This window comes from Mobula hypostoma, chromosome 2 (genome assembly GCF_963921235.1).
Source record: "Mobula hypostoma chromosome 2, sMobHyp1.1, whole genome shotgun sequence".
NCBI classification, from domain to species: domain Eukaryota; kingdom Metazoa; phylum Chordata; class Chondrichthyes; order Myliobatiformes; family Myliobatidae; genus Mobula; species Mobula hypostoma.
Window position 1 is genome coordinate 21,578,388 of NC_086098.1, and position 144,179 is coordinate 21,722,566.

General features: G+C 42.3%; 1 protein-coding gene across 1 annotated transcript; it reads left to right on the plus strand.

Moving 5' to 3' along the window:
• Positions 1 to 32,137: 32,137 nt before the first annotated feature.
• pkib (protein kinase (cAMP-dependent, catalytic) inhibitor beta) lies at positions 32,138 to 111,950 on the plus strand. Its single transcript, XM_063070479.1, has 3 exons — positions 32,138 to 32,277; positions 108,455 to 108,629; positions 111,285 to 111,950. Exons 2-3 carry the CDS (start codon positions 108,482 to 108,484, stop codon positions 111,362 to 111,364), a joined length of 228 nt encoding a protein of 75 aa, XP_062926549.1. The 5' UTR covers positions 32,138 to 32,277; positions 108,455 to 108,481; the 3' UTR covers positions 111,365 to 111,950.
• The last annotated feature ends 32,229 nt before the right edge of the window (positions 111,951 to 144,179 follow it).

Consider the following 144,179-nt stretch of genomic DNA (forward strand, 5'->3'; position numbering starts at 1 on the left):
CAAGGACTCTACAACTCGTGTTATCATTTCAATTTCTTTTTTCCCCTTTCGTTTTTCACGTTTTGTCTTTTGTTATAGGCTGTTTGTCAGTCTTTGTGTGTAGTTTTTCATTGTGTTCTACTGTGAATGCCTATAGAAAATGAATCTCACGCAAGTGTACGGTGACGTATGTACTTTCATAATAAATTGGCTTTGAACTTTGATCTTTGAAATTTATTACTTTAGCGACAATTCATTAGATAGAATTGTAAAATAAATTAATAACAGAGGTAGTGAAATAAAATGCATTGTAGATTTATTTAAAAGAAGAAATGGGAAAGTGCTTATAAAGAAAGGAAAAATAATCTCTCCTTCAAAGTTTACTCACAGTCAAACAAGACAGGAACATGTCCTTTGGCCCATCTTATGCAGCCAACTATCAAGTACCTATCTGCACTAAATTAAACACTTATTCATGCTAATTGACATTAAGGGAGACTTGTATTAAACCATAATAGTGTATGTGAAACTAATTAAAAATTGAGTGAACTTGGCCTTTTCTCCATGGAGCGACGGAGGATGAGAGGTGACCTGATAGAGGTGTATAAGATCATGAGAGGCATTGATCATGTAGATAGTCAGAGGCTTTTTCCCAGGGCTGAAATGGCTAACATGAGAGAGCACGGTTTTAAGGTGCTTGGAAGTAGGTACAGAGGAGATGTCAGGGGTAAGTTTTTTACACAGAGAGTGGTGAGTGCATGGAATGGGCTGCCGGCAACAGTGGTGAAGGCAGATACAATAGTCTTTTAAGAGACTCTTGGACAGGTACATGGAGCTTAGAGAAATAGAGGGCCATGGGTAACCCTAGGTAATTACTGAAGTAAGTACATGTTCAGCATAGCATTGTGGGCCAAAGGGCCTGAATTGTGCTATAGGTTTTCTATGTTTCTATGTTTCTAAACATATGCAAATTACACTGAAAACATCACATTATTGGACTATTAGTGCCATTATGTCTGGCTGAATAAAATACATAAAGGGATACATTTTATTATTCTTATGTGTATAGTATTTTATTAAAACATCAGAGAGGGTGTAGAGTTTTGCCAGGATGATGCGTGGATTAGAGAGTATGTTTTATGCAGAATTGGTTGAGTGAGCTCGGGCTTTTCGCTTTGGAGTGAAGAAGGATGAGATGTGACTTGATGGAGGTGTACAAGACGATGAAAGACAGTGATTAAATGGATAACCAGAAGACTTTTTCATAGGGCTGAAATGGCTACTATGCTAGGCCGTCTTTCATGAGGGTAAACCCTCGCAAGGTGGAAGGTCCCAATGGAGTACTTGGTCAGGCTCTGACAACTTGTGCCAACCAACTAGCAGGAATATTCAAGGACATTTTCAACCTCTCACTGCTACGAGCAGAAGTTCCCACTTGCTTCAAAAAGGCAACAATACCAGTGCCTAAGAAGAATAATATGAGCTTCCTTAATGACTATCGCCCAGTAGCACTCACATCTACAGTGATGAAATGCTTTGAGAGGTTGGACATGACTAGACTGAACTCCTGCCTCAGCAAGGACCTGGACCCATTGCAATTTCCCTATCGCCACAATAGGTCAATGGCAGGCACAAACTCAATGGCTCTTCACATGGCCTTAGACCACCTGGACAATAGAAACACTTATGTCAGGGTGCTTTTCATCGACTATCTCTTCTTCTTCACGTGCCTGGCGATCATGGCTCTCCACATCGAACAATCCCTCGCAGCATCAATGATATCTCGCACACTTAGATCTGTTAGTTCTTTCACAGTGTCCATATATTTTCTTCCTTGCCTTCCTCTTCCATGTACCCAGGCATATGGTCTTGTAATGTAAGACATTCTATTTCTCCCTTTCTGATGACATGGCCCAGGAATATAAGTTTCCTCTCATTTAATGTTCTCATTAAAGATCTTTCTGTATGGGCAAGTTGGAGTACTGTCTCATTAGTTACCCTATCTCTATATGATATTTTCAGCATTCTTCTAAGAAACCACATTTCTGTTGCTTCTAATTTCTTTGGAGTTCTGGTGTTATAATCCATGCTTCGGAAGCATACAGCAAGATTGACCAGATGTAACATTTTAGTAGCCAAAGCCTTTTTGTCATAGAAATGTGTCTGTTGGTAAAAATGGGTTTCATTTTTTGGAAGTTGGTTTTGGCAACGGCAATTCTTCTTTTTATTTCTACTTTACTTCTAGCATCTTGTGATATAAAGCTACCAAGGTAATTAAAGCTGGTCTTTTGTTCAATCTCTTGGTTACCGATGTACAATTGGCAGTTGGGAATATCCTGCTGTTTTGATATTACCGTACATTTGGTTTTTTTACAGTTGATAGTTAGACCAAAATCTGCACTTGTTTTTACTAATTTATCTAGGAGGATTTGTAGGTTTTTTGCAGCACTTGCTATTAGGGTGGTATCGTCTGCATATCTAATATTGTTGATGTTAACCCCTCCTATTTTTATCCCATCTAGGTCTTCTATTTCTCTGAAAATTATTTCACTATAGATATTAAATAATTCCGGTGAGGCAACGCATCCCTGTCTAACCTCTTTTTGAATTTTAGTCCAACTGCTTATATTATCATCAATTTTTACTGCCGCCGTTTGATTCCAATATAAACTTTGAAGCAGTTGGTGGTCCCTTTCATCAATGTTTAGTTTAGCGAGAATTTGAAATAATTTTTCATGTGGCACTTTGTCGAATGCTTTAGTGAAATCAATAAAACATAAAAAGACATCATTTTGATATTCAATTTCCCTTTCTGAAAGCATTCGTGGTATGAAAATTGCATTCCTAGTTCCTCTATCCTCAATAAACCCATATTGCAGTTTAGAAGTTTCTGGACTTGACTTGTTTTTAATTTGACTCAGAACAATTCTCAACAAAATCTTTATTATGTGACTCATAAGTCTGATTGTTCTATAATTTTCACAGTCAATAGTTCCAGGAATTTTTTGCAGAGTTATAAATACTGATTTCAAGAGATCGTCAGGCAATAAACCAGACTCATATATGCCATTAAATAGTTCAAAAAGAATATCTATGCCCAGATCTTCTAGGGCTTGTATAATTTCTACTGAAATTTCATCAGGTCCAGTGGCTTTACCATGTTTCATACTTTTCATTGCTTTAATTATTTCTTCTTTGGTAATATGGGGAGCGAGAACTGGAGGAGCAAATTTGTAAGGAGATAGCAGATATTTGTAGTAAGCACAAGGTTGTGATTGTGGGAGATTTTAATTTTCCACACATAGACTGGGAAGCCCATACTGTAAAAGGGCTGGATGGGTTGGAGTTCGTAAAATGTGTGCAGGATAGTTTTTTGCAGCAATACATAGAGGTATCAACTAGAGAAGGGGCAGTGTTAGATCTCCTGTTAGGGAATGACATAGGTCAGGTGATGGAGGTATGTGTTGGGGAGCACTTCCGGTCCAGTGATCACAATGCTATTAGTTTCAATATAATTATGGAGACGGATAGGTCTGGACCCAGGGTTGAGATTTTTGATTGGAGAAAGGCTAACTTTGAGGAGATGCAAAAGGATTTAGAAGGAGTGGATTGGGACAATTTGTTTCATGGGAAGAATATAATAGAGAAATGGAGGTGATTTAAAGGTGAAATTTTGAGAGTACAGAATCTTTATGTTCCAGCTAGGATGAAAGGAAAGGTTAGAAGTTTGAGAGAGTCATGGTTTTCAAGGGATATTGGAAACTTGGTTCGGAAAAAGAGAGATATCTACAATAAATATAGGCAGCATGGAGAATATGAGGTGCTCGAGGAATATAAAGAATGTAAAAAGAATCTTAAGAAAGAAATTAGAAAAGCTAAAAGAAGATGTGAGGTTGCTTTGGCAAGTAAGGTGAAAATAAATCCCAAGGATTTCTACCGTTATATTAATAGCAAAAGGATAGTGAAGGATAAAATTGGTCCCTTAAAGAATCAGAGTGGACAGCTATGTGTGGAGCCAAAAGAGATGGGGGAGATTCTAAACAATTTCTTTTCTTCGGTATTCACTAAGGAGAAGGATATTGAATTGGGTAAGATAAGAGAAAGAAGTAGGGAAGTTATGGAAACTATGATGATTAAAGAAGAGGAAGTACTGGAGCTTTTAAGGAATATAAAAGTGAATCAGTCTCTGGGTCCTGACAGGTTATTTCCTAGGAGCTTGAGGGAAGTTAGTGTGGAAATAGCAGGGGCTCTGACAGAAATATTTCAAATGTCATTAGAAATGGGGATGGTGCCAGAATATTGGCGTATTGCTCATGTTGTTCCATTGTTTAAAAAGGGTTCTAAGAGTAAACCTAGCAATTATCAGCCTGTGAGTTTGACATCAGTGGTGGGTAAATTGATGGAAAGTATTCTTAGGGATGGTATATATAATTATCTGGATAGACAGGGTCTGATTAGGAACAGTCAACATGGATTTGTGCGTGGAAGGTCATGTTTGACAAATATTATTAAATTTTTTGAAGAGGTTACGAGGAAAGTTGATGATGGTAAAGTGGTGGATATTGTCTATATGGACTTCAGTAAGGCCTTTGACAAGGTCCCACACGGAAGGTTGGTTAGGAAGGTTCAATCGCTAGGTGTTAATATTGAAATAGTAAAATGGATTCAGCAGTGGCTGGATGGGAGTCACCAGAGAGTAGTGGTGGATAACTGTTTATCAGATTGGAGGTCGGTGACCAGTGGTGTGCCTCAGGGATCTGTACTGGGTCCAGTGTTATTTGTCATATACATTAATGAACTGGATGATGGGGTGGTAAATTGGATGAGTAAGTATGCAGATGATACTAAGATAGGTGGAGTTGTTGATAATGAAGTAGGTTTTCAAAGCTTGCAGAGAGATTTAGACCAGTTAGAAAAGTGGGCTGAAAGATGGCAGATGGAGTTTAATGCTGATAAATGTGAGGTGCTACATTTTGGTAGGACTATTCAAAATAGGACATACATGGTAAATGGTAGGGCATTGAAGAATGCAGTAGAACAGAGGGATCAAGGAATAATGGTGCAGAGTTCCCTGAAGGTGGAATCTCATGTGGATAGGGTGGCGAAGAAAGCTTTTGGTATGCTGGCCTTTATAAATCAGAGTATTGAGTATAGGAGTTGGGATGTAATGTTGAAATTGTACAAGGGATCGGTGAGGCCAAATTTGAAGTATTGTGTACAGTTTTGGTCACCAAATTATAGGAAAGATGTCAACAAAATAGAGAGAGTACAGAGAAGATTTACTAGAATGTTACCTGGGTTTCATCACCTAAATTACAGAAAAAGGTTGAACAAGTTGGGTCTTTATTCTTTGGAATGTGGAAGGTTGAGGGGGGACTTGATAGAGGTGTTTAAAATTATGAGGGGGTTAGATAGAGTTGACATGGATAGGCTTTTTCCATTGAGAGTTGGGGAGATCCAAACAAGAGGACATGAGTTGAGCATTAAAGGGCAAAAGTTTAGGGGTAATATGAGGGGAACATCTTTACTCAGAGAGTGGTAACTGTGTGGAACGAGCTTCCAGCAGAAGTGGCTGAGGCAGGTTTGATGTTGTCGTTTGAAGTTAAATTGGATAGATATATGAACAGGAAAGGAATGGAGGGTTATGGGGTGAGTGCAGGTTGGTGGGACTAGGTGAGAGTAAGAGTTTGGCATGGACTAGAAGGGCTGAGATGGCCTGTTTCCATGCTGTAATTGTTATATGGTTAATAGGTGGGACAGAATTAGGGTGTTTATTATCTGGGGGTTCCCCTCTATTATCTCCAGAAAGCTGTTCTATATAATCCACCTCTCACATACCTTATCTGGATCTGTCAGTATGGATCTGTCTGTTGATCCTATGCATCCTGTATAGGAGGTTTTCTTAATTCCAGTAATTTCCTTAATTTTCTTATGCATTTCTTTGCTGTTGTTAATATGGCCTTCTACTTCATTGCATTTTTGATTCAGCCATTCTTCCTTTGCAATATTGCACAATTGTCTGGTCTGTCTGTCCAGCTCTCTGTATTGTACTTCATTATTCTTCACTAACCACCTTTGTTCCATCAGATCTTGAATTTCTTGGTTTATCCACCCCTTGTTGGTGTGTTGGATTTCTTGTACTGGGATTATCTCCTCCGCCGATTGCTGTATAGCATATTTAAATCTGTCCCAAATAGGTGTTGTTTCGTTTTCGTTGAAGTGTTCTTCTACAGCTGTTTTCAATTGTTGCTTAAGTATGCTATCATTTTTAAGTTCTCCCAACAGATACTTCTTCTCTTTTTTCCACGTTTCAGTTTCTTTAATTTTGTATTGATAGTAGTTATTACTGGATGGTGATCTGAACCACAGTCTGCTCCTGGGTGGGCTTTAGAATTTGTGATATTATTTCTAAAGCGTTCATTGATGGTAATGAATTCTATTTGATTCCTAGTTCTATCTCCAGGGCTAATCCAAGTACACAATCTATGTGGGTGGTTTTTATACCAAGTATTGGTGATCACTTGGTTGTCTCTGACACACCAATCAGTAAACCTTTCTCCATTTTCATTTTTCTTCCCTAATCCAAACAGGTTATCAACCCTTTCCTGGCCAACTTTGGAGTTAAAATCTCCCATGACTAGTTTTATATCCTGAGATTGACATTGCTCATAAGCACTGTCAAGATCTTCATAAAACCTGTTGATATCCTCTTCATCCGCATCATTTGTTGGCGCATAGGCTTGGATTATGCTAGTGTTAAAAGGGTTACCCCTTAATTTAACTATAAGCAGCCGGTCAGATATCGCCCAATATCCCATAAGGCATTTTGATACTTGTTTGTTTAAAATAATTCCAACTCCATACGTATGCTGTTGACCTCCAGAATACATTATCAGAGAACTATTCTTAGTGAATTTGCCACTGTCAGTCCATCTAATTTCTGACAGGCCTAAAATATCGACTTCCAACCTTCCCATTTCATTTAATGTGTTGTCCAACTTTCCTTTCTGGTAAAGTGTGCGGATGTTCCATGTTACTACCCTTGGCCTTTCCCTAGTGCTAACAGTCTCTGGATAACGGTCTGGTGTCACCTGCAGCACATGACTACCCCTACCGAGCGAGGTGTTGTTCTGTTGATTAGAATCAACTCTATTCACTCTGTTGTCTGGTTTCCTTCTTTTGTTTCTTTCCATGATTGACTAGGCAGAAATTTTAACAGCGGTTTACTATTGCCTTCTTTTGCCGCAGTGCTCATCTAACTAGAGCATTTGACCTCTACTGGTGCTCCTGACTGGGAATCATACACTAGACATTGCCCAACCTTTGCTGTTGTTGTACAAAGACAATCCTCCACCTAAGCTTGGAATCCATTTCCCTGCTGCTGGAGACTCCACTTTACGTGACACCACAACCATTGGTCTGGTTATTTTTCTGGCACCAAACACTTGCCATAGACAGAGCTCCTTCAGCGAGACAGGGTGCACCCAGACCTAAGTCCTATGTGAAGGTGGAGTTGTCTTGGGTTGGGGAAGCTATATAATCGCGATTGGCATTTCCTGGTGTTTAGTCAGGACCCAACCACCCCATACACCCCTCATCGACTATAGCTCAGCATTTACCATCATCAATCCAACAATCCTAATTGATAAGATACAGAACCTGTGCCTCTGTACCTCTGTCTGCAATTGGATCCTAGACTTCCTCACTGGAAGACCACAATTTGTGTGGATTAGTGATAATATCTCCTCCTCGCTGATGATCATACACTTCAGGGGTGTGTGCTTAGCCCACTGCTCTGCTCTCTCTATACCCATGACTGTGTGTCTCGGCATAGCTCAAATACCATCTATAAATTTGCTGACAATACAACCATTATTGGTAGAATCTCAAATAGAGACGAGAGGGCGTACAGGAGCGAGATACACCCAACTAGTAGAGTGGTATCCCAGCAACAACCTTGCACTCAATGTCAGTAAGAAGAAAGAGCTGATTGTGGACTTCAGCAAGGATAAGACGAAGGAACACATACCAATCCACAGATCAGAAATGGAAAGAGTGAGCAGTTTCAAGTTCCTGGGTGTTAAGATCTCTGAGGACCTAATCTGGTCCCAACGTATTGATGCAGCTATAAAGAAGGCAAGACGGTGACTATACATCATTAGGAGTTTGAAGAAATTTGGTATGTCAATAAAAACTCTCAAAACCTTCTATAGATGTGCTGTGGAGAGCATTCTGAAAAGTTGCATCACTGTCTGGTATGGGGGGCTACTGCACAGGAGGGACTGTGAGAAGCTGCAGAGGGTGGTAAATTTATTCGGCTCCATCTTGGGTACTAACCTAAAAAGTACCCAGGACATCTTCAAGGAGCAGTGTCTCAGAAAGGCAGCGTCCATTATTAAGGACACCCAGCACCCAGGACATGCCCTTTTCTCATTATTGCCATCAGATAGAAGGTACAGAAGTCAGAACGCTCAGTGATTCAGGAACAGCTTCTTCCCCTCTGGCACCTGATTCCTAAATACTGTAGACATTGAATCTTTGAACACTACCTCACTTTTTTTTAATATACAGTATTTCTGTTTTTGCACGTTTTTAAAAATCTATTCAATTTATGTAATTGACTTACTTGTATATTATTATTATTTTTAATTTTTTTTGCTGCTATATTATGTATTACATTGAACTGCTGCTGCTAAGTTAACAAATTTCACGTCACATGCTGGTGATAATAAACCTGATTCTGATTATAATTTATGGTGCTTGGAGGAAGATTTAGCGGGCCTGTCAGAGGTATGTGGTTTTTTTATATATACACAGAGAGTGGTGGGTGTGGAATGCCCTGCCAGGAGTGATGGTAGAGACAGATACATTCGGGGCATTTAAGAAACGCTTAAATGTGCACATGTATGCCAGATAAATAGAGGGCTGTGTAAGAGGGAAGGGCTAGATTGATCTTTGAACAGGGTAAAAGGTCAGTACAACATCATGGGTTGAAATGCCTGCAATGTGCAGTAATATTTTATGTTCTATGTTCTATGACTCTTTTCACCTTTAATGTTACCTGCTTCCCTCAAAAGAAAAATCATGTTTGAACAAGAGCTAAACAAAATTAATGTGAATGTGTAGAAACTCAAAAATTTACAATAAAAAAAGGCTGTTTAGCTCTTTCTCTCCGCATCGATTGAAGTAGAGATATGTGGCTTTATCCCTCTTTGCAACTCTTGGTCTGTTGCCTTGATTTAGCCGTAAACAATGTGGAAACACAATGCTTATTAAGCTTGTAATGAAATGAGAGAATTCGAACTGATTAAGGAACGCAGCTCTTACTTTCTGATTCATTTAGCTGTGAAATTGCATTCAGAGCTCGAGCACTGACTAACATTCATGAATGAATTATTGCCTAATCATTATTAAAGTTCTAATAGATCCTGCTGGCAAAATCCTTGACACCTTCTGCAACAAATTGCTTTTGTTAGGATGTCGGCATTTTCTAGAGATCTAAATATTAGCAAACATTAGGTAGCATAGCATATAATTAAACTAGAAAACAATACTATGAAAAATGTATTAATAACCAATGAACTGTACATCTTACACAAAATTAACTTAAGTTTCATATTCTGTTCCAAAAGCATTATTACCATATGTCCCTTTTCCTTCTATCTTTTGATGTGTTTTCTTTGGTTATCTAATAAGGGAACTAACTTCTATTGCAATATTGGAGATTTTTTTTCCCTTTTACCTCTTATTGCTTTTTATCTTCTCTCAGCTTCACTCCCATCCTTTCCTAATTATCACCTGTGCTTTGATTTCCTTCATCCTTCCTTATTTCCTCCTGATTCCATACGTGTGCCTGAATACCACTGATCGTCATAACAATAATTATGAGGCTTTCCGACAGCAATTTATGGAGTACATGTGCAGTTAAAATTTAGAAGTCTGGAAGCTGCTCTTTAATATTTCTATCTACACTATGAATTATATCATGCTGGTACCTCATTGATACACCCAGTGTACAAGTATGAAGTAATTACCTGCTAAACTTGCCAGAAAAATATAAGATTGGTGTGGTTCAAGGCTTAAGGAATTGATTAGTCCTAAATACTGAAAACAACCTCTCTGATCCAGAATTTTTTTAAGCATTGAGTACTATTCTTTCAAAATTTCATTACCATTGTTAACTTAAATTATTGTTTTACTTTTTGTCTCTCTGATATCTTTCTATATTAATCCCAGCATTTTCGCTTCTTGAATTTGCTTTTTTTACATAATTTTATATTAAATTACATATTTTAACTTTACTCTCTGCTTTGCGCTTTGAATGACTCCGTGAGGATTCTTCAATTGGCTGTATTGAGGATTCTCACTATTTCCTGTTTATATTGTATATGAGCAGGTTCCTGTGCAGAGAATACACATTTAGAACAAGACTGTGACACTGAGGTAAAAGGCTGTACAGTGTAGCATCTACATACTGCCAAATGGCTCTTTCTGCTTCGATCTTTTATGTTGTATGTACTTACATATATAGCAAATCTTTACTCAAAAGCCTCCAAAAACTCTGAGCTAGACAAGAGCATTATTTCTTCTCCACTAACAACTAACTTTGTACAATATGCAGTCAGCGGCAACTTTATTGGATAGACCTGTACACCTGCTCGTTAATACAAATCTGCCAGTGACATGGCAACGATACAATGCATAAAAGCATGCAGACGTGGTCAAGAGGTTCAGTTTAGACTGTATGGACAGATGTCGAAATAGGTGACAGTGATAAATTTCTTGGCATATGGATGGACGTGAAACTTACATTGAAGCAAAATGTTGATAAAATACTTGGTAGATGCAAGGCTGGCTTTACTGTGCTTGGGTGTTTGGTGGGCTTATGGTTGGGCGGGATAATAGGGTATCTATGATTATTTTGTACTATGCATTGGTTAGAGCAATGTTTGAGTATGACTGTGTTGTATATGGGTTTGCTGCCTTCTCACTTTTTAAATTGATGGATGTTATCCAAGCCCAGGCTTTATGCCTGTGTTGTGATGCTGTTAGGTCTTTTCCTGTCTCTGCTCTGCAGGTAGAGGTGGGTCAGGTGACGTTGCATTTGCAAAGATTGCAGATGGCTAGGAATTATTGGGTACACAGAGGGTCCAGAGGGTCATGATGATCATCCATCTAAGAACATATTGAAAGATTGTTAAGAAAATCAAGATCGCAAGTTTGCAGTTTTGTGTGGGAAGGGAATAATCAAGCAGAGATCATGGCTCTGTTTTATATGACCGTTACTCCAAATGTGGCTTTATCTATTATTCCTCTCTGGCTATTTCCTTTACCGGGAGTAGATTTGACTCTGTGGGAGAGGCTGTCAGAACGTGTCCAGAGAGTATCTGAAGAGGTAGTGGTGACTCTATTTGTGCATCATCAATATTATAGAAACATAGAAACATAGAAAATAGGTGCAGGAGTAGGCCATTTGGCCCTTCGAGCCTGCACCTCCATTCAGTATGATCATGGGTGATCATCCAACTCAGAACCCTGCACCAGCCTTCCCTCCATACCCCCGATCCCCGTAGCCACAAGGGCCATATCTAACTCCCTCTTAAATGTAGCCAATGAATTGGCCTCAACTGTTTCCTGTGGCAGAGAATTCCACAGATTCACCACTCTCTGTGTGAAGAAGTTTTTCCTCATCTCGGTCCTAAAAGGCTTCCCCTTTATCCTCAAACTGTGACCCCTCGTTCTGGACTTCCCCAACATCGGGAACAATCTTCCTGCATCTAGCCTGTCCAATCCCTTTAGGATTTTATATGTTTCAATCAGATTCTTCCTCAAGCTTCTAAATTCCAATGAGTATAAGCCTAGTTCATCCAGTCTTTCATCATATGAAAGTCCTGCCATCCCAGGAATCAATCTGGTGAACCTTCTTTGTACTCCCTCTATGGCAAGGATGTCTTTCCTCAGATTAGGGGACCAAAACTGCACACAATACTCCAGGTGTGGTCTCACCAAGGCCTTGTACAACTGCAGTAGTACCTCCCTGCTCCTGTACTCGAATCCTCTCGCTATAAATGCCAGCATACCATTTGCCTTTTTCACCGCCTGCTGTACCTGCATGCCCAATTTCAATGACTGGTGTATAATGACACCCAGGTCTTGTTGCACCTCCCCTTTTCCTAATCGGCCACCATTCAGATAATAATCTGTTTTCCTATTTTTGCCACCAAAGTGGATAACTTCACATTTATCCACATTAAATTGCATCTGCCATGAATTTGCCCACTCACCCAACCTATCCAAGTTACCCTGCATCCTCTTAGCATCCTCCTCACAGCTAACACTGCCACCCATGGAAAGGTTCCACAGTTTACAGATGGCTCATAACAGTGGTTCAGCCATCTATGTCCCAGAATCTCAGGTGTCAATTAGAAGGAAGGTTATCTAATAAACTTTCAGTTTATACTGTTGAAGTGGTGGCAATCCTTCTGGCTTTGCAGTGGATAGAGGACGTACAATATAACCGTGTTGTTGTCTGTCCTGATTCCTTCTGTGTATTGTGTAGTCTTAAGGTGAGTGTGTCCAATAGTCATCCGGGTGATTTGTTGGAAATTAAACAAACAATATTACAGCTGCAGTATTTAGGAGTGTATGACTGCTTTTTGTGGATCCCAGCTCATGTGTGGGTGGAGGGAAGTAAAGTAGTCGATAGGCTGGCTAAAATGTCTGTGAAAGGTCAGTGCTGTTCATATTGACATTCCACTAAGTAAGGAGGAGGCAAGGGTTTAAATTAAGGACCAAGTTCTTGCAATCTGATAGGTACCATGGGACACACAATTGAGGGGAGATATTTATATGAGATCCAGAAAAAGGTTACTTCACTTTCGAGGAGAGGAGAGCCCAGAGGGGAGGAAGTTGGCTAAGACTTCGGCCATACTGGTTTAAACGCATTGATTTAGGGAGTGCAGAGCCGCTGTGTGTGGACGCGCCTCCATGAGGAGTGAGAGTTTAGACTTGGTAAACATACTTCAGGTGAATATAGACACTGTCAACTTCCAGGCTGCCACATTCAACTCACGTCTCATACTTCAGACATTTACAGTTCACTTTTTCATATATCTGGTCTCAGATCGAACTAAGTCATTTTCAATTTCTGTGTAAAACACTGTTTTGCTTTGATCACTATCCCTAAGTGAAGAGGTCCTGGACAGTGAGTATAGAGAGCTTGGTAGGAAGTTGAAAAGCAGGACCTCAAGGGTGGTAATCTCAGGATTGCTACCTGTGCTACGTGCCAGTGAGGGTAGGAATAGGATGCTCTGGAGGAGGAACAAGTGGCTGAGGAACTGGTGTAGGGGGCAGGGTTTCAGATTTCAGGATCATTGGGACCTCTTCTGGGGCAGGTGGGACCTGTACAAGAGAGACGGGTTACACTTGAACTACAGGGGGACCAATATCCTTTCAGGGAGGTTTGTTAGTGCTATTGGGGAGGCTTTAAACTAGATTTGCAGGGGGATGGGAACCAGAGTGCCAGAGCTGACAGTGTGGCTGGGGTGAAAATAAATGATGTTGAAAGTTTAAGCAAATCCGCTGATAGAAAGGTCGTGAGTGGTGGTAAAAATCTTCTGAGGTGTATATATTTCAATGCTCGGAGTATTGCAGGGAAGGCGGATGAGTTGAGGGCATGGATTGACACGTGGAATTATGATGTTGTAGCAATTAGTGAAACTTGGCTACAGGAGGGGCAGGACTGGCAGCTTAATATTCCAGGGTTCCGATGTTTCAGATGTGATCAAGGCAGAGGAATGAAAGGTGGGGGAGTAGCATTGCTTGTTAGGGAAAATATTACAGCAGTGCTCAGGCAGGACAGATTAGAGGGCTTGTCTACTGAGTCCTTATGGATGGAGCTGAGAAACAGGAAAGGTATGGCCACATTAGTGGGATTGTATTACAGACCACCCAATGGTCAACGAGACTTGGAAGAGCAAATCTGCAGAGAGATAGCAGGCAACTGCAGGAACATAAAGTTGTGGTGGTAGGGGATTTTAATTTTCCATACATTGATTGGGACTCCCATACTGTTAGGGGTCTAGATGGTTTAGAGTTTGTAAAATGCGTTCAGGAAAGTTTTCTATATCAGTATATAGAGGGACCAACTAGAGGGGATGCAATATTGGATCTCCTGTTAGGAAACGAATTAGGGCAAGTGACAGAAGTCTGTGTAGGGGAGCACTTTGGTTCCGGTGATCATAACACCATTAGTTTTAATTTGATCATGGACAAGGATAGATCTGGTCCTAGGGTTGAGGTTCTGAACTGGAGGAAGACCAAATTTGAAGAAATGAGAAAGGATCTAAAAAGCGTGGATTGGGACAGGTTCTTCTCTGGCAAAGATGTGATTGGTAGGTGGGAAGCCTTCAAAGGGGAAATTTTGAGAGTGCAGAGTTTGTATGTTTCTGTCAGGATTAAAGGCAAATTGAATAGGAATAAGGAACCTTGGTTCTCAAGGAATATTGCAACTCTGATAAAGAAGAAGAGGGAGTTGTATGAAATGTATAGGAAACAAGGGGTAAATCAGGTGCTTGAGGAGTATAAAAAGTGCAAGAAAATATTTAAGAAAGAAATCAGGAGGGCAAAAAGAAGACATGAGGTTGCCTTGGCAGTCAAAGTGAAGGATAATCCAAAGAGCTTTTACAAGTATATTAAGAGCAAAAGGATTGTAAGGGATAAAATTGGTCCTCTTGAAGATCAGAGTGGTCGGCTTTGTGCGGAACCAAAGGAAATGAGGGAGATTTTAAATAGGTTTTTTTGCGTCTGTATTTACTAAGGAAGCTGGCATGAAATCTATGGAACTGAGGGAATCAAGTAGTGAGACCATGGAAACTGTACAGATTGAAAAGGAGGAGGTGTTTGCTGTCTTGAGGAAAATTAAAGTGGATAAATCCCCGGGGCCTGCCAGAGTGTTCCCTCGGACCTTGAAGGAGACTAGTGTTGAAATTGCGGGGGCCCTGGCAGAAATATTTAAAATGTCGCTGTCTACAGGTGAAGTGCCGGAGGATTGGAGAGTGGCTCATGTTGTTCCGTTGTTTAAAAAAGGATCGAAAAGTAATCCGGGAAATTATAGGCCAGTGAGTTTAACGTCAGTAGTAGGTAAGTTATTGGAGGGAGTACTAAGAGACAGAATCTACAAACATTTGGATAGACAGGGGCTTATTAGGGAGAGTCAACATGGCTTTGTGCGTGGTAGGTCATGTTTGACCAATCTGTTGGAGTTTTTCGAGGAGGTTACCAGGAAAGTGGATGAAGGGAAGGCAGTGGATATTGTCTACATGGACTTCAGTAAGGCCTTTGACAAGGTCCCGCATTGGAGGTTAGTTAGGAAAATTCAGTTGCTGGGTATACATGGAGAGGTGGTAAATTGGATTAGACATTGGCTCGATGGAAGAAGCCAGAGAGTGGTGGTAGAAAATTGCTTCTCTGAGTGGAGGCCTGTGACTAGTGGTGTGCCACAGGGATCAGTGCTGGGTCCATTGTTATTTGTCATCTATATCAATGATCTGGATGATAATGTGGTAAATTGGATCAGCAAGTTTGCTGATGATACAAAGATTGGAGGTGTAGTAGTCAGTGAGGAAGGTTTTCAGAGCCTGCAGAGGGACTTGGAGCAGCTGGAAAAATGGGCTGAAAAATGGCAGATGGAGTTTAATACTGACAAGTGTGAGGTATTGCACGTTGGAAGGACAAACCAACGTAGAACATACAGGGTTAATGGTAAGGCACTGAGGAGTGCAGTGGAACAGAGGGATCTGGGAATACAGATACAAAATTCCCTAAAAGTGTCGTCACAGGTAGATAGGGTCGTAAAGAGAGCTTTTGGTACATTGGCCTTTATTAATCGAAGTATTGAGTATAAGAGCTGGAATGTTATGATGAGGTTGTATAAAGCATTGGTGAGGCCGAATCTGGAGTATTGTGTTCAGTTTTGGTCACCAAATTACAGGTAGGATATAAATAAGGTTGAAAGAGTGCAGAGAAGGTTTACAAGGATGTTGCCGGGACTTGAGAAACTCAGTTACAGAGAAAGGTTGAATAGGTTAGGACTTTATTCCCTGGAGCGTAGAAGAATGAGGGGAGATTTGATAGAGGTATATAAAATTATGATGGGTATAGATAGAGTGAATGCAAGCAGGCTTTTTCCACTGAGGCAAGGGGAGAAAAAAACCAGAGGACATGGGTTAAGGGTGAAGGGGGAAAAGTTTAAAGGGAACATTAGGGGGGGCTTCTTCACACAGAGAGTGGTGGGAGTATGGAATGAGCTGCCAGAGGAGGTGGTCAATGCGGGTTCTTTTTTAACATTTAAGAATAAATCGGACAGATACATGGATGGGAGGTGTATGGAGGGATATGGTCCGTGTGCAGGTCAGTGGGACTAGGCAGAAAATGGTTCGGCACAGCCAAGAAGGGCCAAAGGGCCTGTTTCTGTGCTGTAGTTTCTATGGTTCTATGGTTCTAAATGTTTGCTAACTACCCCAATTAATTAACCCATGCTCATGACAAAAAAAAAGTGTTGAATGTAACCTGTTCTCTCATTGATTCCTCAACGACTGACCTGATAAACCACTTCTTACACAGTTCATGAATTTGTCCTCCAGGCTATTACTGCTAATTTGGTTTGCTCAGCCTCTATACAGATTGAAGTCTTCCATGACATTCATATAGTCGGTGTTAAGTGCGCTTCTAATTTCCTGATTTATTCATTGCAATTTAGAGCATCTCTGTCTACAAAAATTCTCTAAACTTTTTAAAGGTCAAAATAACCTTCCAAACTTCCCTAATCTATGAACATATTAATCACTACCAGAAACTAATTTGTTCCTCAGCAGAAGAGGAAGGTAAAGGTCAGTTCAGTCTACTGTTTTTGTAACCTTTAATGAAGCATTCATAAGTATGCTATTAACTATGGAGTGGCAATTAATTAAGTGCGGACCGGTCTGCAGTAGCAAATTTCCTGAGTTTCTTCCCCTAGGGGAGATGTGCTGCAAATTTTGTATTCCCAGAGAGATATCTTCTCTCTTTTTTACCCTTTCTTCACCCTCCTTCAGAAATGTATGCACCCTAGGGTTCTGAAAGAGGTAGCGTTTAGATATTGTGGTGGCATTAGAAATGATCTTTCAAAGATCATTGGACTGTGGCATGGTGCCAGAGGACTGGAAAATTGCAAATGTTACTCCACTCTTTCAGAAAGGAGGAAGGCAGCAGAAAGGAAATTATAGACCAGTTAGCCTGACCTCAGTGGTTGGGAAAATGTTAGAGTCAATTGTTAAGGATGAGGTGAAGGAGGACTTGGTGACGCAGGACAAGATAGTACAAAGTCAGCATGGTTTCCTTCGGGGAAAATCCTGCCTGATGAACCTGTTGGAATTCTTTGAGGAGGTTACAAGTAGGATAGATAAAGGGGATGCAGTGGATGTTGTATATTTGAACTTTCAGAAGGTCTTTGACAAGGTACTACACATGAGGCTGCTTACCAAGTTAAGAGTCCGTGGTATTACAGGAAAGTTAGAAACGTGGTTAGAGCATTGGCTGATTGGTAGGAGGCAGTGAGTGGGAATAAAAGGATCTTTTTCTGGTTGGCTGCCAGTGACCAGTGGTGTTCCGCAGGGTTCAGTGTTGGGACCACTTCTTTTTATGCTGTACATAAATGATTTAGATGATGGAATTGATGGCTTTGTTGCCAAATTTGCAGATGATAAGAAGATTAGTGGAGGAGCAAGTAGTGTTGAGGAAACAGGTAGGCTGCAGAAGGACTTACAGATTAAGAGAATGGGCAAGAAAATGGCAAATGAAATATAATGTTGGAAAATGCACTTTGGTAGTAGAAATAAATGTGCAGAATATTTTCTAAATGGGAAGAAAATCCAGGAATCTGAGATGTAGAGGGACATGGGAGTCCTTGTACAAAACACCCTGAAGGTTAACTTGCAGGTTGAGTCGGTGGTGAGGAAGGCAAATGCCATGTTAGTATTCATTTCAAGTGGTCTAGAATACAAGAGCAGGGTTGACATGCTGAGGCTTTATAAGGCACTGGTGAGGCCTCACCTTGAGTATTGTGAACAATTTTGGGCTCCTCATCTTAGAAAAGATGTGCTGGCATTGGAGAGGGTCCAGAGGAGGTTCACAATGATGATTCCAGGAATGAAAGGGTTATCATAAGAGGAAAGTTTGATGGCTCTGGGTCTGTACTCACTGGAATTCAGAAGGATGAGAGGGGATCTCATTGAAACCTTTGAATGTTGAAAGGCCTAGACAGAGTAGATGTGGAAAAGATGTTTTAACTGGTGGGAGAGTCTAGGACAAGAGGGCACTGGCTCAGGATGGAGGGGCACCTTTTCAAAACAGAGATGCGGAGAAATTTCTTTAGCCAGAGGATGGTGAATTTGTGGAGTTTGTTGACACATGCAGCTGTGGAGGCCAAGTCGTTGGGTGTATTTAAGGCAGAGATTGATAGGTTCTTCATTGGACATGGCATCAAAGGTTAATGGGGAGAAGGCTGGGAACTGGGGTTGAGGAGGAGATAGAAAGGAAGGATCAGCCATGATTGAATGGTGGAGCAGACTCGATGGGCCAGATGACCTAATTCTGCTCCTGAGTCTTATGGTCTTGTGGTCTTGCTTTTCCTTAATTTTGAAGTCAAGCTTGCATGCGCCATTTGTACTGGCAACTCATTTCATACACTCATGAGTGTGGAGCTCTCAAAATTGGAAATAACCTTTGTAAGTAACTTTCCATAGGTTATCCAGTGGTAATGTTAACTTAGTTTTTCTCGGAACATTACCTAAGTCTGATCTACTGGTCATTTCCTATATAACTAACCTGCAACAAAGCCATCTATTCCATCATCTAAATCATTTATAAACAGCTTAAAAAGATATGGTCCCAACACTGACCCATGCAGAACACCTCTAGTCATTGGTAGCCAACCAGAAAAATATCCTTTTATTCCCACTCGCTGCCTCCTACCAATCAGCCAATGCTCTCACCATGTTAATAACTTTCCTGTAATACCATGGGCTCTTAACTTGATAAGCAGCCTCATGTGTGGTAACTTGTAAAAGGCCTTCTGAAAGTCCAAATATACAACATCCACTGCATCCCCTTTATCTACCCTACTTGTAATCTCCTCAAAGAATTCCAACAGGTCCATCAGTCTTAATTTTCCTTGAAGGAAACCATGCTGACTTTGTACTATCTTGTCCTGTGTCACCAAGTATTCCATCACCTCATCCTTAACAATTAACTCCAACATCTTCCCAATCACTGAGGTCAAGCTAACTGGTCTATAATTTCCTTTCTCCTGCCTTCCTCCTTTCTTAAAGAGTGGAGTGACATTCACAAGTTTCTAGTCCTCTGGCACTATGCCAGAGTCCAGTGATTTTTGAAAGATAGTTTCCAATGCCACCACAATCTGTAATGCTACCACTTTCAGAACCCTAGGGTGCAGTTCATCTGGTCCGGGTAACATATGTACCTGTAGGTCTTTCAGCTTTTTGAGCACCTTCTCTCTTGTAACAGTAAGTGCGCCCACTTCTCTTCCTTCACACACTACAAAATTAGGCTAGTATCTTCCACAGAGAAGACTGATGCAAAATATTCGTTTAGTTCATCAGCCATCTCCTTATCCCCCGATATTATTTCTCCAGCCTCATTTTTAGTGGTCCTATATCCACCCTCATTTCTTTTTTATTTTTAACATACTTGAATAAACTTCTACTGTCCACTTTGATATTATTTGCTAGCTTGCTATCATATTTTACCTTTTCCCTTCTAATGACTTTTTTCATTGATCTCTGTAGGTTTTTAAAAACTTCCCAATCCTCTACCTTCCCACTAATGTTTGCTTTGTTGTATGCCCTTTCTTTTGTTTTTACAATAGCTTTGACTTCCCTTGTGAGCCATGGTTGTATTATTTTATGTCATGGTCCAGTCCGTGATGTCCGTATTCCGATTCACAGTCCAGTCCATCGACCCTTGCTCCAGGTTTTCCTGTCTACCCTGTTTCTGTTCTTGTTGAGCTCTAATTGAGGCAGCTGATGCTCGTTGGGGCAGGTTGCATAAATACCTTCAGCGACCAGGGCATGGCTGCTGGATTGCTCTTGTCCTTACTCCTTTTATCCTTTCCTCTGCCTTCTGTTTCCTCGCCTGAAGCCAAGGCAGTCTTGCCGGTAACTCTCGCCTGACGAAGGGTCTCGGCCTGTAACGTCGACTGCACCTCTTCCTACAGATGCTGCCTGGCCTGCTGCGTTCACCAGCCACTTTGATGTGTGTTGCTCTCGCCTCACTTGAAGTTTATGTTTCGCCTTGCATTGCCTGAAGCCTTGTCTGCTCTTGTTGGTAACTCTCGCCTCATCTCACCTTCAGTCTTGTCCTGGAGCCACCCCGTACCTAGCTCCATTCCTGTCCTTTGCCTCCGCCGGGTAAGTCAGGCTGTTTTGCCATTACCCTGTGGCTGGTTCTGTCCCTTCCTGTCCCTTGCCTTCGTAGGGTAAGCCAGGCCATCTTGCCGTTACCTGCGGTTGGTTCTGTCCCTTGCCTCCATCGGGTAAGCCAGGCCATCTTGGCATTACCTGCGGTTGGTTCTGTCCCTTCCTGTCCCTTGCCTCCGTCAGGTAAGCCAGGCCGTCTTGCCGTTACCTGCAGTTCGTTCTGTCCCTTCTTGTCCCATGCCTCCGTCAGGGGGTGATCTGCGCCCTGCCCAGGAGTACCGTGCCCTGCCCAGGTGAACCGTGCCCTGCCCAGGAGGAGCCTGCCTAGCCTCAAGCCTCAAGTCTCCAGCCTCCTGCCTAGCCTCAAGCCTGAAGACTCCAGCCTCCTGCCTCTGCCAAGCCTCGTCTCTAGCCTCTAGCCTCAAGCCTGAAGACTCCAGCCTCCTGCCTCCTGCCAAGCCTCGCCTCGTCCCTAGCCTCTAGCCTCTAGCCTGAAGACTCCAGCCTCCTGCCTCCTGCCAAGCCTTGCCTCTAGCCTCAAGCCTGAAGACTCCAGCCTCCTGCCTCCTGCCAAGCTCCACCTCTAGCCTCAAGCCTGAAGACTCCAGCCTCATCCTGCCTGCCTGCCAAGCCTCGCCTCTAGCCTCAAGCCTGAAGACTCCAGCCTCCTGCCTCCTGCCAAGCCCCACCTCTAGCCTCAAGCCTGAAGACTCCAGCCTCCTGCCTCCTGCCAAGCCTCACCTCTAGCCTCAAGCCTGAAGACTCCAGCATCATCCTGCCTGCCTGCCACGCCTCGTCCTTGCCTAGTTCTGGGGTCTGGGCCAGAGGCAAGACCCAGGTACTGGGTCCTTCTCCAGTCTCTGGCTCGGAGTTCAAGCCCGGGCTCCTAGCTCTCTTGTCCAGTCCTGTTCCGGGTTCCCGGTTTTCATGTCCATATCCTTGCCCTCACCCTGTATCCTAGTCCTGTCCAGCCACCTCCCTATGACATTTTACCATTTGAGCCTACAAAGTACCCCGGACATCTTCAGGGAGCGGAGTCTCAGAAAAGCAGTGTCCATTATTAAGGACCTCCAGCACCCAGGGCATGCCCTTTTCTCACGGTTACCATCAGGTAGGAGATACGGAAGCCTGAAGGCACACACTCAGCAATTCAGGAACAGCTTCTTCCCCTCTGCCATCCAATTCCTAAATGGACATTGAAACTTTGGACATTACCTCACTTTTTTAAATAGACAATATTTCTGTTTTTGCACATTTTTTAATGATCTATTCAATATACGTAATTGGCTTACTTGTTTATTTATTATTATGTTTTATTTTATTTATTATTATTATTATTGTTTTTTTCTCTCTGCTAGATTATGTATTGCATTGAACTGCTGCTGCTAAGTTAACAAATTTCACATCACATGCCGGTGATAATAAACCTGATTCTGATTTCTTCATTTTTGGAATACGTATGTCCGGCACCTTACCCATTTTTCCCAGAAACGCACCCCATTGTTGCTCTGCTGACATCCCTGCCAGCAGCTCCTTCTAATTTACTTTTGGCCAACCTGCAGTTGGTCTTGGTGCTGCTGAATCCTCTCCTCCATCCCTCTCCCAAAGTCAGCCTTTTCAGCTCACAAGATCATGTCTCGGGTTATGTTGGGAGTCCGTCCGATGAGGAGAAAATATTGAGAATACCCAGTGCTTTGATGCTCCGCAGTGTCAAAGGCAAAAGTAACGTCAAGCACATACTCCACCCATTTCTTCTTCTTCTGTGAGGAAAGGATGCAAAGAAGGTTGTGAAGCATCTGGTTAAACCATTCACATTACCTGTTGCCCGGGGAGTGATATGGAGTTATTCTGCTCTTCCGGATACCATAGATTTTACACAGGGACTGGACCATCTCAGGTTCAAAACACCTCCCTTGGTCTGAGTGTATCCAAGTTGGAACCCTGTATGTCTGGATCTAGTGCCTCACCAAGCATTTAACTGCAGTAGCTGCCCGCTGATCACGTGTTGGCACAGCGAGAGTAGACTTGGAGAACACATTCGTCAAAACCAGCACGTTCTCCCGCCCATCTGACGATGGTTCAAGCACTGTGAAGTCCATTGCCACAACTTCCAATGGCCTGGATGCTGACACATCAGCATTAGACATTTTCTATATACAGTATGTAGCAAACAAATCAACCAGGTAAACAAGGCAAAACATATTAATGTCAGGTTACAGGCAGGTTCTGTACCTTTAAGGCAGGCAGTCTGACAAGGCAGTTTAAAGTTCTAACAAATTTTATTAACTAACAGCAGCTTTGCAAAAACCATTGTACACAGAGAGGCAAGTCAGATTTCACATAAAATACAGCTCCTGAGTTATCATCAGACAGAGTAAGGTGCAATAAAGTTTATTAGGTAAAGTAACTACACCAGTATAATAAAGAGCATCAGTGCCTCAGGTTTGCATGGTGATTTAAGACTAACTATACAAATACGCCAAACTCAAGTTAAGCAAAAAGCATTAAATAAAAGGGCTAAAGCCGTGACTCACACAAAGACCTACGCCATCCTGCAATGTACAAAGGAGCTGTATAAGTAACACAACTTACGCAGGTACATATGGTCACTAAAATAAATGAACCAAAAGGATTAGCAACATTGCCACTCACCTCCCCTTATGGACTAGACACTGGCCATGTGGGGGCACACTTTTAAAGCCACCTAGGGAGGAAGGACCCGCGCTACTTTCCCTCCTGCCGGAAACAACAGGCATAACTCTTTGTTTTATCTGGTTACAAGAGCAAGGATGTAATGCTAAGGCTTTATCAGGCACTGGCCAGACTGCACTTGGAGTATTGGAAGCAGCTTTGGGCCCCTTATCTAAAAAAAGGATGTGTTGGCATTGACGAGGGTCCTGAGGAGGTTCACGAGAATGATCTGAGGAATGAAAATATTAATGTTTGAGGAGTGTTTGTTAGCTCTGGACCTGTACTCACTGGAGTTTAGAAGAATGAAGGGGGGATTTCACTGAAACCTATTGAATATTGAAAGGCATTGATAGAATGACATGGAGAGGTTGTTTCCTTAATGGGGGAGTCTTGGTTCAGAGGGCACAGGCTTAGAATAGAAGGAAGTTCATTTAGAATAGCGATGAGGAAGAATTTCTTTAGCTGAGGAAAGTAGAACTGTGGAATTCATTACCACAGATGGCTGTGGAGGTCAAGTCATTAAAACAGAAGTTGGTAGGTTCTTGATTGGTAAGGGCATCAAAATTTATGAAGAGAAGGCAGGAGAATGAGGTTAAGAGGGATAATAAATCATCAATGAAGGAATGGCAGATCAGGCTCAATGGGCTGAATGGCCTAGTTTTGCTCTTATTTCTTATGGTCTTATGGTCGTATTTCTTGTTCCTTTACACCTTTTCTCTTAAAAAAAATGCTCTTCCTAGAAAAAGCAATTGTCTATTCTCTTAGGCTACATCACCAACTCTCCATTTAAAATTACTTTTATTTCTTTATTCATTTCTTAGAAGATGATCATTGGGAGCACAGGTCCATCACAGACAAAGACCTCCCCATCACTGAACACATCTACATGGACGGTTGTCATAGGAAAGCAGCATGCATCATCAGGGACCCCCACCAGCCAGATCATGCTCTCTTCTTGCTGCTGCCATCAGGAAGAAGGTTCAGGAGCCTCAGGACTCACACCAACCAACTTAAGGAAAAGTTATTACCCCTCAACTATCAGGCTTTTGAACCACAGGGGGTAACTTCACTCAACTTCACCTGCCCTATCACTAAAACATTCCCACAATCTATGGAGTCACTTTCAAGGACTCTTCACCTCATGTTCCCGATGTTTATTGTTTATTTATTATTATTATTATTATTATTATTTCTTCTTTATTTTTGTATTTGCTCAGTTTGTTGTCTTTTGCACACTGGTTGTACACAGTGTTAATAGGCATCCGTTAGTCCCATGAGCCCATGGATTTGCACTTTGGAAGGTTTCCAGGGCGCAGGCCTGGGCAAGGTTGTATGGAGGACCGGCAGTTGCCCATGCTGTAAGTCTCCCCTCTCCACGCCACCGATATTGTCCAAGGGAAGGGCACTAGGGCTGATACAGCTTGGCACCAGTGTTGTCGCAGAGCAATGTGTAGTTAAGTGACTTGCTCAAGGACACAACACGCTGCCTCAGCTGACACTTGAACTAGCGACCTTCAGATCACTAGACCGACGCCTTAACCACTTGGTACACAGTGTTGGCGCGTGGCCGAGTGGTTAAGGCATGGTCTAGTGATCTGAAGGTCGCTAGTTGTACACAGTGTTGGCGCCATCTTAAGCTGATTATTTTATGGTTGTTGCATTTATTGAGTATGCCCACAAGAAAATGAATTTCAGGGTTGTATATGGTGACATATATGTACTTTCATAATACATTTACTTTGAACTTTAGAACTTTGAGGTTCATATGCATTGCCAGTGTACACAAAAATACTGGTGATATCTAAAGCTCATATTTATACAACAATAAGATTAATCCTCTGCAATGCATGTCAAAATGGTAATTCTATTGCCAGGCTGCTAAACTAGGTAAAATGATATTGTTTGGGCATTAATCTATGTAGGGATTTAAATCCGGAGAGTGTACATCTGCCAGAGACACAAAAGAGACTGCAGATACCGGAGATCTGTATTAACACACACAACATGTTATAGGAACTCAACTGATTCAGTTCGACTGTTCATTTCCCTTCATGGGTTCGGCCTAGCCTGCCAAGTTCCTCCAGCACTTTGTATTGATCTAGTGTACATCTGTCAGTTGTTGCAATTGCGTAACTACTTATTCCGAATATTCAGCAGAAAAAAAAGTCCAAAGTTTTGAATAAAAACAGAACATATTGGAAATGGTTCGCAGGCCAGGCAGTATCAGCTGACATCATTAAGGCATTAGGTTTTCAGACTGGTAACTTTTCATCCTAGCTATTGAATGATTTGTGAGCTTCTTGCACTTCTCAGCATGCTTGATTTATGGTTTCAGACAAAGGTTTATAGCAATACCAGAACCACCAGCAAAATGGTACAGGCAATAGAAATTTGAAATTAAAGTAAGGAAGTACTGAAACTACTGCGCATGTGCATTTCGGATCTCCCCCTCGCACCCCCCCCACTTTCAAATTTCTTACTATCTCTTCCTTCAGTTAGTCCTGACGAAGGGTCTCGACCCGAAACGTCGACTGTACCTCTTCCTAGAGATGCTGCCTGGCCTGCTGTGTTCACCAGCAACTTTTATGTGCATGTTAGGAAGCATCTGAGGACAATCCACCATCTAAAATCCTTCAAGGGGAAGTCAGGCCAGAAAAAACCCATTCCCTCAAGATGGAGTTGTAAGATACTCATCTGAAATCCTATTCCTAATCAAAGTGTGGGAATACGATTATGGAAGGAGTAGGGGATATGGGGTCGGGCTTTGATTATTAATGGGGATTCATAAAAACTTCCATTCAGAAACAGGCAATAACCTCAACATAAACACAAGAAAGTCTGCAGATGCTGGAAATCCAGAGCAACGTGCACAAATGCTGCGGGAACTCAGCAGGTCAAGCAGCATCTATGGAAATTAATAAGCATTGAAGTTTTGAGTAAAGTCCCTTCTGCGGGACTGAAAACCAAGGGGGAAGTCGCCAGAATAAGGAGGTGATGGGAGGGGAAGGAGGCTAGCTTGAAGGTGATAGCTGGTTAGCTGGATGGGAGAAGTGAAAGGCTGGAGAAAAAGAAATCTGATAGGAGGAGAGTGGACCTTAGGGCAAAGGGAAGGAAGAGAGGACCCAGGAGAAGTGATTGTCAGATAAGAAGAGGCAAAAGGCCAGAGAGGGGAATAAAGGAAGTGGGGGAGGGGGAAGGAAAACATTTCTTTTTACCTAAAGGATAAATCAATATTTACGCCATCAGATTGGAGGCTACTCAAACAGAATATATAATGTTGCTCATCGATCCTGAAGGCGGCCTCATCTTGGCACAAGAGGAGGAAATGGACTGACATGTCGGAACGGGAATGGGAATGGGAATTAAAATGTTTGATCACTGGGAAGTTCCACTTTTGGCGGACGGAGCAGAGGTGCTTGTCAAGGCAGTCCTCCCATGAATTTTCCTTTTGTTGTATGCCCTCTCTTTTTCTTTTACATTAGCTTTGACTTCTCTTGTCTACCACAGTTGCACTATTTTGCCATTTGAGTATTTCTTTGTTCTTGGAATGCATCTATCTGGAAAGTTACTGTGGGTGCAGTTATTGTTACAAGAGAGAAAGTTCTCAAAAGGTTGAAAGACCTAAAGGTACATAAGTCACCGGACTAGATGAACTGCACCCTGGGGTTCTGAAAGAGGTAGCGTCAGAGATTGTGGTGGCATTAGAAATGATCTTTCAAAAATCATTAGACTCTGTCATGGTGCCAGAGGATTGGAAAATTGCAAACGTTACTCAACTCTTTAGAAAAGGAAGAAGGCAGGAGAAAGAAAATTATAGACCAGTTAACCTGACCTCAGTGGTTGGGAAGATGTTAGGAATCAATTGTTAAGGATGAGGTGATGGAGTACTTGGTGACACAGGACAAGATGGTACAAAGACGGCATGGTTTCCCTCAGGGAAAATCCTGCCTGATGAACCTGTTGGAATTCTTTGAACAGATTACAAGTAGGATCGATAAAAGGGATGCAGTGGATTTTGTGTATTTGCACTTTCAGAAGGCCTTTGACAAGGTGCCACACATGAGGCTGCTTACCAAATTAAGAGTCCATGGTATTACAGGAAAGTTACTAACATTGTTAGAGCATTGGCTGATTAGTAGGAGGTAGTAAATGGGAGTAAAAGGATCCCTCTCTGGTTAGCTGCCAGTGACTAGTGGTGTTCTACAGCGTTCAATGTTGGGACCACTTCTTTTTATGCTGTATATAAATGATTTAGATGATGGAATAGATGGCTTTGTTGCCAAGTTTGCAGATGATACAAAGGTTGGTAGAGGGGCGGGTAGTGTTGAGGAAACTGGTAGGATGCAGAAGCTCTTAGACAGATTAGGAAAATGGGCAAGAAAGTGGTAAATGAAATGCAATGTTGGAAAATGCATGGTCATGCACCTTGGTAGTAGAAATAAATGTGTGGACTATTTTCTAAATGTAGAGAAAAACCAAAAATCTGTGATGCAGAGGGACTTGGGAGTCCCTGTGCAGAACACCCTGAAAGTTAACTTGTAGGTTGAGTCAGTGGTGAGGAAGCATTCATTTCAAGAGGTCGAGAATACAAGAGCAAGGATGTGATGCTGTGGCTTTATAAGGCTCTGGTGAGGCCTCACTTTGAGTATTGTGAGCAGTTTTGGGCCCCTCATCTTAGAAAATATGTGCTGGCATTGGCGAGGGTCCAGAGGAGGTTCACAAGGATGATTCCAGGAATGGAAGTGTTATCATAAGAGGAACATTTGATGTTTCTGGGTCTGTACTCGGTGGAATTCAGAAGGATGAGAGGGGATCTCATTGAAACCTTTTGTATGTCGTATGTTGAAAGGCCTAGACAGAGTAGATGTGGAAAGGATGTTTCCCATGGTGGGACAGTCTAGGACAAGAGGGCACAGCCTCAGGTTAGAGGGGCGCCCTTTCAAAACAGAGATGCAGAGAAAGTTCTTTAGCCAAAGGGTGGTGAATTTATGGAATTTCTTACCACAGGCAGCTGTGGAGGCCAGATCATTGGGTGTATTTAAGGCGGAGATTGATAGGTTCTTGACTGGACATGGCATCAAAGATTATGAGGAGAAGGCCGGGAACTGGGGTTGAGGAAGAGATAGAAAAAAGGATCAGCCATGATTGAATGGTGGATCAAACTCGATGGGCCAGATGGCCTAATTCTGCTTCTATGTCTTATAGTCTTATGTTTCTCATTTCTTCTGAGAAACTCATGTAATTGCTGCTCTGCTGTCAACTCTGCCAGCAATTCCTTCCAATTTACTTTAGTCAACTCCTCTCTCATGCCTCTGTAATGTCCTTTACTTCACTGAAATATTGCTACATCAGACTTTACTTTCTCCTTATCAAATTTCAAGTTGAACTCAATCACATTTTGATCACTGCCTCCTAAGGGTTCTTTTACCTTAAGCTCCTTAATTGCCTCCAGTTCACTACATACCACTTAATCCAGTATAGCTGATCCCCTAGTAGGCTCAATGACAAACTGCTCTAAAAGGCCATCTCATAGGCACTCAACAACTTCACTCTCTTGAGATCCAATACCAACCTGATTTTCCTAATCTACCTGCATGTTAAAATTTCCCATGACTATCATAACATTGCCCTTTTAACATGCCTTTTCTATTTCCCATTGTAATCTGTAGTCCCTATCACAGTTGCTGTTTGGAGGCCTCTATATACTGTATAATTGCCATCAGGGTCCTTTTAATCCTGCAGATTCTTAACTCAGCACATGTTTCAACATCTCCAATCCTATGTCACATCTTTCTAGTGATTTGATGCCATTTTTTACCAGCAGAGCCACATCATCCCCTCTGCCAACCTTCCTATCCCTCCAATAGAATGTGTAACCTTGGGCATTCAGCTCCCAACTATAATCATTCTTCAGCCACGACTCAGTGATGGCCACAATATCATACCCAGCAATCTTTGACATCACATTATCTTTGCTTTTTTACCATCTGTCCTATTCTGAGTCCCCTCACTCCAGTTCCCATCCCCCTGCCAAATTAATTTAAAACCTCCCCAACAACTATAACAAACCTGCCCACGAGAATTTTGGTCCACCTCGCGTTCAAATGCAAACCTTTCCTTTTGTACAGGTTGTACTTCTTCCAGAAGAGATCACAGTGATCCAAGAACCCGAAGCCTTGCCCCCTGCTCCAGCTTCTCAGCCACACATTTATCTCCAAATCATCCTGTTTCTACCCTCACCAGCGCATGGCACAGGAAGCAATCCAGAAATGACTACCCTGGAGGTCCTGCTTTTCAGCTTTCTGCCTAGCTTTCTAAATTCTCTCCTCAGGACCTCTTTGCTTTTCCTTCCCATGTCATTGGTACCAATATTTACCGAGACATCTGGCTGTTCTCCCTCCCCCTCCAAAATGTTGTGGATGTGATCCAAGACATTCCTGGCCCTGGCAGCTAGGAGGTAAGATACCATCTGGGTGTGCTGTTCATGCCCACAGAATCTCCTGTCTGTTCCTCTGACTATTGAGTCCCCTATTACTACCGCTCCTCTCTTCTCCCTTTTTCTCTTCTGCACCATGAACCCATGCTCAGTGCCATTAACTTGGTCTCCATGGCATTCCCCTGGGAGCTCATCCCACCACAGCAGTTCCAAAAGAATGTACTTATTATTGAGGGGAATGGTCAGAGGGATGCTCAGCATCAAATGCCTATTACCTTCCCATTCCTTCTCCTGACAGTCACCCAGCTACCTGCCTCCTGCAGCTTAGGGGTGACTACTTCCCTATAACTCTGATTGACGATCTCCTCACTATCCTGTAGAGGCCAAAGGTCAATAGAGTCCACCAATTCAAAGCAGTCCTGTAAGCGCTCCTGCACCTCCCCTGTCCATACCTTCTTGCTCCTCACTACTGGTCTTCAGTCTCTGTCTATACTCAGGGAGTAGAAGTACAGCCAGGTGATCAGACTTTCCAAAGTGTGGGCATGGAATAGCATGGTAAGCTCTCTTGATGGTGGTGTAACTATGGTCCAATGTGTTGGTTCCTCTGGTACTAATTTGTTGGTAATAACTATTCTGAGTCATGTTTCAGAAAGAGAGGTGGCCATCAGGAAAAGTAAGTGCAGTAGGCAGTCAATGCAGGGTTTCCCTGTGGCTGTTGTCCTCACTAACTGTTGAGGGCCATGTTCTTTCAGGAGCTAGCAGCAGTTGTCAGGCCTGTGGTTCTGTGACCAGCTCTGAGGCTCTGAGGGATGGAGCAATAATGATTGGAGTCTCAATTGTCAGGGGGATGCTCAATAGATCCTGTGACTACAGAGAAGATACCAGGATAGCATGTTGCTTCTCAGGTGCTGCAGGAAATTTTTGATCAGAAGGGTGACCAGAGGTGGTTGTCTACGTTGGTGAAAATTACATAAGTCGAACAAGGGATGAGGTCCTGCAGAATGAGTATTGGGTGTTAGTGAAGAAGTTAAAAAACAGTACCTCAACCTCAGTGATCTCCAGAAATTAAGTTAAATGTCTGTGAATCTTAACTGAAAGGACCACTTTCCATTTAAGGCAATCCACTGAAGATATTGCTGGAGTGTTATTGATGCTATGCCCATTTGTCAGGATATATATAATTGTGTACAGACAGTCTGACCATGGAGATTCAGCACATAAAGTGCACAATGTATGTGGATAGCTCTGTACCCCTAGTACTATCTACTAATGAGTTGAGATATAAAAGGATAGGCTAGGTGAGGTTGAGGAGCTGGTGTAGGAGGGGGAGCAGAACTCATGTTCGTAGACCATTTGGATATCTTATGTGGTCAGGGTGACGTGCACAAGAAGCACGAGTGGTTCTTGACCAGAGAGGAATGAATATCCTTGCAGAGAAATTTGTTAGTGCTATATCAGATGTTTAAACTAGATTGGCAGTGGGTGCGGCTGGAATTCTGAGCAAGGCAAGGGATTAACAGTAACCAACCACAAGATGCAAGACAAGGAATTAACAGTAACCAACCACAGCAAATTTGGCATTCACATTAGCCAAGGGCAGAGTAAAGGCAGGGGAAGGAATAATTTGTTATGTTGTATTAATTTCAGTTCAACCATACTTACTTTCATTCATCCCCTCACATTTCTCGAGATTTAAGACCCTAATTTTGTCATGAACTACATCACTTCCAAACCATCTGTAAAATGTCATATTATAGAAAACTCTTCTTCTAAAGCTGGGGTTCCCAGCCTGGGGTCCACAGACCCCTCGGTTAATGGTAGTGGTCCATGGCATAAAGAAATGTGGGAAACCCTGCTCGAAAGGTATCTTGGCATCCAGATTATCAATTAGTTCTTTCCCATTGTACAAAACAAGATTCAGCCATCAAGTAGAGGGCTGTTCACATATTGTGTGGGCTTAATGTACTGAATCTCCTCAGTCAGTCGGCCCGTGCAGAATTTTTCTGGCAAATGAGCATAGTAACTCTAACAATACTTTCAGTGAATTGCCTCAATGGAAAGTGGTGCTTTCAGTAAAGGTTAATAATAATTCAACCTAATTTAAAATTATGGTGCATGCCACTCTTAATTATAACTGGAGGTTGTGTTTTATATGTTTCTGAAGACCATTATCATTTATAATGCTCTCAGATATTACTTCATGATTTCGATGTCATTGACAGCTTTGGAAATTCATCTGAATTAAGTCTCCAGATGAGAAGCATTCTATGATGAACTAGATCACCTTTTCTGTAATAATTTGGACCCTACCAATGGAATAATTAATCATGGGGTGTCTTCATTTGTTTTAATATATGTTGAACTTAAATAACAAATGGAAGCCTAAATTACAGGCTTTGTGGCTTTTGTAGAGTCTTTAAGCAACTAATTTAATAAAGCATTGCTGCATTATAATCAAAAGTAACAGGTTTGGGTTTTGCTACAGACGTCTCTTCATTGTGTGGATGAGGCAAACTTGGCTGATGTCACAGTATCACAGAGGCAATGTGATGCTCACATAAAAATCAGCCAGGCAGAAATAGCCAGTCGCAAATATAGACCAACATGTGTTCTTCTGCTGAACCTTTCTCTCAGGATATTAATCATTACAGTGGCTGCTGAGTGAATTTGAGAAGATTCCTATAGCTCTGCTGCTTGGTGAGTACACAGTATGCACAAAAAAATCACTTACTACAGAAACTGATAAAATACTAAATTAGAATTCTTAAGGTGTTTAGAGTTTAAATACTGTCAGAGCTGTGTGGATTCATCCATCACTCTGGAATTGTAACTGTAGAAGAAAAAAGACTTCCTTAAAAATAGGCATCACAAATTTTATTTGCGTAAAATGTAGATCGTATCATTTATTTTGTGTTTTTTTTAAATAATTATTACTGAAGCTATAATCTGTGTGCAATTATCTGGCATGGTAGGATGTTCTGTCTAATTAACTTCAGTGTATTAATGTTGTAGAGCAAGTGTAAATGCATCATTAGACATTTTAACTAAGTGGAGAAGCAGATTAGAGCTGAAAGATAAAGAGCGGGCTTTCATTTCCTGGAGTTTTTGTATTATGTTGGCATAGAGTGCCGATCCCCATTGAAAGTGCTTATTATAGGCTGATTTCAGTTCAGTGGTTTGTGTGGAAAAAAATAGCTACTAGGTTTCAATTATTCTGAAGTGCACTCATTTTGTTTGTCATCACAATTAGTTCCAGGAATCTAAGCGCACTGCTCAATGAAGCTGGAAATTTTAGGCAGTACAAAGGCAGTAGCACAACAGTGCCTATTTTATTAGGCTATTCAGATTCAGATTCAGATTCTTAAGCTTAAGCCATGCTTGTAGGTTTGCAGTTAGGGAAGTCATTTAACATGATTACATCGTGTTTGTTCCAATAATCAAGTTCAGTCATTCTGATGCTGCTTCCTTCGTTTGAAATTTTGTTTTTAATGCAGAAAGAATTTGGTTAGTTTCTTGACCTACTTGTCTGGTATATCCAGGGAAATAATTCTTCCCTTCCAGTGCTGTATCTCTACCAGAACATTGTAAAATTAAGTGAACATTGCGGCCAGCAGTTCTAACCTTTGATAAGTTCTGCTTGTGAATGGAAATGGTCTACAAAATTTGATACAGTATCAATGAGGGGAAAAACATTATTCTGATCTGTAATGCTTCCTGAGATATCATAGAATTATATTTGTTTATCATAGAGTTATATATATTGCTGAAGGAGGCCAATTCACTTTGCTCATTGTAATATCATGTGAGCGTTCTCTCAGCTGGAGAGGTCAGAACTAGGTACTGTGTCTCAGCTAGTAGCTCTTCTGCCTTTGAGTTCTAGAGTTTCAGTTTCACATCCCACTCCAAAACCTTGAACACAACAATCTGAGCTGACACTCCAGCGCAATATCATGGGAGTGATTCACCATCTGAGCTGCCAAATATTGGGCATTCAAGATCTATTTTGAAGAACAGGGAGGTCACTTTTGATATTCTAGCCAGCATTTCTCATAAAGGACATCTCTGAAACAGATTATTTGGTCATTATTGTATTTCTGTCCAAGACAGCTTGTATACAAATTAATTCCCTGGTACCATTTAATAGATGGATTGATAGATCTTTTGATATTTTGGGCAAGTACACTCAATGGCTACTTTGTTAGATACCTCCTGTACCTGTGTGTATGTTTGTGGTCTTTGCTGTTGTAGCTTATCCACTTAAAATTTTGACATGTGCATTCAGAGATACTCTTCTGCACACCACTGTTATAACATATGGTTATTTGAGTTACTGTCGCCTTCCTATCTGTCTGAACCATTCTGGCTATTCTCCTCTGACCTCCTTTATTAACAAGCCATTTTTGCCACAGAACTGCTGCTCACTGGGTGTTTTGCTTTCTGGTTTTCTTTATGCACTATGCACTGGAAATTTTAGAGACTGTTGTGCATGAAAATTCCAACAACTTTTTGTGAGATACTCAACCTACCCTGTCTGGCACAAACAATTATTCCACAGTCAAAGTCACTTAGATCACATTTCTTCCCCTTTCTAATGTTTGGTCTGAGCAACAACTGAACCTCTTGACCATGTCTGCATGCTTTTATGCATTGAATTGCATCCACGTGATTGGCTGATTAGATATTTGCATTAACAAGCAGGTAAAAAGGTGTACCTAAAGGTAGCCACTAAGTGTAGCTGACCAGTCAATTGCCATGTTATTGAATGCCTTGCTCCTGTTTCTGATGTTCCTATCACACCACTAAATACACTTTACTCCAGTTCTCACAAAAGTCTTTGGGATATTCTGAAAGAAATATGAACAGCATTATATGCAAATCAATCTTTTACTAAGTGGGGTGTGGGTGTGGAAGAGGGAAGCAGCACTTCAGCTACAAACAACACTGAACATGGATCAGCACAACACAGTGCAGGCCCTGTGGCAAATGAAGTTTTGCCCACTTTTTAACCTCTCTAAAATCAATCGAACCTTTTCCTTCCACATAACGTCTCCATCTTTCTTTCATCCATGTCCCTAATGTAGCTGTCTGTACCGCTACCCTGGCAGCATGTTACATGCACCTACCACTCTGTGTGTATAAAAAACAAAACCAGCTCTGATCGCCCCCCCTATGCTTTCATCCAAACAACTTAAAGTTATGCCCCATTCTGTAAGTCATTTCCACCCTGGGAGAAATCTCTAGCTATCTATCTATACATCTTATTATCCTGTACACCTCTATGAAATCGTCTGTCATTCCCCTAGGATGAAAGGTGACTTGACAGAGGACCTAATGGTTTCTAAAAGGGTCAAAACATTGTCCGTTGAGAATTTCCACAGTTGTTCCAAATGGCTTTGGAAACTTCAAAGTTCAAGGATCAAAGTAAATTTTATTATCACAGTATGTATATGTCACCCTATACAACCCTGAGATTCATTTTCCTGAGGGCATACTCAGTAAATCTATAGAATAGTAACTATAACAGGATCAATGAAAGATCAACCAGAGTGCAGAAGACAACAAACTGTGCAATGCAAATACAAATAAACAGCAATAAATAACGAGAACGTGGCCATGATGCAGCCAGTCAATATACTCTCCACTAAACCATATAACCATATAAATATAACCATATAACAATTACGGCACAAAAACAGGCCATCTCGGCCCTTCTAGTCTATGCCGAACTCTTACTCTCACCTAGTCCCACCGACCTGCACTCAGCCCATAACCCTCCATTCCTTTCCTGTCCATATATCTATCTAATTTGACTTTAAATGACAACATCAAACCTGCCTCAACCACTTCTGCTGGAAGCTCGTTCCACACAGGTACCACTCTCTGAGTAAAGAAGTTCCCCCTCATGTTACCCCTAAACTTTTGCCCTTTAACTCTCGACTCATGTCCTCTTGTTTGCATCTCCCCCATTCTCAATGGAAAAAGCCTATCCACGTCAACTCTATCTATCCCCCTCATAATTTTAAACACCTATAGAAGTTTGCCAAAATTTTAGATATTATGCCAAATCTCCACAGACTCCTAAGGAAGTAAAGATGCTGCTGTGCTTTGTTTGCAATTGCACTTTCATGCTGGATCCAGGACAGGTCCCCTGAAATAGTCACCTGAGGAAACTTCAACAGAACAATGGAAATCAAAGTTCAAAAGTACAAAGTAAATTTATTATCAAAGTACATATATGTCACCATTAACTACCCTGAGATTCTTTTACTTACAGGCATTCATAATAGATGCAAAGAAACATAATAGAATCAATAAAAAACCACATACAAACGAAGGCAGACAAACAACCAATGAGCAAAAGAAATCCCTGATGACTCTCCAAAATTACAATTTCTCCCAAACTTCCAACAAAATTTTTAATGAGGAATTAGAAGAATCAGAAACTTGTTGGCAAATATGGTTATCACACAGCAGTTTATTTAAAACTAACAGAGCTGATTTGATGGCCATGCTCCCATTTAACCTCTGGTAGTTTTTCACCCCCTCAGCTCTGAGAACTTCACCAGTGCTATTTCAGGAAATTGTTTTGTACTTGCTGTCAAGTTGCAGGCTAAATTGGATGCAATACTAGAATTAGGTACTGCATTCTATGGTTGTTTCAGGTTGCAAAACCCTTCAGGGAATAGTGCAGCAGGTGGTGAAGAACTGTTATGACCTTGGGCTTCTACTCGCTATGGTCTCTGCCAAGAATGGTGCATTAATCGCCATTCCTCAGAGAATAGAGCATGAAAGAATAAATGGCAGATGTCCCTCTGGAAGAGCAACTATAAGTGTTGTGTATTTAATATTTCAGTAGTATTTGATCAATCCCATGATGTTCACTCCTCTCTCCACAATGCTGAGGCTGTGAGACTGCCCCGGCTGCTGTGTTTTATGTTTGTGAGCTTCACGGAGATTTGCCCACTAATATGATGAACTGAGACCAAGGCTCGGGCCTACTCTAGGCTGCTCTGGGGATTCGGATCTGAGGACTCAAATTGGTTTGTGATGGTGTTGTTCGCTGCTATTGTTTGCATGATTTGTGCTTTCTTTCTGTTTCTCTGTGCATTGGGTATTGATCTTTATTTTTTTTCTAATTGGGTTCTTTTGGGTTTCTTGCTTTGTGACTGCCTGTAAGCAGACAAATCTCAATGTTGTATAATTTATACATTCTTTGATAATATATGTACTTTGAACCTTGTAAATATATTGTTTGATTAACCATTCTTGTTTGTTTCAATAATTCATTACGGGTTATATGTATGTTGTATGTCATCACACTACCATACGATATGCGTGCGCCTTGCTTAAAGAAAACACAAAATTAGACCAGCATTCCCAGACTCCCATGTCTTGCTTTGAATTTGTTTAATGTTTTGAAGTTACAAGTCTGTGACGAGAGGCCTAGGCAAGGATGCTAATGGCCCATGTGCTGATGTATCTAAGACTAGAATTGTGGCAGAATTTCAAGACTGAAACAAGAACATGATTAGATGCTGGACGAGAATCTGATGAGCCTGGACGAGAATCCAAATGAGACAGAAATCCTAAACGCAATTGCAAACTGTATCTAAACTGAGCTGACAAATGAGCACCAAACCTGAGTTCAGGTGCTCTTTAAATATCCAAATCTTGGCACCAGTTAGCGGAGTGGGCTAGATCTTTAAAGGGATCGCACCAGCTATCCGTACTCCGGAGAATCAGAGAGACTAAACCCCAGAGCCTGGCGAAATAGGGTGTGTACTGTAACAAAAACAGAACAATAAGCAACTTCTCATAATCAATAGTTCATTTCCACAGTCACCCTATAGTCCAGGACACTTATGCATCTGGGTTCTTTTCATCTGCAGGTGCTCCATAGCATCCTTTGTCTGAAGACTGCCCCATTGACTTTCTCCCTTACACCATCTGCAACAGAACTGGCATGCACCGTTATCCTGCAGTAAACTGGCACCTATATTCTCCTTGTACCAGTCTTGGTTACAATCCAAATCAAAATCAGATTTATTGTTATTGACATATTTCATGAAAAATTTTATACACTTACAGAGTCTAGTAATTCATTAATTTCATGTTTTAGAGGTCATTCAATCCTTAATTGCATTCCTTTCAAATCTGCACCTGTCTTAAATGAGTTGCATTTGTCTTTAATGAGCCCATTTATCTTTGAGTGTTCTTCCTCACTGCTCCATGGACATCTGTGTCCTGTATTTCTCTGCTGTCAAAACACTCCCTACCATAAACACACACACACACATCAACAAACCAGCAAAGCACTCTGACCTCAGTCAGGTTCCATTTTGTCATATTACATTTTATAAAAGTTATAAATTCATAAAGATTTCAGGGTTACAGATCCATTTCCACAGACCATTCAGAAACCTGTTGGCAGAGGAGAAGCTAGTTCCAAAATATTGAGTGTGCTCCTCCCTGCAGGAGGAGTACAGAAGTAATGGGAAGTAGGTGTGTCTTGGATGGTGAGTGTCTTTAATGATGAATGCATGTTGTGAGCCTCTCTATAAATCATGGAGTTTCTAAGCTTGTTATTGTCATGCCAAGTGAGTATCTATTATCTGTTTGTTGTTCCTTTGTTACCTGTCCAAGATGCTGTTCTTAAGTAGCTGGAATGAAACTGTACTAGGGTAGATTGTACTTTTACCCTTTCTCCATTTTGCATATTACATTTGATTCTTATGATATGGTTTTCGCCATATTGGAGAAATCAAATACAGATCACATGACTGCAAGGTTTCCTTAAACTTCCAATTGCCTATCATTTTAATTCTCCATCCTGTCTGTCCTGGGCCTCTTGCATTGTTCCACTGAAACCCAGTAAAAACTCAATGAAATGTAGCTTATCTACCATGTAGCATCCCTCAACACTAAATTCAACAATTTCAGATAACAAGCCATTCCAGATTGTATCAGAACTGACCAGTTCTGAACGTGATTAGCTTACAGTTAACTCTATTTCTCTCATTGTTCAATACACTCTTTCAGTTGCCATCATTATTGTGTCATTGTTTTCATCCTCACAGATATTGTCTTGTTTTCCCATTCCCCTCTTCTCTGTAGCTTTAAACAGATTTGATTTTTCAGCTGTTCCTAATTCTGATGAGAGGTCATAGACCTGAAATTTGGGTCGAGATCCTTCACCCGAACAAGCCTTCTGCAGAAATTTGCAGGAAACTCACGAAGGTCAGGAGCAAGGGCTCTCCAAGATGGCTGAGTAGTGCTCCAGGGAAGTTCTGTTTTGCTTCATGTCCAGTGGCTTGGCGTGTCAACTGTCTATGTATGTGGGAGTACGCTATGGGGCAAAACTACTGTTTCGGAGAGCCCTTGCTTCTGCACCTCATGTAGTTCCCGTGAATCTCTGCAGAAGGTTTGCTCAGATGAAGGGTCGCAACCCGAAATGTCCACTGGTCACTTCCCTCTATAAATGCTTCCTGACTTGCTGAGTTTGTTCAGCACTTTGCGTGCTTTACCTTTTCCTTGTTGTCCGAGGCTACTGGATTATTGACAGTGAATGGACATGTTCTATCCTTGCATTCCGCTACAACATCTATTTTTAGTGCCTATTGTAATTATTCCCTCTATATTTAGGTAACAAAACAGGTGTATCAAAATTTCCAATATCAGAAATGAACTTTTCACTATGTTCATTGGTTAGACCATTCTTGGAATATTATGTTAATTTCTGCTGATTTCATTATAAAAAGGATGTGGAAGGTTTAGAGAAGGTGCAGAGGAGAATTACCATGATGCTGCCTAGATTAGGGAGCACGTCTGATGAGGATAGGCTGAGCAAGTTTGGGCTTTTCTCTTTGAAGTGAAGGAGGATGAGAGGTTATATGATAGAGATGTACAAGATGATAAGGGGCATAGATCAAATAGATAGCCAGATACTCTTTTGCCAAGGCGGAAATTACTAATATGAGAGGCATCATTTTAAGGAAATTGGAGGAAAGTATAGGGGGATTTCAGAGGTAAGTTTTTTTTACACAAAGAGTGGTGGTAGAGATAGATACATTAGGGATATTTAAAAAGCAGACAGGCAAGTCAATAATAGAAAAGTACATGGCTATATAGGAGGGTAGAGATAGATTGATCTTATTGTGTTCTCTCACTCTCACTCTCTCCGTTTGTCTCTGTTCTCTCTCTCCTTTCTCTCCTTCTCCCCCTCTCTATCTTACTTTCTGTCTCTGTTCTCTCTTTGTTCTCTCCCTCTCTCTCTCTTCCTATCTTTCTCTCTGTCTCCCTCTCTCTCTCCCTCTCTCTCCCCCTCTCTCTCTCCCTCTCTCTCTCACTCCTCTCTCTCTCTCTCTCCTCCCTTTTCTCTCTCTTTCTCTGTGGATTACTCCTAGTCTTTCTCATTTATTCTCCAGGCGACAGGTGTGAGCGACTTCAAGTTGAGGCATGAATACATACAATCATAATGAGGTTTTGTTCCACTGAGCTTCCTGCATTGCTATCCTGTAAATTGAATTTATCCCAGTAACAGGAACAGACATGTTAACTTTGAAATATTGTATATAATGAGAGAGATGAGAAATATTGCTCTTTATTAGAAATAATTGTTTCTATACATAAGAAATAGGAGCAGGTGTTAATCATCTGCTTCACTTTGATGTCATTTTCCAACAGTATGACCATATCCTTTAAATCCCTTCATATTCAGAAATCTAACAACCTCTGTTTGAATGAACAGGACAACCTCCAACCCCAGGGAAGAAAGGCTCACCCCCAAATGAGGGCATGTCCCTTCATCTCAATTTTATATAGGTTTCTCCATAGTGCCTTGCTGTGATCCATAGTTTTAGACTCCCAAGTCAGGGGTAACATCCTCCCTGTGTCCAGCCTATCAACTCCTGTAGGAGTTTTGTAGGCTTCACTGAAATTTCCTCTCATTTTTCTAATCTTTGAAGAATAGAGGTACTAGCTACTTAATGTCTCCCGAACTAGAAAACCCACCATCTCTGGGGGTCTCAGCCCAAAATGTTCAATGTTTATCCCTCTCCGTAGATGCTGTCTGACCGGCCAGTTCCTCCAGCATTATGTGTGTGCTGCTCTGCAACCACCTGGGTGAACATTCACTGCACTCACCCACTCTTAGTACATCTTCTTTTGAACATGCTGGCCAACATTGTCCATAAGATTACAGATATTAGGCAGAATAACAGCTCAGCATGAATTAGATGGGCTGAGTCTCATCAAGGCCCTCTGCAATTGCAGTAGGGTGTCCTTACTCCTGTATTCGAATACCACAGTTGTTAATTTAAAATAAGCAAAAAAAAATTAGAAGATAAGAAACAGGAGCAGGTGCAGGCCATCTGGCCTGTCAAGCCTGTTCCACCATTCAATAAGATCTGGACATGGAATCATCTCCACCTAGCTGTCTTTTCCCCATAATCCTTAATACCCCTACTATGCAAAAAATCTATCCAACCTTGTCTCAAATATTCTTACTGAGGTAGCCTCCAGTGCTTCATTGGGCAGAGAATTCCACAGATTCACCACCCTCTGGGAAAAGCAGTTCCTCTTCATTTCTGTCTTAAATCTAATCCCCCAAATCTTGATGCTATGTCTCGCCTATCAGTGGAGACAAGTTTCTTACCTCTATCTTATCTATCTCTTTCATAATTTTATATGTTTCTATAAGATCTCCTCTCATTCTTCTGAATTCCATCGAGTACAGTCTCAGGTGACTCAATCTCCCCTCATAGTCTAATCCCCTCATCTCTGGAATCAACCTGGTGAACCTCCTCTGCACCGCCTCCAAAGTCAGTATGTCCTTCCTCAAATAAGGAGACCAGAACTGCACACAGTATTCCAGGTGTGCCTCACTAGTGCCGTGTACTGTTTTTTAAATTTTATTAATTTATGGGATGTGGGCGTCGCCAGCTAAGCCAGCATTTGTTGCCCATCCCTAGTTGCCCTTGAGAAGGTTGTGATGAGCTGCAGTCCCTGAGGTGTAGGTACACCCACAGTGATGTTAGGGAAGGAATTCCATGATTTTGACCCAGTGCAATGAAGGAACGGGGATGTGTTTCCAAGTCAGGATGGTGAGTGACTTGGAGGGGGATTTCCAAGTGGTGGTGTTCCTAGGTATCTGTTGTGCTCATCCTTCAAGATGGTAGTGGTCATGTGTCTGGAAGGTACAGCCTTAGGAACGTTGATGTGTTGTTGCAGTGCATCTTGTAGATACGTAGTCTGCACTGCTGCAACTGTTCGTTGATGGTGGAGGGATTGGATGCTTGTGGAAGGGGCACCAATCAAGTGGGCTGCCTTGTACTGGATGGTGTCAAGCTTCCTGAGTGTTGATGGAGCTGCACTCATTCAGGTGAGTGGCAAGTATTCCGTCACACTCCAGACCTGAGCCTTGTAGATGGTGGACAAACTTAGAGGAGTCAGGAGGTGAGTTACATGCTGCAGGATTCCTAGCCTTTGACATGCTGTGGTAGTCACAGTGTAAATATGGCTAGACCAGTAACACCTAGGATGTTGATAGTAGGGGATTCAGTGATGGTGATGCCACTGAATGTCAAGGGAAGATGGTTAGAGCCTCTCCTGTTGGAGATGGTCATTGCCTGGCACTTGCGTGGCTCGAATGTTACTTGCCACTTGTCATCCCAAGCCTGGATATTGTCCAGGTCCTGCTGCATTTGGGTATGAACTGCTTCACTATCTGAGGAGTCATGAATGGTGCAGAACGTAGGCAGGTAGGAATGAATGAGGTGCTTATGGAGTATAAGGTATGGAAGAGAATACTTAAGAAAGAAATCAGGAGGGCTAAAAGAAGGTATGAAGTTGCCCTAGAAGACAAGATGAAGGAGAATCTTAAAGGATTCTACAGATATGTTAAGAGCAAAAGGATTGTAAGGGACAAAGTTGGTCCTCTGGAAGACCAGAATGGTAATCCATGTTTGAAGACAAAACAGATGAGGGAGATCTTAAATCAATTCTTTGCATCTGTATTTACTCAGGAGATGGAGTATAGAAGTAAGGCAAAGCAGCATTAACTTCATGAACCCTCTACAGATTACTGTGGAAGAGGTGTTTGCTACCCTGAGGCGATAAATCCATAGAGCCTAATAAGGTGTTCCCTCGGACCATGCAGGAGGCAAGTGTTGAAATTGCTGGGGCATTGGCAGAGATATTTAAAGTACCTGTATCCTTAGTGACAGGAGAGGTACCAGAGGACTGGAGGATAGCCAATGTTGTTTATTTGCTTAACATGGAAACATAGAAAATAGGCGTAGGAGTAGGCCATTCGGCCCTTTGAGCCTGCACCGCCATTCAGTATGATCATGGCTGATCATCCAACTCAGAACCCCGCCCCAGCCTTCCCTCCATACCCCCTGATCCCTTTAGCCACAAGGGCCATATCTAACTCCCTCTTAAATATAGCCAATGAACTGGCCTCAACTGTTTCCTGTGGCAGAGAATTCCACAGATTCACCACTCTCTGTGTGAAGAAGTTTTTCCAAATCTCGGTCCTAAAAGGCTTCCCCTTTATCCTCAAACTGTGATCCCTCATTCTAGAAAGGTTCTAAACATAAACCATGAAATTATAGGCCAGTGAATATTACATCTGTTGTGAGAAAGTTATTGGAAGGTATTCTAAGGGATCAGATGTATAAGTGTAAGGACAGATGTGGACTGATTAATGATAGTCGGCACGGCTTCGTGCTTTTTAGATCATGTCTAACCAATCTTATAGAGTTTTTTGAGGAATTTACCAGGAAAGTGGATTAAGGCAAGGCAGTGGATGTTGTCTGCATGGACTGTAGACCAGAGACCATAAGACTATAAGACATAGGAGCAGAATAAGGCCAATTGGCCCATCGAGTTTGCTCTGCCATTCAATCATGGCTGATCCTTTCCTTCCCCCTTCTCTGCTCCAGTTCCTGGCTTTCTCCCCATAACCTTTGATGCTGTGGCCGATCAAGAACCTATCAATCTCCACCTTAAATACACCCAATGACCTATCTGTGGTAACAAATTCCACAAATGCACCACTCTCTTCATCTCTGTTTTAAATAGACTCCCTCTGTCCTGAGGCTATGCCCTTTTGTCCTAGAATCCATCACCACAGGCAACCTCCTTTCCACACCTGCTCTGTCTAGGCTTTTGAAAGGCTTCAATGAGATCCCTCCTCATCCTTCTAAATTGCAGTGAGTACAGACTCAGAGCCATCAAACATTCCTCGTATGAACTAGTGGAGCGTCGTAGGAATCAGTGGTGGGACTATTGTCACTTGTGATCTATATCAGCAAATTTGTGAGTGACACCAAGGGTAGTCAGCGAGGAAGGCTCTCATGGCTTGCAGAGGGATCTGGATCTGGATCAGCTGGAAATTCCATCTTTAAATGACAGAAGGAATTTAATGTCGATACTGTAAGTGTGAGGTGCTGCCCTTTGGTAGGACCAACTAGGGTAGGTCTTACACAGAGAAAGGTAGGCACAAGAATTGAGGTAGAACAATGGAATCTGGGACTACAGGTCAATTATTCATTGATAGGTTTGTAAAGGAAGCTTTTGGCACATTGGCCTTCATAAATCAATGCACTGAGTAGAGGGCTACGTATCAGAGAAACTCTAGACAGTTTCTAGAGTAGGTTACATGGTCGGCACAACATTGTGGGCCGAAGGGGCTGTAATGTGCTGTAGATTTCTATGTTCTATATTCTAAGAACACACACAAAACGCTGGAGGAACTCAGCAGGGCAGGCAGCATCTCTGGAAAAGAGTACAGTCAATGTTTTGTGCCGAGACCCTTCATCAGGACTCTTCTACTGTACTCCTTTCCACAGACGCTACCCAGCCTGCTGAGTTTTTTCAGCTTTTTGTGTGCCCTGCATAGATTTCCTGCATTTGCAGATTTTCTCTTGTATTGAACACAGGAGATGGGATGTTATGTTGAAGTTGTATAAGACGTTCGTGAGGCCTAATTTGCAGTATTGTGTGTAGTTTTGGTCATCTACCTACAGGATACATGTAAATAAGGTTAAAAAAGTACATCAAAAATTTACAAGGATGTTGCCAGGTCAGGAGGACCTGAGTTATAAGGAAAAATTGAATAGGTTAGGACTTTATTCCTTGGAACATAGAAGATTGAGAGGAGATTTGATAGAGGTATACAAAATTATGAGGGGTATAGACAGGATAATTGCAAGCAGACGTTTTTCCACTGAGGTTGGGTGGGACTACAACCAGAGATCATGGATTAAGGGTGAAAGGTGAAAAGTTTAAGGGGAATATGAGGTGAAACTTCTTCACTCAGAGGATCGTGAGAGTGTGGAATGAGCTGCCAGCACAAGTGGTATATGCAAGCTTGATTTCAATGTTTAAGAGAAGTTTGGGTAGGTACTTGGAAGGTAGGGGTACGGAGGGCGATGGTCCCAGTGTAGGTCGATGGGAGTAGGCAGTTTAAGTGGTTTTGGCATGGAATAGGTGAGCCAAAGGGCCTGTTTCGGTGCTGTACTTTATGAATTAAAATAAGATAAAATAATAACAAAGCAGAATTAAGTGTGAAAAGCTACAAAAAGAGTACTGTGCAGGAAACAATAAAGTGCAAAATCATAATGAGGTAGATTGTGAGATCAAGAGTCTATCTTATTGTACAATAGAAACATTCAGCGGTATGATAGAAGCTGTGTTTGAGATGCTGGTATGTGCTTTCAGGCTTTTGTATCTTCTGCCCGATGGAAGAAGGAGAAGAGAGAATGTCTGGAATGGGTGGGGTCTTTGATTATGCTGGCTGCTTTACTGAGACGACGAGAGGTATAGACAGAGTCCAGAGAGCGGAGGCTGATGTCCTGAGCTGTATTCATGCTCTCTGCAGCTTCTTGCAGCCACGTGCACACGAGCTGCCATAGCAGTGTCCCTTGCCCCCACTCAGGGGCTTCGACCATTGGGACTCGACTTACGGACTTGCCGACCTTCGTCATCAATGTTGGCGCTTCAGACTTTGGTATCAATCCCAGGACTTTGAACTCCAGACTCGCCCAGATTTCTGATCCTGGGACTTGCTGACCTGGTGGTTCATACCTGGCACAGAACTGTAGATGCACAGACATTGGACCTCTGACTACTGGACACGCCAACATCAAAATCGCTAACTTTACCTTTAAACAGCATGTGAAGATTTTGGTTTACAGTTTTTCAAAGTTTCTGGTGTTTTGAGATATTTAAGACCTAATAAAGTACAGTAACTATAAATAATTAATAAGTACATTCAACATTTTTTAAAACATCACATAATAATTACAGTGCACTAAAAAATTAAAAAGTTTAAAAAAATTAGTTAATCAAAATAAGATCAGTAAGAGTATTCACCTTTGTCCTAATTTCCAGGGCCTGAGTTACCTTCAACTAAACATGTTTGCTAGTACTATGTCAAATTTGGTTGGCAGAAGAGCGGAGATGAGGAATCACCAAAATTATATTTGGAAATCCCAGCGGTTCAGGCCATGCTGTTAGATCCTTGCTGTTTCCAAAAGAAGATCAGACTGACTGATGGGCTGATATCTGTCAATTAAAACACCCTAGATTTACAGAGGATCCACATAAATTTAGGACTTGCATGGGAAGAGCATCAGTTCCCTATGGCTGTAGCCTTTTCATATTCATGAAATTTCTTTTACTCATAAACTTTGAGAAAGAAGTATGAATATTTCATTAGAATCCCTCATTCTGCTCACACACGAAACCAAATGTAGGTCAATTACATGACTTCATCACAGATTCATTCTTTGCACTTGACTGATTCAAGCTGCCACTTATTTGAGCATAATTGTCTAAAATATAAACTGGGATTTTTAATTCCTATTTAATTAAATAAAATATAGTAAAATGGGCATATTCTAAATCTGTGAATCTGTAATTTGTAAACAGGATAATGAGACAATAATAGAAATGTTTAGCAGATCACTGAGAGAAGCGACAGCATCTGTGCCCCTGACACAGAGTCTGGCCTGGTGGCTCAGAAGGGTGGGGAACTGAAGGGGATAGCAGCTGTAACAGGGGATTCTATAGTTAGAGGGACAGATATGCAATTCTGTGGACACAATGAAGAAACACAGATGGTAGTTTGCCTCCCAGGTGCCAGGGTCCGAGATGTTTCTGCACACACCCACGATATCTTGAAAAGGGAGGGTGAGCAGCCAGAAGTTGTGGTATATGTTAGGGCCAATGACAGAGGTAGAAAAAGGGAGGAGGTCCTGAAAAACAGAATACAGGAAGTTAGGAAAGAAGCTGAGAAGCAGAGCCTCGAGGGTGGTAATCTTGGGATTGCTGCCTATGTCATGCGACAGAGAGGATACGAATAGAAGGAGGTGATAGATAAATGTGTGGCTGAAGAATTGGAGCAGGGGACAAGGGTTCAGATCTTTGGATAATTGAGACCTCTTCTGGGGCAGGTGTGACTTATGCAAAAAGGAACAGATTGCACTTGAACCTGAGGGGGAACCAATATTCTTGCGGGCAGGTTTAATAGAGAGGTTGAGAGTGGTCGAAACTCATATGGCAGGGGGATAGGAACTGGGATGATGGAGCTGAGGAGCCAGCAGGTTTACAAGTAGAGGATGGATGTAACATGAATGTAAGGAAGGACAAACACAGACAGAGAAAAGAGTTAAATTGTGCCACAGAGGCATAATTCAAAAGGGTGAAGAATGCAGGACTGAAGGTGCCGTATTTAAATGCATGTAGCATTTGGAATAGGGTGAACAGACTTGTGGCACAATTAGTTGGTATGACGTTGTAGGCATCACTGAGTCATGGCTGAAAGAAGGCCATGGTTGGTTGCTTATCAGAAGAGGGTAAGAGATGGAATTACATAGATAAATGATAGATTCTCTACCATAGGTCAGAGAATGTTGAATTGTTGTGGGTGGAGTTAAGAAACTGCAAGAGTTAAAAAAACATTATTGGGAATCCCCCTCCAAGTCACTCACCATCCTGAATTGAAAACATCATCATTCCTTTATAATCTCTTCATTGTCTTATGTAAAGGGAGCATGGGTTGATGGAGATGTTCTTCCTCGGAGTATTTTGAGAGTGTCTCAAAAATATATTTTATTCTTTGGAGGTACTGTAGTTCAATGCACCAGATTACCCTGAAATGGGTGAAGCAAGGCCTCTCTTTCTATGAGTGGTGTGGTGGAGATATGTCTCTACCAAAGGAGGTGTAAGATGCTCCTTTCCTCTGCTAGCCTGCAGGTCACCCTTGGGCAAGGTGTAGCACCCTGCTTAGCCCCCTGATCAGGGTCACATGAAACCATGGGAGCAAGTGGTGGAGGGTCGTATCAGCAGCTGGTGCATATCACAAATCTTGATTATGTGATCACTGATGCCAGGCAGACAATCTCTGGGGTCACCCATCTTGTAAAGACACTGCCCAGAAGAAGGCAATCGCAAACCACTTCTGAAGAAAAATTTGCCAACAGCAATTATGGTCATGGAAAGACTATGATCACCCACGTCATATGACACAGCACATAACAATCTGTGATGTATCTACTGTGACATCATGAAGGGGAGTTTCAGAATCCAGGTGTCATACTCGATCGGACCCGATGCAATAGCAATTGTACCACAAATACACTGACACACGTAATTCTTTTCAAACCTTTATTCTCTACTCATAGCATGCTATGGGGGAAGTTACAGACTGATCTCCCAAAAGAGCCAGTCCAAAAACTACCCCCGAATTACACAATTCTCCACAATTTATAACATTGATCAGGTAGCAGGAACTCTTACGATTACAAGTTTAGACAATATTAGAATCATTTCAATCACATGCTAAGATACAATTAGATGTAAGATAATCATTGATCAGTTAGTTATAATTATTTTAAGCCAAAGCTAACCCATCGGTTCCCCATTTGGACCCCTTCCCCTTTTCTCCAGAACATTCTAGCCATTACCCCATCCCTCCCATATTTAGCTATACCTTGAGCTGCTTCTGCAAGATCCGATAGTTCCTTATTTGAGCCTTTGCCTATCTTTAGAGAACAATGACCAGTATGTTACCGGTTGCTGGGTAAAACTTCTTTCTGACTTGTCCAAACTTGTCCAAAGCAGTAAGCTAGGGCGCTTACAAGGTGATTGATTATAGGTTAATCATTGTCCTCTGTTTTCCCCCCTATTTACCTATCCCTTCATTCCATCACAGGAACAATGAGGTAAAGGTGAAATGTAACCAGAGCCATGATTTTAGTTTCAGCTTTTGCATTCTGATTCTAAAATATGTATGAACTCCAAATATTGTTTTAGTTCATAGAATGGATGATACCAGCAAAGAGATCATCTAAATCTAGGCCAATGAAATAAAGATTGATTCTGAACATTATCCATTTCTTAATGGATGCAGAAAAATGAAAACAATGAATTGTGCTGTGCCTACAGCCCTGCTGAATCTGCTTCTCAACTGATTTCCTGACTGTCTCCAAGCAACCCCAATGTCCCTCGGACCCTCCTGAGAGTTCATCTCAGTTGCTCAGTGTAGGCTTTGGCATTTTACGTCTGATCATACAGGAAATTGGTCATTCATCAAAAACAGAAAGAAATACTTTACAAGCACTTGTATGTGCAAAAGTATTTCTTTTACATACACAACAACGGTTGCACATAAAAATCCACTTCTTAAATACTTAGTGTTTGTAGGTGTTTGTAAGGTAGTTCCTTTCTGTTTTCGACAAAGTGGATTTCTATTGATTTCAGTCTCAGCAGTGGCACTCATTACAGATCTGACAATATCTTTCGCATATTTCACACAATAGAGAGAAAATTTCTGGCTTTTATTAAATCTGGTTTAGATCACAAGGCATTCGTATTGCAGAAAGTATTGGGTTGCATGAACATTCAGCTGGACACAGAGCTACTTTCATTACTGACAATCTTTGTTACACAGGTAAATCATTACAAGGAATGATAGCGACATCTTGTGGGAAAATCAAACTGAAGAACACCTGCATAGGCTTTGTGTTTCCTGGTTGTTGCTGTGCTGGGTTCCACCCTGCTCTCAGATATACCTGGTTCATTTCTGACACCTCCATCCCCTTTCTTGATCTTTCTGTCTCTATCTCTGGGACAGCTTATCCACTGATGTCTATTATAAACCCACTGACTCTCACAGCTACCTGGACTATACTTCTTCCTTGTAAAAATGCCATCTCCTTCTCTCAATTCTTCCGTTTCCACCGCATCCACTCTCAGGATGAAACTTTTCATTCCAGAGCAATGATTTCCTGTTACATCAAAGATAGGGTCTTCCTTTCCTCCACCATTAATTTTGCCCTGAACCGTATCCCTTCCGCCTCCAACTGTGTCCCACCAGCAAACACATCTTTCCCACCCACCCCCACCACTTTCTGCTTTCTGCAGGGATTGCTCCCTACGTGACCCTCTTGTCCATTCATCCCTTCCCACTGATCTCCCTTCTGGCACTTATACTTGCAAGCAAAAGAAGTGCTACGCCTGCCCCTAGACCTCCTTCCTCAGGACCATTCAGGGCTTTGAACAGCCCTTTCAGATGAGGCAACACTTCACCTGTGAGTCTGTTGGGGTCATATCCTGTGTCCGGTGCTCCTGGTGTGGCTTCCCGTATATTGGTGAGACCTGATGTAGATTGGGAGACCACTTCGATGAACACCTACACTCCATCTGCCAAAAGAAGTGGGATCTCCCAGTGGCCACCCATATTAATTCCACTTCCCATTCCTATTCCAATATATCAATCCATGTCCTCCTCTACTGTCACAATAAGGTGTTGGAGGAGCAACACCTTAGATTTCGTCTGGGTAGCCTCCAACCTGATGGCATGAACATTAATTTCTCGAACTTCTGGTAATGCCCCGTCCTCACCATTCCCCATCCCTTTTCCCTCTCTCACCTTATCTCCTTGCCTGCTTATTCCCTCCCTCTTTTTCTCCTCCCTGTTTTCTTTCTTCCATGTCCTTCTGTCCTCTCCTATTAGATTCCTGCTTCTCCAGCCCTGTATCTCTTTCAGCAGTCAACTTCCCAGCTCTTTACTTCACCCTCCCCTCCCAGTTTCAGCTATCACCTTGTGATTCTCCCTCCCCTCCCCCCTCACCTTTTAAATCTAATCCTCATTTTTTTTCTCCAGTCCTGCTAAAGAGTCTCTGCCTGAAACATCGACAGTTCTCTTTTCCATAGATGCTGTCTGGCCTGCTGAGTTCCTCAAGCATTTTGCATGTGTTGCTTGGTTCCAGTAGAGTAGAGTAGAGCTACTAGGACTTGATGTTTCAATCCCTATGGTAAGTTGGCACTCTCGATTTTGGCAGTGGCCTTGGAGTGGTGACAAGGAGGGAGGGTAGGTACATCATCGGGGTCATCAGGTGGGTACCCTCCTTCTTTGACGTTTCGTTGATAAGCCCACGACACCTCCAGAGGGCTCAACGGTGCTACCTGATGTCCCAGATACACCCCCCTCAGTTCCATACCCTCCTGCCTTCATCTTGCAGCCCAGTTGTTGTCTTTCCTTTTAATCCAAATCCAATTGCTGCTTTCTTCTCCTGTGTTTGAGAAGGACTTGATTGCTTGTTGGAGGGAGTGACCCCTCACCCCCATCTTCTTCAATAGACTGGTTGTAGATGTAGCAAAGAATCCCCTGCATCCCACTTCTACAGGGAAAATCTTGGTCTTCCAGCCATTCTGGACAGCTTCAGTTGCCAGTTCAGAGTACTTGGTCTTTTTCCTCTCATAAGCTTCTTCAACACCATCTTCCCATGGTACCGTCAACTCCACAACAGATAGATATTTGAATTTTCCCTGGAGTAACTTGCCCTCAATATCACATATTTTGTTCAACATGAAACAAAATTAATTCTGTATATTGGCATTGATTTATCATAGTCTGACTGGAAAATCAATGGTAATGATGTAACTACAAGGTAAAACCAAAAAGCCTTGACAGCGGCATTTTTGATGTGACCTTGTCTGGAAATGTAGAGGAGATTAGACCCAAAAGCAGAGCAGCGGAGGTGATTCAGCAGTAAATGATATTTTACGAATAAGATGCAAAATAGCAAGTCACGAAAGGCCACAAAACAAGAGAGAACAGATGCATAATTTGACAAGGTACCAAGGTAACTGAAGGCTAGGAGCAACTGGTTGAGGCCGGCTAGTTTGATGAGTGAACAAAGATCATAAGACTACCAGACATAGAAGCAGAATTAGACAATTTGGCCCATGAAGTCTGTTCCACCATTCAATCTTGGCTGATATTTTTATTTTGTCCTCAGCCCCACTCCCTAGTCTTCTCCCCATAACCTTTAATGTGTCCAATCAAGAACCTATCAAGCTCTGCCTTAAATACACCCAAAGGATGTCCTCCACTGTTGCCTGTGGTAATAATTTCCACAAATTCACCACCCTCTGGCTAAAGAAATTTCTCCCCATCTCTGTTTTAAATGGATGCCCCTCTATCCTGAGGTTGTGCCCTCTTGTCCTAGACTTGCCTCCATGGGAAACATCCTTTCTACATCTACTCCATCTAGACCTTTCAATATTTGAAAGGTTTCGATGAGATCCCCATCCTTCTAAATTCCAGCAAGTACAGACCCAGAGCCATCAAATATTCCTCATATGATCACTCTTTCATTTCTGGATTTACCCTTGTGAACCTTTGAACCCTCTCCAAAGCCAATACATCTTTTCTTAGATGAGGAGCCCAAAACTGTTAACAATACTCAAGGTGAGGCCTCACCAGAGCTTCATAAAGTCTCAGCATCACATTCCTGCTATTGAAATTAATGCTTACAAAGGCCAGTGGATAAAAGTTGGGTTTGAATAGGCTGCAGATGATGAGTTGGGAACGAATCGTGGGTGAATCAAAATCAGAATCACGTTTAATATACTGGCATACATGGTGAAATTCATTAACTTTACAGCAGCAGTACAATGAGATACATGTGTAACACACTGTAAGGTTTCACTGCTAATGTAGTGGCTTCCCTGTAATGTTCCACTGCTAAGGTAATGGTTTCTCTGTAGCAGCAATGTTTGGGTTATGACTAGAGATAACGGGCATGCTGGCCAATGAGCGGGATGTTGTTCTTTCTTGTATGTCTGGGAGCCGGGAATTTGCGGTCTTTTGCTGGGGAGAGATGAGGAGAGAAGACGCGAATGGAGAGAGTTGCTCGACCCCCGGACAGAGAAGACTTGGAGTGAGGGTCCGAAGGTCAGCGATGATTGGAGGAGGTCAGTAGTGGTCGAACGGCCTTATCAGTGAGCTCCAACGTTGCACATTAGACTGTTTCATGAGAATAGGCCCCTCTTCTTTTTTTCGTTTCCTTTATTAACCATATAGTCAAATTAAGAATAATAAAGCTCAATCATTTAATCACATATTGTGTACTGTTTGTTATTTCATGGTACTGATTTGTAAAAGGGGACACATCGCACGGCATCCACCCAAATGAGATTTCTGAAGTTTGGCTGGGCTGGGGTGGGGGGGTGCTATCATCCCCTATATTAAGCCACTAGCCAAAGCGGAAGTTACACATAGTACATATAGAGAAAAAATCTGAATTACATTAAGTATATACGATGCCTATAAAATGTATTCACCACCCGCCCCGCCCCCAAGGTGTTCTCAGTTTTATTGTTTTTCAACATTGCAACACAGTGGATTTCACTTGGCTTTTTTGACACATTTTCTCTATGATCTCCCTCAGCACAGGTGCACCAGAAAGCTGTGTGCTTAGCCCCCTGATCTACATGCTTTTCATTTATGACTGTGAGGCTAAGCACAGTTCCAATGCCATATTTAAGTTTATCGATGATACCATATAGTGACGAATCAGCATATACAGTTGGAGGGAGATTGAAAATCTGGCTGAGTTGTGCCTAGCAACAACTTCTAACTCAATGTCAGCAAGATCAAGGAAATGATTATTGACCTCAGGAGGAGGAATCCGATTGTCCATGAGCCAGTCCTCATTGGGTGATCAGAGGTGGAGAGGGGAACTTTAATATTTGTTAATATTTGGTGTTAATATTTCAGATTAGCTGTCCTGTGTCCAGCATATAATTGCCATTCCAAATAAAGCACTGCAGTGCTTCCACTTAGAAATTTGTAGTGGTTTGGCATGTCATCTAAAACATTGACAAATTTCTATAGATGTGTGGTGGAGAGTACATTGACTGGTTGCATCACATCCTGATAGGGAAGCACCAATGCCCTTGAACAGAAAAACCGACAAGAAGTAATGGACATGGCCCAGCCCATCACAAATAAAGCACACCCCACCATAGAGCACATCTGTCGCAGGAAAACAGCATTGTCCAGAGTTGAACTTGTGCAATAAGAAGGCACAAAGGTGTGTCTTCCCATCCTCGTTGGGAGAGGATGCCCCCGGTGCCCACCTCAGATGCATCCATCTCTACCACAGAAGGTCCGGATGGTGGAGGATGGTAAAGAGTCTCTATAGCTCCTCAAAAGCATGGCTCTTGACAGCAGACTAGCAGTGATGTAGGTGAGTTGGTGAGGGAGGTGAGAGGAGCAGCAATTTCGTTATTGTTCCTGATGAAACAATGATAGAAGTTGGAGTAGCCTAAGAAGTGCTGTATTTGTTTGAGGGAGCGCAGTCGGGTTCGGGGCCATTCAATGATGATGCGCATTTTCACTGGGTCCATGGTTGTGCCTTGGGGTGAAAGGATATAACGCAGGAAGAAAATGACTCAGCTGTGAAAATGGCAATTTTCCAACTTGCAGAACAATTGATTTTCAAGGAGATGCTGTAGGACTGAATGGACGTGAAAGACATGGTCTTGGGGGTTGTTGGAGAAGATGAGAAAGTCATTGGTGTAGACAAACACACACCTGTATTGCATCTGTTAGAGAACCTCATTGATGAAGGCTTGGAAAATGGCTGGACTGTTGGAAAGCCTGAAAAGCATCACCATGTACTCATAGTGGTCAGCAGATGTTAAAAACACTGTCTTCTACTCATCTTCCTAGTGAATGGAGATCAATTTGTGCGTGCTGAAGCAGTTTTTTCCTCACAAAGGGAAGATGGTCAGCATCATGATGGCATAAATGTCACTTTGAAGAAAGACATTGAGATGTGCTTGCTGGAGTGGAAACTAATCAACAGGAGGCTGATGGAAGTCAGTCTGAAAGGGAAGCAAGTAAGCACAACTGCGATCCAGTGCTATGCTCCAACTAATGACAGTGAGGTTGAAGAAAAAGGCATCTTTTACCAGCTACCTTGCCAAGCTGTCATTATTTCACACAACGACCCTCTGGAAGATCTTCCATATCTTCTGGTCAAGAAAGATCTCCAGTCACATCCTACTCCTTCAGTGGCATTGATAGAACATGGTCACAATCATCATGAGAAAGCATTGGAAGTGCATTGAGCATATGAAGAGAGGAGAGACCAACTCCATCATCGAGCCAGCGCCTCACTGGACCCCCGAAGAGCAGAGGAGCCCAAAGACAACTTGGCACCATACTGAAGAGGGAGAAATGAAAACCCTGAACCACACCAGGGGCACAGTAAAGAAGATGGCCAAGGATGGACAGAGATGGAGGACCTTCATTGCTACCCTAATCACCAACAGCGAAACGGGTAATAAGTAAGTTTGATGCACATGTGACAAATGAGAAGTGAATCTAATCTGTGTATGTGCAAGAAGTTTTTTATAACATGCACAGCAACGTTTGCACATAAAAATCCACTTCATAAATCTATTATATTGATTTCAATTTCAGAACTGGTACTCATTACAAATATGATAATATGGTATGCATGTTTCATACAAAAGAGAAAGAAGTTTCTGTCATTTGTAAAATATGTTTCCAGTCTCAAGGCATTCATATTGCTAAAATGTGGGTTTCCCCAGGTGCTCTGGTTTCCTCCTACATTCCAGAGGCACATGGGTTGACAGATTAAATGGTCATATGGGTCTAATTGTATGGAGCAGGTCGTAGGGCCATGCTGTATCTCTAAATTAATTCAAATTAAATTAATTGGCCTAAATTAACTTTTAAATGGTCTAAAGCCACTCATGTCAAGGTATTTGAAGATAACAAGATTCTGAAAAGAAGAATGTATAAAAAACATTGGTTGACTTCAAACAATGTTTATGAAAAGGTTGGTGCATCTTCTCAGGTCCTGATCATATTCTTCCAACTTGATTCATTCCACCCCATTTCTCTGTTCCTCACGGAAATCCAGGATGTATCTCTTCCCATAATCAGCATACTGTCATATGCTCTCATTGGTATTAGCATTTATAATAGTAACCACTTTAACATTTTCCATCTTTAAGGTTGTCTAAAATTGTCTTAAGCTACATCCTGAAAGAAATATTGGGTGGAAATTTGTCCCAGTCATTTTATGTTAAATGTGCTAGGCTCTTTATTATGCCTATTTATGAATATCATTTCCACTTGAATCAATGAAGCTGAATTTGAAATTCAGTGTAACTACAAGGATTGACTTTGAAGTCAGTCATAAAAAGTTCATAATTATCATAAAAGCCTTATTAAATCCTTCACCCATTGCTACATTGAAAGTGGCCTTCCAATTCGTCTGTTTAGGGTTAGTGCAGGGGTTCCCAACCTTTTTATGCCATGAACCCCTACCATGAGGGGTCTGTGGACTCCAGGTTGACAACCCCTGGGTTAGTGAGTTATGTACATGCAAGGTTGGATTTCGCTGTGACAAATAAAGATAATCTGTCTCTTTCCTCTTCATTATGGACTTGATCTCTGCCACCATATTGCTGAGCTCTTTCTATCAATGCATGGGTCTCTTTGCTAACTGGTATCCTTCATTTAAAAAAAATATACATTTCATTTAGCTATTGAATTAATAATTTCATTTCATGATTTATTCTTTTTTTTCAAATATATTTATTTATCCCATTATTAAATCTGACCCCTGCATTAATCTCTTTTCCAGTATTCCCTGCTTTTACCAGAACTCCTACTATTTGAATGAGTGATGAATTACACGATCATGTTCTTCTCGAGCCCATGCAAATAAGTTATATATTATTAAAAGGGATGTTCGGCTACAATGCTTCCAGCCTATTTTCAGTCACTTTGTTTCCTGCTATTTATCTTTCCTTTGGTCACTGCACCTGGGTTTTCATAGCAGGCTTTTCATAGGGGACGTTATTAACGCTTTCTGGAAATTGATATCTGCCACTCTCCTGAAGTCCCTTTATCCACTCTTGAATAAACTTCGATAACGAGACACGTCGCTTCTCGAAAAGTGTTGATTAAATCTGTCAAATGTAATTTGCATTTAATAAATTCATGCCAGCTGTCCTTGATTAAGTTATGCATTTTTAAACACATTAATTTTAATCAGAAATTATAGATTCACCCACAGGAAAGAATAGAGGAACCCGAGTGCAGATATCTGGTTTACTTCTCTATCATTTCTTGAACCAGAACTTGCATTGGTTACTCTCCTGTCTTTTGGCAAAGTGTGCACTGTTTAGAGAGCATGGCAAGAATGAGGCTAATGGCTTCTGTTGATCCTTTCGTGACTTTTAGAATTCATGTTATCAGTATGCAATCCGCATTGAATTTTGGTAATTATTTCCAGAATTCTCGGCTACCACATGGAATGGTTGAATTGAACAGCAGATACGTTATGGAAGAAGCTAGAAAAACGTGTCAGAGTATTGATAATCACTTCCAAGACAGCTCAGACTCATTTATTAGTTAATTGTTCAAAAGGAACATTGAACTGGAAGTGTTTGTTGTTGGAAGTGCCTAATTGTACACCTGGGGTAATGCATAGTGTACACCCTTATGTTTCACTACATGCTATGTACATTTTTGGTAATATCTTCCATAAATAAACAGTGGAACAAAACTTAAAATACTGTTTACTTGAATAGGTGGAATTTATCAGCTCAGTGTTAAGGGCTGCAATGTCATAGAGTCATAGAAAAGCACAACACAGAAACAGGTCCTTCATTTAGTCTATGCCTACTCCCATCCACCCTGCACCGGGACCATAGCCCTCCATATCCATGTCATCCATGTCCCTATCCAAACTTCTCTTCAACGTTGAAATCAAGCTTGCATTCACCGCTTGCGCTGACAGCTTGTTCCCCACTCTCACTACCCTCAGAGTGAAGAAGCTTCCCCTCATGTTCCCCTTAAACTTTTCACTTTTCACCCTCAACTCATGAGCTCTGTTTGTAGTCCCACCCAATCTCAGTAGAAAAAGCCAGCTTGCATTTACCCTATTTATACCCCTCAGAATTTTGTATTTTGCATATTACCCATTCTTAAGTTTCATTACATGCTATGTACATTTTTGGTTATATCATGCAGGAATAAACAGTAGAACACAACATAAAATACTATGTACTTGAATAGGAGCAATCTATCAGCTCAATGTTAGAGCTGGAGAGTGCCAGCTTCCAGTTTCGGTGCAAATATTGCACCTACAGTCTACAAAATTGGATTCCCTGTGCAAAAACAAAGCATTCATTTGGCATGTGTTTACTGCTTGTGCAAGGACTCAGACTTTCAACTCTGTTCAGTCTGACCCCATTTTTCTCAAAAACAATTTCAGCACCTTTTTTTACTTTATTTTTTTATTTTATTGAGGTACAGCATGGAATAGGCTCTTCCAGACTTACAGCCACACCACTCTACAATCCTTAGATTCAATCCTTGCCCAATCATGGGACAATTTACAATGACCAATTAACCTACCAACTGGTACATCTTTGGACTGTGGGAGGAAACCAGAGCACCCAGAGGAAACCCAGATGGTCACGGGGTGAATGTACTAACTCTTTACAAGCAGCGACGGGAATTCAACCCTGGTCACCTGTACTCTATAGCGTTGTGCTAACCAAGGCACTATCATTCCACCCCATTTTATTGATCGGTCAATTTCTTTGAGAACTGAAACTATTGTTTTGTCCTTTTTTTCCAACTTGTATATATTCAGAGGAATTTACAGAAGAGAAGGAAGCTATTCCATCGCACTATAAAAGAGGTATTGAAGTTGAACCCATTTTACAGCTCACGATCAATAGTCCCTCAGTCTGCGCACACAACATTGTCATCTAGAAACCAGGTGTAGATTGGTGTATAAGTAGAATCCAGATAAAACAGACAGGAAGAGAGGAAACTGTAACGTATTCAGAGGAGAGTATATTATACATATTATACAAAACAAATAGTTTCAGAAATGCTGGTATTGGCATTATCTAATCGATAAAACAAAACAACACACACAGAATGCTGAAGGAACTCAGCAGGCCAGACAGCATCTATGGAAATGTTTCGGGCCGAGACCCTTTCTCAGAATGGGAAAGGAAAGGGTAGGGTGCCTGAATAAAAAGGTGGTGGGAGGGGAAAGGGGATAGCTAGAAGGTGATAGGTGAAGCCAGGTGGGGAAAAAAGATAAAAGGCTGGAGAGGAAGGAATCTGAAAGGAGAGAATAACAAAATACCAGTTGGTAAATGGTAGTTATGTGATCGAGACTGTTCCTGAAACAGAATCTTGATCCACAGCAGTAGAAGGAAATGTATTTTCTTTATATTTCTAATAAATTGTGCTTTACATGACATATGCACATTATTTAAATTACAGGGATGGTATCCAGTTTTTTTCTGGGTCCATGAGAGGGTTTATCAAAAATGCCTCATGTTTTATTCATTCATTCTCAACCAAAAATTGTGTTACCTCAGAAATATCTGCCCCAGCTATAATTGCAATACTCTGTTGAGTAAAAACAAGCATTTTAAGGAAAGTAGATAACTTTTAAGAAGCAGTTAGGCACACTTGCTTCTGCATTGAAGGAATTGTTGCCCTGTAATTATCTTGATGCAGACTTTGCTACAATCTTCTTCTTGGGCTCTTAGCTCCTAGTGGACAATAGACCATTGATGACCTCCCATCTCCCATCTCCATCGTCCAAAGTTGATGGTGTGGTTGTGAGTTCATCAATGTTTCTATTATTGATTATATCCACTGTGCAGGGAATTGGCCTCCACAGCTACACCAGAGCCCTGCTGGCTGCCCTTACCCATTTCTACCTCTCACAGCAGGGATGTAGGTTTAGACTTTGTGAGGTTTTCCTCCAATAACAATGGGGAAACTTCCAGTCTTCGTTGTTATTTCTTCATGAGAGTGTCTGAAACTTTGATATTTTCAGGGTTGTGTATTTAACCAAGAAGTACTACCAGTGATTTAGTAACCTTCCAAGTTGCGCTCTCTGTAGTCTTATTCAATGGAATGTTAAAAGATTGCAAAAAATAACATGAATTGCAGATTATTTATATGTTAAGGCACTTGAAATAACCCAACACTAATGTTAGTCTGAATTGAAATGAATTGAATTGACTTTATTTCTTACATTCTTCACATATGTAAGGAGTAAAAATCTTTACGTTAAGTTTCTGTCTGTATGTGCAATGTGCAATTTATAGTAATTTGTAATAAATAGAATGTAAAACAGTCAATATAGCATAGAAATACAATTGTATCAGCATGAATTAATCAGTCTGATGGCCTGGTGGAAGAAGCTGTCCTGGAGCCTGTTGGTCCTGGCTTTAATGCTGCGGTACCGCTTCCCACTTGGTAGCAGCTGGAACAGTTTGTGGTTGGGGTGACTCGGGTCCCCAATGATTCTTTGGCCCCTTTTTACACACCTGTCTCTGTAAGTGTCCTGAATAGTGGGAGGTTCACATCTACAGATGTGCTGGGCTGCCTGCACCACTCTCTTCAGGGTCCTGTGATTGAGGGAAGTACATTTTCCATACCTGGTAGTGATGCAGCCAGTCAGGATGCTCTCAATTGTGCCCCCGTAGAAAGACCTTAACACTTGGAGACTCATGCCAAACTTCTTCAACCGTCTGAGGTGAAAGAGGTGATGTTGTGCTTTTTTCACCACACGGCGGTATGTACAGACCACGAGATCCTCGGTGATGTGTATGCCAAGGAACTTGCTGTTCATCCTCTTGACCCCAGATCCATTGACGTCAATAGGGGCTAGCCTGTCTCCATTCCTCCTGTAGTCCACAAACAGCATCTTTGTTTCTGCGACATTGAGGGAGAGGTTGTTTTCTTGACACCATTGTGGCAGGGTGATGACTTCTTCTCTGTAGCCTGCCTCGTTATTAATTGAATGTACAATCAATGTAGTATTGTCAGCAAATTTTATTAGCAGATTGGAGCTGTGGGTGGCGACACAGTCATGGGTGTACAGAGAGTAAAGGAGGGGGCTTAGTACACAGCCCTGAGGGGCACCTGTGTTGAGGCTCAGAGGGGCAGAGGTGAGGGAGCCCACTCTTTCCACCTGCTGGTAAACTGACAAGAAGTACAGGATCCAGCTACACAAGGCAGGGTGAAGGCCGAGGTCTCTGAGCTTCTTGTCAAGCCTGGAGGGAATTACGGTGTTGAATGCTGAAATGTAGTCCAAGAACAGCATTCTCACATAAGCATCTCTCTTCTCCAGATGTGTAAGGACGGTGTGTAGAGCTGTGGCTATTGCGTCATCTATCGATTGGTTTTATTGGTCAGCTTGGCTATAGTTATCACAAGCCAAACATTTGGAACTGAAAAAAAAGTTATGAAATGTACTGTCAGTTCCTTCAAAACTTCAAAAAAGAGCAATCAGTTACTTTTTGTTTGCTGCTTTAATTATTTGTGTATATTCTAATTAACACTTGTTTTGTCTGCTCATCCAGCTTGATGACAGCATGGTTGCTGGGTGCTTAATGCAGTTTTTGGAACAAGGAAAATTTGGGAAAGGAATTGCGAGATTTTCTTGGTGGCTTTCTTAAAGGTCATTCTTCTTCTTCTTGGACCCTTGGCTCCCAGTGGAGCATTGGCCATTGATGACCTCCCATCTCCCAGTCAATGGTATGGTTGGAGTTCATCATTGTTTCTGTAATCGACTGTATCCACTCTGCAGGGGATTGGCTGAATAAGCTACACCAGAGCCCTGTTGGCAGGTCTTACCCGTTTTCACCTCTCACAACCAGGTAGAGTTGGAATTTGAGAGGTTTAAAGGTCATTGGGAAGCACAATCACTTCAGCTGTACTGGAAAGGTTTGGGGAGAATGGACATCTATTATTACAATTGTGACGATATAATTAACATCTTGCTGATGAAATGAACGAAGATTATTGATGAATGTGCTGAAGCTGAAGTAGCTATCTCAGTACTCTTGCCCCCAAATAGCACAATTCTGTGCCATTCAAGGTTTTACACCTTCTCCAAGTTTGCTCTGTTTAACCTCGAGTTTATGTACACATCTAAAACCCCAAACTTAGAGCAAGTCATCATGGTTTTAATTCATGAAATTAATGACTTTTCGTGATAATATCCAAAATATCATACACAGGAACTCATAATCTTAAGCATTGCCATAGTTTTCTAATCATCCTTAGATACACATATAACCGTATGACAATTACAGCAGGAAAACAGGCCATCTCGGCCCTTCTAGTCCGTGCCGAACTCTTACTCTCACCTAGTCCCACTGACCTGCACTCAGCCCATAACCCTCCATTCCTTTCCTGTCCATATAGCTATCCAATTTGACTTTAAACGACAACATTGAACCTGCCTCAACCACTTCTGCTGGAAGCTTGTTCCAAACAGCTACCACTCTCTGAGTAAAGAAGTTCCCCCTCATGTTACCCCTAAACTTTTGCCCTTTAACTCTCAACTCATGTCCTCTTGTTCGAATCTCAAAGGAAAAAGCCTATCCACGTCAACTCTATCTACCCCCTCATAATTTTAAACACCTCTATCAAGTCCCCCCTCAACCTTCTACATTCCAAAGAATAAAGACCTAACTTGTTCAACCTTTCTCTGTAACTTAGGAGATGAAACCCAGGCAACGTTTTAGTAAATCTCCTCTGTACTCTCTCAATTTTGTTGACATTTTTCCTATAATTCGGTGCCAGTTGACAGGAGAATTGCAGATGTTACAAGTCTGTTCAAAAAGGAGTAAAATTAAACCCAGACGCTGCAGGCCAGTTGGATAAAACTCTGTAGTAGGGAAACTTATGGAAACAATAACTTGGGAAATTAACAATTGTTCTGATAAACCTGAAGTCATGAATGGAAACCAAGGTGAGTTTTTAGAAGGAACACATGCAAATTACTGGGTTGAATTTAGCATCTGTGGAAATGAATTAACAGTCAATGTTTCAGGCTGAGACCCTTCATCAGGACTGAAAAGGAAGGGAGAAGACACCAGAATAAAAAGGTGTGGGGACGGAAAGCTGGAAGGTGATAGGTGAAGCCAAGTTGGTGGGAAAGGTGAAGGCCTGGAGAAGAAGGAATCTTTTAGGAGAGGAGAGTGGACCAGAGGAGAAAGGGAAGGAGGGGGATGGGTACCCAGAGGGAAGTGATAGGCAGGAGAGAAGAGGTAAAAGGTCTTAGTGGGGAATTAAGAAGAGAGGCGGGGGGATTCTGATTCCTATTCCCGTTCCAACATGTTGGTCCATCATTGTACAAAATACAATGCATATTCACTGATCAGACAACAGTCTGTTGACACTGCTTTGTATGATCTAACATTCAACAAATTAAAAACCATTAGATTTGTTTCATTTCTTTAAATGAATGTAGATTTTTCCAAGTCTCTTACTGACCTTCCAGTTCCACACACAGAAATAAAGGAATATTCAAACCTGGCCCTCTGCCTCTGTGACTGGGACGCTTGGTAACTGGTATATCTGGAGAACAATCTGTATCTCTGTGCTGCTGCCACTTGAGGACATAGAATGAGTTCTATTTTTCAATCTCAATGTTGAAGCACAACAGCATTTTTCAGCAAGTTTCAAAATCTGTTATTGGAATAACAAATTTTTCCTCAAATTTATTTTCCTACGTTATTGTAATCTGCTTCCAAAATTCAGGTGTACCAATTACTTTGCCAAGAAATTTTATCATTCCAGGCAAATAAATTTGAGTCCTGATGAAGGGTCTCGGCCCAAAATATCAACTGTTTACTCTTTTCCATAGATGCTGCCTGGTCTGCTGAGTTCCTCTAGCATTTTGTGTGTGTTGCTTGGATTTCCAGCATTTTTCTCTTGATTGTGATTGGAAATAAGTTTGTTATCTTTTGTCTTAAATCTGTATTAATTTGATTGCTTGCAAAAAAAAATAGTTGTTTATGAACTTACCCCAAGCTGTGCACAATTGAATGAAAGGACAATGAGCGAATAAGGCAGAGGATTTAGCCTGCATCTGAATATTTTTCTGACATTCTCAGGCTCTTTTCTAAAGCAATGAAATTAGAAAGTAATTCCTTTGGGAATATGATGGGTTTTAATCAGAGCTTTGTTGTTCAGTCCTTTAGTCAAGTCTGACTCTTTGTGACCTCATGGACCATAGGGTTTGTAAGTTGAAAAATTTAGTACTGTTTTACATATAGTATTAGTACTTACAATTTATAGTTGTAACATATTCATTAAATTAATAATTATAAAATATTGGTGAACCAATAAGTGCGTTTGTCTAAGACAGAAGGCGCAGCCAACAATGTAATTTAATATTGTGGCAGCAATTACAGTTCATTCAGCTCACTCAAGCACTCTCCTAGTCCACAAGCGCATGCAATAAACAGCAGATGCAGGCAGCCGTTCCCACGCACTTCGTGTAGGACTGCTTCAAGAAAGGAAGGCAAGAGTTAATTTTATTTCGATGGGTGAGTCAGTAATCTGTCATTACCACCAAGCGATAGCAAGGCATAACTTGTAAATGCCATTGGTTTGTTTTCTATTCATTGTTTAACATTTAAAACTAATTGTTTTGTAATAATTCTGAAATAATAAGGAAAATCTGAATTTTGGCAAAGTCAAAAATTCAATAAACTAAGAAATATTATGTGAACCAATAATTATTATATGGATTTATACTCAATTCTGAAGGTAAGGATGGGAACAATTACAATTTTTGATTTGTCTTTTGCCAATGAATAATCAGTTGACTAATCAGTTCACGTTATAAGTTAAAATTAAAATTTTCCTTGGTGGATACAAATTGGTTTTTAACATTGCAGTTTTACCAAGAAATGACAGATAATTTGAAGGAAAATTTGTTTGTGGTAGTACTTCTAACTACGTTTTGTGTCTAAGTATTGTACATTAATCCTTTCTTTCGCTGAACAGAATTTGTTTTATTTCCAACCTATTCCACAGGGCATTATTTTGCACAATTGGTTTAGCAGTAAGGCAGTAAAAGACAGCTGTTTAAATGAGCTTTTTAATTAGTTTTCTGGTTCTGGGGAAAAGCAACTTCTGTTCTCGTATCTCCCTATGAGATCGGAGAAGGACCCTTGATCTACTGACTATGTGCCAGCTCCTTATTTCCCTTAACCTATTCTCTGTTGCACGGCCATCACCTCCTCATGAGTTCCCCTTCCACCCAACTACACAAGGACCAGTTTACAGTAGCCAAAGAACCTCCCTACCAGCACGTCCTTGTCACTCGGGAGGGAACCACAGCTCCCGGGGCGAAAATCCACATGATTCAAACTCCACCAAAGGTCAGGGTCGACCTTGAGTCACTGGAGATACATTGCTTTAACCTTGTGAACAGCAAATATCAAGTCAAGTTTATTGTCATTTAACTATATACATGTATACCATCAAACAAGACAACGTTCCTCCAGACCAGGGTGTAAAGCACAGTAGTACACATAACACACAATAACCTAGGAAAGTAAGGATAAAATCTACAGATGAATTCCACATAAATAAACAAACTAAAGTGCGTTAATATTTTAAATATTGTGAAGTACAGAACAGATTAACCAGTGACACTTTGAACACGATGCAGCAGGGAGTTCGGAAGCCTAATGGCCTGAGGGAAGAAATTGTTTCCCATCCTGACTGTTCTTGTTTTTAAGCATCGGAGTTTCCTGCCTGATGGTTGAAAGTCAAAGAGGATGCTGGATGGATGCGTGGGATCCTTGATAACACTAAGGGCCTGATAAATGTCCCCAGTGGATGGTAGGGAGACCCCTATGATCCTGTCAGCTGACCTCAGAGGCCCGATGCTCGGCTGCTCCTATACCAGACGGAGATGCAGCATGTCAGCATGCTCCACTGTAACACCATCCCTGTTCTGCAGTTAAGATACTATCTGCGTTCTTTGAAGTGTTTTCTAAATGTTGGATTTGTAGAGAACTTATTATTTTGTAAAGCTGCATGTTCAGACAGTAGCATATATGGATTAGAGGTTACCAGTAATATGGCATACAAACTGACATATAGAACTTAGACTTTGCTATAAACTAACATGATTTAAAACGTTGCGAACTCTCATTCAAATCACAAAAACAAAACCTAAATTCAATCACTAAATGTTTATCAGGTAACATCTGATAAATGTGTAAAATAACAGCTGTAATAAATTTCCAATCTACTGAGTGAGCCTCCAGATCAGGGATGGCCAACCTTTTACATTCCATGCGGCAATTTTTTCACGCACGAGTTCAGACGCGATTTTTTTCACACACGAGTTCTATATTAACATATTTTAACAAGAATTGAATGGGGGTAGAAGAGTTGTATGGCGCATCTGAACTCGTGCATGAAAAAATTGACGCATGGAATGAGAAAGGTTGGCCAATCCTGGACCAATGTCACTGGGATACAAACTAGGGTCTGATCAAACCCTGGGCAAGAGTGTCTGATGTTGAAAGACCAGAAACACTAGATGACCCCAGGTTACATCACTGATGATGTGTCCTAGCGCATCCCAGGATATATCTACAAAGAAGGCACAACAGCTGCTATATTTCATTAGGAGTTTGTAGAAATTTGGTACGTCACCAAAGACATTGGCAAATTTTTACAGATGTACAGTGGAGAGCATTCTAAGTGGGTGCAAATGGTTTGGTGTGGGGAGAGGTGGGGTGGGGTGCTATTGAACAGGATCGAAACGGTACAAGGACCCCAAACAGTACTTCCAAGTGAGGCAACACTTCACTTGTGAGTCTGTTGGGGTCATCTATTGCATCCGGTGCTCCCGGTGCGGCCTCCTCTACATCGGTGAAACCCAACGCAGATTGGGGGACCGCTTCGTCGAGCACCTCCGCTCCGTCCGCCAAAACAGTCAGGATCTCCCAGTAGCCACCCACTTCAACTCTGCTTCCCACTCCCATTCAGATATGTCCATACATGGCTCTCTCTACTGCCATGATGAGGCTAAACTCGGGTTGGAGGAGCAACACATCATATACCGTCTAGGTAGTCTCCAGCCCCTTGGTATGAATATAGAATTCTCCAACTTTCAGTAATTCCCTCCCCCTCCCTTCCCCTATCCCTATGTCACTCTGCCCCCTCCCCCAGCTGCCTACCTCCTCCCTCTTGGTTCCGCCTCCTTCTACTACCCATTGTGTTTTCCCCTATTCCTTCTTCACCTTTCCTGCCTATCCCCTCCCTGCTTCCCCTCCCCCACCCCTTTATCTTTCCCCTTACTGGTTCTTCACCTGGAACCTACCAGCCTTCTCCTTCCCACCCTCCCCCCACCTTCTTCATAGGGCCTCTTCCCCTTCCCTCTTCAGTCCTGACGAAGGGTTCTGGCCTGAAACGTCGACCGATCTTTTCCACGGATGCTGCCCGACCTGCTGAGTTCCTCCAGCGTGTGGTGAGTGTTGAACAGGATCGAAATAAGCTGCAGAAAGTTGTAGACTTAGTCAGCTCCATCATGGGCACCAGCTTCCATAACATCCAGGATGTCTTCAAGGAGCAATGCCTTAAAAAGATGGCATCCATTATTAATGATCCCAATCACCAGGACACGCCTTGTTGTCTGTACTACTATCGGAAGGGAGGTAGAGAAGTCTGACGACACACACTCAACAATTCAGGAACAGCATTTTTCCCTCCGCCATCCAATTTCTGAATAGACATTAAACCCATGAACACTACCTCACTACTTTTTTATTTCCATTTTTGCGCTACTTATTGAATTTAACTATTTAATATATAGAAACATAGAAACATAGAAAATAGGGGCAGGAGTAAGCCATTCGGCCCTTCGAGCCTGCACCGCCATTTATTATGATCATGGCTGATCATCCAACTCAGAACCCCGCCCCAGCCTTCCCTCCATACCCCCTGACCCCCGTAGCCACAAGGGCCATATCTAACTCCCTCTTAAATATAGCCAATGAACTGGCCTCAACAGTTTGCTGTGGCAGAGAATTCCACAGATTCACCACTCTCTGTGTGAAGAAGTTTTTCCTAATCTCGGTCCTAAAAGGCTTCCCCTCTATCCTCAAACTGTGACCCCTCGTTCTGGACTTCCCCAACATCGGGAACAATCTTCCTGCATCTAGCCTGTCCAATCCCTTTAGGATCTTATACGTTTCAATCAGATCCCCCCTCAATCTTCTAAATTCCAACAAGTACAAGCCCAGTTCATCCAGTCTTTCTTCATATGAAAGTCCTGCCATCCCAGGAATCAATCTGGTGAACCTTCTTTGTACTCCCTCTATGGCAAAGATGTCTTTCCTCAGATTAGGGGACCAAAACTGCACACAATACTCCAGGTGTGGTCTCACCAAGGCCTTGTACAACTGCAGTAGTACCTCCCTGCTCCTGTACTCGAATCCTCTCGCTATAAATGCCAGCATACCATTCGTCTTTTTCACCGCCTGCTGTACCTGCATACCCACTTTCAATGACTGGTGTATAATGACACCCAGGTCTCGTTGCACCTCCCCTTTTCCTAATCGGCCACCATTCAGATAATAATCTGTTTTCCTATTTTTGCCACCAAAGTGGATAACTTCACATTTATCCACATTAAATTGCATCTGCCATGAGTTTGCCCACTCACCCAACCTATCCAATTCACCCTGCATCCTCTTAGCATCCTCCTCACTGCTAACACTGCTACCCAGCTTCGTGTCATCCGCAAACTTGGAGATGCTGCATTTAATTCCCTCATCCAAGTCATTAATATATATTGTAAACAACTGGGGTCCCAGCACTGAGCCTTGCGGTACCCCACTAGTCACCGCCTGCCATTCTGAAAAGGTCCCGTTTATTCCCACTCTTTGTATATATGTATATACTTACATTGTACTGGTGCCTAACTATGAATTTCATGACATATGCCATTGATATAAACCTGATTCTGATTCTGATCTCAGCATCACCAACCTAGAATAAAGATCAACATCACATTAATCCAATCTTCAATACTGCTAAACAGGAGTTCTTTCTGCTTTAAAAACTATTTACTTTCATTCATTTAATACTTATGCTTATGTCATTCTATAAAAAAAATTCTGACTTTTGGATTAAAATTAAAGGGCATAACATGATGAAAGGATTTGCTTTGAAAACGTAGCAAATTTTCCAGAACCAGGTTATTTGTGTTTGGTTTAAAAAAAAGGTTGTGATGATTGTGAACCTTTTCTATTTAGAGAAGTATAAAAACAAGACATACTTGTTGCTAAACAACAGCTTCCTGTTGGAAGATTTGTCATGGGAAAGAGGCAATTAGCAAGTCTAGAAATGACAAGCACTGTAACATCACAAAGATTAAATTCCTTTCTGCTTAAATGCATCTTATTTCAGGAGATGGAAGAGGGAGGAGAAGATAAATGAAAATACAATAGCATATATTTGATATTTAACTAATAGTGTAAAGAACAATTTAAAAAATCTAATTAAAATTGAATTGAAGTGTCTTTATTTCTTACATCCGTCACATACATGACGAGTAAAAATCTTTACGTTACTGTAATATCACTATATTATAAATGACTATAATATCACAGCCAGAATTGAACTGTAAAATAATTTACTGCAGCTCCATAAACAATTCACTCAATTAATGATATTCAGTTGCTGAAGTTACAGTTTTTCCTTATGATTTGTATTTATGCACATTATTATTTTACATTTCCAACTGAATTTGATTCAGAATCAGGTTTAATACGTCATGAAATCAGTTGAATCAATAATGTTAAATCAACAAACATTTATGAATAAAATACCCAAGTCTTGAATACAAGGGGCACAAAGTGAACTATGTAACTTTTGTAGTGCTAGATTCTTATGTTCTATGGATTCTGTTTTGAAGCTTATATGGTGTCTAATGCGTACAGACACATTTGTGATCTGAATGGCAACAGACAGCGTATTGGTGATTTGAAAGTGCATGGAGGAATCGGATTGTGTGAGCCAATATCATGGACTGAGGGATGAAGAGACTATTTTGTTAGTTGGCTGGTTTAATGACAATTCATACAACTGATGGTGACACACTGATAGGGCAAAAACGGTACAAATCAAAGCAGGCTTATTTTCCATAAGCTTTAAATATTAATTTTTCCCCATTTGCCTGTGTGTTCTCCTGTCCCAGCATTAATAGATCAAAGTGCCCTACTGTTTTCACCATTCTTGGCAGGAGACAGCTGACTGTCTGTGGAGGAGTCTAGAACTGGCGTACAAAGGTCTTTCAGCCCTAGGCCCTATGTCTTTCTCTTGCTCTTCCTGTCTCTAAGGCTTCACCATTTTGAATAAATTCTAATTTGTTTTTTCATTCTAACTGCTCATTTTAAGGTGATTGCCAACATTTGTTTGCAAAGATATTCCCTCCACTCTCTTTGCCCTCCCTCTCTCCTCAATTTAACAGAGACTTGTTTACTTCACACAGGGGCCAGCTACCTGACAGGAAACAACAAGGGCATTGGTAGAGTTTGCTGCTGGTGGTGAGAGTGCTAATGCTGTCATCCCAAGAGAGAAATGCAGATTCATGGAGCCCTTGTTAATCTCCAGAGATTCTCTCGACTGATTTAGTAATTGGCTGAGGGGGAGATAGCAGGAGAGGTTGCTGTGACACCCTGGTTACCTCTGGGCTTGCATTGTAGTGGACTGAATTTGCATAACAGAGCTGTAAGCCTTCACATCTATATCCAAAGATTGGGTGATTATCGCTTATTGTATGAAGGAAGCTGAGAAATGATGAACGGTCTCAGCCCGAAACGTCAACTGTTTACTCGTTTCCATAGATGCTTCCTGGCCTGCTGAGTTCCTCCGCATTTTGTGTGTGTTGCTTTGGATTTTCAGCATCTACAGATTTTCTCAAGCTGAGAAATGGTGAGAAGTGATGGATAAACACAAGAAATACTACAGATGCTGGAAATCTTGAGCAACACACACAAAATGCTGGAGGAACTCAGCAGGTCAAGCAGCTATGGAGGAGAAGGTGATGCACACTTGTTCAGCTACATCTACGAGTCAGATCCTACAATGCAATCACTGCAAGATGCAAGAAGGACAACACGATATGACGGTGCTGTAATCTATTATCTCAGCTGTGACATGGACCGTACTGTTGGCAACAGACATTCCACTGATAATCGAAATGGTTTCCTCTGTGTGATGCAATGACAAGGTTGTGTCTGTCCCTGACCAGTTTCCTTCATTTGCCACTGAGTATGTGTTCCTTATTGCAGAAGAGAGATGAGACTGTAAAGGTGCCTGTGAGATGTGTGTGCTCCATTTAAATAGATAACAGTTTGTGGATGTTTGGGTATGGGGGTTCTTACTGTACTCTGCTGTGGATGTGACTGATAGGCAGACCTACAAAGTTTCAGTATAAACATAGAAATATAGAAAACCTACAGCACCATACAGGCCCTTCGGCCAACAAAGATGTGCCGAACATGTCCTTACCTTAGTACTGTCTATGCTTACTCATAGCCCTCTATTTTTCTAAGCTCCATGTATCCATCCAAGAATCTCTAAAAAGACCCTATCGTCTCCGCCCTCACCATCGCCACTGGTAGCCTATTCCACGCACTCACCACTCTCTGTGTAAAAAATTTACCCCTGACATCTCCTTGTACCTACTTCCAAGCACCTTAAAACTGTGCCCACTCGTGCTAGCCATTTCAGCCCTGGGAAAATGCCTCTGACTATCCACACGATCAATGCCTCTCATTATCTCGTACACCTCTATCAGGTCACCTCTCATCCTCCGTCACTCCAAGGAGAAAAAGCCGAGTTCACTCAACCTATTCTCATAAGGCATGCTCCCCAATCCAGGCAACATCCTTGTAAATCTCCTCTGCACCCTTTCTATGGTTTCCACGTCCCTCCTGTAGTGAGACGACCAGAATTGAGCACAGTACTCCAAGTGGGGTCTGACCAGGGTCCTGTATAGCTGCAACATTACCTCTCGGCTCTTAAACTCATGATTTTTGAAGGCCAATGCACCGTATGCCTTCTTAACCACAGAGTCAACCTGCATAGCAGCTTTGCGTGTCTTATGGATTCGAACCCCAACATCCCTCTGATCCCCCACACTGCCAAGAGTCTTGCCATTAATGCTATATTCTGCCATAATATTTGACCTACCAAAATGAACTACTTCACACTTATTTGGGTTGAACTCCATCTGCCACTTCTCAGCCCAGTTTTTCATCCTATCAATGTCCTGCTGTAACCTCTGACAGCCCTCCACACTATCCACAACACCCCCAACCTTTGTGTTATCAGCAGATTTACTAACCCATCTCTCTACTTCTTCATCCAGGTCATTTATTAAAGTCATGAAGAGTAGGGGTCCCAGAACAGATCCCTAAGGCACACCACTGGTCACCGGCTTCCATGCAGAATATGACCCATCTACAACCACTCTTTGCCTTCTGTGGGCAAGCCAGTTCTGGATCCACAAAGGAATGTCCCCTTGGATCCCATGCCTCCTTACTTTCTCAATAAGCCTTGCATGAGGTACCTTATCAAATGTCTTGCTAAAATCCATATACACTACATTTGCGGCTCTACCTTCATCAATGTGTTTAGCCACATCTTCAAAAAATGTTATCAGGCTTGTAAGGCACGACCTGCCTTTGACAAAGCCATGCTGACTATTCCTAATCACATTATGCCTCTCCAAATTTTCATAAATCCTGCCTCTCAGGATCTTCTCCATCAACTTACCAACCACTGAAGTAAGACTCACTGGTCTATAATTTCCTGGGCTATCCCCACTCCCTTTCTTGAATAAGGGAATAACATCCACAACCCTCCAATCCTCCAGCACCTCTCCCATCCTCATTGATGATGCAAAGATCATCGCCAGAGGCTCAGCAATCTCCTCCGTCGCCTCCCACATTAGCCTGGGGTACATCACATCCGGTACCTGTGACTTATCCAACTTGATGCTTTCCAAAAGCTCCAGCACATCCTCTTCTTTAATATCTACATGCTCAAGCCTTTCAATCCGCTGCAAGTCATACCTACAATTGCCAAGATCCTTTTCCATCGTTAATACTGAAGCAAAGTATTCATTAAGTATCTCTGCCATCTCCTGCAGTTCCATGCACACTTTTCCACTGTCACACTTGATTGGTCCTATTCTGTCACGTCTTATCCTCTGGTAACAGTATCAAACAGATGAACAAAGGGAAAAGACAAATTGATTGATGCTGGTTGGTATCTGATGCCACTTGTGCAATTAATGATGTAAGTTTGCTGGTGCTAAATGGGTTTTCTGATACCCTTTCTAATAATGGGTTTGGAAATGAATATCAACCAATCTTATACTGTAAGTCCCATTTAGTGTAAACAATCATATACAGATTAAAAATATGTGTTATCAGAATATACATTGACCACACCTTTGAGAATTGGCTTTCTGGTGCATTGATCACCATAATCATCAGCCTCCACTGCCTTTTAGGAAGTTTGCTCAAGGTTTCTACACCTGTCAATAGAGCACATCTATCATCCTCTCCACTTCCAGCAACAAACCTCCGTGTTCACACCATCATCCCCTCTACACTGGAGAAGACAAAGTAGATTGGATGCCCACTTTGTGAAGCACCTGCATTTATCCCCAAGAATGAATGAACTTCCAGTTACCTGCCACTTTAATTTACTGTCCCATTCTGCCTCTGAGCTTTCTATCTGTGGCATCCTGCAAAATTACAATAATGCCCAGTAACACCACATCTTCCATTTCGGGACGTTATAGCCTTCTGGACTCTCTCTGTTCCTCCAACTTTACATAGCTCACTTTCTCTTTCTGTCTAAAGCAGAAGTGGCCATTCCTGCCTGTAGTCATTTAGGCTTGGTCTTTCTTGTCTCAATCTGGCCAGCTGGGCACATCCCCCAGCCTCAATACATACAGGCAAAGGAGCACCATGTGCTTTCAGCTTCCCCCTCATCTTATCTGAAACAATCCTTCATTTTTTTAATGATTAGCTGTACTTGTCACATGCACATCAAAACGTTGAAACTTATGTTGTTTGTGTCAAATCGTATCAGTGAGGATCGTGCTGGGCACAACCCACAAGTGTCACCACACCTCCGGCACCAACATAGCACGCCCACAATGTACTAACCCGAACGCAAATGTCTTTGGAATGTGGGAGGAAACCAGAGCACCTGGCGGAAACCCATGTGATCATGGGGAGAATGTACGAATTCCTTTTTGACAGCAGTAGGAATCAAACTCTGGTCAGCGATCGCTGCCACCGCAAAGTGATTGCACTAAACACCATCCTTCTCCCACTTCCTCTGCTACTGAAACCTGCAGGCTGAAACTCTCTCTGTTCTATGGTCAGGCAACTCCCGGTGGTCCACATGCTTTGAATCTGTAGCACAGATCTGAACCTCAGATTAATTCGTTCTAAGATCTAAAATTAACTCAGATCTCACTAATTCATAGCTAATTAACCTATTTATGTGATGTCAGCCAACAATGTTTCTGACTTGCATTATGGATAGCACTTGGAACCCTTACATGACCAGGGGAATGTCTATACTTAAAAAGACAGTGCTCTGAGGAAGGTGATGAATGGCAATGTTTGCGGTGCAGATTGTCTGCATCCAGTACTATTCAGGTCCCAGGGCTCGTGGACTACAGTGTTTCAACCTGTATTTTTTTTTTATTTCCTAAACTCCAGAGCAGCCTCGGTCAATTTTGGATTAGGTTTCTCTCATGTAGTCGCATTTTTCAGTAGTCCACTTGGTTTTAGAACTAATTCCAACATACCTTTAGAAAATCATAAATGCAAGAGATTCTGCAGATGCTAAAATTTAGTGGAATAAACAAAATATGCTGAAGGAAGTCAGCAAGTCAGGCAGCATCTATGGAGAGGAATAAACTGTCGATGTTTTGGGCCGAAACCCTTCATCAAGACATAGAAAAGGCAGGGAAAATTTAAGTAATGCTAGACATTCACATTTTTGGTTCCTTATTGAGACATGTAGCCATTCAAATGAAGAAAGCTACAGTATGTAATGCAATGATAGAAACTAGCAGTGAGCAGTGTGTTGGAAGCAGACTGAGTGGATTAGATGTTCATTATGATCTCCAAACTACTTTCTGAAGTTATTCAATTAAGCATCCAATAATTTGAGATGCAGTCTAAATTAAAGCCGTTATGGTGTTTTTAGCTAATCTGTTCACAACGTAGAGAGCCCCTGTTTGAAGGAGCAAGAGATACCATTGCCAGAAAACTTGAGCGACACCAAATGATTTCCACTCAGAGATAGCACAAGGCACTAACGTTCATCCTACAGGAATGGAAGGCTGCCTGAAAGTTGAACACAGCGTGGTCTTTAAAGTGATTCAATGACAGGATTGTTGTGAATCAGACTTTAGAATTAAACTTACTTATTTCAAAATGTGTTCGTAAGAATACATAATAGTGACCTCAGATTATAATTCATGATGTGTTGAGGTCATCAACTGACTCAGAAAGATAAATCACCATTCAATTCATGAATTATGCCACAAACTTAGACCAGTTTCTATGTTTCTATGTTTCTCCTGACACAACTGATATCAATTATGAGGTTTTACATTGATTTCATTGGCACTATTCCTTGTAAATATTTGCCAATTTTTACTCACTGTCAGGAAAATTCTCATAAAATGCATTGAAGTTATTAGCATCGCTCTCCAGATAACCATTTTAAGAGAGAAGTCACAATCTGCTTAATGATCTTGTCTGCAATATACACTCAATGGCCACTTTGTTCAGAATCTCTTGTACCTAATATAGTACCCACTGAGAGTATGTTCATGGTCTTCTGCTGCTGTAACCTATCCACTTCAAGGTTTGATATGCTGTGTGTTTAGAGATGCTCTGTTGTAACATGTGGTTATTTGAGTTACTGTTGCCTGCCTGTCAACTTGAACCAGTCTGGCCATTCTCCTCTGACCTTTCTCATTAACAAAGCATTTTTGCCCACAAAGCTGCCTTTCCCTGGATGTTTTCTTTTTTTGTTTTGTACTGTAAACTCTTGAACTTGTTGTGTGTGAAAATCCCAGGATATCAGCAGTTTCTGAAATACTCAAACTGCCCTGTCTGGCACCAACAATCATTTCATGGTCAGAGCCATTTAGATCACATTTCTTCCTCATTCTGATGTTTGGTCTGAACCACAACTGAATCTCACGACCATGTCTGCATCCTTCCATGCATTGAGTTACTACCACGTAATTAGCTAATCAGATATTTGCATAAATGAGCCTAATAAAGTGGCCAGTAAGTGTATAACTGCTAACTGCAATCAGTTCAATTAGTGGATCTATAGTAAATATCAGCTTCTCCTCTCTCTGAAGAAACAACAGTATGACGTCTCAACTTTGAACCAACATTGAACTATACAAAGATCTTTCCCTCCCTGGCAATTCAGCTACCTTACCGCAGTACTAAGTAAAATTGCTTTGAAAATGCCGCAGAGTAGTAAGCATTAAAACTCTACACTTCACCACTATATTTAAATAGCATATTGTTCACAATAACATGTACTGGGGAGGACCTGCACAGTAACTAGCCTTATCAAATGCTAATTGTTTAAGGGAATTACTTAATTTGTTCAATATGTATGGATGAATCCCCGCCCAGGACCATTAAAAAAAGAACCAGCCCTTATATATTCAGATTTGCAGGAACTTGATCATCAGGTATTTGATCTGCTCTTTGCAGAAACTGCTCCCGGACAGCCATTTTTAATTCTGTACTGTGACCTACAAGAATAAAATCAATAAATAATTCACAGACAAAATTATCACAATGTTATAGTGTGGATAACTGTCAGGATTTTTGCTGAAGTTGTGAAGAACGAAGTGAAAACCTTATAACCAGCAGAAAACGAAGGTCTGGGAGTAATCTGAAATAATATTAATTTTTTTTGATTATGTTTCCATAGATTCATCTTTGTATCATTAAATCTGCCATAAACTACCATTACTAAAGAAAACTATAAAATTTAGATTTTTTTAAATTATTGTAATATTTTGTATATTGTAGAATTGAAACCAGATATGGCTTTAAAACAGGCAAGATGTTTGTCAAAATATTAATCCGGCATAGCTATCTGAACGCTCCTGCTAATCTATGAGCCCATCTCGTTCCATTGTCATGCATGACTCTTTTTATTGCCCTTGTCCCCTTGCTAACCTCACCTAGGACCATACCCCTGCCTGAACACCTTCGTTTACCTGACCTTGGCCTGCTATGCAGCCTTTCACCTCATCCCATGTTATTTGATGTTATTTAGTCACATTGGCTTACGCTGTGGAAACCCCTCACAAAGCATCTACTGTATGTCTTACCAACACCTATGGTTGCCAGCCTTACTTTGCAAGAATAACAGATAGCTTGTGGATGTGCCTGGTGAATCTTTTTATAATGGGACACATTTTCCATTAGCACTTGCTTCTGTAATTGTCAGTACTTAAAGCATTTTCTATTTGAAGTTGTTTTGATGACTGCAGATGCTTTCCTATAGCTATCTGCCAATGTCTTGTGCCCTTTGATGGGGACCTCTGCCACTTTGAGCTCCTCATTGTGTATCTCCAAGCCTTTGCATCACTAGGCAGGGCTGCTAATAGAAATTCATGCAGTACCAATCTAAGTTGGCGCACCCACCCTTCTGAATGAAGGGAGGCACATTAACACCTGGTGGGACAATGTTCTAAGTGCTTCTCCTCTGTGTTTCTGATCTCCCATCCCTCCAATGCCCTCCTGATTTCCACAACTTTTTGTTCCTTCACAGGTCACAGTACCTCCTGCACACCTGCAACAGTATCATTGGAAAAATATAACTAATTATGCACAGTCCTACCGAGCAAATGTTGTGCAGCATATTGAGAATGCAACTGTGCCCTGGTAACAGTGCACTGCAAATGAACATCTTTGTTAATAGCCACGTAAAATATGATCATGCAGATCTTAAGTTTTGAAATAAGACTGGGAATAAAGTTGTTTTCACAAATGTTTTCACACTTTGACCAGGGTAATATTCCTTTGGCTATTCAAGAATTGGACTCAGCTTACTCAAATGCCAAATTGGATGGTAACTCAGAAGGCTTTATCAGATAATAATCTGATGAAAGGATAAACTGCAATTATGGAGATGGACCTGCTTATAACTGCTTAACTTTGTTTTCTATTTTGAAGCCTTACATCATGCCACACATAGTTATTTTGTAGAAAAGGCTACCTGCTTCTCGTCTTACACATACTCCAATGTCATACACTTTTTCTCAGATGGACACAATGTAGACCTCAGCAGATGGCCTTGACATGATCATCCACGGCTCCTACTCTTGAAAAGTTGGTTGGCCTCTGTCCATAACTGCAAAGCTCCTTTTCACTACATTCGCCTTGGTTGATTTAGGTGCAGATGTAGCTTAGGTCTTCCTAGCTGGTCTATTTCTCCTCTGGTTTCCCAGAGGGTGCTATATAAAGTACTGTGCAAAACACACATATATATAGCAGGGGTACAAGAAAGTTTTGCATAGTACTGTAGTAAGTTTTTTTTTGTATTGTACTGTACAGCTACTGTTGCAAAAAAGCAAATGTCATGACGTATGTGAGTGATGATAAACCTGGTTCTGACATGGGTTTCTCTTGTGGACTGAGAGTGGGAAGGGGGCTGGGAGAGGGGAAAAGGGGAAGGGAGAAAGGAGGGAGTGGGAAGCACCAGAGAGACATCCTGCAATGGTCAAACAAAAAACAATTGTTAGGAATCAAGTAACCTTGTCTGCACCTGCTCCACCCCCACCCCAGCACTCCTTCTCTGCCACCTGTTCCACCCCCACCCCGGCACTTCTTCTCCGCCACCCGTTCCACCCCCACCCCTGGCACTCCTTCTCTGCCACCTGATCCACCCCCCACCCCTGGCACTCCTTCTCTGCCACCTGTTCCACCCCCCACCCCGCCACTCCTTCTCTGCCACCTGTTCCACTCCCACCCTGGCACTCCTTCTCTGCCACCTGTTCCACCCCCCACCCCCCCCCCACAGCTCTCCATCCTTGTTATTCCCAACATGCTTTGCTCCTGCCAGATTTACAAACTCACTCCAAGTTGACAAATACAGTACTAGGCAAAAGTCTTAGGCACCCTAGCTATATATAAGGCTGACTTATACACAATACTGCTATTAATCTAAAATTAATGTTGTTCCCACTGTCAAGGTGTGTGAATCAGTCCATAACTTCACATAGGTGATCATGATGATCTCATGGGCGTGTGGTAAAGCTGCCTACCCACTGTCATGATAATTCTCCTGCACAACTTTAAACATTTTTTTGCAGTGAGGTAACCACATAATAGGTATCAGGCATTATCCACTAGTTGTTTTCTTTCTCCTTGGCTGGAGCAACTAATTAGATTCTGCTACGGCCATTCCAACAAGGAAATCCGAGCTGTTGACATTTGTTGGCATGAGACAGGCAGTGATCACTTAGCAGCTGTTCAGCAGCAACTTGTTGTCTATTTGTGTGTGTAGAGCATTTTCATACTTAGCAAATGTGTTTAGCATTGGAGCAACATAAAATTAGTATAGAGTATAAACACAAGAGATTCTGCAGCTACGGGAAGTCTTAAGCAACACACACAAAGTGCTGGAAAAACTCAACAAGTCAGGCAGCGTCTGTGAAGGAAGTGGGCAGTTGAGACTCTCTCCAGACCCTTCATCAGGTCTGGAATGAAAAGGGGAAGAAGCCAGAATATGAAGGTGGGGTTATAGCGAATAGAGGTTTTATTCATGACAGGATGTGCCCCTCAGTTTAAACTCGCAAGATAATAGATATTCTGTCTCTTGTAATGGAGTGCGGTTTAGCGGGTTACCCTGAGTTTAACTACATTTGTGCTATAAGTGAAGTAAGTACAGTTCTTTCAGTTATCTATACATTCCTATCACAATTGTGCACGTTGACATGTGATTGGTTTGGGTTTGGCTCAGTTAACAACATTAGTAACGGTTGGCCTGGCTATGCACCCATTACAGTATGCTTGATTCAGGCAAAGTCACCTCCCACAGCCCCTCTTACTGATCAGTGATGACTATTAAGATATGCTCATGTGCAATGACTGATGGGTCATTTGTGCATAAATGCAAAACTGGGATGCCAAAGTATTTCCTTGGAGTTAGCTGTTATAACACACACACCTGTGGGGCTGTTTCCTACAGGTCTACCACAAAACCAGTAGCTTCCCACAACCGTGTGGATATACAAATTAGTGCTGCTCTCTTGGCACGTCATGGCTCTTCATAAGCAGTTTTTAATGGCTGTCAGTGTTGTGTTCAGCCCACTGTTCAAAGTGTGGCAACAATGATTAGGTTTTGCTCAAAGTCATCATTGGTGTAAAGAGGAAGGTTTCTAAGTTGCCTGGCTGGAAACCAGCTTAATCAGGATTCTGTTGCTGTCCTAGAAAGATGACTCAGGATAATGATCTTTAGTAAAAACAAGGAAATTAACAAATCTCTTTGGATCTGAGGAGATCTTACTTGGCTTCAATCGTATAATTGTTGAATTTTATAGCTTTTATATTAAATAATCATATAATGGGCACATTGCACCACCTCAGGAGGATCTAGTTGAATTTCTATTCAGGAGATTCCATTTCCGGTCACCTTTGCTGCTTTTACTGCAACCATATAGGATTTTTTTGGTATTCATTTTGGAGGAGAAATTACATATTTTTGTTATCATTGATTTTTCCCACCAAGTTGATCTGTGAAAAAAAATGGAAGACTATGCTTAACATGGATTGCATTGGGTGAATCTTAGTACTGGGAGTGCTGGTAAGTTTCAACCACAATAAGATTGAAAGAGAACCAAGAGCTTCTAAATAAGATGTATACTTTAGTCCAAGAATATGATATCATTTATCACATCCAAGTTCTATACCCTCATGACTTACCTATGCACCATTCTCGCAGACAGAAACAATAATAAAGCTGGATTCCTGTGCCATCATTTGCTGTTTGCTTATGAGAAGACACTCTCAGAGAAGAGTATGTGAATTATCAGCACAATCTGTAAGTCGCTGCACTTCAGATTGTCAGGAAATCCACAGCACAAAAGACATTTATTAAATATCATAAATTTATGAAATAGACAACTGACTGTAAGTGTTTCAGCCGTTGACTATGGATTCTTCTTCTTCAGCCATCCTCCCTACTGGGGTATGGGCCATTGACAGGAGCTTCCCAGAGTCCTCTGCCCTAGGCTGAAGGCTGATCAGTCCTGCGGCTTCTGCTTTCACCATATGACTTCATACATCTTCTAAATGAAGATCCTTCATCTCCCAGGAATGAGGTCTTTGCTTCTGTAGTTCTGGGTTTTTACAGGCTGAGGTTATTAGCCCCATGCCCGACCCTCCAATTTTTGCAGCTGGGCTTGGGACCATTTACGGTGGAATTTTGGTGATGGATTAATGTGCACATTAAATGTATGAATAATCCTTTTCAAGTGTGTGAATCCTTTTGAGGTATCAACTTGAAGCATCTTAATTTAAAGCTCTAGGCTCTTCTTGTTTAAGACAGACCATCTGAAACAATTTGAAATGTGTAGAATAACATATTGGGAAAAGACCCTTTACAATATTTCTTCAAACATTAACAGCGATTAAATCCTATTAAATAACCAGGTTTGGTATTTGTGTTCCTATATGTTTCTGCATAATGCAAATTGCTATCATTATTGGGAAAAAAACATTTTCAACTTTGAGGGAAATTGTAGTTTATCCATCAAATATTTCTTTGTTTTGCAGCTAAACTCATTGAAATAATAACCAAAGATTATATTAAAGATAATCTGAGTAAAGGAGCATTTGGGAATACTCAGGGTTAACACAAGCAGGAAGCTTTAATATTTAATAATACATGACAGAGAAAGAGAAATTCTCAAATTCCACTCAGAAAATGGAAATCAAGAAATTAATATGTGCTGCTCATCTAAACGATCAGGGCAGGATTATTTAAAACAATAATGAACCTTGACCATTTGAGCCATCTGTGCCAATCTTGATATATTACAGATAAAGTATATAAATCTGAAATATATATAAAGATTAAGCAACTTGAAACAACATTTTTGAAAGAACCGCAGTTGTCGTAACTGAGGTTTCAAGAGCTCAATATTAATCATTTGATCAAACTATGTGAAAGCCATTATACTAACTTTCTTAGATTTAATCAGAAACAGAACCAGAACCTCATTTAATAATACCAGCATATGGTCATGACATTTGTTGTCTTTGCGGCAGGAAATACATAATACTAGAGAGAAAATGCGAATTACAGTATATATAAATGTGCCTTCAGGCTCGGTACCACTTCCCCGATGGTAGCAATGAGAACAAGGCGTGACCTGGATGATGGGACCCTTAATGATGGACGCTGCCTTTTTGAGGTATCACTCCTTGAAGATGTCCTATTTCTACGGAGGCTAGTGCTCGTGCTGGAGCTAAGTTTACAATTTTCCGCAGCGTATTTCGATCTTGTGCAGCAGCTCCCCCATACCAGGCGGTGATGCGGCCAATCAGAATGCTCCCCACAGTACATCTGTAGAAATTTGCAGGTGCCTTTGGTGGCATACCAAATCTCCTCAAGCTCCTGATGAAATACAGCTGCTGTCTTGCCTTTCAATGTGACCACCATCTATTTGTAATCACATCAGCTTTCTAGTTCACACCACACATTCATTTAATGCTTCACTACTGCATGATGGCTGCAGGGTGTACCATCTGGATAACATCCTTCTAACCCACAACTTTCACTATCAAAACGGACATGATTAGACAGCAGATGGAAACATCATCACTTGAAAACCTATCAATTCGAATTGGTCTATTATTGTCCGAGACACAGTGAAAAGCCTGTCTTGTATACTGTTCTCAGATCGTTTACACACTGCATTGAGGTAGAATAACTTGAAACAATAACAGTTGAGAATAAAATGTAACAGAGAAGTGCAGTGCAGATAAACAATAAGGTGCAAGATCAAAACGAGGTCGGTTGTAAGATCAAGAGTCCAATTTATGGTACTAGGAAACTACTCAATAGTCTTATAACAGTGAGGAAGAAACTGTTTTTCAGCCCAGTGGTATGTGCTTTCAGGCTTTTGTATCTTCTGCCTGATGGAAAAGGGGAGAAGAGAAATTGTTCATGATGGCTGGGGTCTTTGATTACGCTGGCTGCTTTACTGATACAGTGGGAAGTATAGATAAGGGAGGCTGGCTCCCTTAACTCCCTGTAGTTTCTTGCGATCACATGTAGAGCAATTTCCAGACCAAGCTATGATGCATCCAGGTAGAATGCTTTCCATGATGTCTCGATAAAGATCAGTAAGTGTTGACGGGGACATGCCAAATTTCTTTAACCTCCTGAAGACGTAGAGACATTGGGAAGCTTTCTTGACCATGACATCTATGAGGATGAACTTTCACCACTTTTTGAAATCAACGAATAGCCTTTGTTTTGCCCACATTCAGTAAGACATAACAAGCAGTTATCCACTCAGCTGTTTTTTATTATCACTGTTCAAAACACCGATTAAGTATTTTGCAACAGCCTTCATGGTGGAAGGCACTTACAGTACGGTGGAAGTTCCAGATGTCAGAGATCACAAGTTGTGTGAAGTTTCCATACCCAGAGAAAGTTTTTGGGTAAACTGACAGATCTGAAGGTAGGTAAGTGACGTGGACCAGAATGGTGTACACCTCGGAGTCCTGAAAGAGGTGGCTGAAGAGATCATGGAGGCATCGGTAATAATCTTTCAAGAGCCACTAGACTCTGGAGTGGTTCCAGAAAACTGGAAAATTGCAAATGTCTCTCCATTCTTCAAAAAAGGAGAGAGGCAGAAGGAAGGAAACTATAGGCCAGTTAGTCTGACCTCAGTGGTTGGGAAGATGTTGGAGTCAGTTATTAAGGATGAAATCTCAAGGTACTTGGAGGGACATGATAAAATAGGCCATTGTCAACATGGTTTCCTCAAGGGAAAATCTTGGCTGAAAAATCTGTTGGAACTCTGAAGAAATAACAGGCAGGATAGACAAAGGAGAATTGGTGAATGTTGTGTGCTTAGATTTCAGAAGGCCCTTGACAAGGTGACACACATGAGGCTACTTAACAAGCTACGAGCCCATGGTATTACAGGAAAAATTCTAGCATGGATAAAGCAGTGACTGATCAGCAGGAGGCAAAGAGTGGGAATAAAAGGAGCCTTTTCTGGCTGGCTGCCGGTGACTAATGGTGTTCCACAGGAGTCTGTGTTGGAACCAATTCTTTTTACATTATATATCAATGATTAGGATGATGGAATTAACAGCCTTGTTGCAAAGTTTGCAGACAATATGAAGACAGGTGGAAGGGCAGGTAGGTTTGAGGAAGTAGGGAGGCTACAGAAGGACTCAGATTAGGAGAATGAGCAAAGAAATAGAAGATGGAATACAGTGTCGGTAGAAGAAATGAAAGGGTTGACTATTTTCTAAATAGACAGTAAATACAAAAAACTGAGGTGCAAGGGGTCTTGGGAGTCCTTGTGCAGGATTCCCTAAAGGTTACTTTGCAGGTTAAATCTGTGATGAGGAAGGCAAATGCAATGTTAGCATTCATTAAAAGCAAGAATATAAAAGCAAGGATGTAATGTTGAGACTTTATAAAGCACTGGTGATGTCTCACTTGGAGTATTGTGAGCAGTTTTGGGCCCCTTATCTTAAAAACGATATGCTGAAATGGGAGAAGGCTCAACAGAGGTTCAAAAAAATGATTCCAGTATTGAATGGCTTGTCATAGGAAGACTGTTTGGTGGCTCTGGGCCTGTATTCATTGGAAGTCAGAAGAATGAGGGTGACTTCATTGAAACTTATTGAATGGTGAAAGACCTTGATAGAATGGATGTGGAGAGGATGTTTCCTATGGTGGGAGAGTCAAAGACCACAGGACACAGCCTCAGAATAGAGGGGCATCATTTTAAAATGGAGATGAGGAGGAATTTCTTTAGCCAGACGGTGGTGAATCTGTGGAACTTTTTTGCCGCAGACCGCTGTGGAGGCCAATTCTTTATGTATATTGAAGGCAGAATTTGATAGATTTTTGATTGGTCAGGGCATGAAGGGGTATGGGGAGAAGGCAAAAGATTGGGGCTGAGACAGAAAATGGATCAGCCATGATGAAATGCCAGAGCCGCCTCAATGGGCCAAATAGCCTAATTCTGATCCTATATCTTATGGTCTTATGGTCTTATTTCATTTTCCACTAGACAAAATCCCGAAGCTCCCTGCTGTTTGAAACTGTAGGATTACATTCACAAGAAGGGTCACAACAAGTTGAGATTGATGCTTAGCATCACCTTCTGAAGTGTATTTAGGGAAAGGCAATAATTTCCGGGCTCCCCAGCAAAGGCATGTTCTCAAATGTGCATCATAAAAATTAATTGGATTTCCTTCAATCCATTTTCTTTAATCCTTCATTTCTTTAATTAAGGACAATTATGTCATGGAAATAACCTTGCCCTGAAATATTCAGTATCACTAAATTTCACTTAAAATCAGTTAACCGTATTTCAAGTTTATTGTCATCTGTCTGTCATACAATGTACAGTATATACAACTAATTGAAACAACATTCCTGCAGACCACAGTGCACCCACAATGCCGTACATATACTTCACACACAACATAAAACAAAATATTACCACAAATAAGTTCATAAAATATAAATGTGCCACAACATTCCTCTGGATTTATCAGTACATTTAAAAGCTAATAAATGTCTTAATCCAGATCTAATTTGACGGAAGTAAAACTTGAATCAGGACTGAATGGCTTCCTAAAATTAAAATTCTCAATTTTCAAAATCTAAAATCAAAAGTAAGTGCTGGAGATACTTAACGGGTCAGACAGCATCTATGAAGAGAGAATCAGAGCTATATTTCATGATGGTGACTATTCATCAGAGTTTGAAAATGTTAGCGCTAAAATTCTTCATATCAAACTTATCTTGTTCTGTATTGTTCTAAAAATGGTTTCATATTTCATTTATAATGGTCTCCTCCTTCCCTTCTTCACGACTGTATGCACTGTTTGTCTCACTCTCATCGGGGAAGAGGCTAGGTAACATCCACACCGGGGCCAGTAGAGTCAGAAACAGTTATATTCCCCAAGCCATCAGGCCGATCAACACCTCCAACTATCAACCCACCCCATCGCCACTATATCCGCATCTGCTCCTCTCCACAACTCCTAAACAGCATTCATCCCCCCAGTGCACTGCTGCTTTATGCTTACACTCCACACCTCATACCTGCACGGACACTGTCACTATCCTATTGTGTTTTCATATGCCCTGGTTTAAGATGGTGCGACTGAAGTTGGGCAACAAATTACTGGTAGTTTAAAAGGAAAGAACTACGGCTAAATATTTTATTAATAACACTTTTTATGTGGTAAATTGTGGTATACTATCACCGCAAACAATGAAGAAGTGAGCAAAGGCGAGGCTGACTAAAAGGTTAGGCCGCGCAAGTGCAAAGCAAAGTCAGAGCGTGGTATGTTCAAGGAGAAGTGTTCAGAGCGAGGTTGAGGCATGGTCGAAATGGAGATGGAGTCAGGGATGGAGTTGGAGTGAGCAAATTGGAGAGGAGTTGATGGTGATGGAGGGATATTTTATTGTATTGTCTTCCCTCATCCTTCTCAGTCCTGAAATAGGGTCTCGGCCCAAGACATCAAATACTTATTTATATTTATTTACTTCCATAGATGCTGTGTGACCCATTGAGTTCTTCCAGCATTTTGTGTGTGTTATCATAATTGTATGACTGGATGTGATAGGAATTACTTCGAGATAAAGTGTGTCAGATGTATTTGTCTACTTGCTACCATTATAATTTGACTTTGGTAGATTGACAACTCAGCAGCCACACAGATTAAGCTGTATGAATATGAAAGCTGCTTGATGTTGCCTTTGTTTGTTTAATAAAGTCATGTCGAGGCAAACTTTTATTAAGGAATTTCACTCCAAGAACTTCAAAACATTGAACCGCTCCTGTATAATGAACTTAAAAAACAGTTTAATTTACCTTTCAAAGGCAAGTAATTAATTTCAGCCGTTGATCTATGTTTGTTTCTGTATAATCTCCTTTAATATAATTGGTCGCTTTGCCTAAGATGGATGGCCTGCCAGCATGGTACTTTTCCATGGGTTTAAAGAGATCAGGAATAAATGGAACTAGTTATTATTACTTACTTCATAGAAAAAGAGAACAGTGCCAACATTGTGGCCCATTACTTCAGATATCCAGTGTATAAAATTCCAGCATACTGTGCAGTCACAAACATACCTCAGCAGTGATTTTTCACAAAGCTCTCCTGCAGAGGTCGGGCAACATTGAGTCACAACTCATAGTCCAGAGCATGCTAGCTCATGAAAGATAACTCCACAGTTGCATCAAACTCGAGATTTACTTTAACCTTTGAGAAAATCTGAAAATCAGTGGAATTCCATGCCAACTCAGTCTACTTTGACTCTACAAATAGGGTTAATTTTGCGTGGATATATGACACTCCAGTAAACATAATTGTTAACAACTGTGTCATTCAAGTGCATTTCATTAACTTTATCCCTCCTCTGTAATGTTATTGAATTTATTCTGATAACTTGTAATCTAGGATAAAGCTATTAATATGTGAAGATTACAACCAATAATGGATGGCATTAAGAAAAATGGACTGACACTATATAAATTTTGCTTCAGCTACATTAGAAATCCTTTTGGGGGAGCTGGAATAATAATATCCTGGATATGAATACACTCTTGCAGGGTTTTCAGACAAATTCCAAATTATTGGCATAAATGGGGACTATTTAGAAATCCTGGTGTAAGGGGGTTTCCACTTTCATGTTACTGCGGAGGCTAATTAAAATGGCGTCTTTGTTATGTTAACCTGGGGAATGTGGCTTTGTTGTGTTAAACGCTGAGAAAGTTTGTGCTAGCAGCCTGTTTTGGTTTAGAGTGTGATAAAAGAGTGCTATTAACCAATTGGGATAGTTGTTATGGTTTTGGTGTATTTTAAGATATGGTATGCGCGGGGTTTTGGGGCAGAAGGCGGGAGAGAGAGACAGAGGATGGACAAGGTGCTGTGATGTCCGCTAACGGGGTCGGACCCCGAGGAGGGCGTTCAGCGAGGAAACGGAGACGGACTAGGGTGGAGCGTCTGGTCGACCACCGTTGTTGGTCCCAGGCAGCCGGTTGAGGTGGTCCGAGGGGTCGCAGGGTGAAGAAGGTCCTTGAGCTCCAACTGTTTTGTGCACGAAGAGATTGAACTTTGATAAGTGTGGCACCTTTCATTTTCCTTTTATATTTTATTCTCTCTTAATTATATAGTTCCAGTAATATCTATAAACTGTAAATCATTTAATTGCATCTGGTGTATTGTCTGTTATTTGGGTGGGGTGGGGTACATCACACAGCATCCACACAAACTATTACCCAGTTTGGCGGGGCCGAGGGCTGTTTCCCTAGACAACAGCGAGCCGAGCAACCCTGAGGGTGGCCGGTGGGGGGGGGGCTACATTGTGGGGGCTCGTCCAGTATTGAGTCTGCTGGTATGCTGTGTGGGTGCCCTGTTTAGGATTAAGCTAGGACATAACAAAGAAATGATTACCAATTTTTTAAAAAAGCAAATAACAGCACCCTATTAATCCCCTTGGTGTTAATGAAGCAGGGCATTTGAAAGTAGTTTTAAGTGTTAAGTCTTAAGTAGTTTTAAGCCTCTAACAACAAAAAAAAAGATATAGCTATTGCAGTACAAACCTAAAATGGTGCATTCACTTGGAGATGGATTAACAGTTCTATCAGCTTCCTATTTGCTGTGAATGGAATGAAGATGACATTTTTAATTCATTACAGAACACGTAATTTATGAAAGTGAGTGAAAAACAACTTGTTTTCGTTCATGACACTTTGGTGGAGGGAAAGCCATGAGGAGTAAATACCGAGCTCGGTGTGTATCCATTGAGAAATAACTTCTGGATTTATTTAACTGATGTTCATTTAATAACTGGACTATCAAACAGAAGTGATGGGCAAATCGATTAAGGTGTACAAAACAACGTTTATTTTGAAAGAACGCTGCAGAGAAAATAATCCTCATCTGGAGGCAATAAAATAAAAAGAAAACTGTTTCCAGTATCACAGGTTCAATGACCAGAGATAATGCATCGATGATTAGTGGAAAATGAACCAAAACTGATATTAAGACATTTGTTCTGAAATACATTGTGCTCTAGATGGGCAATATTCCATGATCCATTGAAGGATTCAATAAATCTTCCTAAAAGGTTGACACGGAGACATGGCTTTCTTCTGTGCTGCATCATTTTATAATACTATAATATTTTAAGAATCACCGAATTTGTAAATTGTATTCTCTTTGAGCAGTTGACCTTCAAAGCAATTTTGGGCTGGATTGCCCTGATGTTGCTTTGATGTGCAATTTGTGGCATTCGTCTAGCTGAGGGTTGTTCCATGGGATGCAGGCCTCAGAAATATATCATCAGGCTCTAGGACCAGAAAGCCACCCGAACTTTTGATGGCTCACCATCGTCAAATGGTTTTGGAACAGAATTTAAAATTCTCTGATCATTAACTTAAAGTAAAGAAATTTGGTTAATTAGTTACCGAGGAGCAGAGAAACATTTGTCTTTCACATCGTCCATGCAGTTCACTTCATTACAACAGTGCATTGAGGTAGTACAAGGGAAAACTAAAACAATGCAGAATAAAGTGTTACAGCTACAGAGAAAACTGATAGAAAATAGGGACCTAGGCCATTACGAGAGGTCAAGAGTACATCACATGTGTTATCAAGCTTTTGTACTTTCTGCCTAAAAGAACATGAGAAATAGGAGCAGGAGTAGGCTTCCTGGCTCCTCAGGCCTGCTCTCCCATCCCATACGATCATAGCTGATATCACCCTGGATTCAACTCCACCTACCTGCCTTTTCCTACAAATCTTAATTCCCTTGTTATGCAAAACCCCATCTAACTGTGTCTTGAATATATTTATTTCCACTTTCAATGAATTATGGACCTTATTCCCAGATCCCTCTGTTCTACTACACTCCTCAGTGCCCTGCCACTCATAGTGTAACAGGGATCCCCAACCTTTTTTGCACAGTGGACCGGCTTAATATTGACAATATTCTTGCGGACTGGCCGATGGGGGGTGGTGGGGGGGGGAGGTGAGAGTAGGGTTGCCAAACTTCTCACTCCCAAATAAGGTACAAGAGTAGCAGTCAAATACGCGACACTTGTGTTTACCCCGAGAAAGACTACCATGACCATGAAGCCTTGTGCGGGCACCTGTGTGCGCATGCATGACATGCGCGTGCGTGTACGTGCAAATTTTTTCTCTACAAGTTGGTTTTGGCTTAATCTTCCTGATTCTATTAAGTGAATCTACACTGTGCATACGTGATTTCTACTTTATATAGGCTGTTGGTAAGTGAAACTACACTGTACATACATTATTTCTACTTTATATAGGCTGTGTATTTATCATATCATTCCTGCTTTTACTGTATGTTAGTGTTATTTTAGGTTTTATGTGTTATTTGGTATGATTTGGTAGGTTATTTCAAGTTCAATGGTGCGTGACAGGGAATGAGGAAAGGTGCAGCTGACTCATATAGTTTCATATCACCAAATTATATCGTTTCCTCGCGGCCCGGTAGAACATGCTTTGCAGCCCGGTGGTTGGGGACCACTGCTGTGTAAGACCTACCCTGGTTGGTCCTCCCAAAGTGCAACACCTCACTCTTCTCTGCATTAAAATGGTTCTGGAGGACTGGAAAATTGCAAATGTCGCTCCACCGTTCCACATTTTAAGAAGAGAAGGAGGCGGAAGAAAGGAAATTATAAGCTAGTTAGCCCGATCTCAGTGGTTGGGAAGACGTTGGTCTATTATTAAGAATGAGGTTTCAGTGTACTTGGAGATGCATGATAAAGTAGGCCGAAGTCAGCATGGTTTCCTTAAGGGGAAAGCTTGCCTGACAAATCTGTTGGAATTCTCTGAGGAAATAATTGACAGGATATACAAAAGAGAGTCAGTGGATGTTGTTTACTTGGATTTTCAGAAGTCCTCTGACTAAGTGCTGTACATGAGGCTGCTTAACAAGATAAGAGGCCATGGTAAACACAAAATTCTCTGTAGATGCTGGGGACAAAACAACACTCGCAACACGCTGGAGGAACTCAGCAGGTCGGGCAGCATCTGTGGAAACGATCAGTCAACGTTTCGGGCCGGAACCCTTCGTCAGGACTGTAGGGGGAAGGGGTAGACGCCCTATAAAGAAGGTAGGGGGAGGGTGGGAAGAAGAAGGCTGGTAGGTTCCAGGTGGAAAAACCAGTAAGGGGAAAGATAAAGGGGTGGGGGAGGGGATAGATAGGAAAGTCGAAGAAGGAATAGGGGATAACACAATGGATAGTAGAAGGAGGCGGAACCGTGAGAGAGGTGATAGGTAGCTGGAGGAGGGGGTAGAGTGAAACTGGGATGGGGGAACAGGAGGGGGAGGGAATTACCAGAAGTTGGAGAACCCTCCCCCTCCCTTCCCCCATCCCAGTTTCACTCTGCCCCCTCCTCCAGCTGCCTATCACCTCCCTGATGGTTCCGCCTCCTTCTACTACCCATTGTGCTTTCCCCTATTCCTTCTTCACCTTTCCTGCCTATCACCTCCCCGCTTCCCCTCCCCCACCCCTTTATCTTTCCCCTTACTGGTTTTTCACCTGACACCTACTAGCCTTCTCCTTCCCACCCTCCCCCCACCTTCTTTATAGGGCCTCTGCCCCTTCCCTCTTCAGTCCTAACGAAGGGTTCTGGCCCAAAACATTGACTGGTCGTTTCCACGGATGCTGCCCGACCTGCTGAGTTCCTCCAGCGTGTTGTGAGTGTTGCTAAGAGCCCATGGTATTACAGGAAAGTTACTATAATGGATAAAGTTTGGCTGATTGATAGGAGGCAAATAGTCCAAATAAAGGGGGCATGTTCTGGTTGACTGCTGGTGACAAATGGTGTTTCACAGGGGATGGTATTGGTACCACTTCTTTTCACATTATATGTCAATGGTTTGGATGATGGAATTGATGGCTTTGTGGTCAAGGTTGCAGATGATACAAAGGTAGTTGGAGGGGTAGGTAATGTTCGGGAAGCAGGGAAATCTGATTACTTGGGTGTCCTACCTGCACACAGGCAAAGCTCCAGAGATTAGGACAACAAAGAGGTGGTGGTGAAAGACAAAGGCGTGGCCTTGCATCAGGCCATGTTCAAGGACTCATCTGCGGATCTGAAAGAATACACCACAATTGTTATGGACTTTATAAAAGCAGTCATAGAAGATCTTGTCCCCACAAAATTGTTCAGCGTCTTCCCCAACTAGAAGCCCTGGATGAACCATGAGATCTGCAGTCTCTTTTGAGGGCGATATCAGAGGCACTCAATTCTGGCAATCAAGAAAGTTACAAGAGAGCCAGGTAAGGTGTCCAGAAAGCTATCTCACAGGCAAAGTGGCCATACTGGACTAAACTTGAAGCAATGAAGGATGCTCGACAGCCGTGGCAGTGTCTGAATACTATCACCTCTTTCAAAGTGAAATCAAGCAACATAGGTGACAACAAGGCTTCGCTTCCAGATGAGCTCAATGCCTTCCATGCTCGCTTTGACCATCAAAACTTGGAGGAGCTATCACAAACTGCCACAGCAACATAGGTGACAACAAGGCTTCGCTTCCAGATGAGCTCAATGCCTTCCATGCTCGCTTTGACCATCAAAACTTGGAGGAGCTATCACAAACTGCCACATGATGACCCTGTGATTTCAGTCTCTGAGGCCGACTTGAGAGCATCTTGCAGGAGGGTGAACCCACGGAAAGCATCCAGCTCAGATGGGACATGTTGCCGAATATTACAAACTTGTCCTGATCAACTGGCCAGACTGTTCACTGAGATTTTTAACCTCTCACTTCGGCAGTCTGAGGTACTCAACTGCTTCAAGCAGGCTTCAGTTATACCAGGGCCTAAGGAAAACATGGCAACCTGCCTCAATGAATATCATCCACTAGCACTTACGTCCATGGCGATGAAGTGTTTTGAGAGGTTGATGATGAAACATATCAACTCCTGCCGGAGAAACCACCACTCCAATTTGCCTACTGGCACAGCAAGTCCACAACTGAATCCATTTCACTGGCTCTTCACGGAACCCTGGAACATCAGTATGCTCTTTATTGACTACAGTTCAAGACCTTGGCCTCAATGTCTCCTTGTGCAATTGAATCCTTGGTTTCCTCATTTGCAGACTCCAGTCAGTTCAGATGGGCAGCAACATCCCCCCCACGATTTCCATCAGCACTGATGCACCACAAGGCTGTGTGCTTAGCCCCCTGCTCTACTCACTTTACACTTAAGTCTGTGTGACCAAGCACGCTCCAATGCCATATTCAAGTTTGCTGACAACACCACTGTTGTGGGCCGAATCGGTATATAGGAGGGAGGTTAAAAATCTGGCTGAGTGGTGCCACAACAACAACCCCTTAATAGCAGTAAGACCAATGAGCTGGTTATTGACTTGAAGAGGAGGAAACCAGAGGTCCATAATCCAGTCATCATTGGAAGATCAGAGGTGGAGAAGGTCAGCAACTTTAAATTCCTCGGTGTTAGTATTTCAGGTGACCTGCTCTGAGCCCAACACGTAAGTGCAATGATGAATAAAGCACGGTAGCGCCCCACCTCCTTAGAAGTTTGTGAAGATTCGGCATGACATCTAGAACTTCGACAAACTTCTATAGATGTGGGTGGAGTATATATTGTCTGGCTGCTTCACTGCCTGGAAACACCAAACCCCTTGAACTGAAAATCCTACAAAAAAATAGAGGATATGACCCAGTTCATCACCAGTAAAGCCCTCCCCGCCATTGAGCACATTTACACCATCTATTGTCACAAGAAAGTAGCATCCATCATCAGTGACCCCACTAGCCTGGTCATGCTCTCTTCTTACTGCTGCCATCAGGAAGAATGTACAACAGCCTCAGGACTCACATCACCAGTTTCAGGAACAATTATTACCACTCAACCATCAGGCTCTTGAACCAAAGGGGATATTGTCACTCAACTTCACTTGTCCCATCATTGAAATGTTTCCACTACCTATGGACTCACTTTCAAGACCACTTCAACTCGTATCCTTGGTATTTATTGGTATTTATCTATTTGTTATTATTAGTTATTTCTTTTTGTACTTGCAGTTTGTTGTCTTTCGTACGCTGGTTGAATGCCCAAGCTGGTGCAGTCTTTCATTGATTCTATAAAGCTTATTATTCTATTATGGATTTATTAAGTATGCCCACAGAGAATAAATCTCAGGGTTGTAACTGGTGGTACATATGTACTTTGATAATAAATTTACTTTGAACTTTGTGTGTTAGCATGCATGTATATGGGGGTCCAAAGTGAATAGAAGTGTAGGTTCGGAGAGTTTATTGTGGAACCATCACTTAGAGGTAACCTTAGTCCAAACCATGATATATTGGAGGCAGGCCACAGTAGAAAAGTAACATCATTCCAGTTCTCTTCATTTGAAGTAATGAAATAGAAATTATAAAGTGAATTTGCTTTCTTTTAATCGGAGAGTAGTGTGATGTAACTGTTTATTTTTTCTTTGTTGGGATATTGATGGATGTGCTTTATTTTGCAAATGAAAGACCTGACACCATGACCCTCAATGTAGAGTCTCCTTCCAACAAGGCATATGGCTTTGACTTACTAACACCAGCAGATTCACCTTCTTGGGCAGCATCATTCAGCAGGATGGTGGGAGTAAGGATAACATCCAAAGCTAGAAGCATCTTCAGATCAATGAGCAACATATGGTGATCCAGCAAGTACAGCATTTACACCATGGTGAAGTTGTACCAGAGCTGTGTTCTGTCCACACTCTTGTATTGTTCAGAGTGCTGGCAAATGATAGGGAGCGATCTTACCAAAACGTCGTCACTTCACATCATGAGCCTCTGGAAGATCTTCTGTATTTTCCGGCCAAGAAATATCTCCAATCACACCCTACTCCTTTGGAGGACGTGGCCACAATCATCATGAGGAAATATTAGAGATGGATTGGCCACGTGCTGAGAAGAGAAAGCAGCTTCCATCATCAAGGCAGCACTCCACTGGACCCCTGAAAGACAGAGGAAATGCGGGAAACCAAAGACAGCTTGACACCACAGAGGCATAAGTGAGGACCCTGAACCACAATAGAGAAGATGGCCAAGGACAGACAGAGATGGAGGACCTTTATTGCTGCCCTAAATGCCAGCAGCATAAAGGGCAGTAACTAAGTATATAAGTACAATTGGAAATGGTTTCAGTATACAGCATATATTTCAAACAATTAAAGGCAAAATGATAACTTATAAGTATTATTAACTACAAAATGGTTATATTGCTGATTTACCATTAGCTAGGTTGCTTCAACACTACTAAAATTAGAAATTGAAATACAAACCACCTGACCTATTTTCAGAATTCTCTGACAACCAGTGCTTCTGGGAACTTGTATCTAAACATTCAATGTGAAAACTTGTCTAAGCTTTCTATTTCCTAAGCTACTTAATGGACGTTTCTGCAAGCATTTTAAATGTTTTCAGCAAAAAGACTTTTATTAACAACCAATCAAGGCTAATTGATTTCTCCTTCCCCAGTACGCATTTGTAGGTGAAGACTTTATTGAGGCACATAAAAAATGTAAATATTGCATCATAAATCATGTGTTTGTTTTCTGAATTGTGTACCATAAGCAATTTAAAAAAAACTTTTTAAGTGTTAGATTATTTTAAAGTCTTCATAATTTGATCAGTCATTTGGTGTATTGAAAGCAGAGCTTGATAGGTTCTTGATTAGTCAGGACATCAAAGTTTACAGGGAGAAGGCAGGGAATGGGGTTGAGAGGAAAAATAAATCAGTCATTATCAAATGATGGAACAGACTCACTGGGCTAATTGGCTTAATTCTACTCTAATGTCTTATGGTCTTAAAAAGATAATTGTTTTCAGAAATTAAAGCTGTATTATGTTTAGGATTTGGCAACAAGAAATCAGAATCAGAATCAGAATCAGAATCAGGTTTATTATCAACGGCATGTGTCATGAAATTTGTTAACTTAGCAGCAGCGGTTCAATGCAATACATAATATAGAAGAGATAATAATAATAATAAATAAATCAATCAGTTGCAGTATACATATATTGAATAGATTAAAAATCGTGCAAAAACACAAATAATATATATTTAAAAAGTGAGATAGTGTTCAAGGGTTCAATGTCCATTTATGAATTGGATGGCAGAGGGGAAGAAGCTGTTCCTGAATCGCTGAGTGTGTTCCTTCAGGCTTCTGTACCTCTTACCTGATGGTAACAGTGAGAAAAGGGCATGCCCTGGGTGCTGGAGGTCCTTAATAATGGATGCTGCCTTTCTGAGGTACTGTTCCTTGGAGATGTCCTGGGTACTTTGTAGGCTAGTACCCAAGATGGAGTCGGCTAAATCTACAACCCTCTGCAGCTTGGTCAGAGTCGAACATGGATGTTGTGTTCCAGCTGCCTAATGAGACAGGGCAGTACAATTTGGAGAACAAGCTCTTGCCCACATAGCAGCTTCCCCCTTTCCACGCAGCTGTTGAATCTAAATTAGCGGCAGAAACCAATAGCAGCATCGCAGGAGTTGCTAGTGAGTGTTGAGCTCAACACAGGACTGCCTTTGGGATTCCAGCTTTGGATATTTCCTCGGGGTTTATTCACAAAGTCTTCCCCATGAGTGGGTATAGAACTAGCATAGAGGTTTGTGATCAGAGTTTTCCTTCTCCTAGATGAACTGCCAACCAGTGCTGATGAGCCCCATCTGCCCAAAGCAACTGGTTTTAAGAAGCCAGTAACCTGCCTTTGCCTCTTCTCCTGTTGGTAGAAATGGTTCCAGCAAGCTTAGTAGCTTAGCAATACATGAAGGCCAGGAGCTGGACTTGGTTATTAGAGGCTATTTGAGACACAAGCCTTTGGGGGCATTTAGACCATAAGACCATAAGACAAAGGAGCAGAAGTAGGCCATTCGGCCCATCGAGTCTGCTCTGGCATTTTATCATGAGCTGATCCATTTTCTCCTATTTAGTCCCACTCCCCTGCCTTCTCACCATAACCTTTGATGCCCTGGCTACTCAGATACCTATCAATCTCTGCCTTAAATACACCCAATGACTTGGCCTCCACTGCTGCCCGTGGCAACAAATTCCATAGATTCACCACCCTCTGACTAAAAAAATTTCTTCGCATTTCTGTTCTGAAAGGGCGCCCTTCAATCCTTAAGTCATGCCCTCTCGTACTAGACTCCCCCATCATGGGAAACAACTTTGCCACATCCACTCTGTCCATGCCTTTTAACATTCGAAATGTTTCTATGAGGTCTCCCCTCATTCTTCTAAACTCCAAGGAATACAGTCCAAGAGCGGACAAATGTTCCTCATATGTTAACCCTCTCATTCCCGGAATCATTCTAGTGAATCTTCTCTGTACCCTCTCCAACGTCAGCACATCCTTTCTTAAATAAGGAGACCAAAACTGCCCACAGTGCTCCAAGTGAGGTCTCACCAGCGCCTTATAGAGCCTCAACATCACATCCCTGCTCCTATACTCTATTCCTCTAGAAATAAATGCCAACATTGCATTCGCCTTCTTCACTACTGACTCAACCTGGAGGTTAACTTTAAGGGTATCCAGCCAGAATAGGATCCCTTTATTCCCACTCTCTGTTTCCTGCCAATCAGCCAACGCTCTATCCACGTATGTAACTTTCCCATAATTCCATGGGCTCTTATCTTGTTAAGTAGCCTCATGTGTGGCACCTTGTCAAAGGCCTTCTGAAAATCCAAATATACAACATCCACTGCATCTCCCTTGTCTAGCCTACTGGTAATTTCCTCAAAAAATTGTAATAGGTTTGTCAGGCAGGATTTTCCTTTAAGGAATCCATGCTGAGTTCTGCCTATCTTGTCATATGCCTCCAGGTACTCTGTAACCTCATCCTTGACAATCGACTCCAACAACTTCCCAACCACCGATGTCAAGCTAACAGGTCTATCATTTCCTTTTTGCTTCCTTGCCCCCTTCTTAAATAGCGAAGTGACATTTTCAATCTTCCAGTCCTCCGGAACCATGCCAGAATCTATCGGCTTTTGAAAGATCATCGCTAATGCCTCCACAATCTGCACAGCTACCTCCTTCAGAACACGAGGGTGCATTCCATCTGGTCCAGGAGATTTATCGACCTTTAGCCTATTCAGCTTCCTGAGTACTTTCTCTGTCGTAATTTTGACTGCGCACACTTCTCTTCCCTGCCACCCTTGAGTGTCCGGTATACTGCTGTCTTCCTCAGTGAAGACTGATACAAAATACTTGTTCAGTTCCTCTGCCATCTCCTCATCTCCCATTACAATTTCTCCAACATCATTTTCTATCGGTCCTATATCTACTCTCACCTGTCTTTTACTCTTTATATACTTGAAAAAGCTCTTAGTATCCTCTTCGATATTATTTGCTAGCTTCCTTTCATAGTTAATCTTTTCTCTCTTAATGACCTTCTTGGTTTCCTTTTGTAAGGTTTTAAAAACTTCCCAATCCTCTCTCTTCCCACTAATTTTTGCTTCCTTGTATGCTCTCTCTTTTGCTTTAAATTTGGCTTTGACTTCTCTTGTCAACTACGGTTGCATCCTTTTTCCACTCGAAAATTTCTTCTTTTTTGGAATATACCTGTCTTGCACATTCCTCATTTCTTGCATAAACTCCAGCCACTGCTGCTCTGCTGTCTTTCCCGCCAGTGTCTCTTTCCAGTCAACTTTGGCCGTTCCTCTCTCATGCCACTGTAATTTCCTTTACTCCACTGAAATACTGACACATCAGATTTCGGCTTCTCTTTTTCTAATTTCACAGTGAACTCAATCATGTTATGATCACTGCCTCCTAAGGGTTCCTTCACCTCAATCTCTCCAATCACCTCCGGTTCATTACACAATACCCAATCCAGTACAGCTGATCCCCTAGTGGGCTCAACAACAAGCTGTTCTAAAAAGCCATCTCGCAGACATTCTACAAATTCTCTCTCTTGAGATCCAGTGCCGACCTGATTTTCCCAATCTACTCGCATGTTAAAATCCCCCACAATTATCATAACACTGCCCTTCTGACAAGCCTTTTCTATTTCCAGTTGTAATTTGTAGTCCACATCCCTGCAGCTGTTTGGAGGCCTATAAATAACTGCCATCAGGGTCCTTTTACCCCTGCTATTTCTTAGCTCAACCCATAAAGATTCTGCACCTTCCGATCCTCTTTCTAATGATTTAATATCATTTCTTACCAATAAAGCCACGCCTCCCCCTCTGCCTACCTTCCTATCCTTCTGATACACCGTGTATCCTTGGACGTTCAGCTCCCAGAGACATGCATCCTTTAGCCAGGTCTCAGTGATGGCCACAATATCATACCTGCCAATCTGTAGCTGTACAACAAGATCACCACCTTATTCCTTATGCTGCGTGCATTTAAGTACAACACCTTAAGACCAGTATTTGATACTTCTTGCTTTGATTTCACTGCAACTTTATTGCACTGTAACTCATCCCAATGGCTACGCATTTGCCCCATCACCTGCCTGTCTTTCCTGACACCTTTACTGCTCACTATCTTAGATTTATTTCTGTTTTCTCCTTCCTCCGCTCTATCATTCTGGTTCCCACCCCTCTGCCAAATTAGTTTAAACCCTCCCTAACAGCTCTATTAAACTTTCCTGCCAGGATATTGGTCCCCTTCGGGTTCAGGTGTAACCGGTCCTTTTTGAACAGGTCATACTTCCCCCAGAAGAGATCCCAATTATCCAAGAATCTGAAGCCCTGCCCCCTACACCAGTCTCTCAGCCACACATTTATCTGCCTGATCCGATTACTCTTGCCCTCGCTAGCACGTGGCACAGGTAGCAATCCCGAGATTACTACCCTGGAGGTCCTGCTTCTCAGCTTCCTTCCTAACTCTTGGAAATCTCTCTTCAGGACCTCCTCCTTTGTCCTATCTATGTCATTGGTACCAACACGTACCAAGACAACTGGCTGCTCACCCTCCCCCTTTAGAATATTCAGGACCCGATCCGAGACATCCCGTACCCTGGCACCTGGTAGCTAGTGGGAGTTTATCCCGGGCTATAACAACCTTAAGGAACCAATTAAGGAATCATTATTGTCAAATAAACTAATTCAAGATCCCTGAATTCAAAGCATCAAATATAATTGTGGGATTTAGTTCCAATGTTTTAAAGAGCTTTAACTGAAAAGAAGCGATCATGGGCATCTCATGAGTGAAGAGTGGTTGAAATACAGGCTGCTATCAGACCAGTACTAAGCCTCTGCTAATTTGAGGGGAACTCAAGAGGCCGTCAATGGCAAATAAGAATAATCAGGTTTGGAGAGTTGTTGTGACTCAGCGTTACTGGGTTGTAGCATGCTCCTTATTTAAAATGCAACCTGATATTAAACTGTGGGCATTACTGGGCTTTCAAAATATTGTCATCTGATCATCACCATGGAAATAGGATGTCAATCTAAAAAGGTCAGAGAAAGAAATCAGAGCTGCTCTGGTTTTCCATCTTATTCTATTTTGTTATAGAAGCTTCTTTCAGTCTGCTAGATACAGCAATGGAGTTTTATAACCATTCATCTGATGCTTCAACCCAAACACGAAGACAATATATGAAAATGGAACAGTACATTTTCAGCACCAGTAAAGAAAAATGACTGGTATTTGAATTTAATCTTCATCAAAACTGAAGGATAATGAAACTGATGAAAAAAATGGTTGAAAAAAGCTACCAAAGAGCTAATGTGAAAAAAGGAGCAAAAGAAAGGTCATCACCATCATTATGTGTCGTGTCGTATGACATGGGTGGTCATGGTCTTGACCGTGATTGTTCCTGGCAAGTTTTTCTACTGAAGTGGTTTGTCGTTACTTTCTTCTGGGCAGTATCTTTACAAGACGGGTGACCCCAGCCATCATCATACCCTTCAGAGATTGTCTGCCTGGTGTCAGTGGTCGCAAAACCAGGACTGGTGATATGCACCGGCTGCTTCACATGACCCTGATCAGGGGGCTAAGCAGGTGCTATACCTTTGCCAAGGGTGATATGCAGGCTAGCAGAGGGAAGGAGTGGCTTACACTTCCTTTGGTAGAGACACATCTCTGCCCCATCACCCCAAGAGAAAGACGATAAGGGAAAATAAATGAATAAAAATGTAGGCAAGCAGAAACAAAATCAGGAACTGAACATTTTTGGCATAGCATGAGGGGTTAGATGTGCCAACATGAAAGATGGCAAACAAGAGAAAATGTGCAGATGCTGGAAATCCGAGCAACACACAAAAAGTGCTGGAGGAACTTAGCAGGCCAGGCAGTATCTATGGAAAAAATACAGTTGAAGTTTTGAGCCGAAACCCTTTGGCATCCATATGACCAATCATGGCCTCCTGCACTGTTGTGATGAGGCCACACTTAGGTTGGAGGAACAACGCCTTATATTCCGTCTGGGTAGCTTCCAACCTGATGACATGAAAATCAATTTCTCAAAGTTCCAGTAATGCCTCCCCGCCTTCACCATTTCCCATCCCCTTGTCCCTCTCTCATGTTATCTCCTTGCCTGCCCATTGCCTCCCTCTGGTGCTCCTCCCCCCCACCCCACCCCCTTTCTTCCTTCTTTCATGGCCTTCTGTCACTTTCACCAATCAACTTCTTTGCTCTTTGCTTCATTCCTCCCCCTCCAAGTTTTACCTATCGCCTGGCGTTTCTCTCTCCCCTCCCCTCAACTTTCAAATCTACTCCTCAGCTTTTTTCCTCCAGTCCCGCCAAAGGGTTTTGGCCCGAAACGTCGACTGGGCTTTTTTCCATGAAAGATGGCACCTCATCTAGCGCCCCACATCCCATTCTGTAAGTCAATATGAGATGGCAAGTTTCAGAATTCACGGTGTGACTGATGACGACATGTGCTGTCCATGTTGTCCTCTGGTCGGTGTTAGAGGCACGTGGCAATAAAATCTCAGGCACTGAGCCATGGAGGATGCAGCTCAGAAGATAACTTCTCATCTTGTAGTGGAGCCAGGAGGAACTAAATATTTAACTAGCACAGTCTGTAATACTTCTGACCTTTGCCTGTGTCCTTTCTCTGTGGAGAATGAACCTGAGATGCTTATTTCAAATTGGTAGCAAGAATGTCCTTCAAACCATAGATCAGCAGAGAAACTTTTTCGCCCTGAATCTAAATAAATAGCGACCTCTGCTGGCAATAGACTTGTGTGCTGACGTTTTCAAAGTCGGTGAATAGAGGTTCAAGATTGTTTAATGCTATTTAACAAGAGTAAAGGAGAATGAAATAATTGTTATGCCAGATCTAATGCACACTAAGATAAAGAACATAATAATTAGAAAAAACACATAAATATAAATACATAATATATGAACAATACCTCAATCTTTAAATATATTATTTCTGTTTTGCCCTCTTTTAAATCTATTCAATATGCACACATGTATATACACACTTACTGGAATTGACTTACTTATTTTTCTTTCTATATTATAATATATTGCATTGAACTGCTGCTGTGAAGTTAACAAATTTCACAACACAAGCTGGTGTCAATAAACCTGATTCTGATTCCAAGATATTTCATATACAAAGAGTGATTATATTTATTTATTTAGAGATACATCACGGAACACACCCTCCCACCCCTTCAAGCCTCACCGCCCAGTAACCCTCCGATTTTAATCCTAGCCTTATCACAATGACCAATAAACCTGCCAACTGGTACGGCTTGGGATTGACACAATTGTAGGCCGTATTTCAGGTAATGATGTGTTTGAGTACAGAGGGGAAATTAAGAACCTGGTGGCATGGTGTGAAGACAATAACCTATCCTTCAACGTCAGCAAGATGAAGGAATTGGTTGTTGACTTCAGAAGGAGTAGCGGACCGCACGACCCAATTTACATCGGCGGTGCACATGTGGAACAGGTCAAAAGCTTTAAGTTCCTCGGTGTCAATATCACAAATGACCTGACTTGGTCCAACCAAGCAGAGTTCACTGCCAAGAAGGCCCACCAGTACCTTTACATCTGAGAAAACTAAAGAAATTTGGCCTGTCCGCTAAAACCCTCACTAATTCTTATAGCTGCACTGTAGAAAGCATTCTTCTAGGGTGCATCACAACCTGGTATGGAAGTTGTCCTGTCCAAGACCGAAAGAAGCTGCAGAAGATCGTGAACATAGCACAGCACATCACACAAACCAATCTTCCGTCCATGGACTCACTTTACACCGCACGCTGTCGGAGCAGTGCTGCCAGGATAATCAGGGGCACGACCCACCCAGCCAACACACTTTTCATCCCTCTTCCCTCCAGGAGAAGGCTCAGGAGCTTGAAGACTCGTACGGCCAGATTTGGGAACAGCTTCTTTCCAACTGTGATAAGACTGCTGAACGGATCGTGACCCGGATCTGGGCCGTACCCTCCAAATATCCGGACCCGCCTCTCAGTTTTTTTGTACTACCTTGCTTTCCATTTTTCTATTTTCTATTTATGATTTATAATGTAAATTTTTATATTTACTAATTTTTACTATTTTTAGTATTTTTAATATTTAATATTTGTAATACAGGGAGCGGGAAGTGCAGAATCAAATATCGCTGTGACGATTGTACGTTCTATTATCAATTGTTTGGTGACAATAAAGTATAAAGTATAAAAAGTATACTGTGAGAGGAAACCGGAGCACCCGGAGGAAACCCATGCAGTCACGGGGTGAACATACAAACTCCTTACAGACAGGGGCGGGAATGAGTCCGCGTCGTTGGTACTGTAAAAGCTGATTTATACTTGTACATCAAATGTACACCGTAAGTACAGTGTAGCCGTGTACCCTGTGCTGTACTCTACGCCGAACCCTACGCCATAGCTTAATGCGTAGCTCTCCCAAAATGTAACTACACGTCGCAACGACTGTGATTGGTCCGCTTGGTAGCATCGCATTTCCTCCTACGCTGCAATAGGTTGCTATTGGGCGACTGAAGGGCAGCGAAGGAACTCTGGCTGCAATGCTTTCCATAAAGCTTTACAGACCTCCGAAATTATGGAGGACCCTGTGCTTGACGCCAGTTTGTAGCTAGCTGCTACAGCCTGTTGACTTCCACCTGAAGCTAAAACTCGAATGGTGATTGCCAGTCTCTGAGTATACTGTGCGTACATTGATGCAAAATAAATGGTTGGAGACGATGAACCAAATCGTCAAATCTACCTGCCGAAATCCAAAAATATTTGAAGTACCTAATCTCTTACTCACTCTTCCTTCAGTTAGTCCTGACGAAGGGTCTCGGCCTGAAACGTCGACTGCACCTCTTCCTAGAGATGCTGCCTGGCCTGCTGCGTTCACCAGCAACTTTGATGTGTGATGCTTGAAATACATTTCCTCGTCCATGTCTCTCAGTGGCCGGACAAGCACAGAAAATTCACCCTCCTTCAGTTTCAGTCGCCATTATTTGAAGTTCGAGCTTCTTCGTGTTGAGTTTCAACACAAAGAAACTCAACACAGTGGCACAGAAACCCCACCGCCAACTAGCATTTTGACGGTGAATTGCAGACACACCAACGCACAAGTATAAATGCTCACAAGGGCGTAGCCCACTTGCGTAGGCTGCGGCGTAAGCTGGTACGCACGAGTATAAATCAGCCTTAAGGCACTGTGTTAAACAATACGTTACCATGCCACCCCAGGTACATAAAGTGATGCTAGATACAGGAATGTCTGTACCTCAGGTGACTCTCATGGAAATGATAACGTAGTGGTGGTGGGGCTGTGGAAGGCTGGTTTATTGGTTGAAGGCGCTTACTGCTTGGAGAAAGTAACCCTGTTTGAGTCCTGCTGGTCCTGGCATTGATGCTACAAAGCCTCCTCCCAGATGGAGGGACAAACAGTCCGTAAGCAAGATAGGCAGGATCCATCATAATATAGCTGGCCTTTTTCTAACAGCATTCTGTATATATGTCCTTGATGGCAGGTAGGCTGGAGCCAGTGATGTATTGGGTGGTTTTGTAGCGCCTCCTGTCCGCCACAGTGCAGTATCCATACCAGACAGTGCTGCAGCATATTGGGATGCCCTCTACTGCGCATGAAGATAAAATTATTCGCTGATTTTGTGTGGCAACTTCCCAAGATCTACTCTTAATCTATTATTATTTAGATACTGCTGTACCATGTTTTTGTCTAATTAAAATTATTGATCATCTTGCTACAGAATTGTTTTCATCTAGAAATTAAACCAAGGAATTCAATCCAACTACCCTGATTAAAATTGAATGAAGGTAGACAAAACCTGGCCTTACGTCAACATGTCACATTACAATCATGAAAAATATGACAAAGAACTGTGACAGCTCATAATATATTGCAAAAATTGCAAACTTCAATATAATGCATAGTTGTTTAATAAATGCAAAAGTGCCTTGGACCTTCTCATGAAAAGGCTATACTGAAGATTTTACAAAGGTGTGAACCAGTTTTAAGTAAATAACCAAAATAACCAAAGTTTATCATTACACAGAGTTGATCTCTTATTAGTTGAATATGCAGTTTAACTGAAGTCCAGAAAGTTTTAGGTAAACTGCAGAACTTATGATAGATTACTAATATTGAAGCATAAGTCACAGCTCAGTGTACTTCTCTCCTGAGTCTCCAGCCTGTACAAATGATGACAGATTCATGACAGAATGTCTAACTGGCAGATACTAAATTTGGGAGAACTTTATTTTATAAAATTTAAATAACCACTTGTTTACAAGTTGTAGTTAAGTGCATATGGTGGAATTGCTGTTATTCCTGATTGCAGAATGCAACAGATCCATTGTTAGCCATTTATTATTGCCAGTTAGCTGGCTGGTGGTGTAGTGGCATTAGCACTGGCTTCAAGGTGAGTGGTCCTGGGTTCGAGTCCGACCGGCTCCTTGCATACTTTCCATCCGTACTGGGTTGAGTGTCTAGCAAGTACCTCGGTCTTGTAAAAAACTGACAAATACTAAAGAAACAGCAGGGCTACCACCCGATGTACCACAAGGCAGAGGAGGAACAACAGTTATTGTTAATTAACACACAGAAAAGTTGCTGGTGAACGCAGCAGGCCAGGCAGCATCTCTAGGAAGAGGTACAGTCGACGTTTTGGGCCGAGACCCTTCGTCAGGACTAACTGAAAGAAGAGCTAGTAAGAGATTTGAAAGTGGGAGGGGGAGGGGGAGATCCACAATGATAGGAGAAGACAGGAGGGGGAGGGATAGAGCCAAGAGCTGGACAGTTGATTGGCAAAAGGGATATGAGAGGATCATGGGACAGGAGGCCCAGGGAGAAAGAAAAAGGGGGAGGGGGGGAAAAGCCCAGAGGATGGGAAAGGGCTATAGTGAGAGGGACAGAGGGAGAAAAAGGAGAGAGAGAGAAAAATAATGTGTGTATATAAATAAATAACGAATGGGGTATGAGGGGGAGGTGGGGCACTAGTGGATGTTTGAGAAGTCAATGTTCATGCCATCAGGTTGGAGGCTACCCAGAAGGAATATAAGGTGTTGTTCCTCCAACCTGAGTGTGGCTTCATCTTTACAGTAGAGGAGGCCGTGGATAGACATATCAGAATGTGAATGGGATGTGGAATGAAAATGTGTGGCCATTGGGAGATCCTGCTTTCTCTGGCAGACAGAGCGTAGGTGTTCAGCGAAACAATCTTCCAGTCTGCGTTGGGTCTTGCCAATATATAGAAGGCCACATCGGGAGCACTGGACGCGGTGTTGCTCGACACCAGAAACTTTTATGTGTATTGCTTGAAATTCCAGCATCTGCAGATTTCCTCGTGTTTGAGTTATTGTTAATAACCATCTGGTGTCCCATAGTGAATTGTGATTGATTCAGAGCTACAAGTTTCAGTCCTTCACGGAAGCTGGGGAATTTACATTCAGATGACGTAATGCATTTGAAATAATTGAAATAATCACCATGTTTAAAATCATATCTGATTTGTAAATGACATTAGGGGCAAAACTCTGATCTGGAATGCTTGTGAAATCTTCTCTGAAATGATACCATTCAGTGCAGGAACTATTAACGATGTTGAATAAATGCGATTCTGGTCAGTAAAGATCACACTTGGTGAACAAATGAGGAAAGAATCAGATTATGTTCATCCTTTTACTTACATTAAGCTGCTGGCGTTTAGGGCAGCAGTGAAGGTCCTCACTCTCTGGTGGTGTTCAGGGCTTGCTTCATCATGTCAGTGGCTTCCTCTCAGTTTTCACTACTGTCAGTCATGCAAATCGTGGGTGGAGACTCAGGAATACCGTCGCATTCAGATGCAGAAGGATTCTTCATTGCTGTTTCTGCAAAAGTTTTGTTTTACCGGTCAGGGTCCTGACCCAAACCTGGAGGACTGGTGGACCACTCTTAGTCTGTCCTCTACCCTTCGACCTGTCTGCATGGGCCAAAACATCAAGCCCTGACTCCAGCCAGCTTTGCTCTCCACGTCATTGAGGCCCTGAAGCCTTCAAACCCAACAACAAGGTTGTGGTCCCCTTGGAGCATTATGTTTATCCACACGTCTTAAAAAACCTGTAGAAAGAGAATATTTCTAAATCTCTGTGTTTACTCATTTTCTCCCTGTCAGCTTATCAACCACTTTCCTCCAGATGGCACAGATAAGAAAATATTAGTTCAGGGTTTCCCAGAGCACTAAGCTTCATGAGACAGGTAGTTCAATTTTTCACCCTTGCCCCGTGAAGTGAGATTGAGTTTGACATTTTGTCATGGCATAGGACAGGTGATGGAGAATCGATGGCTGACATTTGAAGTCAGTGGAATCAAAACTTCAGAGGGAGCGTGGTAGTGTACTGGTTAGCACGATGCTGTATAGTATCAGCAACTCAAATTCAATTCCCACTGCAGTTTGTACGTTCTCCCCATCACCGCATAGGTTTCCTCCATGTGCTCCGGTTTGGTCCATAGTCCAAAGACCTACTGGTTGGTCGGTTAACTGGTAGTCATTGTAAGTTGTCTCGTGATTAGACTAGCGTTAAATCAGGGGTTGCTAGATGGTGCAGTTCAAAGGGCCTGAAGGACCCATTCCACGCTCAGCTCAATAAATAAATAAGCATGTAAATAGATAAATAAACAAGTGTCAGGAAAAGTTTCAAACAACTTAACCACTTTGGAATATTGCACAAGATCGCAATTTGCTGTGATGTCTCTGAAGGAGTATAGATGATTTAAATGTTAAAGTGACAGGACCCAGCCAAAGCAGAGAGAGTAACAAACAGGATCCACCATCTGGAACAGAAGGGGATTGAGTTTATTGAGTGAGTTTGTCCAATGATCAAATGCCACTGTTTCACAATTCTTCTTTCCTTTCAGCTGTTGCTATGAGGAGACGACTCAGAAATGACTGATGTGGAGCCTGTTGTCACAGATTTTGTCTCATCGGGCCGGACGGGCCGCAGAAATGCCTTACCTGATATCCTGGGCTCTCCAACAGGAGGCAGTTCAGTGGATTTACCACAGAAACTGTCAGCGCTATCCCTGAACATAGGTAGGTAACTGGTAAAGCAATTGAATTCCTACACACACAAACAAATGAGAGGTGGTAGTGTTAATGACTACCAATAAGAGTTCTGGGTCACTGATCCAGAGAAAACAGTTTCTAATCTATTTCCATGACACCTTGGGCATTTGACTTAAGTAATTAAATGAATTTGGAATACAGTACTAAGAAAAAGCCATGTTGCCATATTATCATATAAAAACATCTAGTTCATTGATTTTTTGCCTTATCCTAAGCCTTTTTGGGTGGTGAGGTGGAGATATGTCTCTACCAAAACAACAAGCACCTGCATTGACAGTACACACCAGTGAATGAATACATTAAACAACAATATAATGCATTGTTAAACTATTTTCAGCTACCATGTCTGTTACTGAAGTGTCACGGATAGTTCAGGTAAGTTTTAACCTTGAATATGTGCTTCATGTGTGAAGAGGAACCTGACACCATGAGGTTTGTAATGGTGTCCCAGCACAGTACATTTATGTCCCTGATTTAAAATTTTCACCATACCATTGAAAGTATAGGGAGGGACAGAAAGTTGGAATTTCCCCATAGATTATTCAGCTCAGTTTTGAGTTACGTAAGAATAAACTGGGAGAAGTTTGAACAGGGAAAACTCTTCCCGGAATTCTTTGTATGTCGGCCTCTTGCACATGATTACTTGAAGCTCTTTGGTCGTGCTTTCTCATCTTTACTTTTACTTTACCTTACACTTTATTGTTGCCAAACAATTGATACTAGAACGTACAATCATCACAGCGGTAATTGATTCTGCGCTTCCCGCTCCCTGGATTACAAATCGATAGTAAATATTAAAAATTTAAATTATAACTCATAAATAGAAAATAGAAAAATGGAAAGTAAGGGAGTGCAAAAAAAACAGAGAGGCGGGTCTGGATATTTGGAGGGTACAGCCCAGATCCAGGTCAGGATCCGTTCAGCAGTCCTATCACAGTTGGAAAGAAGCTGTTCCCAAATCTGGCCGCACGAATCTTCAAGCTCCTGAACCTTCTCCCGGAGGGAAGAGGGACGAAAAGTGTGTTGGCTGGGTGGGTCGTGTCCTTGATTATCCGGGCAGCACTGCTCCGACAGCATGCTGTGTAAAGTGCGTTCTTTGAATGAAGAACGGGGACCTGCACTGCACAGAGTTTCTGAGACTCTAGTTCACATTGTGGAATGTCAATCTTCTTTAACCTATTCTACATTCAACTTACAACAAAGTGTGAAGTGATAAAATTGCCACATAATTCCTGGCATATTTTTGTTCTTTAGAGGCAGCAAACAATTACAGCAATCTAAAACAATATATTTTCACCCTCTGACAAAAGGGTAATGTCATTACACACTACTTACCTCAGCTGAAATACTATGGGACAAATTTGTTCAAAAATAATTTCAATTACAAAATACAGTAATTCCTGCCTTTGTACTGAGGATTTTCTGATGCAATAGAATTTAAACTGCCCAGAGGGCCACACAGTTCTAGATGCTCTGATTTCTTTCAAATCATTGTGCAGTTCTTCATATATGCTAATGGTGAACCATAGGTTGTCCAGGCACTTGCAGAAGGCTTAATGATCAGCAGCCAATGTACTTTGATTGCATGTGTCTAGATCTCTGACGATCTATCCTGGGCCCAAAGTACCGATGCAGTTACGAAGAAGGCACGACAATGGCTATAATTTATTAGGCATCTGAGGAGATTTGGTATGTCACCAAAGACACTTGCAAATTTCTACAGATTTACTGTGGAGAACATTCTCACTGGCTGCTGCACAGGATCCCCAGCATCCTGGACATCTACAGGGAGTGATGCCTCAAAAAGGCGGCATCCATCATTAAGGACCCCCATCACCCAGGTCATGCCCTCTTCTCATTGTTACCATCAGGGAGGAGGTACGGGAGCCTGAAGACACACACTCAATGATTCGGAAGCAGCTTCTTCCCCTCTGCCGTACAATTCCTAAAATGTCTTTGAACCCATGAACACTACCTCACTATTTTGTTTCTCTTTTTGCATTACATATTTATAGGCATCCATTAGTCTCATGAGACCATGGATTTGCCCCTTGGAAGGTTTCCAGGGCACAGGCCTGGGGCAAGATTGTATGGAAGACCAGCAGTTGCCATGCTGCAAGTCTCCCCTCTCCATGCCACTGATGTTGTCCAAGGGAAGGGCATTAGACCCATACAGCTTGGCACCGGTGTCATCACAGAGAATTGTGTGGTTAAGTGCCTTACTCAAGGACACAACACACTGCCTCAGCCAAGGCTCGAACTAGCGACCTTCAAATCACTAGACGAATGCCTCCACCACTTAGCCATGTGCCAACACTACATATTTAACTTTTAAAATATGTATATATATTTTCTGTGATTTACAGTTTTTTTATTATGTATTGCAATGTCCTGTTGCTGCATAACAACAAATTTCATGAAATATGCCGGTGATATTAAACCTGATTCTGATTTAGCTGGCATGCTTTTATGCATTGAGTTCCTGCCACATGATTGGCTAATTAAATATTTCTATTAACTAACAGGTGTACAGGTGTACCTAAAAGAGTGGCCCCTGAGTGCATATTCAAAGTAATAAATAAGTATTTTTAATGTTTCCTTTTGTTCTTGGTTTAATCCCAGATGAAGGAGAAGGAAAAACATCTCCATCGGAAGCACCACCCAAATCCCCAGAACGTGAAGATAAGAGTGATGCATTGTAACGGGTCGCCAAACTACAATGTGTGTGTATCATTTTCATGAGGCATTAAGGAGCAACAATTTAAACAAAAGTTTAAAACCAGAGGTTGCAACTTCAAGTTGAAGCAACCTTGATATTTAACTCTGTTGTGTCAGCAAGGAGAAATTTGATTGAATACTTAAATAAAAATTGAGCAACCCATTTTATTTACATTGCTTCTAATTTCCATATCTCTTTTGGCTCATGCCACTTTCTGTGATGCTGACACGATCCATTCAAAGTATATATATAGCTAACCCTGGATCTGAGAGATGAGACTAGAATGTGTGATTTGCAATGTAATTTTTTAAAAGTCTTGAAAGATTTATTTTCTGATCATAATTTTAGCAATAGTTCCCAGAAAGTGGTATTAATAGCTGGTAATCCTAATTTAATGCCACTTGCAACTTATTGTCCTAATAATGTTGTACTGTCTCTGGTATTCTTAAATTTCAGCCTGTGTTTCACTGGATATTGATTTAAAACTGCTGTTAGTTTGTATGACAATTGTAAAAGAAAACTTTTAGATGTGATTTTTTTAAAAATATACAGTTTCCTTTTGAAATTAACTTGGCTATTTCTGTCATTTTTATTAAAAAAATTCCATAGAACTGTTAATGTAAACTGAATATGTATATGCCATGATTTTAATGCACCAACACTCAGTCATCTTGAATTATTTTAATAGTCCCTTCACTTGCAGAGGTATTAATTCACAGGGCACTGAGGAGTGCAGTGGAACTGGGAATACAGATCCATACTGAGCTGCCACAGATAGATAGTGTTGTAAAGATAGCTTTTGACTTATTGGACTTCAAAATATAAGTATTGAGTACAGGATTTGGGATGTTATTGTGAAATTGAAATTATGTTGGTGAAGCTTAATTTGGAGTATTGTATGCAGATTTGGCCACCCACCTACAAGGAACATGTAAGTAAGGTTGAGAAGAGTGCAAAGAAAATTTACAAGGATTTTGCCAGGGCTGGAGTACCTGAGTACCTGAATAAGGAAAGTTTGAATAGGTTAGGACGTTATTCCTGAAAATATTGAAGACTGAGATTTGATAGAGCTATACAAAATTATGAGGTGCATAGATAGGGTAAATGCAAACACTGGGGTTGTATGGGACTACAACTGGAGGTTATGGGTTAAGGGTGAGGATATAACGAGCACAGTTGGTAGAGGGGAATAGATGGACGTTATTAACGTGGATTTCCAGAAAGCGTTCAATAAGGTGCCACATAAAAGACTTATCCATAAGATAAGGATGCATAGAGTTGGAGGGTGATGTATTAGCATAGATAGAGGATTGGCTAACCAACAGAAAGCAGAGAGTTGAGATACATGGGTACTACTCTGGTTGGCAATCAGTGGTGAGCAGTGTGCTAGGCCTGCAACTGTTCACGATATATATTAATGATCTGGAAGAGGGACCGTGTAGTGTATCTAAGTTTGCTGATGATACAGAATTGAATGAAAAAGCAAATTGTGCAGAAGATACAGAGAGTGCAGAAAGATATAGATAAATTAAGTGAATGGGCAAGCGTCTGGCAGATGGAATACAATGTTGGTAAATGCGAAGTCATTCACTTTGGAAGAATAAATAGTAAAGCAGATTATTATTTAAATGGTAAAAAAAATTGGAGCATGCTGCTGTGCAGAGGGACTTGGGTGTGCTTGTGCATGAATCACAAGAAGTTGGTTTGCAGGTACAGCAGGCTATCAAGAAGGCAAATGGAATGTTAGCCTTCGTTACTAGAGGGATTGAATTTAAGAGCAGGGTGGTTATGCTACAACTGTACGAAGCACTGGTGAGGCCACACCTGGAATACTCTGTGCAGTTCTGGTCTCCTTACTTGAAGATGGATATACTGGCTTTGAAGGTGGTGCAGAGGAGATTCACTAGGTTGATTCCAGAGATGTTGGGGTTAGACTATGAGGAGAGATTAAGTCGCCTGGGACTGTACTCACTGGAATTCAGAAAAATGAGAGAAGATCTTATTGAAACTGTTGTGTATGTGGCCTGGTTACACAACGATGCTATTAATAAAAATGCTGCAGGGGGGAAGCTAAGGTTCATGGTTCTTTACTGGCAGAAACTGAACTCGGCACACACATACAGATCAATATGCGCCTAGTAGCGTATGCTCAATACATGCCTAGTAGCGCATGTAATGACATGCCCCTACAACATAAAGTAGTCCCTTATTATACTATAGGCCATACAGTACACTCCTTCCCTTTTATTTTAATAGTGTATCAACTGTTTTTTTCTTCTGGGTCACTATGCTAAACAAATATGTCTACCCTTAACATACAAATGCCTACCATTTGTTTATTTAGTAACTTAATAATATCAAATCATAACAAAGTGACATAATAATATCAAATTATAACAAGCCCCTTTTTTCTTTTGTTTTTTTTACATTTTTTTACTTTTGGTCTAAGACCCATTTATAACTCAAGTCTCTGGAGAGGTCTTCTCTGCCTCTCTGGGTAACGTCTGACTTGAAACGTTTGCTTTGGGGAATGAGTCTCCACAGGTACACCAGGTGGGTCCTCAGCACTGATGACAGGCTCATCTGTGGAGGAGGCTGATGTGGTCACAGCAGGAGTGTTTGTTTCTATGTCCGGGGAGTCCGGGCAAGGTGTCATTGTGTTTTTCACCTGAGCATTCAGGATTTGATCCACATGACGTGCTTCTATGTCATGAGAGTCTGGTCAAGGTGTTGTTGTGTTTTTCACCCAAGCATCCAGGATTTGGTCCACATGACGTCTCCATACGTTCTCTCCCACCTTTGCTCTATACATCAGTAGCCATTTTTCAGTCCGTTAACCATGTGCAAGAACTGACTATCCCACACTGAAGCTCTGTGTTGACTTAGCATTCAAGTGTTTGAACTCTCTGTTCTCCACATCACGCTGTACATCTGATTTGAGAAGATCCATGCAGGACCTCAGGTTCCTGTTCAGAAACATCGTCGTTGTGAGTCTGGTTAGTGGTTGCATGTACTGCATTATGATAGGCAAGGAGCAAGTTGTCTATCTTGTGTTGTAGTGGTCGATTTTCGCTGTCCCTTGCCTTGAGGGCTTTCTTGAATGTTTGTACAAATCTTTCTGCCAAGCCATTTGTGGATGGATGGTAGGGGGCCACTGTAAAGTTCTTGATTCCATTGTTCTTCACAAAACTTTGGAATTCTTCAGAGACAAATTGTCGTTCATTGTTTGTGCACATTTATTCTGGTATGCCATTCCTGGCGAACATGGTCCTCAGCACCGTAATGGTCTTTTCTGATGTGGTTGTCTTCATTTTGATGACCTCTGGCCATTTGGAATGTGCATCAATGGCAATTAAAAAGATAGAGTCCATGAATGGTCCAGCAAAGTTGATGTGCACTTGTTGCCATGGTGATGAGGACCACTCCAAAGGATGGAGAGGGGCTTGTGGTGGTGTGTTCTGGATCTTTTGACATCCAGAGCAGTTCTCAATCTGTTTATCAATTCCTAGCCACCACACATAGGCACGGGCAAGACCTTTCATCTTCATGGTACCCAGGTGCCCCTCGTGCAGTTTATCCAGCACTCTGGTGTGCAGCTTGGGAGGAATCACAACTCGTAAGCCACACAGTAGTGTTTCCCGACACACTGACAACTGCTCCTTCCTCGCTGAGAAGGCTGGGAACAGTGTGTTACCCCGTGCTGGCCATCCCTTTTACTGTGATGTCATACATTTTTGACAACGTAGGCTGATTGCGTGTTTCCCTTTCAATGAGGCTGTTTGTTACTGGTAATTGTTCAGTTATTGCTGTGTGAAAGGCCTCTGCTGAATCTATTTGTGTAGTTATCTCGGGAGTCGGCAGTGGTAAACGCGACAACCCATCTGCATTGCAATGTTGCTTGGTCCCCTTGCATTCAATATCATATATGTGACCTCTTAAGAACAGAGACCATCGCTGCAGCCTTTGTGCTGTCATCATTGGAACGCATTTCCTTAGGTTGAAGATTGACACAAGAGGCTGATGATCAGTCAACAGGGTAAACTTTTGGCCATACAGGTAGTGACTGAATTTCTTGACTCCCCACATGAGGCTTAGGGCCTCTCTGTCAATCTGTGTGTAGTTGCATTCAGCTGAAGTTAGTGTTTTTGAGGCATAGGCTATTGGTCTTTCTGAGCCATTTGGAAACTGGGTGATAACACAGCTCCTATCCCATGGGGCGAGGTATCACAAGCTAGTCGGATTGGTAAGGAGGGGTCAAAGTGCGCGAATAACCCTTCTGAAGTTATGAGTCTTTTAGTTTCTTGAAACGCTTTCTCACAGCTCTCAGTCCACTTCCATTGTGTTCCTGTCTGTAATAGTACATTTAGTGGGTGTAGGACTGTGGATCAGTTAGGCAAGAACTTGTGGTAATAGTTCACTAGTCCAAGATATGCTCTCAGCTGAGACACATTTTCAGGTGGTGGTGCCTTAAGCACCGCTTCTATCTTGTCTTGAGACATGTGTAAGCCATCCTTGTTGATCACATGCCCACAGTATGAGATTTCCTTTTTGAAAAACTCACATTTCTGTCGATTAGCTCTGAGCACATATTCTCGTAACCTGGAAAACACTTGTTCAAGGTTAGAAAGATGTTCGTCGTCATCTTTGCCGGTGACAATGATGTCATCCAGGTAACATTGAGTCTCTGGAATCCCCTGCAGGACCTGGTCCATTGCCCTTTGCCAGATTGCAGGCGCTGATGCTATCCCAAACACCAACCTGTTGTACTGGTAAAGTTCTTTGTGTATATTTATTGTCAGGTATTTCTTGGGTGATTCATCGATTTCTATTTGGAGATAAGCCCAGGTGAGATTGATTTTTGTGAAATGTTCCCTTCCTGACAGGGAAGCAAGGATGTCCTCAATACGGGGTAAGGGATACTGTACTGTGTGGAGAACCGGATTAACAGTCACTTTAAAGTCGCCATATATGCGCACCTTGCTTGGTTTTCCTGGATTTATGCTGCAGGTTTTCTTCATCACTGGAACAATGGGCATGGCCCATTCACTCCAATCCACCTTTAACAGGACCCCAGTCTGCTCCAGATTTTTCAGCTCTGCCTCTACTGTAGGACGGATTGCATATGGCACTGGTCTGGCTTTGTGAAATTTTGGACATGCATTTTCCTTAATCTCAATCTTTGCCTTCATGCCCTGAAGTGTTCCTATTCCTTTCATGAACACTTCCTCAGAGTCGGCAAGTATTTGTGACAGTCTCTCAGATGTAGTCTTGCTGCCCTCCTTTGCTGACACATCTAGTGCCTTGATGGTGTGCCAATCCAACTGAATTTTCCTGAGCCATTCACATCCCAGCAATGGTGGTCCTCCATTCTTCAGTACATAGAGGTTCAGCTGCTGTGTTTTATCTCCGTAGGTCACTGTCACTTTAATTTTGCTTCAGGACACACACTCTGTCCTGTGTAAGTCTTTAATAGAAGTTTAGTTCGTTTCAGAGGTATATGCGAAAACAGTTGTTTGTAGTCATGTACAGAGATCACTGTTAAAGCTGAGCCTGTGTCCAGCTCCATTTTCAGTCTCACGCCCGCCACTTGTGGAGTGATCCATATTACTCTTTGATCATCTGTCTCTTTCATGCTGTGAGGTTGCCGACAAGACAATTCACTTTCGTAGGAGTTGTTTTCATCAGAACAGCCTTCTTTCATTTTGTGTACCTTGTTGTATTTTCCTTTCTGGGGTTTCTTGTTTCTTTGTATTTTGCCCTTTTTCTGCTGTTGACTATCTTTGCATACTCTGCCAATGTGGCCCTGTTTGTAACAGTTTTTGCATTCTTTGTCTTTTAATCAACAGTCATCCGGGTCATGTGACCTGTTCCCACAACGGTAACATTTTTTTACTTCATTTCTGTTCAGTGACATTTTATTTCTGGTATATTCCAGAGATTTTTGTTGTATCCCGGAAGCACCCCGTGCCGCAGTTTCTGGTGATATTGCAATGTTTAGCGCTTTCTCGAATGTACGGTCTCTTTCACATGGAAGCTTCTTCTGTGTGGTTTCACAGTGCATGCCACACACTAACCTGTCCCTCAATGCGTCCGATAGACCTGCTCCAAATTGACAATGTTCTGATAATTTACACAATCCAGCACAATATTCAGAAATGCTTTCATTTTTACTCTGATTCCAATTGTGAAATTTAAATCATTCAGCAATGACAGGTGGTTCGGGGTTTAAATCCTATTGGAGAGCGTCTACTATTTGCTTGAATGTCTTAGAACATAGAACATAGAATAGTACAGCACAGTACAGGCCCTTCAGCCCACAATGTTGTACCAACCCTCAACCCTTGCCTCCCATATAAGCCCCCACCTTAAATTCCTCCATATACCTGTCTAGTAGTCTCTTAAACTTCACTAGTGTATCTGCCTCCACCACTAACTCAGGCAGTGCATTCCACGCACCAACCACTCTCTGAGTAAAAAACCTTCCGCTAATATCCCCCATGAACTTCCCACCCCTTACCTTAAAGCCATGTCCTCTTGTATTGAGCAGTGGTGCCCTGGGGAAGAGGCGCTGGCTATCCACTCTTATCTATTCCTCTTATTGTCTTGTACACCTCTATCTTGTCTCCTCTCATCCTCCATCTCTCCAAAGAGTAAAGCCCTAGCTCCCTTAATCTCTGATCATAATGCGTACACTCTAAACCAGGTAGCATCCTGGTAAATCTCCTCTGTACCCCTTCCAATGCTTCCACATCCTTCCTATAGTTAGGCGACCGAAACTGGACACAATACTCCAAGTGTGGCCTAATCAGAGTTTTATAGAGCTGCATCATTACATGGCGACTCTTAAACTCTATCCCTCGTCTTATGAAAGCTAACACCCCATAAGCTTTCTTAACTACCCTATCCACCTGTGAGGCAACTTTCAGGGATCTGTGGACATGTACCCTGAGATCCCTCTGCTCCTCCACACTACCAAGTATCCTGACATTTACTTTGTACTCTGCCTTGGAGTTTGTCCTTCCAAAGTATCCCAACTCTCCGGGTTGAACTCCATCTGCCACTTCTCAGCCCACTTTTGCATCCTATCAATGTCTCTCTGCAATCTTCGACAATCCTCTACACTATCTACAACACCACCAACCTTTGTGTCATCTGCAAACTTGCCAACCCACCCTTCTACCCCAACATCCAGGTCGTGAATAAAAATCACGAAAAGTAGAGGTCCCAGAACAGATCCTTGTGGGACAACACTGGTCACAATCCTTCAATTTGAATGTACTCCCTCCACCACCACCCTCTGCCTTCTGCAGGCAAGCCAATTCTGAATCCACCTGGCCAAACTTCCCTGGATCCCATGTCTTCTGACTTTCTGAATAAGCCTACCGTGTGGAACCTTGTCAAATGCCTTACTAAAATCCATATAGATCACGTCCACTGCACTACCCTCATCTATATGACTGGTCACCTCCTCAAAGAACTCTATCAGGCTTGTTAGACATGATCTGCCCTTCACAAAGCCATGCTGACTGTCCCTGATCAGACCATGATTCTCTAAATGCCCAGAGATCCTATCTCTAAGAATCTTTTCCAACAGCTTTCCCACCACAGATGTAAGGCTTACTGGTCTATAATTACCCGGACTATCCCTACGACCTTTTTTGAACAAGGGAACAACATTTGCCTTCCTCCAATCCTCTGGTACCATTCCCGTGGACAACGAGGACATAAAGATCCTAACCAGAGGCTCAGCAATCTCTTCCCTTGCCTCGTGGAGCAGCCTGGGGAATATTCCGTCAGGCCCCGGGGACTTATCCATCCTAACGTATTTTAACAACTCCAACACCTCCTCTCCCTTAATATCAGCATGCTCCAGAACATCAACCTCACTCATATTGTCCTCACCATCATCAAGTTCCCTCTCATTGGTGAATACCGAAGAGAAGTATTCATTGAGGACTTCACTCACTTCCACAGCCTCCAGGCACATCTTCCCACCTTTATCTCTAATCGGTCCTACCTTCACTCCTGTCATCTTTTTTGTCTTCACATAATTGAAAAATCCCTTGGGGTTTTCCTTTACCCTACTCGCCAAGGCCTTCTCATGCCCCCTTCTTGCTCTCCTCAGCCCCTTCTTAAACTCCTTTCTTGCTTCCCTATATTCCTCAATAGACCCATCTGATCCTTGCTTCCTAAACCTCATGTATGCTGCCTTCTTCCACCTGACTAGATTTTCCACCTCACTTGTCGCCCATGGTTCCTTCACCCTACCATTCTTTATCTTCCTCACTGGGACAAATTTATGCCTAACATCCTGCAAGAGATCTCTAAACATCAACCACATGTCCATAGTACATTTCACTGCAAAAACATCATTCCAATTCACACTCGCAAGTTCTAGCCTTATAGCCTCATAATTTGCCCTTCCCCAATTAAAAATTTTCCTGTCCTCTCTGATTCTATCCTTTTCCATGATAATGCTAAAGGCCAGGGAGCGGTGGTCATTGTCCCCCAGATGCTCACCCACTGAGAGATCTGTGACCTGACCCGGTTCATTATCTAGTATGGTATTCCCCCTAGTCAGCCTGTCCACATACTGTGACAGGAATCCGTTCTGGACACACTTAAAAAACTCTGCCCCATCTAAACCCTTGGAACTAATCAGATGCCAATCAATATTAGGGAAGTTAAAGTCACCCATGATAACAACCCTGCTATTTTTGCACCTTCCCAAAATCTGCCTCCCAATCTGCTCCTCTGTATCTCTGCTGCTACCAGGGGGCCTATAGAATACTCCCAGTAGAGTAACTGCTTCCTTCCTGTTCCTGACTTCCACCCATACTGACTCAAAAGAGGATCCTGCTACATTACCCACCCTTTCTGTAGCTGTAATAGTATCCCTGACCAGTAATGCCACCCCTCCTCCCCTTTTTCCACCCTCTCTATCCCTTTTAAAGCACCGAAATCCAGGAATATTGAGAATCCATTCCTGCCCTGGTGCCAGCCAAGTCTCTGTAATGGCCACTACATCATAATTCCATGTATGTATCCAAGCTCTCAGTCCATCACCTTTGTTCAGCAAGCTTTTCAGGGGTTAACAAGCTCCGTATCAGCCCATATGTTTTTGCTCCCATAATACTGAGTAAGACGCTGGCTTTCTTTTCATCCTTAACACCGTTGGCCTCACAATATAACTTCACTGTTTCAATGTAAGTTGCTCAATCTTCAATGCCATTATCAAAAGCTGTAATGGTTCCAATCATCGCCATCTTTATTATATTTATTAAGCTCCGTTCTCCCCTTATTTTCCTTTTTGACTCACGTGTCCTTTTCACTAGTGCCACGAGTGCACTCTGTCTAGATGTGTGTGTGTCGCTCCTTTTTATCTCCCTTCTGGGGCAGGCAGACCCTCAGTCCCTGGGGTCAGTGCTGGCTGTGGTCTCGGCTGGACGTGCTGCAGCTCGGACTGTGTCTCTTGGTCTCCCGACGTTCCCGATCCCGACTGTGCTCCCGCTTCCTTCCAGACTCGCAGCCTCGCTCTGCCTCCTTCTCCCGCTCCTTGGCTCATTCCTTGTGCTTTTCTTCCAAGTGTCGTTATCAATTAAAACACGGCGTTCCAATACAATGTAGGTTCATCAACCTCGTCGCCAATTTGTTGTGTATGTGGCCTGGTTACACAACAATGCTATTAATAAAAACACTGGAGATGAGAGCTAAGGTTCATGGTTCTTTGCTGGCAGAAACCGAACTCGGCACACACATACAGATCAATACGTGCCTAATAGCGCATGCAACAACATGTCCCTACAACATAAAGTAGTCCTGTATTACAGAGGACCCTAAACTTTTTTGCACCGCAGCCAATGGGGAGGGGGAGTGTTCAAGTTCAACAGTGCATGACAGGGAATGAGGAAAGGTGCAGCTGACCCATATCGTTCATATCGCCAAATCATATCGTTTTCTCGTGGCCTGGTAGCACACCTTTGCGGCCTAGTGGTTGGAGACCACTGCCTTATTATGCTGTAGGCCATACAGTACAGAAACATATAAAATCATGAATGGGATAGATAAGATAGCGGCAGAAAAAAATCTGTTTCCACTGATAGGTGAATTTAGAACTAGGGAATATAGCCTTAAGATTCGGGAGAGTAGATTTAGGATGGAGATGAGAAGGAACTTCTTTTCCCAAAGGGTGGTGAATCTGTGGAATTCTCTGCCCAATGAAGCAGTGGAGGCTGCCTCAGTAAATATATTTAAGACAAGGTTGGATAGGTTTTTGCACAGCAGTCTGATCCATTCTTAACAGATTTACCTCAGCCACTTGAATGACCCCTCTGCACCGTAAGCAATTTAGCTGCCTCTCTAGCCGAAAAATGTAAGCAGAAAGCTTCCACCCCTTCTCCTGCCGCATGTTCTGAAACCCCTGTCGTGAGCTCCATTGGGCTCCCTGTCGTGTCAAAGGCATTCTCCAATGCTCCCAGATAATTGGCAGTGTTGGCTAGGGGTTGTCGTGTTTTCACAGCTCTCATCACATCAGCAATCAACCCCCTCAAACTCTAAACCAATCTCTGTCGCACTGCTACTCATCAAGCAACTGAGAGGTCTGCTCCACCCAAGTCTCATAGTCCTCTTCCCCCTTGGGAGTGGGCGTTATTCCAGACCGGGCCACGTATTCGCCAGAGAGGTAAGGGCTGATGCCAACTCAGGACTCTTACTCTTCATTGGGGGACAGGGACTAATTAGACATTCCAAATCCGACCACTCCTCAGAAACGATAGAACCCTGTCTTTGAAGTCTCCGCCCCCAGCTATGGGAAGCTCAACTTTGTGATTCGACCCTCCCCGCTACACTCCCCTCCTCCCTGACAGTATGGACAGGCCATGGCCCCACCTCACCTGGGACACCGATAGACGTGGGCAATTCCACTGCCACTATGTCAACACTAGTCCGAACTAAAACAAGTTCTGTGCCCGCCATTTTATCAAACCACTGCCCTGCAATAGTGGCTTTGCTAACAACTTTAACAGTACTCAAAATTCGAATTAACAGTTCATCCAGAGTATGAATATCCACCCCACTCACAACGCACGCATTAGTTACCGGTAACCCCATGGAGGCACACCACCACTCCACCCCGGCAGCATCCATACCAGCACAGACTTAAACACACAACCCACTGGTTCAATGCTCAGGGCAATCACACAGCATCTAACAAAATTAATCCCGGATGAGCCCTCACAATTATAACCCTCAGCTTTGGCCAGGATGCGTTTGTCTAGGGGAAGGCAGCCTCCGGCCCAGCCAAACTGAGAAATCTTGTTTGCGTGGATGCTGCGTGATGTGTTGCCCGGTTACAAATCCGTACTACAAAATATCAGACATTACACCATATGCAATTAAACAACTGAGATTTATAATTCTTTTTCTGACTATAGGGTTAGTAAAGAAAATAAAAAGAAAAATCGCCCATTTTAATGAAACAGTCTAATCTGCACGTTAGAGCTCACGGTTGTCTGTCCATTTGTTCTCCATCGACCTCCTCCGAGCATCAGTGATGCCTGGACCCTCGTTCCAAGTCCGCTCTGTCCCGGGATCTACCAACTCTCTCCACTCGAGTCTTCTCTCTTCAACTCTCGCCGACCAAAGACCACGAATCCCTTCTCTCAGACACACAAGAAATAAACAGCACACCTCTCATTGGATGGTGCACATTCCAAAGCCCCCATTACCTCAAGTCATAACCCAAACACTGCTGCTACAGAGAATCATTACATTAGCCATGAAACATTACAGAGAGGCCATTACATTAGCAGTGAAACCTTACAGGGAGTTACATAAGGGTTATGGGGAAAAGGCAGGTAGGTGAGATGAGTCCATGGTCAGATCAGCCATGATCTTATTAAATGGTGGAGCGGGCTCGATGGGTCAGATGGCCTACTCCTGCTCCTATTTCTTATGTTCTTATGAAAGGTGAAAAACTTAAGGGGAACATGAGGGGAAACTTCTTCACTCAGAGGGTGGTGATAGTGTAGAACAAGCTGCCAGACCAAATTCTGCATGCAAGCTTAATTTCAATGTTTAAGAGAGGTTTTGTTAGTTACATGGATGGTAGGGGTATGGAGGGCTATAGTCCGGGTGCAGGTCAATGAAGTTTAAATGGTTTGGCACAGACTAGATGGACTGAAGGGCCGGTTCCTGTGCTGTAGTTCTCTTGGATTCTTTCTTTCTTTTTAAATCTTTTTATTAATTTTCCAAAATTATAAACAGAATAATAGTATTGATACAGAGAGATTGGAATAATCTTATTGTTGATAAGCATGTACAAAAAAGACTTCCAATAATACAGGTGTAATAGACTTCCAAACTCTTAATATAGTTTGTCATAGAGAAAAAAGAAAAAAAAAAGAAAAAAAAAGGCAAAGAAACCTCCCCCAAAAAAACCCAAAAAAAACCTAAATACTAAAGCCGAAAAGAAAGCAATCGGAACAAAACAAAGCTAGACCAATATCTTAAATGAATACATTCAATAATGTCGTCAACTCCACTCCTCTATTCATATATTTTAAGTTAATAAGAAGGATTCGGAAAAGGTCAAATTACATCATATGAAAATGTTGAATAAATGGTTTCCAAGTCTCTTCAAATTTAACCGAAGGATCAAAAATGTCACTTCTAATTTTTTCTAAATTTAAACATGATATAGTTTGGGTCTCTTGGATTCTACAACTCTTTTCTACCTACCTATAGGAAAGATGTCAATAAAATCGAAAGATTGCAACAAATACTTATGAGGAATTTTCCAGGACTTGAAGATCTGGGTTATAGGGAAAGATTGAACAGGTTAGGACTTTATTCCCTACAGCGCAGGATAATGAGGGGAGATTTGATAGAGATATACAAAATTATGAGGGGTATAAATAAGACTATTGCAAATAGGCTTTTTTCACTGAGGTTGGGTGAGTCTAGAACTAGAGGTCAGACATTAAGAATGATAGGTGAAATATTTAAGGGAAATATGAGGGGATTTTCTTCACTCAGAGGATGGTGTGAGTGGGGAATGAGCTGAGTCTTGATGAAGGGTGTCAGTCAGAAACATGGACTGTTTACTCTTTTCCACAGATGCTACCTGGCCTGCTGAGTTCCTCAAACATGAAGAAATCTGCAGATGCTGGAAATTCAAGCAACACATACAAAATGCTAGTGGAACGCATCAGGCCAGGCAGCATCTACAGGAAGAAGCACAGTCGACGTTTTGGGCCAAGACCCTTCGTCAGGACTAACTGAAAGAAGAGACAGTAAGAGATTTGAAAATAGGAGGGGGAGGGGGAGATCCGAAATGATAGGAGAAGACAGGAGGGGACCGATGAAGCTAGGAGCTGGAAAGCTGATTGGCAAAAGGGATACAAGGCTGGAGAAGGGAGAGGATCATGGGACGGGAGGCCTAGGGAGAAAGAAAGGGGGAGGGGAGTGCCAGAGGAAGATGGAGAGCAGGCAAGGAGTATTGTGAGAGGGACAGAGAGAGAGAGGAAAAAAAAGGAAAAAGTGAAAACTACTAAATAAATAAGGGATGGGGTGAGAACGGAAGGAGGGGCATTAACGGAAATTAGAGAAGTCAAAGTTCATGCCATCAGGTTGGAGGCTACCCAGACGGAATATAAGGTGTTGTTCCTCCAACTTGAGTGTGGCTTCATCTTGACAGTAGAGGAGGCCGTGGATAGACATATCAGAATGGGAATGGGACGTGGGATTAAAATGTGTGGCCACTGGGAGATCCTGCTTTCTCTGGCGGACAGAGCGTAGTTGTTCAGCGAAACAGTCTCCTAGCCTGAACACTCAGGTTGGAGGAACAACACCTTATATTCCGTCTGGGTAGCCTCCAACCTGATGGCATGAACATTGACTTCTCTAACTTCCGTTAATGCCCCTCCACCCGTTCTCACCCCATCCCTTATTTATTTATTTATTTATTTATTTATTTATTTATTTATTTATTTATTTGGTATGTTTTACTTTTTCTTTTTTTTTCTTTTTGTCCCTCTCACAATTACTCCTTGCCTGCTCTCCATCTTCCTCTGGCGCTCCCCTCCCCCTTTCTTTCTCCTTAAGCCTCCCGTCCCATGATCCTCTCCCTTCTCCAGCCTTGTATCCCTTTTGCCAATCAAATTTCCAGCTCTTGGCTCCATCCCTCCCCCTCCTGTCTTCTCCTATCATTTTAGATCTCCCCCTCCCCCTCCTACTTTCAAATCTCTTACTATCTCTTCTTTCAGTTAGTCCTGACGAAGGGTCTCGGCCTGAAATGTCGACTGTGCTTCTTCCTATAAATGCTGCCTGGCCTGCTGAGTTCACCAGCATTTTGTGTGTGCTGTTGAGTTCCTCCACTATCTTGTGTGTGCTGCCAGCGGAAGTGGTGGATTTGGGTTCAATTGCAACTTTTAAGAAAAGTTTAAGAATAAACATTTAAGAATAAGTACATGGAGGGGTGGGGTGTGCAGGGCTATAATCTGGGAGCGGGTTGATGGAACTAGGCAGAATAACAATTAAGTATGGACTATGTGGGCCGACAGTTCTGTTTCTGTGCTCTCATGCTCTATGACTCTAAAATCTGAGTCAACAGTGAACAAAATTTATTTGTTTCTTTTTGTTTTCTGCTCCTTCATACTATCAATTGAATCTTGGGCAAGTCCTTGGGGAAATTCAACATACCCTCCTTACTTACATTCAGGATAGTTATGTAGGTAATATAGTTGCAGAGGCTTGGCCTTATGCATTATTCATTGCAGGTTTGGATTGGGAAATCAGTAACTTTGCCTTGTGATCCGTAGGCTTGAGTTTAAACTCTGCCACAGCAGCTAGGAAATGTAAATTTAATTAATTAAACAAATTATGAATTAAAGAGCAGGTGTTGATCTGACCTGGAAAGCAAGGGGCAGTAAATGCTGAACTTGTCAGCTGTCTACAGACCTGCTAAATAATTATTTGTAAAACCATTTCCCACTGGTGATTCACTCATATTTGCCTTCTATGTATGTAAAGGATTACCATTTCCAGTCCTTATCAGTGAAGTATGTGATGTCTGGGCCTTCTTGGTGACACCATTTCATCGAGCAGTTTCACTCTGTCTGATGTGCCAGCCCAGATCTCCTGGTGGCCAGCCATTTCATTTCCACTTTCCATTCCCAAACCAGCCTGTCTGTCCATGGCCTTCTCCACCGCCAGGTCATGGCCGAATGCAAATTAGAGGATCGGCACCTCATATTCCACCTGGACAGTCTCCAACCTGGGATGGTGAACATCACAGTCTCAGTAGGAATGCTCCCCCACATCCCTTCTCCCCCATTTCATTTTCTACTCTCTCCTCCTGATCCAACTAGCTCCATCCTTCCCACTCCATCAGCTCATCATCCTTGCACACCTCCCACCCGTTCCCCTCCACACTTTTGCTTCACTCCTTCCCTCCACCATTTTATACTCATTACTTCCCCTCTTTCTTTCCTGCTGAAGGATCTTGACCGACTATCAAGATCCTCCATACCCCTTCCCTCCACCATTTTATTTTGAGTTCCTCCAGCGCTTTGTGTGTTGCTCCATTACATAATGTAGAGACAGAAGACCCACCCACAAAAGTATAGACAGCCGGCTAAGGCACAGTCCCTTGAATACTTTGAATATTTCTCAATGCCGGCGACATTGTGGGAACAGTCCTGATCCTTAGCAGCCAGGCCTGTGCTGGAATGGACCTTTCTGACCTAAATCCCATTGTGGAGGAACCAAAGCAAACCTCTCCGGCAGAAACCCTGAGGAGAATATTCTTTGATGTGAAATGTTTATTCAATCAAATTTTTGAGCAATTATTAAAAAGATAAATTAAAGTACTTTGAAGAAATTAAAACATTGAAGTAAATTGAAGAGCCATATTACACTGATCCCAGACTGCGTTTTGGCATCACCATTTGTAGTGGCTATGAATTTGGTCTCAATCCTTGTGACAGTGTGACTCCCAGTGCAGGGCTGGCGTCACTGGCACAGCCCTCCCACATGGTGCAGTGAGGTACAACTGGCACACGAGAAGGCTATGGCATGACAGCTTGATGCCAATGGCCTTGGAGATGTTTCTGATGCTCATCAAAACCTGGAAACCAATTTTTAAAAAATTAACAACTAAAAATATTAACATGCATTTACTAAAACATTATCATGCAATAAAAGAAAGTAAAATAGCCATTGCTAAAATTAACTTCCAAATGAAGACTGGCAGCCTCTTTCCAATGATTGGGGGTGCACTACATATGCCAGGCAGAAAGCTGCGGGGCCAGATATGAAATGCGAACACGAGGAAATCTGCAGATGCTGGAAATTCAAGCAACACACACAAAAAATGCTGGTGAACACAGCAGGCCAGGCAGCATCTATAGAAAGAAGGACAGTCGACATTTCGGGCCGAGACCCTTCGTCAGGACTAACTGAAAGAAGAGATAGTAAGAGATTTGAAAGTGGGAGGGGGAGAGGGAGATCAGAAATGATAGGAGAAGACAGGAGGGGGAGGGATGGAGCCAAGAGCTGGAAAGTTGATTGGCAAAAGGGATACGAGGCTGGAGAAAGGAGAGGATCATGGGACAGGAGGCACAGGGAGAAAGAAAGGTGGGGGGAAAGCCCAGAGGATGGGCAAGGAGTTATAGTGAGAGGGACAGAGGGAGAAAAAAGAGAGAAAAAAGTGGGGGGGGGGGAGAAAAAGAAGAAAATAAATAAATAAATAAATAAATAAATAAATAAATAAATAGATAAATAAATAAATAAATAAATAGATAAATAAATAAGGGATGGGGTACAAAGGGGAGGTGGGGCGTTAACGGAAGTTAGAGAAGTCAATGTTCCTGCCATCAGGTTGGAGGCTACCCAGACGGAATATAAGGTGTTGTTCCTCCAACCTGAGTGTGGCTTCATCTTGACAGTAGAGGAGGCCGTGGATAGACATATCAGAATGGGAATGGGACATGGAATTAAAATGTGTGGCCACTGGGAGATCCTGCTTTCTCTGGCGGACAGAGCATAGGTGTTCAGCGAAACAGTCTCCCAGCCTGCGTCGGGTCTTGCCAATATATAGGAGGCTGCATTGGGAGCACCGGACGCAGTATATCACCCCAGTCGACTCTCAGGTGAAGTGTCGCCTAACCTGGAAGGACTGTCTGGGGCCCTGAATGGTGGTGAGGGAGGAAGTGTAAGGGCATGTGTAGCACTTGTTCCGCTTACAAGGATAAGTGCCCGGAGGGAGATCGTTGGGAAGGGGGGACAAATGGACAAGGGAGTCGCGTAGGGAACGATCCCTGTGGAGGGCGCTGCTTCCTGCACGCATGCTGAGCTCATTGACTTCATTAACTTTGCCTCCAACTTTCACTCTGCCCTTAAGTTTACCTGGTCCATTTCCAACACCTCCCTCCCCTTTCTTGAGCTTTCTGTCTCTGTCTCTGGAGACAACTTATCTACTGATGTCTACTATAAGCCTACTGACTCTCACAGCTATCTGGACTATTCCTCTTCTCACCCTGTCTCTTGCAAAAATGCCATCCCCTTCTCGCAATTCCTCCATCTCCGCCGCATCTGCTCTCAGGATGAGGCTTTTCTTTCCAGGATGAAGGAGATGTCCTCTTTTTTTAAGAGTAAGGGGCTTCTCTTCCTCCACCATCAACTCTGCTCTCAAACGCATCTCTCCCATTTCACACACATCTGCTCTCACCCCATCCTCCCGCCACCCCACTAGGAATAAGGTTCCCCTTGTCCTCCCCACCAATTTGGACACCAGGTTCATCATTCAACACCCTGAAGATTACCTCTGGGTAAATGTTAAATAATAAAGAGGAGATAATGCAGCCCTGGCGAACCCCTTTTTGGATGTCAACTTCTGGTGAGTTCCCACCACTAGTTCTTATTACTGCCTTCTGATGCCAGTACAGTCTCGCAATCAGTCGAACATCTTTCCCATCCAGCCCCAATGAGTTCAGGCGATTGACCAGCTGTTCATGATTGACTCGGTCAAAAGCTTTTTGCAAATGATTCAGTGTTGTTAGCCGAGACTGAGGACAAGTAATGCTGAAGGAGAACGATTTGGAATGAAAATAAATACTACAAAGACAAAGATGATGATAGTATCACGGAAGAAAGAAGTCCCCAAGATCAGTATCAAAATTAATGGCATAGACATAGAGCAAGTCAAGAAGTTTGTGTACTTGGGACAGATGGTCACAGAGGACGGGAAATGTGATACAGAAATTAGACGAAGAATTGAGATTGCAAGATCAATGTTCTGGAGCCTGACGTGCTGTGTGGCAAGAGGTTGGACTTTGGGCTGCGTTGTAGAATTTGGAAATGCTGCATCTGGAGCAGTCTGTTGTATGGAGTCGAATCGTGGACCTTATGCAAGGAAGCGCAATGATGACTGGAGGCATTTGAAATGTGGTGATTTAGCAGAATGCAGAAAATTCGATGGGTGATGGAGGTCAGTAATATGGAAGTGTTGAAGAGAGTGAGGAGAGAAAAGGAGTTGCTGAAGAATGTGCAGAAAAGGAAGCTGGAATATGCCGGGCACTTGTTAAGAGGTGGTGGACTGTAGAAATTGTTATTGGAAGGGATGATAGAAGGAAAGAGGGAAAGAGGAAGGCAGCGAACCACTTGGTACGATAATGTGAGGCAATGGACTGGGTTGAGTTATGCTGAGGCCAGATAAAGAGCGCAAGATCGAAGAAGATGGAGGTGCATAGCCGCCAGCCCCAGATTCGGGACGGCACCCACTGACTGACTGAATGGCTGTCCTCCCCACCAGCCTTCGGGTCCAACATGTAATTCTCCGTAACTTCCACCACCTCCAACGGGATCCCACCACTAAGCACATCTTTCCCTACCCCCTTTTTCTGCTTTCCGCAGGGATCGCTCCTTATGCAACTCCCTTGTCCATTCATTCCACCCCCCCTCCCTTCCCAACAATCTCCCTCCCGTCACTTATCCTTGTAAGCGGAACAAGTGTTACACATGCCCTTACACTTCCTTCCTCACCATCATTCGGGGCCCCAGACAGTCCTTCCAGGTGAGGCGACACTTCACCTGTGAGTCGGCTGGGGTGATATACTGCGTCCGGTGCTCCCGATGCAGCCTTCTATATATTGGCGAGACCCGACGCAGGCTGGGAGACTGTTTTGCTGAACACCTACACTCTGTCCGCCAGAGAAAGCAGGATCTCCCAGTGGCCACACATTTTAATTCCACATCCCATTCCCATTCTGACATGTCTATCCACTGCCTCCTCTACTGTCAAGATGAAGCCACACTCAGGTTGGAGGAACAACACCTTATATTCCGTCTGGGTAGCCTCCAACCAGATGGCATGAACATCGACTTCTCTAACTTCCATTAAAGCCCCACCTCCCCTTTGTACCCCATCCCTTATTTATTTATTTGTTTGTTTGTTTGTTTGTTTATATTATTTTCCCCTTTTTTTCTCTCCTTTTTCTTCTCCCTCTATCCCTCTCACTATACCTCCTTGGCTATCCTCTGGGCTTCCCCCCCACCCTTCTTTCTCCCTTGGCCTCCCGTCCCATGATCCTCTCATATCCCTTTTGCCAATCACCTGTCCAGCTCTTGGCTCCATCCCTCCCCCTCCTGTCTTCTCCTATCATTTTGGATCTCTCCCTCCCATCCCACTTTCAAATCTCTTACTATCTCTTCTTTCAGTTAGTCCTGACGAAGGGTCTTGGCCTGAAACGTTGACTGTCCCTCTTCCTATAGATGCTGCCTGGCCTGCTGCGTTCACCAGATATGAAATGCATCCATTTTGTCATATCCATAAGCCAGAGAGATAGAGAGTAAAAATTAGCTTTTTCTGTCACATGTACAATGAAATTTCATTATTTACACAGTTTGAAGACATGATGAGTGCAGCCCACAAGTGTCACTGGACTTCTGACACCTACAAAGCATGTCCACAACACACCAGTCCTAATTCTTACATCTTTGGAATGTGGAAAGAAACCAGAGCACCCCGGGAAAACCCACATGGTCATGGGGAGAGTGTACAAACTCTTTCCAGACAGTGGCAGCAATTGCACCCCAATCTGACTGATTGTAATGCTGTAAGCCATTAGACTAAACGCTATACTACTGTGTACTTCAATGTGGTGTTTTAGAGTCATGACGATATCTGCAGATGCTGGAAATTCAAAGCAACACATACAAAAAGCTGGAGGAAGTCAGCAGGTCAGGCAGCATCTATGGAAAAGAGTAAATAGTCAACGTTTCGGGATAAGACCCTTCTTCAGGGCTGAGAGGGAAGGGGTGAGATGCCTGCATTGGAAGATGTGGGGAGACGAAAGAGGCTAGCTGGAAGTGATAGGTGAAGCCAGATGGGTGGGAAAATTCAAGGTCCGGAGAAGAAAGAACCTGGTGGAAGGGGAGAGTGGACCACAGGAGAAAGGGAAGGGGACGGGACCCATGGAGAAATAATAAGCAGGTGAGAAGAAGTGAAAGGTCAGAGTGGAGAATAGAGGATGGGGGGAGGGGACAGAGATGCCCATCTCTGACACCTCCCTCCCCTTTCTTGATCTCTTGGCCTGTCGACCGTTTTCTCTTTTCCATAACTGCTGCCTGACCTGCTGAGCATTTTGTGTGTGTTGCTTTTAATATGGATATTTGGGTTTTAGTTTGCGAAAGACCAATGTTTCAATTAAAATAGGCACCAGAGGAATATCAAGCCAACAGATAGAACAATTTTCAATTGATTCTCAGTTTCTTCTCTTGCTTTGCCAACTATCAGGGTTGTCCAGATCCTGTAAATATTCAAACATCAGGAAGACCATATCTTAGAGAAAGTCACATGCATTTGAAGATAGGGAATGCATATGGGATTCTTGACTAGCTACACCTATTTTTGAGCCAATTTTCTGATCTCCTTTGCAAGCAGACAGTCTCCCTTGCACTTGGTTACAGGAGGGTTCAATTAAGTATTCACTTGCTGCTGGTAATCCTCATTGTTCAGCATTCACTATTTGAATCTACCACTAGATGGCGTGCTTTTTCACAACACAATTTCACATCATTTTAACAGATCACTGACAGTTACAGCCAATTACATTTCACATTAAACCTAACACACGAATTAAATTTCTCTCCACAGAGATGCTAACGGACTTTCCTGAAATTCCCAATATTTTTAATTTTCTGATGTAGCGGTCTTTCACACAGGTCAGAAGCTTCATCGGAATGACTCGCTAGTTCCCAGGACAATGACCTTCTGATGATTTGCTCGCTGGTTTCTTGCCAGTCTGCTCAGAATGAGACACGTCCTTGTGTCTGCGTCAGATGGCGGTGAAGGTTCACCTGGACCGCTGGGTGGTGGGAGGCAAATATATTCGTAGAGCCGCACGACACTGAAATGGGCCATTCAGCCCATCGTGTTCATGCTATCAACAATCCATTTATGTTAATCCTATTTTAAATCATCTTTTATATTCTCCCCACCTTTTCATCAATTTACCCCAAACTCTTTATTGTTATGTTTATTCAGAGATATAATTCGGAACAGGCTCTTCGAGCCGTGTCACCCAGCAACCTGCCGATTTAACCCTAACCTAATCACAGAACAATTTAGAATGACCGGTTAACCCACTAACCAGTACATCTTTTGACTGTGGGAGGCAACAGGAGCACCCGGAGGAAACCCACGTGCACACAGGAAGGAATGTACAAACTCACTTACAGAGGACGCCAGAATTTAACTCCATTCTCTGATTCTCCAAGCAGTAATGATGCCGTGCTAACTGTTAGGCTACCATGACACCCTAGATCTTCCACTCACCTACCCACACTGTAGTGGCAATCTACAGTGGCCCATTAACTGACCAACCTGTATGTCTTTAGTCTGTTGGAGGAAATCAGAGCACCCAGGGAAACTTTAAAGGTCACGGGGAGAATTTGCAAACTCCAGAGAGAGAGGAGATTGAACTTGGGTCAGTGGAGCTGTGAAGTATTTTCTCGATTTTTTTTCTTCAGATCCTGGGTGGGGCGGAGTCTCTAACTAAGTCTGGGACTAGTAGGGTGGTTAGCTAGGGGTCAGAGAAAATTAATTTATTTGTCTCGGCAGGGAAAAATAAAAGGAGGGGTGACTGAAGAGGAGCGGCCAGTGTGTGAGTGGCTCAGGGTAGGAGTGGAGCTTTGAGGTTTTGGCTCGAGAGGCTTCGGCGAGCAGAGTCTGAGGACGAGCCTGCTCCCAGTGAGGTAAGGCCGGGTAAGTTCCTTTAATTAATTTAATTAGCTTAGGAGTAGGTAATGGAGGCAGCAGTTAGGGTAGTCGAGTGCTCCGTATACAGTATGTGGGAAGTCAGGGACAGCACAATTGTCCCTGATGACTACACCTGTAAAAGGTGCATCCAGCTGCAGCTCCTGACAAACGGAGTTAGGGAACTGGAGCTGGAGCTAGATGAACTCCGGATCATTCGTGAGGCAGAGGCAGAAATGGACAGCAGTTTCAGGGAGACAGTCACCCCTAAAAGTCAGGTGCAGGAAGCTGGGTGACTGTCAGGAGAGGGAAGGGGAGTAGACAAAATGAGCAGAGCACCCCTGTGACCGTTCCCATCAACAATATGTATACTGTTTTGAATACTGTTGGTGGGGACAACCTACCAGGGACAAGTTGTAGTGGTCACGTCTCTGGCACTGAGACTGGACCTTCAGCACAGAAGAGAAGGAGGCAAAACAGAGGACAGTAGTGATAGGGGATTCGATAGTTAGTGGGACAGATAAGAGGTTCTGTGGGAGAGATCGAGAACCCCGGATGGTCTGTTGCCTCTCTGGTGCCAGAGTCCATGATATCTTGGATCGAGTTCTCGGTATTCTCAGGAGGGAGGGTGAGCAGCCAGATGTCGTGGTCCATGTAGGGACCAATGACGCGGATAGGAAGGAGGAGGAGGTCCTGCAAAGAGAATTTAGGGAGCTAGGTGCAAAGTGAATGGACAGGACCTCCAGGGTTGCAATCTCAGGATTGCTACCCGTGCCACATGCTAGTAAGGCTGGAAAGAGGAAGATAATGAAGCTAAATATGTGGCTAAGGAGATGGTGCAGGAGGGAGGGCTTCATGTTTCTAGACAATTGGGCTTTGTTCCAGGGAAGGTGGGACCTGTTCTGACGGGATGGATTGCACCTGAATGGAGGAGGAATAACATCCTTGCGGGAAGGTTTGCTAGTTCTGCTCCGGGGGGTTTAAACTAGATTTTCAGGGGCAGGGGAACCAGAGCGTTAGAGCGAATAGTGAGATGGAGGAGGATAAAGGTCATGTGAGGACTGCATGTATAGACAGTAATCAAAGGTTTGTACATGATAGAGATATTCTCAGGTGCATCTATTTCAATGCAAGGAGTATTGTAGATAAGGCAGATGAGTTTAGGGCATGGATTGACACGTGGGATTACGACATTATTGCTATTAGTGAATTAGTGAGACGTGGTTGCAGGAGGGGCAGGACTGGCAGCTTAATGTTCCGGGGTTCCGTTGTTTCAGACGTGACAGAGGGAGAGGGATGAAAGGGGGAGGAGTGGCATTACTAGTCAGGAAAATATCACAGCTGTGCGTAGACAGGACAGCCCAGAGGGCTCGTCTACAGAGGCCATATGGGTGGAGCTGAGGAACGGGAAAGGTGTGACCACACTAATAGGGTTGTATTATAGACCGCCCAATAGTCAGAAAGAATTGGAGGAGCAAATCTGTAGAGAGATAGCAGATCGATGTAAGAAACAGAACGTTGTACTAGTAGGGGATTTTAACTTTCCACATATTGACTGGGACTCCCAGACTGTGAAAGGGTTAGATGGCATGGAGTTTGTCAAATGTGTTCAGGAAAGTTTTCTAAATCAATATATGGAGGTACCAACGAGAGAGGATGCAATACTTGTTCTCCTATTAGGGAACCAGACAGGTCAGGTGACAGAAGTATGAGTAGGCAAACATTTTGGGTCCAGTGACCATAATGTTATTAGTTTCAAGTTAATTATGGATAAGGATAGGTCTGGTCCTCGAGTTAAGGTTCTAAATTGGAGAAGGGCCAATTTTGAAGAAATGAAAAAGGATCTAGGAAGAGTGGATTGGGATAAATTGTTTTCTCGCAAGGATGTGTTCAGTATGTGGAAGGCATTCAAAGGGGAAATTTTGAGAGTGCAGAGTTTGCATGTTCCTGCCAGGATTAAAGGCAAAGTTAACAGGCATAGGGAACCTTGGTTTTCAAGGGATATTGGTGATCTGGTTAAGGAAAGAGAGAGGTGTATAGCAGGTATAGGCAACATGCAACAAATGAGGTACTTGAAGAGTATAGAAAATGTAAGAAAATACTAAAGAAAGAAATCAGGAAGGCAAAAAGAAAACATGAGGTTGCTTTGTCAGATAACGTGAAGGTAAACCCAAAGGTTTTCTACAAGTATATTAAGAGTAAAAGGATAGTAAGGGACAAAATTGGTCCCCTAGAAGATCAAGGTGGTCGTCTATGTGTGGAGCCTCACAAAATGGGGGAGATCTCAAACAATTTTTTTGCATCAGTATTTACTCAGGAAACTGGCATAGCGTATATGGAAGGAAGGGAAACAAGCAGCAGTGTCATGGAACATACAGAGATTAAAGAGGAGGAGGTGCTTGCTGCCTTACAGCGAATAAAGGTAGATAAATCCCCTGGGCCTGACATGATATTTTCTCGGACCTTGAGAAAGACTAGTGTGGAAATTGTAGGGGCCCTGGCAGAAATATTTAAAAAGGCCTTAGCCACGGGTATGGTGCCAGAGGATTGGAGGGTAGCTCATGTTGTTCCGTTGTTTAAAAAAGGCTCCAAAGGTAAACCAGGTAATTACAGGCCGGTGAGCCTGGCATCAGTAGTAGGTAAATCTTGTAGAGTTTTTTGAGGAGGTTACCAAGAAAGTAGATGAAGGAAAGGCTGTGGATGTTGTCTACATGGACTTTAGTAAGGCCGTTGACAAGGTCCCACATGGGAGGTTAGTTCGGAAGGTTCAGACACTAGGTATCCATGGAGAGGTTGTAAACTGGATTTGAAATTGGCTGTGTGGGAGAAGACAGAGAGTGGTAGTGGATGATTGCTTCTCAGACTGGAGGCCTGTGACTGGTGGTGTGCCTCAGGGATCTGTGCTGGGACCATTGTTGTTTTTTGTCTATATCAAAGATCTAGATGATAATGTGGTAAATTAGATCAGCAAGGTTGCTGATGACACTAAGATTGGAGGTGTTGTGGATGGCGAGGAAGGCTTTCAAAGCTTGCAGAGGGATCTGGACCAGCTGGAAAAATGGGCCAGAAAATGGGATATGGAATTCAATGCAGACAAGTGTGAGGTGTTGCATTTTGGAAGGACAAATCAAGGTAGGACATACACAGTAAATGGTAGGGCACTGAGGAGTGCGGAGGAACAAAGAGATCTGGGAGTTCAGATACATAATTCTCTGAAAGTGGTGTCACAGGTAGACAGGGTTGTAAAGAAGGCTTTTAGCATCTTGACATTCATAAATCAAAGTATCGAGTATAGGAGTTGGGATGTTATAGGGAGGTTATATAAGACATTGGCGAGGCCAAATGTGGTGTATTGTGTACAGTTCTGGTCACCTAACTATAGGAAGGATATCAGTAAGATTGAAAGAGTGCAGAGAAGATTTACTAGGATGTTGCCGGGTCTTCAGGAGTTGAGTTACAGGGAAAGATGGAACAGGTTAAGACTTTATTCCTTGGCGCGTAGAAGAATGAAGGGAGATTTGATAGAGGTTTACTAAATTATGAGGGGTATAGACAGAGTAAGTGCTCTTTCCACTTAGATTAGGAGAGATAAATATGAGAGGACATGGCTTTAGGGTGAAAGGAGAAAGGTTTAAGGGGAACATTAGGGGGAGCTTCTTCACTCAGAGAGTGGTGGGAGTGTGGAACGAGCTGCCATCTGACATGGTAAATGCGGGCTCACTCTTAAGTTTTAAGAATAAATTGGATAGGTACATGGATGGGAGAGGTCTGGAGGGTTATGGACTGGATGCAGGTCAATGGGACTAGCGAAATAATGTTTTGGCACAGACTAGAAGGGCCGAATGGCCTGTTTCCTGCGCTGTAGAATCTATGGTTTCTATATGTTATTCGATGGTTCCTTTGATTAAAACTGGCAGAAACCAAGATCCATTCACCAATACTGTCCACATGAGGGAGGATTTGGTACGGCAACAGGAATCCACAAGCAATTAAAATGAACACTGCTCTCTCATTTAAGATTAGGTCAGATTGGGAACTTCGAACATAATCTAGAGATTCAAGTATGTGGGATCACCTCTTAGCTGTTTATTGCCTGGTGGGGATCACAAGTAAGCTTATTTGATAGGAAATGTACCAAGGCATGGAAGGTACAGAACAAGTATTGATAAATGGGATATGTGCAGATGGACACTTGATGGTCAGTGTGGATGTGGTTGCCTCGTCCTGTTTCTATGACTCACAATAAATATTGCATCCCAAAAAATTAAAATAAGAGAGACCAGGCACTTCCTAACAGTGTCTTTCGATGTTCATAATTAAAACACATTCTAAAGCAAAGAGGGGTACTATTTTCATGCTGGCTCTAAACGAGAATCTCCTTAACCTTAAACAATTAGCCTCTGAAGCAGCACAAACTGAAGATGATGTAAATCAACATTGAAAGCAAAAATTCTAATGGCACTCAGAAAGAAATTAAAGTGACAGGCAACTAGAAGCTGGGAATGACCCCTGGCTGAGTTTTAGTTACCTGTCACTTTAATTCTCCACCCTCTCTTGATGGCTCTGTAGATGGTCTCCCTGAACTATTCTAAAGATACATAACATAAGCTCAAAGAAAATTGCTTCATCTTCTCACTGAAGAGGCTTTAGCCGCTGGCGTTTAGGGCAACAATAGAGGTCCTCCATCTCAGTCTGTCCATACTGTTGCACTTCAATGTAAAAGGATTCTTCATTACTGTTTCCCTAACAATTTCATTTTACTAGTCAGAGTTGTTAGCCCTGAGCTGAACCCCCTGAAGACTTGGAGGACCAATGGACTACTCCTAGTCTGGCCTCTAACCTTTGACCTGCTTGGCATTGGTGATCCCACCAAGGGCTAAAGCACAAGGACATGATTCCTCTTTGGGTCGTTGTGGCATTCAGTTTCCAAACCCTATGACAAAGTTGTGGTTCACCTGGAGGAATCTTCACATCACATGGGGGTTCACCCAGCACCTCCATACATTACAAGGGTAGAAATGTTTTATTTACTGTGGAGTGGACAATGACAGTGTGAAGGGCTGCTTAGTGAGGATGACAGAGGGATAGGTGTTCTGATAGGAGATCTAGAAATTTGGCTAAGCAGATAATTAGGGAAGGGTGAAAGCTAGGACAGTGGAGAGGTGGGCAATGGTGGTGGGTCACCCAGATCATTGAGGGGAAGTCCAGGTCATAGTTGGAGTCTTGGGAGATATTGGCGTTAGTTTGTTATTATCACCTACCGAACGACAGTGAAAAGCTTTTGTTTTGGATACCATCCAGACATATCATGCCATACAGAGTTACATCAGCGTAGTAAACAGAAAACAAAATGTGCAATAGATTTAAGAGTAGAGCAATTATTATGCATAAACACAAGCGATTCTGCAGATGTTGGAAATCCAGAGCAAAACACTCAAAATGCTGGAGGAACAGCAGGTCAGGCATTTTATATATATATACAACTCTTTGCGAGTTTTTTGGCTCCAGAGATAATACTGTCCAGAAGATTCTTGGAAGCCAAAAATGAGATGAAAATCTTGGAATTAGAGTTGTTGTATTAGATGTTGGTCACAGGGAAATGACAGTAACAAACTCACTCTACTGTAAGTAAAAAGAAAGCAAGGACCAAAGGAAGAGGACAGAGAATCTCACCTGGTGGTTGACTTTATACTGCAAACTAGCTCAAGCTAGGTAGCTGAGAAAGTTCCTTTGATAGGATCAGCCTGTGATATGCACTGGCGTGACACAGGCTGCAGACAAAGCATTTAATAAAAATGACAGATCTAGCTACACTCCAAATTACTGAAAATCCATTGAACTTTCATTTATCTATCTATAAACCCACGTATTTATTTATTTAGTGGTACAGCATGAAATAAGCCTTTCGAGACACGCCACCCCAGCAGCCCCCTACAATCTCGACTAATCCAACCCGAACCACGGGACAATTAACAATGATCAATTAACCTACCCGGTAAGTATTTGGTTTGTGGGAGGGAACTGGAGGACCCAGAGGAAGCCCACGCATTTCACGGGAGGAGGTACACAGACTCCTAACAGAACAGAATAGAGCTCTGGAACGTGCTGAGCTGTAATACTGTCGCACTAACTACTACACTTTTACAGAGAAGCAGGTGATTATACTGACATATAAGCAAGAATTAAGAAAATTAAACTACAAGAATAATGACAATTTAGACCCAAATCCAACACTTCTGCAGAATCCAAAAGTTCTGCAGAAGCGGAACTGCATTCAAATATCATCAAAGAGGGGACGTTGACACTGCAAGCATTAGGAAATCAGCAAAACATCTTACGGAGTTTAACTCTGTATACTATCACTATGTTTTATAATACTGTACAGTACCATGCGAAAGCTTTAGATACATTTATAAAGCTAGGGTGCCAAAGACTTTTGCACAGTACTGTAGCAATTTTATGTATTGCACTGTACTGTTATATGTGAGTGTTGATAAACCTGATTCTGATATATGGGTCTCTATTGTGGATGGAGAGTGAGAAGGGGGCAGGGAGGGGTGAATCATGGTTGGGGAAAGGGGAAGGGAGAGGAGAGGGAGCAGGAAGCACTGTAATGATCAATAAGCCAATTATTTGGAATCAAATGACCTTGCCTGGTGTCTCAGGGCTGGGTGTGTCTGCACCCATGCCACCCCCTGCCCCTGGTACTCCTCTTCTGCCAGCTGCCCCACACCCGCGGTGCTCCACCCTTGTCATTGCCAACCTCCTTTGCTCCTGCCAGATTTACAAACTCGCTCTCTGCTCCATGTCGACAAATACAGTACTGTGCAAATGTCTTAGGCACCCAGCTATATATATGTGCCTATGCAAAGACATTTTGTACAGTACTGTAGATCACATACAGATAGTTCATAAAATGTGGAATGCTAGAACATATAGTGTAAGAATTGCTGTTCTCTCCCTCCTTATCAATAAAGGAAGATTAGGTCACGTGCATTACCTGCCAACCTGAAAAATTTGTTTTGGTCAGTTCTGTGTGCCTTTAACACTTGTGTCATCAGCCTGCATAAAGTCTGCAGAGTGACCTGCACACACTGATATGACCAAACTGGTGCAGGATTCATTAGAGAGAGAACATCAGTCAGATGTTTAGCAAGGTAAATGAGATTCTGGCAGACAATACGCCCTAGTGCGTCTGTACTGTGGCCATTACTGCTGGACAAGTAGCCAGGATCGGTGGGGAGTGGGCTGGGTGCTCTGGCTGCAAACCTGTTGATAACAAACCATTTTTATTCCTCTAGTCCCCAAAACATCCCATTATGGCATTCAAAACACCATTTTTTTTAGATTCCATTTTCCATTCTTATATTCCAGCAGAAGTGGTTGAGGCAGGTTCAATGTTGTCATTTAAAGTTAAATTGGATAGATATATGGACAGGAAAGGAATAGAGGGTTATGGGCTGAGTGCAGGTCGGTGGGACTAGGTGAGATTAGGAGTTCGGCGCGGACTAGAAAGGCCGAGATGGCCTTTTTCTGTGCTGTAATTGTTACATGGCTATATGGTTATATTTTGCCATGTTTCCAAAAAAATTACTTAAGTAATTCTTCCTTTAGTTAAAAGGACGTCTTGCTCACTTTCCATCAAGAGTTCTGCACCCAAGATACCATTACTAATTGCTCATTCTGATTCCGTGCTCAGGGTGGATCCAACAGTCTGACCAGGTTGATTCAGAGATGCGCTTCTTGTCATTGAACTAACGAGATGTCGCATAGGATTTGCACAACAGAAATTGAAGTATGTCAGGGAATAAAGGGGTCCAGGTAAACAGGATAAGCAATAGTCATCCAATTGAGTTTGGATGACTCAGTTCCTTTTTTTCTTTCTTACTCTCTCTCATAAAAATAAAAAAAGTAATGAGGTAGTGCTCATGGGTCTAATATCCATTCAGAAGTTGGATAGCAGAGGAGTAGAATTTGTTCCAGAATCGTTGAGTGTGCGCTTTCCGGCTTCTGTACCTCCTTCCTGATGGTAGCAAAAAGAACAAGGCATGACCTGCTTATTACCTGAGAAATTGTCAATGGAGCAAACCTGAGTCATCCATTGGCAGTTATAACATTTATGTAGCTCATACCATTAACTTCTGGTCGATGGCTATACTGATAGTGGGGGATTGGTGATAGGACTGCTCTTGAATATTATGTTCAATGCTGGAACCATTCAACAGTTCGGACAGCACCTGTGGGAAGAGAAACCAGGTTAAATTTGATGTTGAAGACACTTTATTAGAAATGGGACAGAAAGAAAAGTTAGCTTTGTTACAGAGGGTGAGGACAAAGGGAGTATTCTGAGAGGGCATGGTCAAATTAGCTCACCCAGTCGACAAGCTAATGGGAAAGTCGGGGGCCACCAGCTCAGCTGAGAGAGTGAATCTGAGCAAAGAAACAGGAAAGCTATGAAGTAAGGACAGCTAGTGACTGAGAATGTAAACATATATTGCAGAGAGGCAGGACATGCCCAGTAGAGTAATACAGCACAGAAACAGGCCCTTCAGCCCAACTAGGCCATGCTGACCACTGCATCCTCCCTGCTAGTCCCAGTTGCCCACTATCAGGCTCTCCCAAAGGAGAGAGGAAAAATGAGCTAACTTCACTGATGTACAATTCTGACATAGACTAAATAAATAAATGATTATCGAATTAAATGCTGAGTCCAGGTCAGCTGCAATGTGTGCAGACAGAGAATGGGGTAATTTTTCCATTAGCTACGGTAAATTGGGTTAGATTAGAACAGTACAGAAGACCACCAACAGACGGGTCAGAGTGGGAACGTGATGGAGACCTTGGGTGCAAGTGATAAACTGTTGGAAGAAATCAGCAGGTTAGGCAGCATCCGTGGAGAAAATGAGATGCTTTACTGTTTGGGCCGAGACACTGATTGTGGAGGGAGGATTATCAGAACATTGCAGTAGGAGGGGAGGGTGAGATGGAGAATGCCTTGTGGCTACGGGGATCAGGGGGTATGGAGGGAAGGCTGGGGCAGGGTTCTGAGTTGGATGATCAGCCATGATCATAATAAATGGCGGTGCAGGCTCGAAGGGCCGAATGGCCTACTCCTGCACCTATTTTCTATGTTTCTATCAGAGAAGGACCACGTGAAGGTAAAAGCTGGGTGTAAATTGGCAGAAAATGTAAATGGCCCTTTGAGTTGTGTATGAGTGTATACAAGAAACAACACCAATGAAGTTCAAAAGTTCAAAGTTCAAAGTAAATTTATTATCAAAGTACATACAGTATATGTCACTACACACAACCCTGAGATTCATTTTCTTGAAGGCATACTCAGTAAATCTACAATAGAATAATAACCATAACAGAATCAATGAAAGACCACAACATACACAAAATGCAAGAGATTTTCAGCAGATCAGGCATCATCTATGGAAGGGAATAAACAGTCGTCATTTCGGGCCGAGACCCTTCTTCAGTAATGGAAAGAAAGGCGAAAGACACCAGAATAAAAAGGTGGGGGGAGGTGAAGGAGGGTAGCTAGAAGATATTTCTACAGCATTTTATATATATTGCTTTGGATTTCCTGCATCTACGGAATGTCTTGTGTTAATGAAGTTATGAATGTGTTTTTTCACAAAGTTCTACTTGCAAGACTAAGACGACCTAAAACAAACTGATTCATGTATTCCACACAAAAAGACTGGTGTAGTTCCCTTGATCTGGATAAAGTCAATAAGACTAAAGAGGTTCAATGTGAAATGAGTTCAGCCAGATGATTGAGTGCGCTGGAGGAGGGCAAAAATTTGGATCTCTGTTCAAGGAAGACCACCTTGGTGTGGGATGGAGGTGTAGTAAGATTGTACAGCCACGATGTGCCAGTTGGGATCAGGGAATTGGAAAGTGTCGAAGTGCCAGAGGACAGTACTGGTATCATGGGTATTATTGGGAAGGAAAGGAAGAAATTATGTCCTCAAAGTAGGAAAAATATTCAGTATTGTAGAAGCAGATTGAAACAATGGGTCTGTTTGAACAGACTTGCTTGTGGATATTGAATAGAGGGGAGAAGCAGGTTGTGTGGAATTTAGAAACCTATAATTGTGTAAGTTATGAAAGGTAGGTCCCCCAAGGAAATGAGATCCAGGTTTGTATGGGAGACAATGGCTTGGTATTTGGTGGTCATGGTTCAGAGGAAGGTAAGAGGAGATGACTGAGGGCTGACCAATGGCCTTATTTCATTTCTTGTTTTCTTACACTTTACCCTTTTAAGGCTATGCTAGCTCATTGTACAATTTCATTGTCCTACTAAATACGGCACATGAGATTCTGCAGATGCTGCAAATCTTGAGCAATGTACACAAAACTCTGGAGGAACGCAGCAGATCAGGCAGCGTATATGGAGAGAAATGAACAGTCGATGTTTTAGGCCAACATGGGCTGGATAGCCCCTGTTATGCTGTACCATTCTATGTTTAATGTTCTTAAAACAGAACTATCTGAGGGTGGAAAAAGCAAAATAAACCGATGGAGGTAACCA

Excerpts from the sequence above, each read along its gene's own strand:
- pkib (XM_063070479.1), top strand. The coding sequence starts at position 108,482 with ATGACTGATGTGGAGCCTGTTGTCACAGATTTTGTCTCATCGGGCCGG. Across the intron at positions 108,630-111,284 it reads AGCGCTATCCCTGAACATAG|ATGAAGGAGAAGGAAAAACA; the intron begins GTAGGTAACTGG and ends GTTTAATCCCAG.